The sequence below is a fragment of the Kogia breviceps genome, chromosome X, assembly GCF_026419965.1.
Source record: "Kogia breviceps isolate mKogBre1 chromosome X, mKogBre1 haplotype 1, whole genome shotgun sequence".
NCBI lineage: Eukaryota > Metazoa > Chordata > Mammalia > Artiodactyla > Physeteridae > Kogia > Kogia breviceps.
This window is the reverse complement of record NC_081330.1, coordinates 17,431,433-17,575,611: the sequence shown is the minus strand read 5'-3', so window position 1 is coordinate 17,575,611 and position 144,179 is coordinate 17,431,433. Positions and strand designations below refer to the sequence as shown.

General features: G+C 38.6%; 1 protein-coding gene and 1 non-coding gene across 7 annotated transcripts; one reads left to right on the top strand and one right to left on the bottom strand.

The window, feature by feature from the left end:
- Nucleotides 1–30,027: 30,027 nt before the first annotated feature.
- MBNL3 (muscleblind like splicing regulator 3) lies at nucleotides 30,028–143,599 on the bottom strand. 6 transcript variants are annotated; one of them, XM_067023254.1, is made up of 11 exons: nucleotides 143,459–143,591; nucleotides 142,522–142,698; nucleotides 92,963–93,860; nucleotides 63,083–63,247; nucleotides 49,552–49,743; nucleotides 48,067–48,303; nucleotides 45,055–45,205; nucleotides 43,192–43,227; nucleotides 40,718–40,812; nucleotides 39,705–39,778; nucleotides 37,765–37,928 (listed from the first exon to the last, which is right to left on the bottom strand). In XM_067023254.1, the coding sequence occupies exons 3-10, from the start codon at nucleotides 93,137–93,139 to the stop codon at nucleotides 39,722–39,724; spliced, it is 1,110 nt and encodes a 369-aa protein (XP_066879355.1). In that variant the 5' UTR covers nucleotides 93,140–93,860; nucleotides 142,522–142,698; nucleotides 143,459–143,591; the 3' UTR covers nucleotides 37,765–37,928; nucleotides 39,705–39,721. The 6 variants fall into 6 exon arrangements, 5 of the variants coding, with proteins under 5 accessions (XP_066879359.1, XP_066879357.1, XP_066879355.1 ...); XM_059050007.2 differs by lacking the exon at nucleotides 142,522–142,698 and having other exon boundaries at nucleotides 37,775–37,928; nucleotides 143,459–143,599; XM_067023257.1 differs by lacking the exon at nucleotides 43,192–43,227 and having other exon boundaries at nucleotides 37,775–37,928; nucleotides 143,459–143,581.
- LOC131749135 (U6 spliceosomal RNA) lies at nucleotides 86,421–86,527 on the top strand. Its single transcript, XR_009333242.1, has one exon. It is a non-coding gene; the product is annotated as a U6 spliceosomal RNA (small nuclear RNA).
- Nucleotides 143,600–144,179: the final 580 nt, after the last annotated feature.

The following is a 144,179-nucleotide window of genomic DNA, read 5'->3' as shown; positions in this document are numbered from 1 at the left end:
ACAAAAAGAGAAAAAGGGGAAAAATGTATATATCGTTGTTCCCAAAGTCCATCCACCTCCTCAATTTGGGTTGATTCGTTGTCTATTCAGGTTTTCCACTGATGCACGGTACATCAAGTTGACTGTGGAGATTTAATCCGCTACTCCTGAGGCTGCTGGGAGAGATTTCCCTTTCTCTTCTTTGTTCGCACAGCTCCTGGGGTTCAGCTTTGGATTTGGCTCCGCCTCTGCGTGTAGGTCGCCTGAGGGCGTCTGTTCTTCGCTCAGACAGGACGGGGTTAAAGGAGCCGCTGATTCGGGGGCTCTGGCTCACTCAGGCCGGGGGGAGGGAGGGGTACGGATGCGGGGCGAGCCTGCGGCAGCAGAGGCCAGCGTGACGTTGCACCAGCCCGAGGTGCGCCGTGCGTTCTCCCGGGGAAGCTGTCCCTGGGTCACGGGACCCCGGCAGTGGCGGGCTGCACAGGCTCCCGGGAGGGGCGGTGTGGAGAGTGACCTGTGCTCGCACACAGGCTTCTTGGTGGTGGCAGCAGCAGCCTTAGCATCTCATGCCCATCTCTGGTGTCTGCGCTGATAGCCGCGGCTTGCGCCAGTCTCTGGAGCTCCTTTAAGAGGTGTGCTTAATCCCCTCTCCTTGCGCCCCAGGAAGCAAAGAGGCAAGAAAAGGTCTCTTGTCTCTTCAGCAGCTCCAGACTTCTCCCGGACTCCTTCCTGGCTAGCCGTGGTGCAATAACCCCTTCAGGCTGTGTTCATGAAGCCAACCCCAGTCCTCTCCCTGGGATCTGCCCGAGCATCAGCTCCCCGCCCCCGCCCGCCCCGGCGGGTGAGCAGATGAGCCTCTCGGGCTGGTGAGTGCTGGTCGGCACCGATCCTCTGTGCGGGAATCTCTCCACTTTGACCTCTGCACCCCTGTGGCTGCGCTCTCCTCCATGACTCCGAAGCTCCCCACTCCACCACCCACAGTCTCCGCCCGCGAAGGGGCTTCTAGTGTGTGGGAACATTTCCTCCTTCACAGCTCCCTCCCAGAGGTGCAGGTCCCATCCCTATTCTTTGTCTCTGTTTTTTCTTTTGCCCTACCCAGGTATGTGGGGAGTTTCTTGCCTTTTGGGAGGTCTGAGGTCTTCTGCCAGCGTTCGGTGGGTGTTCTGTAGGAGCAGTTCCACGTGTAGATGTATTTCTGATGTATCTGTGGGGAGGAAGGTGATCTCTGCGTCTTACTCTTCCGTCTTCTTGAAGCTCCCAGATAAACTCTTTTGTCCCTTTTTCCTCTTGGTAGTACTATTGTACCCCACCTATTACTTTAAGAATTCTTCCTTTAATTCCCACCTCCACCTGCCGTATTGACATATGATTATCAGTCTCTGATGTGACCTTTCAGCACTAAAAGGGTAACCTTGGAGGTGGACCTCCAAGGTGCATCTAAAAGCCTTATTACTTCAATTCTGTATATCTACTGCCTAGCAAATATCCACTCATCAGACTCAACACTGGGATTCCTTCAGGAAGGCCAAAAAGAGGCTCATTTTAATGGATTCTCTTCTACTGTTTTCTTTTAAGAATAAAATCCATGGCTCAATACCTTGGTTCTCAACTTTCCCATTCCTGCCAGCCCCCATCCCCAAAACTTGTTTTAGTTTCATAAAACAATAACTCTTTTTGGTTATTTTGAAAGGCTTTATTACATTTAAACTTTTAAAATATTTCTTTCTTTTTCATATTCTTCTCAGAGCAAAAGTGGATCAAAAATAGCTAAGCAGGAAAAATGAAAAAAACTCCACTTCCCTTCTGTTCTGTTGGAGGCTCCTGAGAAATGAATTGAAGTCTTGCCACAGAGCTTCCATAGAGTTGATTCTAGATAAAGTTTTCATTAAATCGGACTCACAAATACTGAAACCCAAAGCAGGAAATAAATTAGAGTGTTAAAATTTTTTCAAATGTTGTATGCCAGAAAAATAATGCATAGATGTGTGGATGATGTGACTTTGTGTAATAGAGGTGAACATATAATCTACAAATACAGACTCATGTAAAGTTAATTAGTATAAGTAAGACATGCTTCTCCATGACAATCTAGACTCAGGAACAGTCAAAGGCTTTAACACAAGGTCAGTGATATGTGGCTCTGAGCCCCACAGATTTTGGTTAATAGACTACAACCTCTTCTTTGTCTTAGGCCTCTCATTTTCCCTTATAATCAGGGAGCTCTTTCTTGGCCTGAACTGCCACCCTCTGCACTTTTGCACTTGCTCTATTGGTCCCCACCTCTAAGGTTCCACTTCCAAGGTTCTACTTCACAACTTTCAAAGTTGGAGGACAATCATTATCCTTCATTGATTTCAGATTTCTTGGTGAAATACAAATTGTCTAGCATTCAAGAGACTACAGATTTAAGCTCTTTCTGTCCACTCTCCAACCCCCAAGAGTACCTTTCAACTTTATGGTCTTCTTTGAGGAACATTGGACAAGTTCACCGTGAACCATTTGTGGGGACATTTTAGTGACACCTCTTCATGCTGCCCTGGGAATATTCCTCTCATCCTCCCTGACCTGGAACCACAATACAGGATGTTTTGACTTTCTGACTCCATGGTGAGTGATCTGACTTCTAAGGATACCATTCCATCCTCCTTCCAGAGGTTTTATTGAAAAGTCTTTTTGTGAATTGTTCTTCAGTGCTTAAATCCCCTTCCCTCTTTCTGCCAGGAGGCCCCTTGTAAATTAGAGTCCATTTGGCTGTTCCCTAATATCCTCAAGTTTCTAATGTATATTTCAAATTAGGGCCCCACACAAGGACCTTGCAGTAGTCTCCTCCACCCAACCTGTGACACTTCTACCGTCTCTTTAAAGCTTTCGCAGTCACCCAATATCTCCCCTTTTAAATGATGTCCTTGGAAGTGTTTCTTTAACTTCACTATCCACTCTGAACTCTGCATCTTGGCATAGAGTAGGTACTCAAATATTTGCTGAATGAATCAGTCAGTGATGAAATGATGGAAGGAAGAAATGATTGAAACAAATTTCCAAATGTCAAACGGTACTGAATAGGCACTAGAAGTGAACCAAGACAAAGGTTCACTTTGGGGTTCATCCTTCCCTATCTTTGTGTTTTTGTTGTGTAAAACCACGGTAGAGGGAACCCTAATAGTTTCCTAGTTTAGAGGTATGCTGTACCCTGCTGAGGTGGCAGTAGCTATTTCAAAGTTGACAGTGTTTTCCATAAATTAAAAGGTTTTCCTGATTCAAATCACTAGTCACTCCAACAGTCTTGAATTTGGTCCCATAAGCACTCCCTAATTTCAAGGTAGCCACAGACTGTGACTGACATGTTCCACTCCTGGTTTATAGCACCAAGCCTAAGGGACCAAAATCCTAGATTAAAAATATGGCAAAAGACAATTATGGCAAGGTCAACTTCACTCTGTGCTGATCCCATACCCTGATTCTTTTACCATCTCTTAATAAAGGCCATTGAGTTCAGACTGAAGAGAAACAAAGAGATATTAATGGTCACAGCCTACTTTCCCAAGGGCCAGGGAGATGTGGACCTCATGCTTTTCTACTATTTTGGCTTCTCCTAGACACACCATACCTTCTGAAACACCAGGGGTAAATTCTGATTGCTGCTGCGTCCAACCAATAGATAACAAACATTATCATAGTAACAACATAACAGCAAGTTTTCCTCAGAATTACTTGCCCTGTATATTTGAGTGATGCCTTCTCAATATCCATTTGCTCCTTTTTATTAAAAAACAGAACTCTTTATTCAGGGCAGCCTACCCTGCATATTAGGGGTGGCCATATTTCAGAGTTAAGAGGGGTAGCCAGTTAACTGTAAACAGAAGTCTAATAGATAAGGCTACCAGGAAAGCTGTTTTCCTTCTAAGAAGATAGAGATTCAGCTATCATACACAGTTTTGTCTTTGTTCTTTCCCCCTTTTCCTTGTCTGGACCATGGATTCAGTGCCTGGAGCTACAATAGCTACCTTAAACCTACAGGAATAAAAGGCAAATAGTAAGAAAGACAGAAAAGGAAGATTGGATCAGGACTGCCCTTGAGAAACTAAACCAACCCTGGGGTGCCAACCACCAAACTTGTAAAAGGAGAAAGGAAAACTCCTTATCTGCAGCCAAACACTCCTAAGTGATCTCTCTAACTCTGAGAGCCAACGAGTTCTTTCTTAGAGCAAATCTCTGCCATGCAAACTTCTCACCTTCTCTTACCACCAAGAAAGGCCCTGTTGAGAGTTTCTGTGACCGTCTCAGTTACTTTTGTTGTCCCTCTTTTCACTCTTCTTCCACGGGTAGTTTTGTTTTCCAGGGAAAGAGGTTGAGAGTCACACATTCTTATTCCACAGGGGGAGCTTCCACTGAAGCTGAGGGAACCCAACCTCAGTCTAATATCCACACTACCATTATCTATGGCAAAAGTAGAAAAATCGTGATTTGAAGGGGAAGATAATGTCTGTAGAAATGTTTTGTGTTGGCCTGTCCAGTGTTTTAAGGCATTTGAATCCATTGCCAAGAATTACAAGTCAGAATATTTTTCATAATTTCTGTACTTCCGGCATCTCATGAAAAATCCAAAGAACTGACAACACTGGGCCCTCGTGGCAACAACTGACTAAAGTAGCACCTTCTCCATTTAGAAGGGAGTATGCACTTTCCAGATGACCAGAGTTCCCAGCTCTCTTCCCCATGGCCCGCTCTCTATTGACTGTGCTCCCTACAGCCAGTGGCAGGGGGTGGGGTGGCAGATGTGCTGCATGGCCGCATCTCCAAAAATGTGTGTACATAGTTGTCAAAACTAATTGAACTACATACTGAAGTGTGTGCATTTTATCGTTTGAAAGTTGTTTCTGTAAAAGGAAGGAATGTTGAACAGATTAGATAGTAAGCATGTATGTCAATATAAGTAAACATTTTATGTATAAAATATTAGTCATGTCTAATTTATTGGTCTAAAAAAAGGACAAGACAAAATATTGGACCAAATGGCCTTATGGATAAAATATTAATCACGCCTAATTTATTGGTCTAAAAAAGGACAAAACAAAATATTGGACCAAATGGCCCGTTGTTGGCAGGGATGGGAGGAGCATTGCTTGGAGTTAAAATGTACTAACATCCATGTTTTTTGTGGGGGAGTGAGATTAAGGTATTATTTTCAACTTTAGGCTGTGTGATGAAAGAAAACTGTACTGATAACCACTTAAAGAATATTACCTGAGGGACTTTCCTGGCAGTCCAGTGGTTAAGACTCCACACTTCCACTGCAGGAAGAACGGGTTCGATCCCTGGCCAGGGAGCTAACATCCCACAGGCCATGCAACAGGGCCAAAAAAAAAAAAAAAAAAAGAGAAAAAGAATAGTACTTGATATATAAATTCAAACTGTTACAGGAAAAGGGAGTGGAATGTGAAAAAGAATAAAATACAATAATTTTACCATAACAATCATAAGAGAGAGGGAGAAAGAATTCGAAGAATAGAAAAAGAAGTTTGAATAGAAATGAAACAATAGGATGGTAGAGGCAAATCCAAATATATATAATCTCAATTAATAAACATTTCTAAGAAGGGCTGAAATAATAAATTATCAAAAGATATACCAGAGGGGGAAAAAGATGTACCAGGCAAAACAGTAGAATAAAGAAAGCTAGGATGGGGCTTCCCTGGTGGCGCAGTGTTTAAGAATCTGCCTGCCAATGCAGGGGACATGGGTTTGAGCCCTGGTCCGGGAAGATCCCACATGCCGCAGAGCAACTAAGCCCGTGTGCCACAACTACTGAGCCTGAGCACCACAACGACTGAAGCCAGTGCTCCTAGAGCCCATGTTGCGCAACAAGAGAAGCCACCACAGTGAGAAGCCCACACACCGCAACGAAGAGTAGCCCCTGCTCGACACAACTAGAGAAAGCCCGTGCACAGCAACGAAGACCCAAAGCAGCCTAAATAAATAAATAAATTTATTTATTTATTTTTAAAAAAGAAAGCTAGGATAGCAATATTACTAAAAGATAAAAAATACTAAGACAAAAAGCATTATTAAGGCTAGAGATGGTCACCACAGAATAAAGGCTAAATTGACCAGAAATACATAGTAATTCTAAACTTGTTTGCATATGTATATAGCCTTGAAAATTCAGCAGTGGAGGAGGAGAGAAACTAACAAAATATAGAAAACAAATAGCAAAATGGCAGACACACAGTCCCACCTTATCAGTAATTATATTAAATGTAAATAGATTAAGCACTCCAAAGAAAAGGTAGAAATTAGCAGAATGGATTTTTAGAAAATGATCCACTATATGCTCTCTAAAAAACACACACATTAAATTCAAAGGCACAAAGAGTAAAAGGAAAGATCAATGACCTAAATGTATGAGCTAAAATTATAAAACTCTTCAATGAAAACATAGGGATAAATCTTTGTGACCATGGGTTAGGCAATAGATACTTAGAGATAACACCAAAAGTACAATGTCAGCAGAAAGAAATAGCGAAATTGGAATTCATCAAATTAAAACCATTTCTGCTTCAAATGATACTATCAATGAAGTAAAAGTTAACCACACAATGGGAGAAAATATTTGCAAATTATATATCTGATAAGACTTGTATCTAGAATATATAAAAATTCTTACAACTCAACATTAAAAGCAAATAAATCAGTGCTAAACTTTTGGTTTCGGGTTTCCCAAGTATGGAACTTGAAAGTCACCACTACATACTAACAACAGGTAAAAAGCTGAACAGACTGAAAAATCAACAACTTTTCTTGGATGCGTAATAGAGAGGCGAGGACACAGGACAAACCACTGACCCCATGATTGGAGAGGCAGACAGGCAAATACAGGGAGTCATGGCTCACTAGAGCCGACTCACAAGTGAAAACTGCCCCGGCAATTGGTGCCAAGGTAGGAAAACCCAAACTGTAATTGACAAATTGCTCGAGGTTCAGTGTAGACAAGACCAAAAATTTAAAAATCCAAGGGGGCCCAATCATAGAGAGGACCCCATGCTTTTGTGAGTTTTACATCCAGGAACTCAACCAGGTTCTCACAGTAAATGTTGGAGAAAAATTCTATAAAAACTTAATAAACAAAAACCTCAATTAAATAGAGTTAGGAGACCAGAAGGGGGAGCTCCTGTGCCCTGTGAAGATAGCAGAGCCCAACCGGAAGAAGAAAGACTCCTATTCTTTCCTGGCAAGGATTCTGCCAATAAAAAGCCATGGACTCTTTGTTTATTATAACCCTCCCAACTTCCTTTTCCTCTCTGTAAAAGAGTTCTCCTTCCCTTGCCATGCAGGACTTAGCTTGCTATGGTTGCAGACTTCTGAATTGCAATTCTCTGCTGATCCCAAATAAAACTGTCTTCCCTGGACAAATATCTGGCAGTCTGTTTGTGTCAGGTCAGCAGTTCCCTTGTTCTTCTGACAAGGGGAGAGGAAAAAGAAACCATTTAGAAATGCCAGATATTCTGTTTTTCTTTCTTGTTTTTCTTCTTTTATTGACTATTATATGTAGGTATAGTTTATTTTTCTTTTAACATCTTTATTGGAGTATAATTGCTTTACAATGGTGTGTTAGTTGCTGCTATACAAAAAACGGGATCAGCTGTATGTATATATATATCCCCATATCTCCTCCCTCTTGTGTCTCCCTCCCACCCTCCCTAACCCACCCCTCTAGGTGGTCACAAAGCACCGAGCTGATCTCCTTGTGCTATGCAGCTACTTCCCACTAGCTAGCTATTTTACATTTGGTAGTATATATATGTCCATGCCACTCTCTCACTTTGTCCCAGCTTACCCTTCCCCATCCCAGTGTCCTCAAGTCCATTCTCTATGTCTGTGTCTTTATTCCTGTCCTGCCCCTAGGTTCTTCATAACCATTTGCTTTTTTTTAAGATTCCACATATATGTGTTAGCAAACAGTATTTATTTTTCTCTTTCTGACTTACTTCACTCTGTATGACAGACTGTAGGTCCATCCACCTCACTGCAAATAACTCAATTTCATTTCTGTTTATGGCTGAGTAATATTCCATTGTATATGTGTGTCATATCTTTATCCATTCATCTGTTGGTGGACACTTAGGTTGCTTCCATGTCCTGGCTATTTTAAATAGGGCTGCAATGAACATTGCGGTACATGACCCTTTTTGAATTATGGATTTATCAAGGTATGTGCCCAGTGGTGGGATGGCTGGGTCATATGGTAGCTCTATTTTTAGTTTTTTAAGGAACCTCCATACTGTTCTTCTTAGTGGCTGTATCAATTTACATTCCCACCAACAGTGCAAGAGGGTCCCCTTTTCTCCACACCCTCTCCAGCATTTATTGTTTATAAATATTTTGATGATGGCCATTCTGAGTGGTGTGAGGTGATACCTCATTGTAGTTTTGATTTGCATTTCTCTAATGATTAGTGATGTTGAGCATCCTTTCATGTGTTTGTTGGCAATCTGTATATCTTCTTTGGAGAAATGTCTATTTAGGTCTTCTGCCCATTTTTGGATTGGATTGTTTGTTTTTTTGATATTGAGCTGCATGAGCTGCTTGTAAATTTTGCAGATTAATCCTTTGTCAGTTGCTTCATTTGCAAATATTTTCTTCCATTCTGAGGGGTGTCTTTTGGTCTTGTTTATTGTTTCCTTTGCTGTGCAAAAGATTTTAAGTCTCATTAGGTCCCTTTTGTTTATTTTTGTTTTTTGTGTTTTTTTAACATCTTTATTGGAGTATAACTGTTTTATAATAGTGTGTTAGTTTTTCCTTTACAACAAAGTGAATCAGTTATACATATACATATGTTCCCATATCTCTTCCCTCTTGCGTCACCCTCTCTCCCACCCTCCCTATCCCACCCCTCTAGGTGGTCACAAAGCACAGAGGTGATCTCCCTGTGCTATGTGGCAGCTTCCCACTAGCTATCTAATTTACATTTGGTAGTGTATATATGTCCCTGCCACTCTCTCACTTCATCACAGCTTACCCTTCCCCCTCCCCATATCCTCAAGTCTATGCTCTAGTAGGTCTGTGTTTTATTCCCGTCCTACCACTAATCTCTTCATGACATTTTTTTCTTAGATTCCATATATATGTGTTAGCATATGGTATTTGTTTTTCTCCTTCTGACTTACTTCACTCTGTATGACACACTCCAGGTCTATCCACCTCATTACAAAGAACTCAGTTTCATTTCTTTTTATGGCTGAGTAATATTCCATTGTATATATGTGCCACATCTTCTTTATCCATTCATCTGTTGATGGACACTTAGTTTGCTTCCATGTCCTGGCTATCGTAAATAGAGCTGCAATGAACATTTTGGTACAAGACTCTTTTTGAATTATGGTTTTCTCAGGGTATATGCCCAGTAGTGGGATTGCTGAGTCATATGGTAGTTCTATTTTTAGTTTTTTAAGGAACCCCCATACTGTTCTCCATAGTGGCTGTATCAATTTATATTCCCACCAGCAGGGCAAGAGGGTTCCCTTTTCTCCACACCCTCTCCAGCATTTATTGTTTGTAGAGTTTTTGATGATGGCCAATCTGACCGGTGTGAGGTGATATCTCATTGTAGTTTTGATTTGCATTTCTCTAATGATTAATGATGTTGAGCATTCTTTCATGTGTTTGTTGGCAAACTGTATATCTTCTTTGGAGAAATGTCTATTTAGGTCTTCTGCCCATTTTTGGATTGGGTTGTTTGTTTTTTTGTTATTGAGCTGTATGAGTTGCTTGTAAATTTTGGATATTAATCCTTTGTCAGTTGCTTCATTTGCAAATATTTTCTCCCATTCTGAGGTTTGTCTTTTGGTCTTGTTTATGGTATCCTTTGCTGTGCAAAAGCTTTTAAGTTTCATTAGGTCCCATTTGTTTATTTTTGTTTTTATTTCCATTTCTCTAGGAGATGGGTCAAAAAGGATCTTGCTGTTGTTTATGTCATAGAGTGTTCTGCCTATGTTTTCCTCTAAGAGTTTGATAGTGTCTGGCCTTACATTTAGGTCTTTAACCCATTTTGAGTTTATTTTTGTGTGTGGTGTTAGGGATTGTTCTAATTTCATACTTTTACAGGTAGCTGTCCAGTTTTCCCAGCACCACTTATTGAAGAGGCTGTCTTTTCTCCACTGTATATCCTTCCCTCCTTTATCAAAGATAAGGTGACCATATGTGTGTGGGTTTATCTCTGGGCTTTCTATCCTGTTCCATTGATCTATATTTCTGTTTTTGTGCCAGTACCATACTGGCATGATTACTGTGGCCTTGTAGTATAGTCTGAAGTCAGGGAGCCTGATTCCTCCAGCTCTGTTTTTCTTTCTCAAGATTGTTTTGGCTCTTCGGGGTCTTTTGTGTTTCCATACAAATTGTGAAATGTTTTGTTCTAGTTCTGTAAAAAATGCCAGTGGTAATTTGATAGGGATCGCATTGAATCTGCAGATTGCTTTGGGTAATAGATTCATTTTCACAATGTTGATTCTTCCAATCCAAGAACATGGTATATTTCTCCACCTATTTGTATCATCTTTAATTTCTTTCATCAGTGTCTTATAGTTTTCTGCATACAAGTCTTTTGTCTCCTTAGGTGGGTTTATTCCTAGATATTTTATTCTTTTTGTTGCAGTGGTAAATGGGAGTGTTTTCTTAATTTCAGTCTCAGATTTTTCATCATTAGTGTATAAGAATGCAAGAGATTTCTGTGCATTAATTTTGTATCCTGCTACTTTACCAAATTCATTGATTAGTTCTAGTAGTTTTCTGGTAGCATCCTTAGTATTCTCTATGTATAGTATCATGTCCTCTGCAAACAGTGACAGCTTTACTTCTTCTTTTCCTATTTGGATTCCTTTTATTTCTTTATTTTCTCTGATTGCTGTGGCTAGAACTTCCAAAACTATGTTGAATAAGAGTGGTGAGAGTGGGCAACCTTGTCTTGTTCCTGATCTTAGTGGAAATGGTTTCAGTTTTTCACCATTGAGAACAATGCTGGCTGTGGGTTTGTCATATATGGCCTTTATTATGTTGAGGAAACTTCCCTCTATGCCTACTTTCTGCAGGGTTTTTATCATAAATGGGTGTTGAATTTTGTCAAAAGCTTTCTCTGCATCTATTGAGATGATCATATGGTTTTTCTCCTTCAGTTTGTTGATTTGGTGTATCACATTGATTGATTTGCGTATATTGAAGAATCCTTGCAGTCCTGGGATAAACCCCACTTGATCATGGTGTATGATCCTTTTAATGTGCTGTTGGATTCTGTTTGCTAGTATTTTGTCGAGGATTTTTGCATCTATGTTCATCAGTGATATTGGCCTGTAGTTTTCTTTCTTTGTGACGTCTTTGTCTGGTTTTGGTATCAGGGTGATGGTGGCCTCGTAGAATGAGTTTGGGAGTGTTCCTTCCTCTGCTATCTTTTGGAAGAGTTTGAGAAGGATAGGTGTTAGCTCTTCTCTAAATGTTTGATAGAATTCGCCTGTGAAGCCATCTGGTCCTGGGCTTTTGTTTGTTGGAAGATTTTTCAATCACAGTTTCAATTTCAGTGCTTGTGATTGGTCTGTTTATATTCTCCATTTTCATTAATATTGTTTGATCTTCATCCTGCCGTTTATTTTTTCTCTGACCCTTCCTCAGTATTTCTTACATGGTCACAATTCTTCCATGTACATCAGTCATTTACAGCTCTAAAAATATTAATCTCTATTTTTCTTAATTGTGGTCAAATACACATAACATGAAACATACTATCTTAACCACTGTTATGTGTACAACTTGGTAGCGTTAAGTACATTCACACTGTTGTGCAACCAATCTCCAGAACTTTTTCATTTTCCAAAACTGAAACTCTATACTCATTAAAAAATTATCTTACATTATGGGATATTACAAGATATTGAATATAGTTTACTGTGCTATATATTAAATCTTAGTTTCCATCTATTTTACATATAGCCTTGCAAATACTTTCTCCAATTCCATAAGTTGCCTTTTCATTTTGTCTAGACAAATACTGTATGGTCTCACTTATATGTGGAATCTAAAAGAAAGTGAATTCATAGAAACAGAGATGAAAGCGTTAGCTAACCTTATTATGGTAATCATTTTGCAACATATACATATATCAAATCGTACACCTTAAACTTACATGTGTCAAATGTATCTCAATAAATTTGGAAATAAAGATAAAAAAATAAAAGTAAAAAAGAAGAATAAAACATTACTTCTGGTATCTGAATATTTACAGACTAACTGGGAAGGGGACAATGCATGCCTTAAAAATAATCAGCATGGGAGTAAAAAGAAAGGAATGATTTGTGTCATTCCAATGCTAAGTTAATGGATTTTGAGATAGGCAAAAACAGTGTTGATCAGAAAACCACAGAAGTGAGAGGAATGGTTCTAGACTTGTCAGTAAAGAAGGTATTTTCATCAGTAGTCTTTTGTTTATGATAGAAATCCTACTCTAGGTGTCTAGGAGAAAGTTGTTTCATTTGTTCACACAGTTAAAAAAATTCTTGGAGTCAATCTGGCTTAAGGAAAAACTGGGTTTGGGGGCTCAGTGATATCATCCAAATGTTCCCCATGTTTCTCCATCTTTCATTGCCCACATCTCAGCTCTGCCTTTCCCTATGCTTACGTCATTATCAGGCAGACTCTTTCCACATGATGACAAAGATGGTTATCTGCACCTCCAGGCTTAACAAGCCCAGCAGAAAGAGAGTGGCATTTATTTCCTAATAATTCTAACAAAGTCCCATGTTTGCCTCATTTTGTCATGACTTGTGTCACCTGTCCATCTCTAAATCTGATACTGTGCCTGTTTGGTCTGTCCTGGGTCATATATCCCCCTCTGGAACTGGGTGGGGTATGGGGTAGGGGTTTGAGCTCTACTATAACTCTATCGATTGAGTTAAGAGGAGTTGGGGTTTCCCAGAGGAAAATCAGGATTTTGTTACTTAAAGAGGGGGAATAAGATGTTGGGCGGTTTTAAATAGCAGTTGTTTATTTACAGTGTCTTGACAAAACATAGCCCCAGATTGGAGTCACTTACAGACTCTTTGGGAATAGAAGCTTGTTAGAGGGAGCAATTTTCTTCCTTGTGTCTTCCTTCCAAACTTGGTCTATAAAAAGAGGGACTTTCACGCCTTCATCAATATTGAACAGAGCTTATGCTCTTTTCTCCTACCTCTCACTCACTGTTTCTATCCAAGAGGAATGACTTACATGTTTGGTGAAATTGGGAAAAACGATTGAATATGGGTAGCTCAGACCTGCCTTCCCCCAGTATGACAATCTCTAGGTCCACGTGGCTGCAAATGGCATGAGCAACGTGGTAAATGCACTGAGTCTAGGCTTCTTTGTTCTTTGTCTTGGTAGCAAGTGAGTCCAGTTTGATGTGGGAGAGGGGCAAAGTGACAGCCGTTAGAATCCCATTTGTGGCCACAGATCCAGGCCACATTCTCCAATCAAGCCTTAGCAACAATAAAGCTGATTTTTTCGTCTCTGACTCCATATCTAGTTTTCAGATGTTTCTAAATGTAGGTGGTCAAAGGGATATGGCCGACACAACTGGAACTGGTGTGCAGGGGTAAGAAGTATACCAAGTTGGAAATCAGGTGACCTAGGTTTCCAGGCAAGCAGGCAGGTCACGTCTCTTCTCTGGGATTCATTTTTCTCGTTCATAAAACAAGTGAGTGAGCTTTGGAGAGCTCTAAGGTTATCTCCAGATTTAGCATGTCATGATTATCACTGGGCAATAACCTGAGTCCTGAAGGCAATCTATGATTCAGATTTTGAAAGACAAGAAAGTGAAAAATTGGGGAGAGGCTAGCACGGATGAAAGCATCAAAAGAAGAGTTATCGTGGTAAATATGAAGAACAGAAAGAGGAAGGACTGATTGTCCAGCCCAGGCATTTGCAGACTGATTCATCCTGACAACCATTATAGTTTACATAATCACATGTAGGGGGAGTTTCACTGACGCACGTCTTGAAAAATCTTCTACTCATCTGATGAGCTTTATGATCCGATCTTAATAAAGATTCCAAGCAGGAAGATGAAAAATATCACGAAATATATTTTAAATCTCTAATTCCTATCTTAAAGAACAGCAAAGGGATGGGATCATGGACTAACCACTTGTGATTACTTTTTTTGCCTGGATTCCTTGTCTAATGAACATAGCAAGTTTTTTCCTTAGGCTCCATTTCATGAGTTTAACATTCATTATATCGGCATCTCCGACCTTGTCCTGTCTTTGATTCTGATTCCAGATCTAACATGTCACTGTTATCATTGAGCAATGATAAGAAAGCAGAATAAAAGATATTATATATAGTTATATATAATATAATACAATGTATTATAATATATATCATATAATGTATATTAATGATATTGATAATATAAACATTAAAAATTTAATATAAATATAATATATATATGATATAATCTCAGCTTATATTTCTTGCTTAATTACTCAAGTCCTGCACCTAACAGCTCTGAGGAGCCCATTTGGGTACATCACAGTCATGCACCGGAAAAGCTATGAATGTGTTGATCATGTCTCATCATGTCTTCATATCTTCAGGCAAAAGTTCTGCCTTCCTAACCTAGAATCCTTCTGGCTGGTACCAGGGTATAAACAGAGTCATCTTTTATATTCATCTTCAATATTTTTTATTATTGATTTATTGGTTATAAGAACTCTTACTTGAGGCCACAGTCATCATTTGAAGGAGAAATAGTGGCAAGGAGGCATTTGTTCACCAACAGAATGTATTATTAAGTTGGGAGTTCTTTCTGAAAAAGACAACATCTTACCACTGTAACATGTGTGGAAAGGAGGGCTTGTCGCGCTATGTAGCCTGACCTGATACTAGAACGCTTCCTAAGTTCCAGCCAAAGCTATTTAAATAAAAAATTATTGGAGTATAGTTGATTCACAATGTTGTGTTAGTTTCAGGTGTACAGCAAAGTGATTCAGTTATACATATACATAGATCCACTCTTTTTTAGATTCTTTTCCCATGTAGGTCATTACAGAGTATTGAGAAGAGTTCCCTGTGCTATACAGTAGGTCCCCATTAGTTATCTATTTTATATATAGTAGTGTATATATGTCAGTCCCAGTCTCCCAATATATCCCTCCCTGCCCCATCCCCAGGTAACCATAAGTTTGTTTTCTACATCCATGACTCTATTTCTGTTTTTTAAATAGGTTCATTTGTATCATTTTTTTAGATTCCACATATAAGTGATATCATATGATATTTGTCTTTCTCTGTCTGACTTACTTCACTCAGTATGACAATCTCTAGGTCCACGTTGCTGCAAATGGCATTATTTCATTCTTTTGTTATGGCTGAGTAATAGTCCATTGTAAATATGTACCACATCTTCTTTATCCATTCATCTGTCGATGGACATTTAGGTTGCGAGTCCTAAATGTCCATGCAATCATGTCCTCCCAGCCAAAGCTATTAAGTGTTCATTATTTAGCACGATCCTGGGCTGTAGTCTTTGACAGTCCTAGTGACTAGCACTCCCCCAGCCACTTTCTGAAAGAAATCAGCCCCAGGATTCTTTCTGCATAAAGTTGCAAGAGCCTATGCCATATACATTGAGAGCAGCTAACCCTAGGAATAGAGTTCGCTCCAGCCATGATATGTTGAGCAAGAGATTTGCACGTAATTAAGGATAACTTTATCTAAGACTGTTTGGCTTGAAACACTGCCTTATAATAGTGTCCTATATTAAAATGTACTGGTGACAAGGGCTAACATCTATCGAATAGATGTGAAGACTATCGGTCCTTTTGTGGCTTATTGAGAAACCTGGTCTTACAGGTCCTATAGATGTAGAGGAGGTAAAGAAAAAGAAGGAGTCTCTAAGGTTCTGAATGAAAGCTGATAATCATCCAAGTCTAGGGATTACTGAGATCTAAAATACCTTTGTGGATAAGATGATAAGTTCCATTGAGAAGCAGTAGAGCATAAAGGTGGGGTGCAGACTCAGGAGCCAAACTGCCTGTGTTTGAAGACTAGCCTGCCAATTAGTAGCTATGTGATCTTATGTAAGTGCCATCAATTCTCTGTACCTTAGTTTCTCCCTCTGGAAAACTGGTGTAATAATGGTATCTGCCAGACTGAATTGTGAGGCTGCAACAAGTTTATACATGTTAACACTTAGAACAATGGCTGGCACATAGTAAACGCTCAAAAAGACAAAAGCTCTTAGTATTATTTTATCCTGTTTCTTAAGTGAGGCAAAATAACTTGTTGAGGTGCTGTGTTTCTTTTCCCCCTATTTTCCCTTTCCTGTATTCTAAAGAGGACTCCAGGTCCTTTGTTGTCTCTTTCCTGGGGAGACAGTGGGTTGGGGTTCAGGGCCTAAAGTCTGTCTTCCTAGCTTTTGTTTACCTGGAATCCTGAGCCCGTTGTAAGGATTGTGCTCAAAGGAGAGGAAGGAAGTAGTTGACTTTAGAGTAGGCAGAAGGACTGATTTCTCCAAGCCTTGGGAAGAACTGACGGCTGCTAGTTTGGGAGTAGTAAGGATCTGGGACCCCTTCCTGGCAGAACCCCTGGGGGTGATGTATCTGTGGTCAACCTTAGGAGGCTAACTAGACTCTAGGTACTGTGGCTTTCACCTAGGCATGGGAGAAGTGTGACTGCTTGCTTTTCCAGTACCATGCAGACTTGGACTAAAAAAACATGATGGCCTGAGGATTAGAGATACTCTTCCTATTTGACACTTGCCACGCAAGTCTCCTGAGTGTTTCTGTGATCCTCAAGAGGGAAGAGAGCTCCAGGAAGTGACTGGAATTTAATTTCTTGCAATTCTGGAAGTGCAGAGATGTGGAGTTGAAATAAATTTGATTTAAAGAAAATAAAGAAATATAATAGTTCTTGTATACGCAAGTCCGAGTACATCGAAACCAACTACACAATAAATCATTATTACCAAAAGTAATTTAGTTTTTTTATAGGACCTTTTTTGTCATATTAGAAAGACTAAATGATACATAATTTTGTGCTAAGAAATAAGTTACAAAGAAAAGATCCTTAAGGGGAATGAGAGGCCGGAGGGGTGGAGTGGGTAGCATCAAGGATCTCCCCACTTGAAGTCATTGTTTGTAATGGTGGAGTCATTGATGAAGGTTTCCTTCAGAGTTAAGGTGAGGCTTTGGGGCACATGGCATCTGTCACTTTAGAGTATATATTAGTTTCCTAGGGCTGCTGTAACAAGGTACCACAAACTAAGTAGCTCAACACAACAGAAATTTATTCTCTCACAGTTCTGGAAGCTGGCAGTCTAAAATTAAGGTATCGTCAGGGCCGTGCTTTCTCCAAAACCTCTAGGGGGATAATTCTTCTTTGTCCCCTCTAGCTTCTGCTCTTTGCTGGTAATCCTTGGCCTATCTTGGCTTATAGATGAATCATTCCAATCGGCCTGCATCATCACTTCCATGAAGCTTCTTCACGGTAAGAAATGTCTTCTTCCTTTACACTACTATGACATCGAAGTCTTATCTTTCTTGTGGTGTATATGTTATAGCACAGTTATTTATGATTATTTCTGTAGTAGGCGCCTTTTCAGTTGTCTGCTCAGGCAACCAAATCTCTACCTTGGAAATAATAGTACAACCAGCAAGGGAGAGTTCTGTCTGCCATATTCATAGTACCTGATCCTTGGCCCCTGATCGTAGCTCATTTGATGAGGGGTGGACAACTGACCAAACTGAATCTATAAAATTCTCTCCCTAGGGCATTTGAATTTGAGACTCAGGGATTCTGGTGAGCCTTAGTGCTTTTGATTGAACTGAAGATATGTTAACCCAAGCATTGCCAGGACCAGCAGAAAGCTCAGAGAAACAAAGACAGTTTTTCTGAACAAACAAGAATGAAGTAGATGTGCAAAGAGGAATGGCTATAGTGTTAGGAGAAATTAGAGGGAAAAAAAGTCAAGATGTTGGCATTTACTACTTACTTCCTGTTGCTTTCACCAAAGTTCTACAGGAGAGGAATTAACTCAAACTAGACCTGAGGAGGTCTGCAAGTAGATATAAAAAGAGATACAGTGTTTCTAAGATAAGTACTTTCCACCTATAGACTGTAGTTTAAATTGACTGACTGTCCCATAATTTGGAGTCTTACAGGATTGAAAAAACCAGAGGCTCCTGTATCTCAAAACTGAAGCTGGCACAATCAGTGGCAAAGAATGGCAGAAGATAGAATTGGTGGTCTAAGCCTTTCTCAAGCAGGTTCTGTTAAAAAATCCTCTGCCAGACCAAAGGGAAAAACCCTGTTGACAATAACCTAAATATGAATGATGTCTCATCAACCAAGGTTATTTTACAGCTAGGGAAATCCGAGTGCAGAGATGAGTAGATAAAAAAGAGATACTTTATAAAAAAAAAAAAAGAAAGAAAAGAAAACACAGTGGAGCATAAGAATAGGGCCTGGAAAAATTCAGATCCCCCAGGTACCCCCCCAAGCACCTACTTTTATCAAAAGGAGAGCCAATACCTCAGATGCCTCTTAAAAGAAAGGGGAAGATTAGCTGTGCCTCTGCTACCTTAAGGTAATTGAGGGACTAGGGGACCTCGGCAGAGTCCTAGGGCCTGTTGCTAAACTTAAGACAGAAATTTCTAGGCTAGTGTGAAGATTCAAGGACGTGAGTTGACGACAACTCATCCTTTGACTACCACCCCATGGAAGAGAATTTAAGTCAAATCTATTGTGGTAGAAGGTAGAATTTTAATTGCCTACCCCAACATCTATTTTCTCCTTTCAAGGGACAGATTCCCAGTTCTTATCTGGGCATATTGCTATTTGGAATGAAAAACTAGCCAACATTTCCCTACCTCTCTTACTTAGGCAAGGCCATGCATTTAAGTTCTCGTTAATAAGACATAGGCAATAGTGTTTTGTGGGCCTTCTGAGAAATCTACTTAGAAGGGAGGAAGCTTTCCCTTCTTCACATTTTCCCATCCTACTGCCTGGAATGTGGATATGATAGCTGGAGTTCTCTCAGCCACCTTGGGCCATGTGGATGACAGCCATACCCTAGGGATAGTGGAACAGAGAGCCAAAAGGAAGTTGTGTACTTCATACCAGCTCTGGATGATTTACCTCCAGACTTATGAAGGAAAGAAAGAAACTTTGATCTTGAGTAGGACACTATTCTTTGGGTTTTTATCTTATAGGAAACTAAATTTAATACTAAGTGATATATCTACTAATTTTAAGGGAGTACATTGCCAGACAAAAGCAAAGCCTGGCCAAAACAAACAAACAAAAAACAAAAACCAAACAAACAAAAAACCCAAAGGCCTATGATTTTTCAACCCCTAAGGCAATCCCCAAGTCACTGAACTCACATCTATAGGAAGTGAGTTACTGAAAAGGTACAGTCCCCAGAAGGGTAAACCTTCCCAATGCCCCTTTCAGGAGTCACCAAGTAGGAAAATGGACAAGGGAGATACTCTCAGAGAACAGAATCTGAGATATCCAGCTGGTTTGAACAAGAACTCACGCTATTGCCAAGTCAAGGAGCTCTTACTATTCATGTATATGGTACATAAATTGATATGATATTGATTAAGTAATCTTTGTATATTGTATCAATTTTTTTCCATTTCCAAATGGGAGGTTTTATTTAGTTCATCCTGTTTTCCCTCTAAGGAACCAGCTCTCTCTCTTTCAATCCACAGGTTTGAGCAGAGATGTTCCATTCCCTGTCCCATTCCCTGGTTCAAAGAGTAGGTGCATAAACTCTAACCTGGCCAATTAGAATGTTATATCCCCTGGCTTCAAGAATGGGCATGTGTTCTAAGCTGGCATAATCATGTGCCCAAAACTAGGCCAGTGAACCAGCCCTTTGAATTACAGTGGAACTATTGGGAACAATGCACTCTCTTCTTCTGGATTGCTAATCTAGTGAGATCTAAGTGTGGACCTTCCAGTGATAAACACAGAGCTTGAGCACAAGCATACAGCTGTGCCTGAAACTAAACCACCCATGGACCTTTCAACTATCTGACCTAATACATGCCCTCCTTTTTTAAACCAGTTTACTTTGAATTCAATCATTTATAATCAGAAGAACTCTGACAAATAGACACCCATATCCTCATAATGCACCCCTGCCCCCATTATACTTATGCTAAGAATCATTTACTGATAGTAGCTTGTGGTTTTTTCTCAGGGCTATTGGTATTTTTCCCTTCCGTATTTATTCTTCCTTGTCTGATCTGCCTTTTTTAAAAAAAACATCTTTATTGGAGTATAATTGCTTTACAATGGTGTGTTAGTTTCTGCTGTATAACAAAGTGAATCAGCTATACATATACATACATATATCCCCATATCCCCTCCCTCTTACGTCTCCCTCCTTCCCACCCTCCCTATCCCACCCCTCTAGGTGGTCACAAAGCACCGAGCTGATCTTCCTGTGCTATGTGGCTGCTTCCCACTAGCTATCTATTTTACATTTGGTAGTGTATATATGTCCATGCCACTCTCTCACTTCGTCCCAGCTTACCCTTCCCCCTCCCCGTGTCCTCAAGTCCATTCTTTACATCTGCATCTTTATTCCTGTCCTGCCCCTAGGTTCTTCAGGACATTTTTCTTTCTTTCTTTAGATTCCATATATATGTGTTAGCGTACAGTATTTGTTTTTCTCTTTCTGATTTACTTCGCTCTGTATGACAGACTCTAGGTCCATCCATCTCACTACAAATAACTCAGTTTCGTTTCCTTTTATGGCTGAGTAATATTCCATTGTATCTATGTGCCACATCTTCTTTATCCATTCGTCTGTCGACGGACACTTAGGTTGCTTCCATGTCCTGGCTATTGTAAATAGAGCTGCAATGAACATTGGGGTACATGACTCTTTTTGAATTATGGTTTTCTCAGGGTATGTGCCCAGTAGTGAGATTGCTGGGTCGTATGGTAGTTGTATTTTTAGTTTTTTAAGGAACCTCCATACTGTTCTCCATAGTGGCTGTTCTGATCTGCTTTTAAGCTACACGTGAGAAGCCAACTCCTATCCTGTTTGTTGATGCTGCTTGTTTTTAAGCATTGCCTTGTGTAAAGAGCTATTCAGGATAGTCCTAAAGGGAGAAAGAATAGAGGTGAAGGCTTGGAGATGCCAAAGACAGAGAAGGCAAAATGGGAGAGAGGTTTGGAAAACTTCCTGGGAGACCTAGAAGACCAAACAGAAGGAAGGGCATTCAATTAGGAAGCTACTGCTATTTTGTTGTGCACCCTGTACCCTCTCAGTGCTCCGGGGGATATGGCAGAACCTCAGAAGGAAATGGCTGGCTGGTACAATGAGGGAGGCAGATCCTAAGAACTGTGGCTCCCAGTCTTGCAAGTGGGATTCTTGTGTCCAAGCTTAGAATAGAAGTAGCAGTGGATTCATGTGCTTTTTTATAACTGTGGAAAAATATACATAACATAAAATTTGCCAAACATGAAAGCTTGGATGAAGAGCATATTGGTGGCGACTAGTGTTGGACATAAGACCAGAATACCTCTCTCTGAATGTCTATGACTCTGCAAAACACACAAGGTCCTTGAATGAGCATATGGGGTAGGGGGCAGTGGTGGGGGAGTTTTGAATTCTTTACCAGTCCATCAGGTGGGGACTCAGAGAAGATTAAATTTAAATTGGAGAAATAGGGAAATTCCTTATACCCATTTTGTAGAGTATTTTCATAGCTGCTATACTGATTTGACTAAATTTTTATTACTTGCTGCAAAACGAGACTTGACTCTATTTTCTCCTCTCTTAGTCTATAAGGTCTTTGCAACAGAATCCAAGTCTGAGCAGTTTCTTTTTATTCCACATAGGAGAAGTATCACACACAAAAAAGGTTAATTGAAAAAAATAAAAAGGTTAATTGTATGACATGCTCCTAAGCGATCAGTGATAAATCTCAACTCTAAAGCTATCAGAGAGGACAGAGGGCCATTCTATGATCTTTCATTCAACATAGGATACTACTTTTTAAAAAGTGTGGTTACGTATGGTTATAGCACAAAATTTACCATTTTAACAACTTTAAGTGTACAATTCAGTGAAGTATATTCACAATGTTGTGTAGTCATCACCACCATCCAGATCCAGAACTTTTCCATCATCCCTAATAGAAATCCTTTACCCATTAAACAATAACTCCCCACTCCCCTCTCCCCCTACCCTCTGGCAACCCCTATTTTACATTTTGTCTCTATACATTTTCCCAATCTAAGACCTAATATAAGTGGAATCATCCAATATTTGCCTTTTGTGTTTGGCTTATTTCACTCAGCATAATGTCCTCAAGGTTCATACATGTTGTAGCATGTGTCAGAATTTCATTCCTTGTAATGGCTGAATGTATTCCATTGTACGTATGTACCACATTTTATTTATCCATTCATCTGTTGATGGATAATTGGATTATTTTCACCTTTTAGCTATTGTGAATAATGCTGCTAGTAACACTGGTGTACAAGTATCTGAGTCCCTGCTTTCAAGTCTTTTGGTTATATACCCAGGTGTGGTGTGTACTGCTAATTCATACGGTAATTCTATGTTTAAATTTTTGAGAAACTGCGGAACTGTTTTCCAAAATGGCTACACCATTTTACATGGCTACCAGCAATGCGGAAGGGTTCCAATTTCTCTACATCCTCAGCAACACTAGTTATTTTCCGTTTTAAAAATTATAGCTATCTTAGTGAGTATGAAGTGGTAGCTCATTATAGTTTTGATTTGCATTTCTCTAAGATGATGTGGAGCATCTTTTCATGTGTTTATTGGCCATTAGTATATCTTCTTTGGAGAAATATCTGTTCAAGTCCTTCCTTTGTCCAGTTTTGAATTGAGTTATTTGGTTTTTTGTTGTTGAGTTGTATGGTTATGCTTTTTAAATGCCTAAGTTAGGTGCTGGAAATATAGCAATGGGTAAGACACAGACTCTGTCCTCAAGAAACTCACAAACTAGTGGGAGAAGCAGACAATATTCGAATGCAGTGTGGTGAATCCAGTGATAATTGTACGCTCAAGGTATTATGAGAGTTTCAAAGAGGGGTACACTAGTGGAGGTGGGAAGCAGATGTGGAAGTTTTCTTGGGCGATATGGTACTTAAACAGAGTCTCAAAGGATGCTAGCCAAGCAAAAAAGGGATGGGGTGCACACTCAGGCAGAAAGGAAGTGATGAGCAATGGCTTGCAGGCATAGAACAGTAGGGAATGTGCTGGAAACTCCACGCATTTACCTGCTGTTGAAGTGGCAAGTCCAACGTAGGCAGTGGCAAGAGATGAGGCTGGAGAGCTAGACAGGGACTGGTCATGCCAGATGTTGTAGGCTGTTGTAAGGTGTGTTTAGGCTTTTTTTTTTTTTTTTTTTTTTTTTTTTTTTTGCCATACGCGGACCTCTCACTATTGTGGCCTCTCCTGCTTCGGAGCGCAGGCCCTGGACACGCAGGCTCAGTAGTTGTGGCCCACAGGCCCAGCTGCTCCGTGGCATGTGGGATCTTCCCAGACCGGGGCACGAACCCGTGTCCCCTGCATTGGCAGGCAGACTCTCAACCACTGCGCCACCAGGGAAGCCCTGTTTATGCTTTATCCTGAGAGCTATGGAGAGTCATTCAAGGGTTTTAAGCAGAGGAGTTATATAGTGAAATTTGTTTTAGATCAGACCTTTCCAATCTTTCTTCATATTACATCATGGTTTACATAGCATGATGAGATTTGTATGGAATTCTGAGGTAGGTATACTTGCAGCTGCATGCTGCTGGAGATGACAGGACCAGATTTTAGCTGCCCCAGGTCCAACACAGCTGTCTCAAGAGCTAAGGTTGGGAAGGTGTTTTAGATAGACCATTCTGACAGTCGTGTGAAGAACAGATTGGAGGAAAACAGCACCAGAGTCAGGCTGTCAACCAGGTATAGTAGGGATAGAGAAAATAACTAGGAGATAGAACTGATGGGACTTGATAGATTAAAGATAGAGGGTGCGGGAGGAGGAGTCAAGAGTGATTCCCAGGTTTCTTGCTTGGGCCATTGGGTGGAGGAGCAGCATATTTAAGAGGGAAGATTATGATTTTTAGGGCTGGATGTAAAGATTTGATTGACTTTGAGATGACTGGCTGGAGATGCCCAGTAGACGGTCATTATGTTCTTATCGGCTCTATTGGCTATGGAGAATTGAGCTGCAGAGACCAAGAATCCAGTTCAGTGTGGAAATTCTTATGGGAATGACTATACCAGAGATCCACCTTCTTTGAAAAGTTTCCCATTCCGCAGCCTCAAAAAGGCAACCTTTTGTATATGCCATGCGACGTCAAACGTTGTCCACAGCTGCATGTTATAGGGATAAACATTTGACTCACCATCCAAATGCTCTCTCATGAGAATCAGGCATTGGGGCCCCATGTCTTAGTCAGTTTGGTGGGGAGCCAAGCTTGAAGGTCAAATAGATCCATGATTCTCAAATTGCATCCCCAGATTATCAGAATCATTTGAGAACTTGTTAGAAATTCAAATTCTCAGACTTCATCCCCTAGCTACTGATTCAGAGGCTCTTGGATGGGTCCCAGGAATCTGCTTTACAAACCTTCCTTCTGGTGCAGGCTATCATTGATAGAGACTCTTGGGATAAGACTGCCATTCTGAGAGGAACCCTGGTGAACCACCCAAGTGCTGATAAGTAAGGAGAGGAAGCTGGTTTGCAGAGAGAAGCAGGAGACTGAAGAGAGACAGACAGACACAGAGAGACAGAGGCAGAGAGACAAAGAGAGGAGAAACAAGCCACCTGATAACTTCCTGGTAACATGAGTCCCAGCTGTTCTTCCCGCAATTGCAATTTGTGAAATTTCCCTGCATCACTGCATAAATTCCTTTCATTTGAAATAAATAAAAGGAATTTTTATTTAAATTAAAATTTTAAAAAATTAATTTAAATTTAAATTAATTTTTATTTTACAATTTTTATTGTAAAGAAGAAAGATAAATTTTTCTTCTTTACAATAAAAATGCCCCAATTTCTTAGTCGATTATTTTTTCCAAAAATATATTGTGCATTTACTGTGTGGCCACTGTACAAGACATCATAAAGGATAGCAAGGTCAACAAGGGTTATTGCCCTTGAGAGGCCCCGTTTAATGTAGGAGGAATATAGATAATGTTAGAAGCCCTGTAGGGGAGGTGGCTGCTGAGATTTGAGATTACTTGGTAAGAACTAAATAAATACAGATCTTCCTTAACTTATGATGGAGGTACACCCCCATAAACCCATTGGAAGATGAAGATATCAGAAGTCGAAAATGCACTTAATACACCAAACCTACCAAACATTGAAGCTTAGCCTAGTCCACGGTAAACGTGTTCAGAACGCTTATATTAGCCTGCAGTTGGGCCAAATCATCTAATACAGAGCTTATTTTATAATAAAGTGTGGAATATCTCATGTAATTTCTTGAATATTGTGCTAAAGGTGAAAAACAGAACAGTCTTATGGGTCCAGAATGGTTGTGTTTTGGATGGTCACCCTCGTGACCACGTACTGAGTGGCGTTGTAAGATCAAAAAATCGAAAGTTGGGAACTATCTGTAGTAGCTGCATCTCAGTGGTATCTAGTAAGGCCAGAGGAGACTCAGTGGAAGAGGTGACAGTTGATATATACCTGGAATGATGAGTGCAAAGAAGAGGAGGACGAAGAGGGGAAGATGTTCCAAATAGAAAAATAGCACAAAGATATGGGAACCGATGGGGTGCGTGTGGGAAATTGTGAGTGGTGTAAGGGCGAATTCAGATTAAAAAATGAGATGCTGAATTCTCCTTGTTGAAAATAAGTGAGGAGATGTCTCCCATTTCTTTCCAAATTTCTTTCCCTGTCCCTTTCAGATGAATGTAAATCTCAATAATGGCTAAATAAGTCTCACGACTCCGGAACGTTTCCTGGAGGATCTGGGAGCCATCTCTTTGAAATGCAAACATCAAGGGAGATAGAGCCCCATCTTTCAGTTCCCGTGGGAGTTTAGGAGCCTAACTTCCCTGGGCACCTTGCTCCAATTTGCAAGACTAGCTTTGATAAAGATATGGTAAGTTTGTTTCTCCTACAGATAAAGTCAACACAGGTGGCCTCCCCAGTGGATGAGAAAGTTAGGACGAACTCTGAATGACCACAGGTGCCGTCAAGTCCTCTTAGTTGAGGACTAGTTATTGTTTATCCCGACAACAAGTATGGAATGGGTTCTATCTGTTTGACTACATAAGGGGGGTGAGATTCCTTTCTGTCTCTGCAGTCGCTTAGTGGGTTGCCTCTGATGCTCATCCCATTCCACTTTAAGGTTTATTCAATAATAAAAATGTTTTCTGGGCTTCCCTGGTGGCGCAGTGGTTGAGAATCTGCCTGCCGATGCGGGGGACGCGGGTTCGTGCCCCGGTCCGGGAGGATCCCACGTGCCGCGGAGCGGCTGGGCCCGTGAGCCGTGGCCGCTGAGCCTGCGCGTCCGGAGCCTGTGCTCCGCAACGGGAGAGGCCACAGCAGTGAGAGGCCCGCGTACCGCAAAAAAAAAAAAAAAAAAAAAAAAAAAAAAGTTTTCTTTCACGACTACCTTTGTGGAGAGGATTTGGGCGTTGGAAGATCTCATTTTTTTCAAATTCCCCAGCAGAGGTTTGGTTTGTCTGGAGTGTACAGGTTACAGAAGGCAGGGGAGAGATGAAACGAGAAGGTGAGCATAAGGCCAGAGCACAAGTGTGCTATGTGAGCAGGTCAGCGTTATTCCACAGGCAGGGAGGAGCTATGGGAGAATTTCAGTCAGGGAAATGACGTAATGTTCGACCTTAGAAAAATGACCCCGGCAGTAACGTATAGAGAAGGGTCTAGTGTCATAGCACTGCATGTGGACACAATAATCATTGGAAAATACTAGTTAAGGGCTTTCTTAGTGCGTTACTACTCAAAGGTTATTCTCGGACTGACCTTTCCCTAAGCCCCCTATGAATATCTGGATTTGTATATTTTAATTTGTACCACAGGGACATTTCTCCAGGATGTGGAGAGTAGTGTCTTCAGAAACGAGACTATCTCTGATGATTTCCATCAGGGGAAGGGAGTTGCTTATCACAGTGGTCTCTGCCATTGGCTGGTGCTGAGTTTATGACAAACACTTGCTTTGGTGTTCAGTGAGGTCCTGTACCCCAGCCAAACCGCAGTGTGCCGGCTAGCTCAAATGCCTCGTTTATTGGCACCCCCTGCTAGAAGCCCCCAATAGTTACCATTGATTCATGTGAGTTCAGGCTTTCCTAGTATAACGACCCATAAATGGATTTCCTCACCTGGGACTTTGTAAACAGAAATTGAGAAGAATCAAAACACTGTGAATGAACTACATACACATTTATTAAATAGTTAACAAAGGCACATCAATAACCACTTTATATATATATATATATATATATATATATATATATACACATACATATATATATATATATATAATTAACACAGATATGATTCTTAACTGCCAATTTCCTCAACAAAGAATTGTCCGACTCTTCAGGGCACGAAGGCTAAAGGCGAAGTCTCAGTTCAGACCTTATTATTCCCCACCCTTCTCTTGAGAACTGCGTTGCTCTTCAGAGTTAACCATCATTTTCTGTAGCCATAATGTCGCCTCAGGTTCTTTCTGCATTCTCAGGTCCAATTCATGAACAGCTTGTCTGCTTTGACAGGTGCTGTCACTACTGCTTGCTGCTATTCATCCAGTCACTCTGATTTTTCACCCATTTCTCTCTTTGCACTCGGACGTGCTGTGCACTGAATCACCCATGGGGTGAAACCTCCCTTTGTCTCATCAGGAAAACCTCTGATTTTTCTTGCATCTGTCTGTTTTGCCCCGGGTGTCCTGCCCGCCTCTGCACTGCACTCTGTTCACGTGCAGAACACGAAAATGCTGGGCTGACCAGAACTTCCTTCTCATACCAATTTCTACATCCACCTTGGAATGGGGCATCTATTTGAAAGGACAGGACTCGAATCTCTGTTCCTCTCACAAACCTCACCCTTCTGTCAGGGTGGCTGCCCTTCCTATCAGTGGAGCCCTTGGCTTTTGTTCCCCAGACAGCCGCCGTCCTCCTGGGGAAGGCAGAAGTGTAAGTCCAGGCACTGAAAGGAAAAGCTGGGAGGGCTCAGTAAAATGGGCACTTCTAGTACAGGGAAGAGTCAAGTTAAAAAGTCAGAGTATGTTGGATATTAGCAAGCACAGGCATGAGGCTACTCCAGAAATGTGACCATTTGTCAGGCCCTCTGTCGTGCTCTTTACTACAGAGGTGGACCACGGTGTGGATTCAGGTCTGTGGAATTCGGGGATGCTCAGTATCAAGTCAGTATTTTAGGTTCATTATGGTATCAGAACTTTCCTGACAATAACAAAATGACAGGAGTCTTCCTTTTTCGGCCTTCTTGATGTGGTGAATGACGGTACCACCCCTCCATGGGAATTTGGTTGGTGGTTAAATGCTGTGATTCAAGTGCCCAGATTTTTGCTTCAGTAAAGCATTTCTCCGTCATCTACACATGTGGCCGTCTGATATTTGACCACTGGAGAGTCGTGCCTTTTAAAATACAAACACTCCCAGGAGGGGCCGTGCATTAAGCACTTCTGGTCTATAACACCTTAGTGTGATTTTTCTCTTAGTAGCTATGAGCTGCTCTCCACAGCCTGAGATATCCACCTGGAAAGTTCTGAAGGAAAAAAAATCCATTACGTATCTGGGGAAGCAGGCCCGATAAGTTGCTACCAGAAGGCCACCATGGGGGATAAGAAAAGGAGGGGCTTAAAAGGATGTTGGGAAAAGGCTGAAAAGTGTCAAGGTAAACTTGCTTGACAACTGGTTTTGCCCCTGGGTCAACTTTCTTCTGACCAATATAAACTCCATTTCGATGACCATGGAAAATGCCTGCCCTGAATTCTTCCTTCTATCATTCAGCAGCTTCAAAGAGAGGGACATTAGCTGAATTCTTTACAGGCCAAAGACCTCTTGTAAATGTCTATATACGGAACTGGTTTTAGTGCTGGAATTATGAGAGTCACAGAAACATATCAAACACATCAAAGGGCTCAAAGTTGGCTAATCGGGAGATGCCACAGTGGGAACCACACTTAGAAATAGTCAAGCAGGGCACAAGGGACAAGGGAGCTAGTAGCTCTGTATGATTCAGCTGATATTGGACAAGGACCCAACCTCCTCCCTGGCCCTTTTTACTGTTCTAGACACGTGAATAATACTTTACTCTGTTACAACCTCTCATCCAAAGTCTCTCTACATCACTTTTCTATCAGCCTGACTACTGAACAGCAGCGATATGGAGAAGTTCCTGATTAGTGTTTTTAAGTATTGACAAATCTGACCGAATAAAGAATTACCAAGTTACATTTTGCTTTCTTTAAAGAACAAGACTGATTATCCGTTCATTCCTGTGCCATTTGTTGGAGAAAACTAATTTTAAGTGAGAGAAAACATTTTAATGGAAAAAGTCATGCGTCGCGTTGTTATGAGACCATTGATACCCACCTTGAAAAGAATAAAATGAATGACACTGGTTTCATATGTTACACTGAACATGCAGGATAGAAATGAATAATAGGAAAATAGAAACTAATAATAATAATGTATCTTAGAATATGACTCAGAATTTCTGAAGCAGAATAGAAACCAGTAAGCGTTATCACAAAATTTTTAATGTTCTTTTGCTAAAATATAAGTGTGTCTTTCTTGCGTTAATGACTTCAATATTATAGGAATAATACATCTAATACAATGGATGTATTAACTATATAATTCAAAATACTGAAGGTATATATTTAGTAATAAATTTATTCTATGTATGAAATATAGCACTGAACCAAATCAAATCTTATATTAGAATTACTAAATATTAGGATTAATATACTAGAAGACAAATAGCTTTTAGGTGAACTCGTAATGTGTGAATATGGATTCATAAAAAAAGACAAAACCAAGAAATTTACACATTTTATTGAAAGAACAAAAGATAAACAACATAGAAGTAGCATACTAAAATGAACTGTATAATGCACACTTCTAAACACAAACAAGAAGTACAGCACTATAACTTGGAAAACAAAAACCCCAAAAAATCAAAGCATCTGCCCTACTGATAGCAGTTGAGGGAATGAGCTATTGCATTTTGGAGGCAAAATATTATGGGAACAGTTTATATTTATTAAATACAGTGATCATTATTTAAATCTATAAGTGCTGCACAGGGCTAATAATTTTCTTATTGATAAGTATTTTTAAATTGGCATTTTTCTGCCCAAAATATGTGCTTCCATTTTTTACATTATACTGGATTGTTGTTATACAAAGGCATAAAATTAGTCCTTTAAAAGAGTATATTTTGGAGCATCTTTTTAAGAAAACTTATTTAAATTATTGTAATTTGGGGGCATGTCACAAATGGTTCATTTTCTAATCACTAAAGCAACAACAATAATAAAAGGAAATTTATTTATTTATATTTGTGTGTGTGTGTGTGGTACGCGGTCCTCTCACTGTTGTGGCCTCTCCCGTTGCGGAGCACAGGCTCCGGACGTGCAGGCTCAGCGGCCACGGCTCACGGGCCCAGCCGCTCCGTGGCACGTGGGATCTTCCCGGACCGGGGCACGAACCCGTGTCCCCTGCATCGGCAGGTGGATTCTCAACCACTGTGCCACCAGGGAAGCCCGGAAATTTATTTTGAAAAGGGCAATCCCAGAGTCCAATGAAATAATGGTCATGTAATTCTCTCAACTGCTAGACACAAAAGACACAGCAACAAAATAATTTGGTTTCCATCATTAACAAACAGCATCTGTATACCGAAATAAAGCTTTGGAATCATGCAGTTCTGTGACAGATAAATGTTTTAGGTTCTGTGTTTGCGGAGAAAAGAGCACTGCTTAAAGTTGGGTTGCTTTTAGGTCTTGTTACAGAGGGTTTTTTAAAAATTAAAGTAATAATGATATAGCTGTGACTTATTTCACAGTGATATGCTATAATTGAGGATGGGTTCTATTTAAAGATAAAATTCCTCTGGAATAATCCTGCTTTGGAGTATTGATGTGTGGTTCTCTTTCAGGGAAGAACAAGTGGAGGGGGTGGAAACTGAATTAGTGAAGCTAAATCCTTTCCTGGGCTTCATAACAGAGGTCCTTTCATTCTCTAATTTTACTTACTTAAAAGACAGAACTGTGTTTAAGCTCCAAAGAGCATGACATAGTGGCTGTCAGTACGTACCATATGCCATCAATTAATTGGTTATCTTTTGTGATGCTTCTAGGTTCATCCTTACTATTTTATAGGTGATTCTGCCTGACTTAAAATCTTACTATATTTCTATTGACCTTATTAGAATATATTCGTGTGGCTTATAGTTTCACAAGGAAATGTCAACACAAGAACATGGCTTAAGTTGGGGAAATATGTTGGTGATAAGGTTAAAGGTGGAGTTCCTAACTACAGAAGGAATGAATGCTTACATTTTCTATCAATGGAAATGCTGGTCAGATGGTCAGGCTGTTAGCTGTATGGCTGACTCTAAGTGGTTATGGGTTCGGGCGGGGGGGGGGAGGACATTTCTAACCAACTGGCCCTGAGCTATTGGACAACTGTAAGGCTTGGATTGCTTTCTGGCTTTGGCTTATTTTCCTGTCTCTGTAAGTGAGAACTATCAAAATGGGTAGCAATACTAATAACAACTCCCTCAATCCCAAGATGGGCTCCTTCTCCAGGGTAAGGACAACAGGCCTCAAGACAGGAAGGACTCAAAGCCCTCATGGTGATCTATCCTTAAACTTTTCTAACCTCGACCTTTTCTAGGCCTCACCTCCTGGAGGCAACAAAAAGATAAATGGTGATCTGTAGGTGATGTGGGAGCTGCCATTGGCAGAGACGATCTGACTGAAACATTCTTTTACAGCTCTGATGTACACAAGATTTCGGCTAGTTCTCTTCTGTTTCGTTAAAAGAGTAGGAGGCTGAAGTGGCACAGTGAAGCGCTGTCTCATCTGGTAAAGGTAAGTCAGAAAACAGCCATTTCTAAAATAGTGCCAGGAGCATTTTTTCCTTTGCTGAAGGGAATGAAATGCTCTGTGCTGGCCATACTTAGCTGTTAAATTACATCTTTCAGTACTTGTCAATTTGGTTTTGGCTTCTGGATCTTGAAGGGGAAATAGTGGCAAACGTTAACAATTTGTCACTTAAATACATATTAATTGATGTAACCGATATATCTCAATTGACCATTTTCTGTGAAAGATGAAATCTAACTAGATCAGAATGGGAATATCCATCTTGCAATTTACAACTCCTTGCAACCACTGAAAAAAGAAGACCTCAGACTGTGTGTGTGTGTGTGTCTGTGTGTGTCTGTGTTTACAGTGAGGATTAATTTAAAAACAAACAATCTCTGCTGGCAATCTTGCTAAAAGCTGAAGTACCTTAACTTTTGTTTAGTGCCGTTAGCTGAAGTTGACCTGTTAACCTGTAACCAGTCTTGTCTCATGACGAGCCCTAGCAAACTAGAAAGCCTCCACAACAGCAGAGCAACATCATGTTTTAGTTAAGTCTTGTAGCAAAAAAAAAACACCCTTCTTCTCAAAGCCTTAGAAATAACTCTTTTACTAACTTTTCCACTATTATCACAGACTTCTTATATTAAAAAAAAAAAGCTCCAAGGATCGCTTTCATGGACTATGTACATAAGTGCAAAAAAGGTGTGTCTCACACGTTCGCACCCTAACTGAGACCATCAGTTAACTGCAGCATATGTCTCTTCAACACTGTTATGGGGTCATTCCACAGTATCTGTATGGATGGTTTCACAGAGACGAATTAATTTAATCTGTGCTTTTGTCATTCTTTAACCCTCATTTGGATAGATTTGTGAAAGAGTTTTTGTAGCTACAGCTATGCCACTTGAATAGAATGATTCTGAATAAGTAAGGTTATGGAAAGAGATTGGGGCATATTATAAACACGAGTGTGTTTTGGAGTCTAAATACTGTGGAATAACCCTATCCACACAGCAAATTCTATCAGCTCTAAAGCCTGACTCTAGAATCCAGATGTTGTAAACTTTTTGCTCAAAAATGTCACACAAGGACACAAATTCGGTTTTCACATGGGAATTTGGATTAAAAAGAAAAATCAACCATATCTATTTCTGAGCTTTGAGCTGTATCTGCTACATGCTCACACTGTCAAAAACCACACCGAGTTTACAAGTAAAATTTTCACGCACAAAAAATTGTCTAAAGGTAGCCATGTTGTAGGTTTGTTGCTAAAGCAACAACTAAATACAGTTAGTTAAAAATTAAGACGCAAGAGGGAAGAGATAGGGGAACATATGTATACGTATAACTCATTCACTCTGTTGTAAAGGAGAAACTAACACAGCATTGTAAAAGTTATACGCCAAAAAAGATGTTAAAAAATCATTTGTATATAAAGTTAAGTTTGTTCTTCAACTGTGAACTGTAAGGAATAGTTATGAGCTATACTCTATACCTTGTTGTTTTTCAGTGTCAGTTGAGGACCTATCTAGGCGGGTTGAATACCTGTAGTAAAATCGTAAAGCTTCTCTAACTCTCCTTCAAAATTATATTCATTAGTTACTTAAAGATATGAAAAGGGAATACAATTAAAACTTTAAAAAGTAATAAGAAAAATGAAAACGTGGCACCAATTAGTGAGTTGGTACCAGAACCTCTATCTGTAATTACATTTACAGTTTGATTAGGCTGTCAACTAAACTTGCAAAAAACAGTTGTCATACTCTTTTACATAGTGTTTATTCTATTGCCTTTGACAGGCACTGGTAAAATTTAAAATGAGGCCACTATCTTCCTACATCTATTCAACAGAACTGGGAAATAATATTTCCCTCAATCATATTTCCCTATTTCTATTTCAACATGTGTGAAAAGTAGAAGAGATCAAAGAAAGAAGATTCCAGTTTCAATTCGTTCTGTGCATCACAGCCTACCCTACAGACTGAAATAACTGGAAAACGTGCGGCTGCATTTCACCTAAGAGCATCCTCATGTACCCCCCCAGAGGAGTGGAGGAAGGACCAGATAACACTCCACGTAGCACACAGGCCTTCCCTACCTACTATTTAACAAAATTTGATGTCAGTGTTGTCCTTAATCAGACATCACTGTGCTTACTGGTCATGCCATGAAAAAGAGATTCATGTTGTAAAGATTAATTTTATTTGGTTCCTGCTGATGGTAAGGAGGAGGTACTTGCTTTGCCTCCATTGGAGAGCTGGTGAGCCGAGGCTGCCCATTAGTGAACACAGCCTAGTAGTGGTGTTAGGACAACACAACGGCAAGATCAAAGTGCTTGAGCGTGTTCAGAAATGGATGGCAAAGGCTGATGGAGTAGGGAGAGGATGGCTTTTCATATCACGATTAACTACAAATTAAAGACTCTAATTTAGACAAACGCAATGAAGTGCAACAGCTAGTTGAGGAATCGTGCTCCAATTGCAAAAGCAAATACTGCATGGATTTTATGAATCCATTTAACTTAAATTTAATCTTAATCCTCTTTAAAATATACTTATGTTGTGGTCACATAGTGCTTTACAAAATTTGACACTACTAAAACCCTCTTAAAAGAAAACCTTTAGATTATTTTCTCTGTATACATGACCTGTTTTATCCAAGTTTCAGCACGCTTGCATATTTTTGCAAAAGGCTGAGAGGAATGGACAAAAACAATAATTTTGGATAAACAAAAAGAGGACCTTGTAAATTACAAAGCTTATAAAATGTTAACTAAGAATCACAAGTGATTAGAATTTTATATATACAGTTTATCCAGTAAATTGTTCTTTAGAGTCACTGATTAGTTTTGTGACTTGTCTTTTTCACCAGAAATTTATAGTCTAATGACTTCTTTTCTTTTCTTGAATAAAGATCACTTGAATAAGTCATTGCACAACTAGTTAAAGAGTGCTATCTTAAAATTGCATTTTTGTAAAAATTCTTTCACCTCTGATCAAAACCTTAGTGCTTTTTTTCTTTCTTTAAATTCACTCACAAAGCAACTTTTAAAATGCCAACAAACAATACCAAAAATTGTTGCACCAAAAATACCACTACCCTGAATATCCCTCACTGAACCTCTTACTAAGAAATATGTCATAGTTCATGTCTTCCAGTGCTTAAGGCAACATGCAAACAGCTGCACTCTAGGTTTATTGTCCATGTACATCTTTGTCAGAAGTTTAAACAAGTGAGACAGTATGTTGTATCAAAATGTCAAATGACAGAAAAGCTCACTTCACGCTGAAAATGTCTCTGTCTCTTAAGGAATACATCTGGAGTAGCTCAGGTGCACCCCCCCTCCTGGATTCACGTGATCAAATCTGCCCTTCCTGAGAGGCACCAGCACAGGTTTTACAAAACTCAGTTCCAAACACAAGTAATTTCACAAAGGCATATTCTACTTCCTTCTCTAGCAATGTTAAGATTCTGGGAAACAGAAATTAAGTGGTTCAAAGGACCAAAAGGTAAAAGTCAAGACACCTCTTGCCCTCTAACTCCAGACAATACTGTTAGCAGATGACAGTGGCTCAATACAAGCAAGACCATTTAGAAATCACTGACGATCATGATTTGGATTGATAATTAAGATCAACAGGCTATCAGCTACTGAGGAGTTAATGTTGCTCTTTTGTATTCTGAGCCAAAATGATCTTCTTCGGCATGGAGTCTCAAATGTTCTGAAGCACAATGTGAAGAAGGCGAACAACCAGGAGTCAGGAGATATTTCTGGGTCCAGCTGCTACCAGGTAATTAGTTAGGCAGCCCTGGGCGAATCACATGCCCTGGCTGTGAAAAGGTTTTACCAGTTCCACTGTTCTGTGATTCAAACACTACTAGCCGGCTCAAGGTATATCCTAAATCAGATTTTCCCTTTGCTTGTCATTTTCATGAAGGAGAAAAATAAACTTGGTATATACATCAAATTTGATGATTTTATACTTTCCAGTGAAGAGAACACATATTTAGTAGAAGATATTAAATCAATGCAAACTATCATGTGGTTCTACCACTGATTAATAATAGTAACTTTAATTACTGAGTAGGGTGGAAGAAGTATGTGACATACCATAGGAATTAACTGCTATTTTACTTGGTTATACAATTACTTCAAAAGTATTAGTAATGGGAATTCAGGTCAGCTCTGTGGAGTGTAGCCACTCTCTCATCCAAAGGGTGTTACAAACCTCACTATTCATCTCTATTATAATTTTCAAAACATATAAAAACAAAGAAATCCCAACAAACAAAAAAGAGGCTTGGTTATGATATGAGAGGTTCTGCTGTTAATAAAGTTTGGGAAGGGCAACACTTAACATATTATATCACAGGCACTTGCTCCTTCACTGAAATGTTTAACAAACCTGGAAACTCAGCTGAACTGAGGCTAAAGACAACTGTGGACATCCTTCTTAGAACTTTTAAATAAATCAGAGAATTTCAAATGGCTCCCTACCTCCCTCCCCAGTCCCGCCATTTCTCCAAATCTATACTCAGACTCCAGCTGTGATGAACACAAGAGACTGTCCATTTGGGGAGGAAAGGCCTCACTTGGAACCAATTCTCCTTCACCCTGACTGACTTTTCCTGACTGCATCTTACTTATTATTCAAAGAGTAGTCTAAAGAGCGTGAGCCATTTGCATTCAGAAAGTGGCACTTGTATCAAAGGTTACATTGCAATGGTTTTTACACACTTTCCTCCAATATGTAAAAACTAGCTCCAAGCCCCCTCTCTCTGCTTAATTTATAACCTGTCATTAGAATACCTTTAAGCTTCCAAGAACCAACTGTTCAGCTGAAAATGACAAATGGCTCAGTTTTAGACACTCAAACTAGAAGACAGGATCCTTGAGCCACAAAAAATGTAATGGGCACTTTACATAATTTTTAGTATATATGCTGAGAAATCCATGTAAAGGTAAATTCTAGTTTTGCAATCTACTTAAGGAGTGAAATTCGGGTTAATGTTTTAAGAAGTTCCCTGTTATTTTCAGGTAATTATTTCTTTCTCACAAAAAAATCCAGTAACGTGTTTGTACTATGCAAGGTCAGATCTACAGGTACAAATTATACACATGCATGTTTATGAACAAGTTTTGGACACACTCAAAAGTGAGGCCTTTTAAATGTCTGCCTCAAGAAACCTACAGAAATATTCTTGAGAGAGAGAGAGAGAGAGCATATCAACATTAACCTGTCATGTTTTTCAAGCACATGTGTTTGTTTCCCATTAATAGCATTTTAGTTAAAATCAAACACCACACATTACAGCAAAACACTATAGTATGTAAAAACCTAACACAACACACCACAATACAATACAATAATGGGGAAAATGGTATTGGATATATCTGTTACATTCTGAATCAAACCAACAGACTATTGTGTAAACAAAACGGTAAGGTAACACTTCAAAACAGACCGAACGTTTATCCACCAAGAATGCACAATAAGCCAGCAGTGCACTATAGAGATTCACTCAGCATAATGGTTATTGGAAAATCACAAAGAATAGTGTGATCAATTACAAAATGTTATGATGTTCTACCTAATAATTCAAATAAGATAGATAGATGGTAGTTGTTAGTTTTCTGTTGGTGTTTTAACATCTCCATTGATTGATGCTTTGTTTTTTATTCGAATTTGTTGGTTGGTATGTTTGTTTTGTTTAATATATCGACTGCACCATGCTTATTGTTGTGTTGGTAGAAGAGGACATACGTGAATATATATAGAAAGGCCATATGGAGGTTCTCACGGAGAGATTCTGATACTCCATAACTCTGTTGTTCAGAATTTCAACTGAAATGGAAGAAAAAAAAAAGAGTGAGAAATATTGGAGGGTTATTGAAGTAGGGGTCAGGATACTTGGTTCTCGTTCCAGTTCTGTGTGTGAACCATATGGCAAGATATTCCCCACTCTGAATCTACGAAAATTGAGCTGTTGGAAATGCTCACTAAGGAGTCACATAGCTTGACAGTCTGATAGTCTATGGTTCTCACTGAGTGACAGTGTGGACAGTTGCCCTAAGTTAACAGAGATGCACTCCGTTGTTTAAGGCACTGTCTACACCATGAACAAACACCCACCCATCCATCCACTTCCTCCAACAAGCATATATTGACAAAACACACTGGATTCCATTTTGAAATATGCAAATATTAAACAAACTTTAAACTTTTTATCTGTATGTTTTGGAGCCGTGCAGGAATAGCCTAAGTGTGAACTCTGGGTATACAGTATTTTACAAAATTACATTTTTGCACTCTGGAGAAATTTTCAACATCTGTTGCATATTGCAATGATTATGATGTGCCAAATACCTCTAAATTTTCTAATGGAATCAAGTAAAAAAGAATCACTACTCCCAAACATGTTCTCTTGGAAAGTTAACTATAGTTGACCACTTTTGTTTACCTTGATGTGAAGCAGCCCATGAGAATCAGGCAAGTGTTTACAAAGCCTATTATTCTCATGTTTGGTGCTATTCCCAAGTTGCCACTATCCCAAATGATAGCCCTGAAAACGATTACAATATACAGCTACTTCAGTTATTCCATGTACTCAAAGATGTCTTTTTAAAAACACTCCTTATGATTGAAGGGACCTGTTATCTAATGTACAGTTATCTATATGCTCTGTCCCGAACAGTTAGTCTTCTGGGCCTGTGTGTCCTCAGCAGGAAAGAAATGCTAGCCAGGTTCTGGGGAACCAGTCCATCAAGAGAACAGAACTAACTGTTGCCTTCTTCAACCAAGTGAAACACTCCGGGTGTGAGAAGTTCAAGCTTTCAATGACTAAAGGATGCAACTCAGAATTAGTGTATTTGTTTAATAACTCCCTATAATTATTAATTAAGATGCCTCAGAGTCTTGAGTGACTTTAAAAGTCACACATTCCAAGTGAACAACTGCTCAAATTAAGTGTGTTGCCACTACAGGCTCTGGACCAGGCAAAGGAAATCAAAGGTGAAGGGGGAAATATCTGAAAACAACAACAAAAATTACCAACAAAAAAGGTGCTGTGATGTGAATGAAAATAATGATTAAATTACTAAATTAATGTCACTCAAAACTGAAAACAGCTGGAGCAATTCTGCTAGACTTACATGGGAAGCAACACAAAGTGGCAGAACGTGAAAGCGCTATTTTCCATAATGTCTTTAGAAAAAGCATACTGCCTACTGTCTTTAAGATAACCATCTTAATCAAACTGTGACAAAAGTACTTTGCTTTATTTCAGTTAAAATAAAACAAAGCTAGAAAAATGTTAAAAGATTAAAATTCAAAATCGATCTGTGCCTTTGGCTAACCAATCATACCCCTTTAATAATGGGAAAACATTTGGGAATTTGTAAGCTCATTGGGAAAATACAAGACCAGCTGTCATCTTCATATTAAAAAATTGCATATTTGCTGTCCATATTTCATTGTGGAAAATTTAGAATGCTTAAATCAAGCTCTAAGTTATAAGCAATGCCTATTAATGGAAATGTTTACCAAAGTCTTTAGCAAATGCAACTGTGTAGATAAAAGATATAACCTACAAATATTATATTAATACTTAAAGAGACTTACTGTTCTACTGGTAACTTCTACATCTGTGAAACAAACATGCTGCTATTCAGTTCATCTACTGATAATGGGGGTATCTACAGTAGTAAAAAAGATTTTAGATTAAAATAGTTTCTTGAGAGAATTCCATTTATTTTGTTCACTGCTTGGACATGGTAATCAATAACCGTAACCAATGTCACAGAAAAATTTAGACATACTAACCATATCCAATAATAGTTAATTTTGCATAAAGCACAGGTTAGAATGTGGTTTGTTTCCCCAATGGATTAATGCTCTGTGTCCTAAATGTTTATCATACTTGTAATTGAAACAGCAGTGGAACTTGCAGTCTTTAAGCGTGGTTACCACTTCAATAAGGCAAAATGGCCATAATATTACACAATAATTATTGTAAGTTTCTCCTTATAATTTCAAGACTCACCCCAAATTCATAATTTGCCTTGTGACTCTGCCTGTAAAAACCTCAAGCAAATGAAAATTAAAACAACACAAGCACATCTAATGTCGGTATGAGAAGGAATTTCGGATGTAATCACTGGGTAATGATAAGCATATCTGTGCCTTGGAAAGAAATGTGCTATCTTTCTTTCCAGTAGATCTAAAGGTAAAGGTGATGATAGTACTAAGTGAAAGTTCAAACGCAATAACCAAAAATGGTAGTAAACTAAAATAAATCCTCCTCTCAACCAATGAAGAAACATTTAAAAAATATTTAGTATATACCTTTGAGGATTGGTGTGGTAGCAACAACTATATATATGTAAGATGTCAAGAGTGACATCTGTAACCAATTAAAAAAAGAGAACACTCTGCTGACTCATCTCAGAATGAGCAGCAAAGCAGGAACATCTCTCTAGAATACACACAAAAAGAAAAATTCTAAATGTAACAATGGCTAAAGAAACACATAAGAATAGGGACTAATGTCTCTCACCAATCCCAAAAGCATATACTGTGCCTTACCAACACACCGTAGTTAGCTAGGTCTGAACAGGTGAAATAAATGGCCAAACCTGATTGCTTGTAGCTGTTGCAGCGAAGGGAACGCTGGTGGCAGATGGTGTTGCTGCAGACACAGTGGTAGGTGTAGCACCGTGCATCATGGGCACTTTCAGTAGGAAATCATGGAAGCAACGCACGAGGGGGTGGAGCATTTACGTAACCGTGACATACACGATGGAATGGGGCGTGGCAGGTGTCACAGCAACAAGCCATGTAACATCATCATGATGGATACACCAGGGTGCAACATGCAATCACAGTCAGTGCAAAGCAACACAGCATGGAAGGAGGAAATATTTAAAAAGAGAAAAGGGGAAAGCCAATTATAGTTACCATTAAGGAAAATGGAATCATTCTCAACATTTAGTTAGTTTTTGAGCAGAATCACACTGTAGTTGACTGAATTCAAGGGCCAAATTTTCAGAAGGGGTTACAATGGGTACCTATGACAAATCTGAATTTACCAAGCTAGTCAAGCAGAAAAGTAACTGGGCTGCGCATTCAGAATGGGAGTAGGGAACTGTGAATTGGTGTTTGGTTTTGCTAACTCATGACAGACATGAGTGCTGTCACTGAATTTGCAGGTGCAAAGGAACGGTTATCTATCTATCTATATCTATATCTATATCTATATCTATACTTACCTGATCTGTATACAAAAAGATCGTAGTTTGCTTGGTGGGTATGTGGTAGGGGAGCAGATAAAGAATACAGTGGGCTATGAACGCAAGTTTTTCAGCACACCTCTGGCAAACCCCTTGGAAACTTAGGCTACTTATGAAACAACACAGGCCATTTATTTATTGTTTCATAAATAGCCGAAATTTCCAAGGCGTACTTCATAGTAAATATCTGACAAAATCTTGTCTTCACTGCAGTATTATAGCAACAATGACTAGCAGCTGCAACATCTCTTTCAGGCTGATTTCTCTTTGCCTTTTCTAGTTTCTATGTCATTTTGAAAGCTTCTGGGATGCTTTTCTTATTTCTAGCTCATTTTGGATAGCAAGCCAAGGAATTAATGTGTGAATGGCACGTGTGCATATGTGATAATTTGCATCTATAATATATCGATTGAATTCAGATTTTCTGAAAGTCTACAGAGAAAGTGAATGGCCTGGAGAGAGGAAAATCAACACATGCAACGTCATAGAAACCACAAATGTCCCCCAAATGGTGATTAACAGAAACTCTGTAGTTATCTCTCATGCTCATCTCTAGTGATCCATTACCTATCAACATCCCTTACTGTAGCACATGCCAATTCTAAAATCACTCTTGTTTTCCCTTTGGGAGCACAACAACGGTGCAGGAAGCAGCACCACTGAAGCATGCAGTTTGCGTTCCTACACCGAGCTCTTAGGTGAAAGGACAAGGGAGCAGAGTCACAGAATGGGAAGACAGAGACACATTTCACGTATGTTCTTCTAATCATATGCATATGATGCTTCTGTTAGCACCAGTGGAAATGATTTTAATTCTGACAAAGCACAGCTAATAACAGAGGCCTCACCTGTCAGTGAGTGCTACTACTACGTAGTTGTCATTTTGATTTTTTTGTTTTATCTTGATAAACCTGTTAGTCCCTTTTGGGCTCTGCATCGACTTTGGTTGACCAATGGGATGGAGGTCAAGCTGTTGCGAACTCTCAAAAAGGATAAAAGTAACTGGATTGATATGAGATGGTGGGGTGAGGTGGGATAATTCCTCCCTGTATGGAACAGAGCTATTTTCTCCTGGTCTGTTCCTGGTGCCCATGGAAACTATAGGAGCTGTGAACTCCCTAGGAGTTCTGAGAGGGAAACAAGTCCCTTTCGTTGTCTTCTTCAGTGTTAGTGATGTATAAAATGGTTTCGAGATGGCTACCATATTGGATAGGTGGCTAATTAAAGGATCTGTGTGCAACTGGTTGTTAAAAATCACATACCCCCAAAGAGTCATTTCGAAATGATTCTGTGGTGCCTGGTTTCCGTGCAGATGGCACTTCATCCTAGAACACTATAGAAATCATCACAAAACACTACAGAATGCTCTAGCTTTGCTTTTTTGGCAACATCTCAGTATTGAATGATTTTGATCTTACGGATAACTTTTTTTTTGGAGGAATTGTTGTGCTGTACTTTACAAATTATACATTTTAAATATTTTAAATATTTTGCAATTTCTTAGTAACAGATGTAAAGCTAAGAATAAAACTGCCCATTCTGGCTAGGTAAGGAAATGTTTCAAAATATTGCAGCTACTATTTTCAGGGTGAAAATACAGAAATGGCAGGGTCGGTATTTGACCACAGTGGCAACCAACTGTGAGTGTGCAGGGCTGTTGTGATTCCACAAAGGCATGTCACAGACAGCACCATATTAAACCTTAAGTGCTCAGAAAATGTCCAGCCACATCATCCACTTGTTTGTCTCTTTCATAGTCACAACAGAAAAACACTTTTTTACAGAATGTAAAAAGTTGAGAATTTTTGTACAAAACCTACCAATACTTGAAGCGGGTACCATGCACAGTATTGGCCCTGTACACCATGCAGAAAAGCGTGAAAAGTAAAGAAAAGAGATATATCATTATTAAAGCTTTACTGATAGAAATAATTTCTAACTAGAAAGATATTCTTAGCAATATTAATGAAACAGCACATGCATATCCAGTAATCTCCCATGCTCACAATTACAGCTTAAGATCCCAAACCCAGGTATAATCAAAGTAATTCTTGGATTCTTAGGTATAAAAATGAACATTAATTTTTCTTTAAAGGTATTAGCTCACTTAAATTACATATTTATTCTGGACGAATACATCCTAAGTGATTTTTATTATGAAAGGGAGAATTTTATTATACATACAATTTTCAAAATATGCACCAGGATCTGGCAGCTGGTGCCAATAAGTTCTACTCAGGGCACTAATCTATTATCATTGCTTTCTCCACCTCACAACCAAGGACTTGACTGTGAACATGTGGCAAATAGGCTTTTCATCAAGAGGGGGCTCTCAGCCTGACAAGTTTTTCTTTTGCTATTAATTAAGGGGAAAGGGATTCTTCTGATGTTTTTGCTTGTAAATCTAGATTTTAAATTAGCCAAATCCAGCCCAACAAGTCTAAAAATTGTGTTCTTAAATGATATCATGAAGAGCTATTGTGGTTAGTTAACTAGACAAAAGACTGGATTTTTATGGCTTCTTTCAAAATTAACTAACTGATTAATGTATCATTAACCAATGGGTTTCTTCAAGTCCAGGCATACAATACCATGTGCTTAGTATGTTTATAATTAACAAGGTTTCTAAATTAATTTTTAAAGCATGTAACTTTCATTTAACAGTTTCCAAGTTGGAGCATTTATGATTCTGACCAAAAAAAAAAAAAAAATCTACCGTACTCTCAGGGGTTAGTATTTTCAACTTATTCCTAAGAGACTATATGCTGGTTCTTAAAGTACTGAACCACTGGAAGAAAAGTAATTCCCCCCTCATATATGATATTTGTTTGACCTCAGCTCTTCTGCTTCTGGGCCTGCATGAATGCTGGTTTGAGCCCATATCTGGTCATGGAAATAATTTCATTTTGCCAGCTACAAATCAACCAGCGGCATGTGGGATCTTCCCGGACCAGGGCTCGAACCCGTGTCCCCTGCACTGGCAGGTGGATTCTTAACCACTGCGCCACCAGGGAAGCCCCCTATGATATTTATTTGAAAAAATTATGGCTTAAATTTTTCTTTTCAATTTAGTGCAAAACTGTTATGCTATTAAATATAGGTGAATGTAGGAGGTAATAAAATATGCCACAAAGTGTCAGGAAAATGTGATAAACTGCTATATATTTTATATTAACTGGTTTAAGAGTTAGAGGCTAAAACTACCTGTTTTATATATATACTATACTGTATTATATTGTAAATGTAAGGGTAGTTTTATTATAACTATCTTTGGCATATCAAAGATATATATGGACTACCTATTTTTGCAATGCTGAAGCTTGGAAACTTCCTTTTTTTTTTTTTTTGAGCGCAGACCATTTTCTTTGAAAGTGATACCTAAGAACCAAGGAATTAGTTTGAGACTGAAACAAGTGAATTGAACATGAGAAGCAAAAATTAGGAAATGCTCAAAAGAAAAATGTTGACAGTGTTTCCTAGTTTGATTTCAAAACCATTAATTTTCAGGAATCATAGGAAAACAGTTTGTTCCGTATACAAACAGACTGAGCCTAAATGCCTTGTTTTATTTCTAACCACAATACCTGTTGACCCTTCTCACATAAATGCTCTTTGGAAGCTGATGGGCACTGTATTCATTCGCAACATCAAGCAACTCATGGTGCCCAGAGCCCCGTTCTCACCTGCAGGGATAAATGCCGGCTGCGGGAGTTGCAGGTTAGCCAGAGCCTGCTGGCAGTGGAAAACACTGGGATTAAAGACCGGGGTGGCACCATTGGTCTTTTCAAGGGCCGACCTCTTTGGTATCAGTTGAAGTGCACCAGGCTGCAGGGCCTGTGAGGGAAGGATGGATTAATAAATATTAAGGAAATAAAATATGTACTCAAACCAAGCAAGCAGCAGTTAGATAAGGTCTGGCCTGGGAACCCTTTGGAAGGGTCGCCACCGAGCAAGGTAACCAACTTCAGAGATGAAGCCGTTGACTATATGAGTACATACTCAGTCCAAAATAGAAAATAAACATACAGGGGGGAAAAGAAGCTTTTCAACTTCACTAATTTAGACAAATTAATGAAGCTGAAAAGGACCTCGTCATGTGGGCTGGATGTGACAGGATGCTGTTGACAGCAAATAATCATTTAAAATTAACATCTAAAGGATGCTCATCTACTAACCTATTAAAATGAGATTAGCAGAACCAACAGATATACCAGGAAAGAAATTTTTGCCAGTTACAATTCCAATATAAATCTAGGAGATAAATGGTATGTAGGTGAAAAAACAAATGTCAGTAGATCAGAGTCTAAAGCTCCAAAATCCAAAATTCAATTTATACAAGGATTTCAGGTCCAAACCCTATAACTGTATATTTCCCAACTAACATGTAAGGAAAAAGCAAATGAATTAATCTGCCGCCACCACCTCACCCAGATACCATAGATAGTTAGCAAAACGTATGCAATGCTCACTTATAGAGACTTGCTGTGCATTTCGATATGTATTGTTTGCTTTGTTGTAAGGTTTAATTCTGAAACCTCTTAGCGTTTTTAAAATCCTCCTTTCATGTCTACAATTCTTTCAAAATCCCACTGTGCTTAAAATATTCAGTCAAAACTCCCCCTGGATCAGATTCATTGGAGAAATTTGACATTACTTTACATTTTTTCCTCAGCAAAATTGCACAGTACTTTAACAACTTGTCCCGGCAACAATGATTGGGTACGCTCCAAATGCTTAAGGAGATGGGCACACTTATGCTGAGTATCTAGCCTTCCACAAGCTGGAAAGGGGCATATGCCGTGACCTCCTTATTCCTATGGATAACAAGGCCTAATGGTACCTCTATTTTCATTTGGGAAATAAATATCACCCCTTCAAGTCTTTCCTTTTAAATGCATACAAGCTGCTTTCAGTAAAGTCAACCTGAGCTGTGCACATGAACACGAACAGGGTAAAAATCTCTGCTTCACAAAGCATTTCAACTCTCAATCCTTAAAATATAGAAAGCTTAAATTTCTTCATGCAGCTCCTTTGTTTAATCTTACCTCAAACAAATTCCTATGGGCCAGTGTTACTTTACCTTTAAGACGCTGCTCTGATCAGTCACTCAGAAAGGAATTCTATATTGACGTTCAAAAGTACCAGTTGAAGACCTTACTATATATAGTATGTTTAACTCTCTACATGGAAATTTGGGTCTGACTTATATGCATTCTACCAAACACACCAAAATCATCAGAAATAGGCACATACATATGAAGGCCCCATGACTAGGCACTGGACAGGTAGGTACACCATGGCACAGGCATGGCATTCCTTGTACATCCCATGCATATGAGAACTTTTATTTTTAGGGGGCCAACTGTATTCCTCTCCTTTACAGTAGGGTACGCTGTTTCTGAACTCTATGCCACCAACAGAAATAATCTAACAATTGGAGGCTTAAATTCTGCATTGAATATTCTGGATACCTTCCTATTTTCAGAGCTTAAAACTCCCTCATTCAAAAGAATTTAAGACAAAAAATATTTGGTGAAGTCTTTTTTAACATTCATTAACAAATTCTGCTGTCCAGATCAAGGCAGAAAATAAGTTTGTTCTATTTTGGTACTCAGCTCTTTCACAAAGTATTGGGTTCAGTTCTGAAAGAGCAGGGGTACTGAGAAAGAGGACAAGTCCAAATTTGGGGTATTTGGCTTAGACAAAAGACATGAGAATCAGGCTCCTATGAAATACGGATTGACGTGTTTTGCAATAAACTAAGTGTAAGTTCCAGTTACAACAAGGTAGATTTTAACTTAGTGTGAGGAAAACCTTCTCAACAAATAGGGATGTTTGAAAATAAATGTATCTCTCTTATGAAAAGGAAAGGTCTCCGTCATGGGCTTCAGAGTCATGGAGGTGATTTCTTTTCCACAGCCGGGAAAAATGAGGTTTCCTCAGGGTTTTGTCCCTTATTGGGGTTATACCCTATTACATGAGGAAAGGCCCAGACTATAAAAGAAATGAATAGCCCACAGCCTATCAAAATAATTGACAGCTGTGACAAGCATAATTATTTTTTAACCTATCACACTATAGTGTTATGCAAACATTTTCCTACCTCCTACCTTTTCATGGTTAAGTAGGACTAACTTTTCCCCCAAATGTACTTAACTCGGGCAACTCAATAGCCAGGCCTCTTCTCCAACCATGTAGAAATTTCCCCCCAGCCTTCGCTGGCTGCTGACTTGCAATCATTAACCTTTGGGAAATTAGAACCTATTTTCCACCCCATCCTCCAAGTCCTCTGTTTGTGAAAGGCATTAAGGATGTTACAAGCAAAGTGCCCATCTAGGTGGCTCACAGGGCAGAAAGGCAACTTTCTGCCTTTTTACGATATTAAGGCTAGTTAGGCTATAAAAACCACTCCAAAATAAGTTATTGTTTAAGTTGTATAATTTACTCTTTCCTAAAAAATGGGAGAAAAAGCACAGTAAGTTAAAATCATTAGGAAAGATTTTAAATAGTTATCTTTAGAAAATTTTAGTGGACTAGAATAAATAGTTTCTCTCTTTTCCAGCTTATAACCTGGGCAATTCATTTTAAGGTCCCCTCATGACTATCCAAGATCATGGTTCCAGGATATTAGACAAATTGAGGGATATATGAATCATTTATCCCCAAACAGTCGATGAGTCCTGGCCTGTTCTTACCATCGCAGCGGCAGCTGAATGGTTCATCTGGTGATGAGCTGCCCTGAGTTTGGCTTGCAAGTGCGCAGGAGGATGAAAGTACTTGCATTTCTCCCGGGAGCATCGACCTTTGATATAATCCATGCAGATGGTCACAGTATTATCACTTGTCTCAATCATGGAAACATCTGTAGGGTGAGCATAGCGGCAATCGTTCTCACCACGGGTACAATTTCCACGCTGAAATTCACGGCAAACCTTAAAGAAAAAAAAAATCACATTGATGCTTGGAAGGTGATTAGCTTTTATTTATTTTGCCAATGAACATATAAGAGCGACAGTATGCACTCTTTTGTCATCTATTTAGGAAAAATTTTAAAAGCTGAAGGATAATGTCGAGCCATATTCACTATGAGATGTAAACCTAAACAAAATTTCTACTCCGAGGAAGAAAAAAATCCAATCTTCCCAAAGGAAAAGTTTGTCTGCTTTCCTTACATTGAAATGCAAGTATTGTTGAAAACCAGTTTTTAATCCTCCACTTGATACACAGCCTAAAGTGTAATTAGCTAAGTTTGCAAGAGGGGGTTATTTTGTTTAGCTCCAAGATGTGTCTTTATCACACAGCAACGTGCTTTCTTTTTTTAAATTAATTTATTTATTTTTGGCTGCGTTGGGTCTTCGTTGCTGCGTGGGGACTTTCTCTAGTTGCGGCAAGCGGGGGGCTACTCTTCGTTGCAGTGCGTGGGCCTCTCATTGTAGTGGCTTCTCTTGTTATGGAGCATGGGCTCTAGGTGCGCGGGCTTCAGTAGTTGTGGCACACAGGCTCAGTAGTTGTGGCTCGTGGGCTCTAGAGTGCAGGCTCAGTAGTTGTGGCACACAGGCTCAGTAGTTGTGGCTCGTGGGCTCTAGAGTGCAGGCTCAGTAGTTGTGGCACACAGACTTAGTCGCTCCGCGGCACGTGGGATCTTCCTGGATCAGGGCTCGAACCGTGTCCCCTGCATTGGCAGGCGGATTCTTAACCACTGCACCACCAGGGAAGTCCTGCAATGTGCTTTTTACAAGCAGACTTGTGGACCATGACTAAAGGACATGCACAGATTCCAGTTCAATACATGGCAAGGCATTTAAGGAGCTACCAATGGAGCTGACTTTTGATTATTCTTGCAAGTAGAGACTCATCAACGAACACAGTAATCCCACTCTGCAAAGCTGGAGCCTGGCTAAAAGGAGCATTCCCACCATACTTTCTGTGCCATAGCAAAGGAGATGCACAGTCTGCAGCTGGGTACACTAAGACATTGTTTGACTTACTATACAACCGTGCACTTCATAACAGGGTAAAATTGCAGTAATAAAATGTCTAACATTTCTCTGAGGTTATATTCCATAAGCTTAAAATTCAGATGTGCTTATTCAAAGCATTCAAAACATTGGGCTCTAAGAATGTTTATGCATAAGCTTAATATCTACCCTATAGGGATTTATATATTTCTACACAAATACCTCCAGTTTATCTGAACGCATCGGCTTGGGACCAGGAGCTCCTGGCAGTGGGAGAGGCGGGGTGCCAGAAATCAGCACAGGTGCATTTGGTAAAAGTTCGGCAGGAACGAGGCCCATCCCAGGATGAGGTAAGTAGGGACTGAAAGCCATGGCAGGATTAGCTGCCAGGGATGGAGTCACAGGAAAAGAAGTCTGTATGTTTAAAAGAGAAAAAAAGGTGTTAGAGGTCAACAGATTATTCCTATTATTACACAAGGAAGCATTCTTTCAAAAAGCTCAAGTCATATCAAAAGTTACCATTGTATTTTCTCCTTTATTTTTAGTCTCATACTAATTCCCATATAGGAGGAGTTCCTTTTAAAACCACAAATCTCTTTGAGTAACAAATTTATTGGTAAGCTGATAAGCCAAGCCACATAATTTTAACAGTCATGAGTTAAGTAAATTAAATCCCACTGATGGAGTCTGTTCCAAATGTGTTTTCTCTAGCACTTCCATTTTTACCTAAAAACCATGTCACCAACGATATCATATACGTGGGCAATCTGCCTTATCTCCTCACACGAGCATGGCCTTTGCACACAGACTTCAGGTTCTCCCCCTTCGTCCCACCCTCCTCCTCCCCTTCCCCTTCCTCGCAGTACTGCTTGGCTCCAAAGCTGCTGGTCCTACCATGGTTCCCAACTGCCCTACCAAACACTTGCTTCTTGGCCCACTGTCAATTAAGGAAGAAAGCAAGAAGGGAGGGAAAAGGGGGTAGATTTTGAAAAGTGAGAATTGTAAGAACTTCTTGCTGTCTACCTAAAATGAAATTAGTACGGTCATTTTTTTAGAGGTCTTATTTTACAAATGAATCTGACTTGCCTAGCCTTGTCTTTATCTCGGGGATCAGATGATGTGCACAGGTTAAAAGGGGGCCCTAGAAATGCTACGAGAATCCCTATTGGGCAGGAAGAGAGAACAGGATTATAAGGTACATACAACTAGAGTGTAACTTGTAAAGAAAAGTCTTGGAAATGCAAAGGAATCTTACTGGCTTTTCTATTTTTTTTTTTATGAACAGGTTCTTTTATTTGACTCAAATCTTATTGTAAACGTCACAAAAAATGTTAATCTCCATAAATACTCAACCTTTATGGAGACAACAAAAAACTAATTTAGGCTAATTGAAAACAAATTCTGAACTGACAAATATACATATAATGTATGGTAACACAGCGTAGTTATAAACACTTCACTCTAGATGATACACAGTTTTGTTATTAATTCCCATTTAATCTAAATTGAAATTATTGAAAACTTTTAGTCAAATGTTTGGGTTTTCTTTTTTTTTTTTTTGACATCTTTATTGGAGTATAATTGCTTTACATTGTTGTGTTAGTTTCTGCTGTATAACAAAGTGAATCAGCTATACATATACATATATCCCCATATCCCCTCTCTCTTGCGTCTCCCTCCCACCCTCCCTATCCCACCCCTCTAGGTGGTCCTGATCTCAAAGAGTTTCATATATGTACTGCCTTTATTATCTGTAACCACATAATTTATCACTTTACTGTGCTGTTTTCCAGTTTGTTCCCTATGTGGGTGTCTTCTCTTCTCAATGTGGTCATAATTTATTTGATAGTTCTCTTGTCTCCCCTATAGTACCCAATATATAGTGAATGACTGACTGACTGATATAATCAATGACATAATTTAAAAATAAATGTAAACATTTTAATGAATGAATAACAAATCATGGTTAAATATAGTACATTTCTAATAGTGACTTTATAAGGTAGGTAGCACATTGTCATGCAAATGGTGATGTCTCATGTATTACTAATAGCATCATTCTTTCTTGCTTTCTTTTTATTTCTTTCACTAAAAAAATCATCTGTTGTACTGCCAAGCTATGCCCACACCTTCTGCTAAATCACATTAATAGGAACAGCTCTGAATGCAGGTAGAATAGAAGTCCATATGGAGTATGACGTGAGGGGCGATCTATATTCATGGTGCCACTCCCTAGTCGGACTTGAAACTCTCAATAGCACAGCCTTCTCCATGAAACCCCTGTTATAAACCACATTCAGCTTGGAAGGAAGGTCTTCCCCATCAGCACCCTACCTTAGATGAGTTTATCATTAGCTAACTGGCAAATTAGGAAGGGCAGAAAGAGCATGCCCTCTCCTCCCCAAACTGGCAAGACTCACCAGGGTTAAGTAGAGAAGGCATGGTGGCCAAGAGCTTTAAGAGGAAAGGGGTGACACCAGGTGGCAGGAAAGATGACGGGGCAGTCAGGGAGGTGCTTTAAGGTTTGAGGACAAAAGCCAAGGGCTGACCCAGCCTAACTAGCGCTGTGATGTAACAGGGTATAGGGACATGTCATACTTCTCATGGAATGAGATATGAAGCTCCAGGAATTAGCTGATGTGATATTATTTTATATAAGGCAGACTTTATCAACTTGATGGTTCATGGTTGTCTCAAAATTAGCAAGAATCTCGAATGGTAAAAACTCTATATCTGCACCACACAACAGTACTCTCTGTTTTACTTCTTTTTCCTTTCTGACTTTCATAATAAAATTTTTACCATTTTACCATCCTATTCTCCTTGCTTTTGTCTCTTGCTCTGTTGCTTTTGCTTGTCACAGAACCAAGAAGAGCCATTATTACATTTTTTAAAAACTACTGAATTAAAAAGAAAACTTGCAGGTGAGTGAATTTTCCGGATTAAAAAATCATTAATCACTAATAAATAACCGATCAATTAATAATATTTAAGAATAATGTACATGTAAGCAATGCTTCCTATTTATAATAGCTCTGAACTTCTGTATTTTTTCCTTCCTTTTTGGGGGGAAATTTCCTGGTTAACTTCTGCTTTCTTTAGAATATGTTTTAACCCTCTTAGGTTTATTATATGTTACAACTGTATGAAAACAAGTTGAAAATTAAAAGTCTATATAAATAGTGCAAGGGACTTGCTGAAAAAGTTTAGGGTTTGTAGGGTTATACTGTGCCATGCTTAGGTTTTAAAGTTATTATTGTAGATTATATAACCATTTTCCTCCCTGGTATAAACTTCATTCTATAACTCTGTTTATTGAGAAGAAGCAGGTTTTTTAATTCCCAACCCTCCGGCACAGGGAGGAACTCCTGAGTTTCTTATTTATTTTCAAATGGACATTTCTGTTTCTCACCACCACCTCTGCCCCAGGGTAACTACTCCATTTTCATGAATTTGAACATTCAAGGGCTTAGCTTTAGTTAACAGCCACCTGTTATATCAGGCAGCCTGCAAGTTCACACATTCAATTTTAATAAGCAACTTTAATCCTTCCTATACCTGTATTGCAGCCTTTGATGTCAGTTGAGCTAACATGAACCAATTAGTGGGGTAATCTTAATTTTAAAGAAAAAGGTACCTAACGGGTTGAATCTGATTTCCATTTACAGCCTGAATGGTCTGGGCACTTAAATATGTTTCAGATATTCACTCAAACCTAAATTATTTCCTAAATATTTGAAAATATGAGAAAACTTTTCCTCCTAGAACAGGGGGTATGGATTTTCATCTTTCTCTGAGACTTATAAAACCAACAGGAATGATGGTGACAACTGACTATATGAATACAAAGATCACCTAGACAATTATTTACCCTCACTGTCTCTTGCAGTATTAGCTGCTAGGGTAGGAATTCCCGCGAGCTACCAGTTACTTGCACAGTACCGAGGAACTATCAGGGCCTTAGGAAATGCTTTCTAAAATTTGGTGAATTGCCTCTAGAACAGTGGCACCTAATCTTTTTCGAGTCCTGAACTTCTCTGAGAGCCTGATGAGAGCTGTAGACCCTGTCCATGGAAAAATTCATATGTGCATAAACTGCATGTAATCTCAAGGAGTTCAAGGATCTCATGAAACTCACCCCTGGTGTGGGGTTATGGACGACTTACTGTTTAAGAGCTTGTGTTCTAGGGTAACGGTTGGCAAACCACAGCTCCTGAACCAAATCCAGCCTGCCCTGTTTTTGTATGGCCAGAATGGTAAGAGTGGTTTCTACATTTGTATTTTATTTTATTTTTTTAAAATTTATTTGAAGGATAGTTGATATACAATGTTGTGTTAGTTTCTGGTGTACAACAAAGTGATTCAGTATATATATATATATATATATATATATATATATATATATATATATACACACACACACATATATATACATATATATATATATATATACTACTTTTTCATATTCTTTTCCATTATGGTTTACTATAGGATATTAAATATAGTTCCCTGTGCTATACAGTAGGACCTTGTTGTTTATGCATTCTACAGGTATTAGTTTGCATCTGCTAGTCCCAAACTCCCAATTCAACCCCCCCACCCCTCCCCCTTGGCAACCACAAGTCTGTTCTCTATGTCTGTGAGTCTGTCTCTGTTTTGTAGATAAGTTCATTTGTGTCACAGTTTAGATTCCACATATAAGTGATATCATATGGTATTTGTCTTTCTCTTTCTGACTTACTTTACTTAGTATGATAATCTCTAGGTCCATCCATGTTGCTTCAAATGGCATTAATTCATTATTTTTTATGGCTGGGTAATATTCCATTGTATACATATACCACATCTTCTTCATCCATTCATCTATTGATGGACATTTAGGTTGTTTCCATGTCTTGGCTATTGTAAATAATGCTGCTATGAACATAGGGGTGCATGTATCTTTCCAAATTATAGTTTTGTCTGGATATATGCCCAGGAGTGGGATTGCTGGGTCGTATGGTAGCTCTATTTGTAGTTTTTTAAGGAACCTCCATACTCTTCTCCATAGTGGTTGTACCAACTTACATTCCCACCAACAGTGTAGGAGGGTTCCCTTTTGTTCCACACCCTCTCCAGCATTTGTTATTCTCTACCTTTTTAAATGGTTGAAAAAAGTACAAGATGAGTAATATTTCATAACACATGAAAATTATATGCAATTCGTGTTTCACTGTCCATAAATAAATGCCACTGCACTCACTCGTAGACCTGTATAACAAAAAGTGTGGATATCTGTTTTCTCTCTTGTTACAGAAGTACTTACATAATATCCTCAACTTTGTTTCTTGTCCCACAAAGCCTCAAATATTTATTAGTCATTCAGGGAAAATTTTGCTGATCCTCATTCTACAGGATTCCAAAAAATAAAGCACTCCATCAATTTCTGAAGTAAAGCACTAATTATAAAGATTCCATAAGTTGAAGAAGTTAGACTTAGAAACAGATACTAAAGTATTCACTAAAATGTTCTTTTACATAGTTAGTAAAATTCATGTTCTTAACTATTTGTTTCTAAAACAATAACTACTCAGCGACTAAGAATGGGGAGATAGATGGACTCCTGTAAAGGTAAAATTTTAGGAGCCACCACATTTTGGCCTTAAAGGATTCTGAAGCACCTTTGAATAATAATACAACTCAGTGAAAAATGATGCCTCAAATAAATATGTCTAGTTTATATATATATATATATCTTAGTAACACTGATTTATTACTTAAAATTTGTTATTCCTCAAGCTAGTATAAAGAAATAAAAATTAAATGTTATGCTTAATCCATCTCTGTATCTCCCCACAGCCTAGATCTATTTGTAGTTACTTGAATAATATCCAAGGCCAGTTACAATTATTGTTGGATGAATGCAAGACACTTAAGTCACTTAGGCTAATCCTGGCCTGAAGTCAACATCATAATTGAGGTCTCCTCTCTCTAAACTCCTGTCTAAAGGTGGACTACTAAAGATTTTCTTTTATAGGATGGTAAACATTTGGTAACAATTTGTTGGCTTGATTTTAATAACAGAAAAATAGCACTCTTAACTTTAGCACTCATAAGACCTTAATTTTATTACTCATTTACAAGCATTTATATAGTACAAAAGGAAGCCCCTTTCACCATGCATATTTCTATCCGTAGATAATCCCAAAGCACAATGAAATGTATCATTTTCGTTTCCATCAGACTTTACTAGCTGTTCACAAGGAGCACAACTGAATCGTTTTTGTTTCACAGTTTTTGCTTGGTCACCTCCACATTCTCTGAGTGTTGTTCTAGGGGGACTGAAGTGGCCAAAAGGCACACTGCAGGAGGCCCACATAACTTCCAGACTAGTTAATTGGTCCCTCAATAATTGAGAGTGAACTTTATAAACAGATGCAAGCTGATAAGTGGTGTTTACGTACTAATCACACTTGTTAATGAATAAGTCACTGTGGCCCAAGAGAGAGCAAAGAAAAACAAATACATTCAAGGGTCAAAGTGAATAGTTATCCTCACCTAGACCTGGCTCTTCTGACCTTATTAATCATGGAAGTCTCCAAATAAGGGGAAGCATTGAAGGAAGACAGGTAGGGGAAGGGTCGATAGATTATTGTGCATATAAAAGGTGTAAAGTATCTCAAGAAAGAGGGAACGAGTCATGGTTTGGATCTGCCTGTAGTAGGTGGTGGGAGAAGCTGCAGAGCAGGTCAGGAATTATAATCCACAGCTGATTCCGAGAGGTAAGGATCTGGCAGAAGGGTAACTGACTTCTTCCTCATATGGGTGAGGGGTTTTTTACTTTGCTCCTGAGACGTGAACAAGAACTGCCCTAAAAATTATTTGTTGGTGAATCGCTATGTAATAACAGTGACAATTCAATTAACTTTAGTATACCACTAGGAAAGAAAAAGTATTTTAAAAATCAAGTGGTTACCCAATTTTAACAACGGGTATGAAAAAAGGAAGGGTTTGGGGGGAGGGGGGAAATGGCAAGAGCTGAGAAAAGCCAAGAACCCACAGGAAGCCTGGAGACTAGAGACATCTCAGTGCAAATCCAGGATAAATGGGTGCAAAGGGTTATAATTATCAGAGGTTCAACAAAGCACCACCACCACCAAAACAACAACACAAGCTAAAACAAAACCTTGCATGGCTAATATAAAAATAACTCTACGGAGGAAAAAAGAAAGCCTAAAGCTATAAATACAGAGGATCAGGTACAAAGCAGAAATGAAGGGGATCGCGAAAACATTAATCCACCATTTCACTACTGTTAGATCATATATTCCTAGAGGGTAGAGACTGTTTCTAATTCACCTTTTAATCCATCTCTTACTCTTATAAATGCCTGGCACAGAGTAGATGCTCAAGAAATATTTAGTGAATTGAGTCAAAAGGGATTCCTAAGCCAATGATTACTTTTAGGTTTACCAGTTAGAAAAATCCAAATCAAAAATCACAAAACAAAAGAAACACTCAGGGATCGAAAGTAGTGGCAGAGAGATTGAAAAATCCATCCGTTTTGGTCTCTACTGGGGAAAACTTTAAGCAGAAGGCCACTCCCAAACGGTCTTTTGAAATGCTAAACAGTATGAGAAGCACAGGGTACTGTATAACACATACACATGCACGTACACACACCCACACATATGTATGCGTGGCAGTTTTTAATTGGAGTGGCTAAATCATCAGTATCAAAAGGTATCCAATGAAGAGTTCTGCAAAAAAAAAAACGGTTTAGTGATACTACAGGCTGAAATATGCAACTTCTTATTACAAAATGTGTGGTCCCAGGGGACAACTGAATTGCTAGTGTTTCTGATATCCACAGAATGGTTTAAGAGGGGAGACTAGGTGAAGAAGGTTTTCAAATAATATTTAGTACATCTATAAAGATTATTATGGCAGATTAGGATTATTTGGGGGAAAGATTATTATCAGGTGGGGAGGGCAACCACATTTTTTCATGCTAGGTCTCCTGATGGCCCTCTCAGTGACAAACCACTGAACTCTACTGATCTGAGCAAGAGGATGGTGATAAGAAAAAAAAATATCCTCCTCTCTAGGTGAGATTGCCAAGCGTTGGCTTGGTTTCTCGTTGCTGTTGTGATTTTTTACCCTCCGTCAGGGAAAACGATTTTCACAGATCCTCCCAACTTCCTGCCTTCACCTCACTGGTGATGAACGGCAAGCCATGCTGAGGTAGCTGCTGGAGCTTAGACTGTCACCGTGAGCAGGAAAGCTAACGGGCCCACATGGTCTCATTAGCACCAGCCTCTCACCAACTGAGCTAACCAGATCCAGAGGAGGACACAAAATGGGCTGAGAGGAGATTACATTTTAATTTATCTCCTGGAAATATATGAGGGAGGATAAAGGGAGGGTGAGATTACATTTTAATTTATCTCCTGGGGACATATGAGGGAGGATAAAGGGAGAGTGCTGAGATTCCTTACTATCAAAGAAACTGCGCACTGTTAAGATATCATGTACAAATGCCCTCTGTTTGACAGCAAAAGTGTAGCATTTTCATTTCACTTTTTAAAAAAACAGATTTCACATTGTATATTAAGCCAAGTTGGGGCAAGGCAGCAAACCTCCAGCTGGTGTGATTTATTTTGCTTTACTCTAAAAGGAGCTTTAAGCTGTGTGACATGCACAGCCTTGGGGAAAGGACCTGAATAACTACTCTACTTTGGACAAGTAATTGCAATCAGGAGTGAATCCAGGATCTGTGGGGCCCCAAGTTTAGGCCTTCAGAACAAAGGATACACAAATATCTTTGGCAAATTTTACAAACACATTGTAAACACATTGCTACGCCTCCTCCCAGGGCCCTGGCACGACACCACGCAAATGAGGGGCCCTGAGCCTTCACTAACCCCAAGGTAAGCCTACACCTGGGAACAATTTGTGGAACAAATACATAATATTAGGTCTCAGTTGCTATATTTAAAAGTAAAATCTTTTCTAATTTTTTAGAAACCTTAGTAAAATCTTGATAAAATTTTGGGGTTGTAGCATGGTATCACTCCAAACACTCCTGTGATATGATCTGCTCAACCTCAGTCAATGTGGAATTTCACATGATAATGACAGTCATAATTATATTAAGAGCATATTAATCTTATAATTACATAATACCTGTCGTCCACTGACTTGAACATTTTGCAAAAATCACTTTACAAAACACCGAATGTCAGTCACCACATCGAGATGAAAGACGAGAAACTCACGGAAGAATCTTCATTAAAATTCACTGTAATTTCTGTACTGACCATGAGACTGGTAATCTGGAAAATGGAAAGAATTTCCTTCTCCATTAAATCTACAAAATGTCTTGCTCACCATTTTTTATTTTTATTTTTATTTTTTTTTGTGATACACGGGCCTCTCACTGCTGTGGCCTCTCCCGTTGCCGAGCACAGGCTCCGGACGTGCAGGCTCAGCGGCCACGGCTCACGGGCCCCAGCCGCTCCGCGGCACGTGGGATCCTCCCGGACCGGGGCACGAACCCGTGTCCCCTGCATCGGCAGGCGGACTCTCAACCACTGCGCCACCAGGGAAGCCCTGCTCACCTTTTTAATGATAATTTTTTAATAGAAGAGCCCTGGCAACAGGGAGATAGCATATATACTTCAATCAAACTAGTTTATGTGAGCTAGAAAAACTATAACTCTGGGTGAATATGCAAAGTGTAGAATGTATCTTGGTGAGGGAAGGATATTATCCTTTCATCTTTAACTACAAGATCATTTAACATTTTCAAAAATTAAAAAGTAAATAAATATTTTGCAATTTTACTTCTATTCACTGAAATCTGTCCCGGTCCAAAGTTGCATAGAATAATATCTTAGAGGTCCTATTTAATTAAAGAAGAAAAACATTCAAAACACAGGAGCCTAAAAATACTGAAATTATTCACTAATTAGTATATCTCCCTTCCTCTTATCTACTGCAACTTCCTATTTTTCCCCATTTGGTCCTGAAGTGTTACATCACCTTCATTCCTTACTATATTAATGTCAAACAGACATATAAGCTTGTTTCTGAGAAATATATTTGGTAAATAAAATTGTAAAAATGATGCAAAAAGGTGGAGAGGGTCCAGACAGACATCAGATGATTCTATCTGTGATAAAGAAAAAGACTGAAGTCCCGTGTTTACAGCCTCTGTGGTTTGGAACACTATGACTTGGCCACAGGAATGCAAGTCATGAAAAGCATAGAGCAGGACCAGAGGACTTGGCACACCGTGATGGCTGATCCAGTAATCTCTGTATGAATCATCAGGTGAATACACCCGACTGGGTCAAGTTTACCTGCGTGTAAAGAACTGCTTCCATGTGAATCACCACATTCAAACAGAGAAGCAAAAGGAATTTACTAGATATAGACAGGTCTAGATTATACAAAATGTCTGAGCCAAAGATATTTTTAATAGCCTTATAAATATCATATCCACCTTTTACATGCATATATTACATCCAGCAGTGAGAATCCTTCCTTGGAAATTTCTTTCTGTAATAAAGACCCCAAGTTGTGAAAAGACCTGAAATTTTGAAACATTAGCTTTGCTTGAGAGTTGGAATCCAATGTGTCTGCTTGCCCTAAAATTCTTCTCCAGTGCTCGTGTTTGCCTCTTAATTATTCCAAGGGGAGTTCTTAATCGAACAATTTTTTGCTGTGAACATCAGCAACAATCTCTCTTAAACTGCACTGAAAAATACAAGGGAGTCACACCCTTTGCCTCACTTGCTAAACTTCCTCAATAAAGCTAACAAGAGCTTTCTGAGGTGGAATTTTATACGTGCAAATGTCAATTCAGACCTGTTAGATACAGTGAACAAACTTGCCTGCTACAGCAAGCATTCCACCCAAATTGACTAGGTGTGGCTTTTATTCATTGTTCAGTCACACTGAACAGAATCTGTTCTCTAGCTACATTTAGGTTGACATTCCCTTTATCTGGGGGGCTTATAATAAGCAAACCATACTCAATTTTCCAAAAGCAGATGTGCTCTTCTGGTATCCTAGAAACAGATCAAAGTGTGTTTTGTGGGAAGACCTGAGGTTCAAGGCAGTGATACCAAATGGGTCTAAATACGCAGCCAGACAAACAGCAGGACTGGAAATTTAAACAAAAGCTTGAATATTTTAGAGAAAAGAATCAGATGATCAGGGCGGGAGGAGGGTGCAGTTAGAAGGGATAGGGAGTTGTTTGGGGAGAGTAGGTACCAAGGAAATGAAGTAAAATTATACGTTACTTCCATAGTAAAATCAAGATCCATAATAAAGAACAGTTCTTTCAAGTCAGACTGGTAAATGTCACTTAAAATTGCTCACACTAGCTCAATTACAACACGCCCACAAGGCAGCTTTCTAGACCACAAAAGAAGATCATATCAAACATCTGGAGGTTAGCTTTTTGTACACATAGTAACTACAGAAATCAATCTTTTATCAGTTTATCACATCACAACAGCTATTGTTAAATAATCTACAAGGTAGAAAAGCCATTTCCAACTGTTCCCTGGGGTCTTCTAAGCAGTGTCTTGTGTCTTGTGATATGCTATAAAATAAAGTGTACTCCTGGGAGTCATATCAGTCATATTCTGCAGCCTGAAATTACCCTCATTGAAGAAGAAAGGGAAATGTATTCTATTATAGAAAGCATGGAGGAAGAAATTAGAAAGCACAAGAGGCTGAAAAACTCAACGGATCTCTCACTGGACTCTAAAAAGCCACTCCCTAATCAATAATGCATGAAGGGTTGAGACTTGGCATGGAGATACTTGACTGGAGGCTGAAGGGAAGATGAATAGTCTGCCTTCTGTCTTTACCCCTATTTTACCCCAGGCCCTTGCTCTCTGATTCCCTGAAACAGGGTAGTTGACTGATGTCCCTTGACCTATGAAAAAATATATGCTCCGGCTGTATAGGAAATGCTGGGCTCAGGTGTATGATAAAATCTGGCTCCTATTCTTTCCTCAGTCTGAAATTGGGACATCCCACAAGAGGCCAAGAGTAGTAATGGTGGGTAAAAGGCTCCCTTGCTTTATTCCCCATCTACTCACATTTTCTGGACTCACCAAGCATATTCATCTCTCTGTGGCTTTGTTCATACTGTTCTCAGTATCTAGAACACTTTCTCTTCCTTATCCCTTCAGGAGTAAGGACAAACTGAAATACTTCAGTGTTTGAAAGCTAAGGACAGAGTTTGAAGGAGTTCAACCATGTAAAGTATTACTAAAGATCAAAGAGGTACTCCAGGGAGCTCACTGGTGACCTTCTGGGAACGAATTCATCAATGTAATTAATCAGCACTGAATTCCAAGGCAAATGTTTTTGGCAAATGAATAGTGTAAAACATGAAGTCTATTTATTTTACTTAAAATTTTCTAGACATTCTGGAAAGAGTATCATGGTACAAAATTTTAGTGACTTTTCAATGCCCCAAGCACCTGTCTTTTGCATTATCTATAAAGATGTACCAATTAAGGGGTGCCCTATCTATACAGATGTCCTTGAATGAGATACACGTTGCTGAGAGCAGATTGACCTATTCCCACATTTTTGTTGCATCTAAATGTACTATATACATCTTTCAGTTTTCAGTGTGTTCATTATATAGTCACCAATGAAGTGGGTTACAAAAAAATAAAACATAAGCCTTTCAAATTAGTATCCGGATAATGGTTAAAAGGAAGTAGGCCAGCTGGAATTAGAATGAGACACCATGGAACTAAATTTGAGACCTGGAAGAACTCAGTAGACAGGGACAGTTTTCAATTCCCCCTTAAAACTCTAAGACCAAACTACAACTTTATATTTTAAGGTATCAGGACAAGATGAATTCTCCATAGGACAAAATTACTTTTTAGGTGATCCATTTTTAAACTCACTGATCCACACAAATACTAGACACTGGTCTAGAATGACGCCAAAATATTATTAATTTCAGCAAAGGGAAGCTTGGCTAGTAAAACCCCCATCAACTACCTGGCCAGTCTTCCTCAAGACTGTCAAGGTCATGGGAAACAGGGAAAGACTGAGAAATGGTCACAGACCAGAGGAGAGAGGGGAGACAGGATTCCAATAAATGCACTGTGGTATCCTGGATTGGACACTGGAACAGAAAGGGTACACTAATGGAAAATCTGGTGAAGTCTGAATAAAGCCTAGAGTTTAGTTAATAGTAATGTGTAAATGTCAGTTCCTTAGTTTTGACAAATATACCATGGAAATATAAGATATTAACAGTGGGAAAAACCAGGTGAGGGGTAATATGGGAACTCTCTGTACTATCTTTGCAACTTTTCTTTAAATCTAAAATTATTTAAAAATAAAAAAGTCTATTAAAAAGTAACAACAAAACTACCATCTAAGAGCAAGGAAATTTGTTTGAATTAATATCCTAAAATTAAAAGGGTTATATGTAATAATAATCAAACCTCTTCCTCCTCTTAAAATGTCCCTGCTCCTTTATTAATATTCTTCTATAAACTAGTTTCATGGTTCCTGCAACCCAGGTTTTAAAACCAGCGCACCTGATTGCTCCCTTCACATGCACAGCGGCTTTGTAGTGCCAATTAACCTATCAGCTTGCGTCCTCAATCCTTTGGTGACTAACTTCCCAAAGGCCCTGCAAGGTTATTCCAATGTAGATATATATCCTTAAAAAATAAAAGACATACATATGCAATTTTGAAAAAGCAGCACTGTGACTTACAAGTGATGACATTTGACCATTTTGGAGCATAAACTGCATCTGCTGGGCGAACATGGCTGCAGCAGTCTTTTGTTGAATCAGATTGTTCCGTCCATTAATTTCCAGCTGCGTTTTTAAATGCGGAGGAGGGTGAAGGTACTTGCAGTTCTCTCTAGCACACCGACCCTGAAAATGAAGGATTAGATGAATTTACATTAATATTTCTAAAAATCTGGTATGGCTAAGAAAATAAGAAAAGTTTATTAATCTCGTAGCATATGTGATGTACTGTCATAAGTACTTTACTTGAATGAATGCATTCAGTCTTCATACAAGGCCCCTAAGACTGATACTCTCATAATCTTCATCTTCCAGGTGAGGAAACTGAGACTGAGAGAAGCTTGCACAGCTAACATGTGACAAAACCAGAACTAAAACCCAGTTAGTCTGATTCCAGAACTTATTCTCTTAGCCACTTTGCTCTGCTCTACTTTGATACGCATCAACTTATGTTTAAAATATAAAACATTAGGAATAGTGTATCATCATAACATTACAGATTTGTATAAAAATTTCCCAACATGAGACATCATGCATGTTAAATATGATTTAGGGTGTGGATCTACATAAACAATCAGGAAAACTGAGGGAAAATATTACATATATACACATAAATGTATCTTAAAACTTTTAGATCCATTATTCTGGACAATTTTGGCTCTAAAGTTCTTTTTCCTGAATCCATACAATGTGAGAAACATCCTGAAATCCACTGATATTTTGTTAATCAAAGAATAAATCTCTACCTTGGGGCTATGCTGTTCTGTAGATTCCAGAGGCACTGGCCCTGGATCACTTGGATAATTGAGACCAAAGTGTACTTGGGAGTGTCCGGTATTCGAATGTTTTATGGATGGTTTAAGCACTTCCAGACAGGATCATATGTCAGTCCTGTGGAACTAAACATGCATTTGGTATTACCTAAATGCTGATATGGCTGATAATTATGGTGTTTACTACGTGGTAGCAAAGGATGTCACTGAACAGGTATTTATCACTTCTCAAATGTGACCTGTTGTGTTTGTTTAACTCTTGAGCACTGAGCAAAGCAGCTAATGATTCTCTCATTTGGATTACTAGGTCCGCCATAATCCTTTTAAGATAAGCACAACTGCAAGCCATTCTTTTTCCCACAGTTGCTAAGATCCTTTATAGCGCGTGAGCTTACTGGAGGGAGGGGTGGGAAAAAAAGGCAACTTTTTTTGAACCCAAGAGTGCAAGTTGCTAGGCCACCCGAATTCCCAGGAGAAAGTCAGTTAGTTCATCAAGTGTTTTCAACACACGCTATGAATTTTCCCTATTTATGATGCCTTAACGGATTATGTAATCACTTCTCCATATTTAGTTATCTTGTTATCCAAGCATTCCTATAATTTCACTGAGAATCAAGGTGTGTCCTTCGAAATTTTAGAGAGTTACCTATAAAGCAAAACCAGATGCACTGCAACTGCTCTTTTAAATATCAGATCAGTGGGATGAGGTGGCTCTTTTATTTTACCTCCCCTGGCAGGAAGCTGAATATAACTTAAAACATAGCTTGAGAAGTCAAGGAAGCCACTATTGTTTTCCATCAGGCTTGTCCTGTTGTTTCTCCAATTTGATCAAATTTTTTTAATCAAACTATTTATAAAATCAAATAATACCTTAGTTCAATGTGCCTTTATATTTCTCTGAAAATCCTGGAAGAGGAAGAATTTATTGGTAGTAAGAGTTGAGGGTGGTATGAACCCAGTCTTCCTGAACTCATTAAGTAGCCTAGGAAACAGCTACATAATTTTAGCACATATAAGGACTATAAGGAAATCCTTATATGCGCTAAAAATTGTGGTCATGGAGGGTTCCCCCCAGTAATGTCCCCCCTAAGAGGAAACATAAGCTTCTTTTTACACCTACTACAACCTGCATCAAAGCAAAGATAGTCACAAGGATTTTAGTTCCCAGATTCTCCACCCTCCACTCAGTATAACTGGGATTATCTGGCTCAGAATTAACAGCTCAGGGGAAGTAGTGACACTTGGTGGCTTCCAGAGCCAAGCATGGTAGTTTATACTTCCGGGGTTTCTCTTTTCCTCCTACACCCTAACATTAAAGATTTCCCCAAGGTACAGTCCTAAATCCTCTGCTCTCCTCCTTAATCTCTTTCCCCTGGAGAAATGAAGTGCTGGTAAAATTTCATCTCTCACTGCAATTGCTCAGATCTTAAATCTCTATCTCTACCTCTGACCCGTCTTCTGAATTTCAGGTCTTTTTGTCACTAACCGCAGCTGCATTTGGAAATCCTGCTCCCTAACCAGGTCTGAACAACTTAGTCCTGACCTTCCTTCTCCTTAGACTATCTTTCCTCTTGCTGCCTACTAGCATTTAGGACCATTGCTCCAATTCCCAGGCTTTGGGACAGTTGCATAGCAGCCCTGAAAAAAGAAACCAGGCACCTGCTGAGCAGGATTGCCTTAGGATCACAAACCCACCTTGATAGCTTTCCCAGACAAGTGGCAAACACAACCATAAACATTTAAACAGAACACAATTTGTAACCCACTCCCTGCGCCCCCAAAATTAGATGAGGACTCTCTCTTACGTTCAGGAATTCCAAACAATAGATCAGTTTTTTAAAAAAGGAAAAGGAATACCTTAGGATTTTTGCCATTTGTTACAGTTTAGAGTTTTAACATCATTGACATTGAATGTAATCAGAGAGGAAAGGAGAATGGAAGGGAGTGAGAGAACGTGGTGTATTTGGCACGTTTCCTGCCAATCTACAGATAAAGAATTGCTACCTGCCTTTGTGCTGTTATGTTACTGTCCTTTATATATAATAACTTTTCTTAAGCTTTTCCTTGGGAAACTAATGACATTTTTACAAGTCAAAAATGGTATACAGAAATAGAGAAAAAATTACTTTAAAAATTACATCAAGTTAGGCTATAAAACTAAAGTATGGAATATGAGGCAGCATAAGATTTTAAAACACTTATTCATCTTAGTTATGAGATTTTACTTGATTTATAAAGCATTCTCTTTTGAATGACAGAATCCATCATTTAATTCTATAAAAATGCACATGCACAGCAACACTACCTTACGAGACTGCTTCTTATGTTAAAGAAAGCTTATAAAGAAAAAAAACCCCTGCATTTTCTATCCAAACAATAGATGAGAACAAATAATTTAACATCAATGTTATCTGTGGAACACAATATTTCAAAAGAAAGCCAAGCCCCTCAAGTTTTTTCAAAACGACTTTAGGACTCAGGATAATATATTTATATGCACAAGACTTGGTGATAACAAATCTCCCCTGTATTCATTCTTCAAGAGGCCCAAACTTAATTATAGGCCAAAATACTTTAATTGGAGTTGGGGAGAGGGTGGCAAACTTTGTTCTTGACGTTTGCTAACATTTGCTTTTAGTCCTTGGAGGGGATTAAGGCTTTGGTAAGCATGTATGAATGGGATGGAGTGGAGGCTGAGGAGGGATCTGCCCAGCACAGTATGTAATCACTTATTGTTTTTGTCCTTTGGAAAAGCAGCGACTATGGAGTAGAAAGGTTCCAATGTTTTCCTGAGGCCAGCTAAGCACTGTGAATGGGCTATTAAGACTCCCTATCACATCAGGTCTATAACAGCCCAGAAACTATCTTGGGCTGAAAAAAATCACCCATTGTGTTTCCCAAGCCAAGTCAATTGTGTCCAAGCCCTCCTTCTAGACCCACAGGTTAAGAGTTGCCATGTGTTCAGTGCAAAGTAGGAGGCCATGTCATCAACGACTCTAAATGTTGTACCTGTGAAAATTGCCATCCACTGGTAGAGCTGGCTCTATCCGAAAAACAGCAGCTAAGGCTGGTCAAAACGTGTAAGCCCCTCCCCCCCCCCCCTCCACAGACACACAGAATTAAAGCACTGAAGAGATTAGAGTGCAGGCTCATTTAGGCGCGCCTCAATTTCACTCCTTTTCCATTTCCTTTGGCCTTAAAAATCACATCATTCTCATTGGGTTTTTCACTGTGGTACGGAGTCAAGAAAACAGCAAAGTGATTCAATGGCAGAGTGACTCTGTACTGAAGTAAGCGCTACTCTGTGAGTCTGCCCGCTCCCCTTTGCCATCCCCTCTCTTTGAAAAAGCACCCCAAAGCAGCAGCGGACTAAATGACCAAGGAAATTTCTGAAATACATCGGCATCAAAAACTTGATGACAAAGGACAAAGTTGCAGAGCATTCATAAAACCTCCAAAATTCAATCTATTTCCTTTTTTCTACCTTCAGGCTTTTCACAAATGAGCACAAAGAGTACTTGACTGATTGCAGAGATTCAAATCCCACCTAAGACTTGGGAGTTGAGAGTGAGAGTCTGTCAGAGACAAGACTTCCCAGGCACTTGGTGGTAGAAAAGCCTTGTGAAGTGTACTTTTTTATGTTCATGAGAGAAAGCTCTACCATCCATCAGAATAACAAAAGGACCCCAGGAAGCTGAAAATTACTCTTTGTCAGTCACCAGTATATTAACAGGAGCAGCTGTTTGCAGAATGACTTGCTTCTTCAAATACATTAGGAATTATGGGGGGTGGGGGGGGAAGCTCTCAAATACAGTGGTAACTGGATTACCTTTTCAAAGACATCTCACTGCTCTGCTAGACTATCAAGAGTTAAAAGTTAAATGTTAAATAAAGGCAATGAATAGATGATTTGATTTCTATGAAAAAAATTATTTCACTTTAATGATCATGTGTTAAATGAAAAATCCTCTTGCCCCACTGAAACATACTTACATATGCATAGACATGGCTTCTCAGAGGAAGTTACAGTAATTTTAGAATTACAAATGATATGTAGTAGGTTGCCTGGCTCCTACAACACAGACCTATTAAGGGCTAGGAACAATCTGAAATGGCTGAAAGTGAGGCAACATGAACATAAACTGAGTATTAGCCAGATATCAGTATACTAACGGCAAATTTCCCATTTTCTTCCTCTTAGAGTTCTGTCTTTATAAAAATGGATATCCTCCAGTATTGTACCATCTATGAATATTGATGTATATGCACAAAAAGCATCCTTAAAATCTTGCATACAACTTTTAATTTAAATTTGGGATGCAGACAAAAAATCTTTTTAAAAATGTCTTTATTAAACCATTTCCTGAGTTCACTGAAGGCAAAATTAATGAGCCAGCCAAGCACTGCCCCCACTGCAGTCAGCACTGCATCTCTGCTGAAGTCTGCTTTCCTTTTTTAAAATTTATTTTATTGTAGTATGGTTGATTTACACTGTTGTGTTAAGTTCTGCTGTACAGCAAAGTGACTCAGTTATACATATGTATACATTCTTTTTCATACTCTTTTCCATTATGGTTTACCACAGGATATTGAATATAGTGCCCTGTGCTGTACAGCTTATCCATCCTACATATAGTTTGTATCTGTTAATCCCAAATTCATGAACTCTGCTTTCTTGACATCCTATATACACATATACAGAGCAATGACTTCGGTGCAAACCAGACACCAAGTCTGAATAGGTAAGAATTCAAAAAGAGTCAAGTACTACAATGTTCACTGCAGCTCTATTTACAATAGCCAGGACATGGAAGCAACCTAAGTGTCCATCATCGGATGAATGGATAAAGAAGATGTGGCACATATATACAATGGAATATCACTCACCCATAGGAAGAAACGAAATTGAGTTATTTGTAGTGAGGTGGATGGACCTAGAGTCTGTCATACAGAGTGAAGTAAGTCAGAAAGAGAAAAACAAATACCGTATGCTAACACATATGTATGGAATCTAAGAAAAAAAAACAGTCATGAAGAACCTAGGGGTAAGACGGGAATGGAGACGCAGATCTACTAGAGAATGGACTTGAGGATGTGGGGAGGGGAGGGGAAGCTGTGACGAAGTGAGAGAGGGGCATGGACATATATACACTACCAAACCTAGGGTGGATAGCTTGTGGGAAGCAGCCGCATGGCACAGGGAGATCACCTCTGTGCTTCGTGACCACCTAGAGGGGTGGGATAGGGAGGGTGGGAGGGAGGGTGATGCAAGAGGGAAGAGATATGGGGACATATGTATATGTATAACTGATTCACTTTGTTGTAAAGGAGAAACTAACACACTATTGTAAAACAGTTATACTCCAATAAAGATGTTAAAAAGAAAAAAAGAAGCTGGAAGGAGGGCAGAAGAATTTTCTCGCCTATCTGCCTCAAGAAATCTTTCAAGTGGTGACCTCCAAAGATGAAGGGAGGAGTAGGCTCAACAATCACACCACTGTTCTCTGTAGCGGCTGCTAAGATAACCTGATTACCAGAATCGCAACATTTAGGGCTGAACCGGATTTTAAGGAACATCTGTGCACCTTTATCTTACAGAGAAAGTGAAGGCCAAATTGATGAGGTGGCTTGTCCTAATTAACAAGCAGCTCAGTAAGGACAGAAGCCAAGTTTGCAGACTCTCACTACCCAATATGGATTTTCAGTTCAAATGATTCTTTCTCTTTAAAGATCTTCCTGAACCCCTCTCCCCATCCCACCCCCACTTCCCTCTCCCTCCGTTTGTGTCTCCGGTGCATCTTGTACTCCCTTTTATCATAGCACTTATCACTGTGTACATTGATACATTGTTTGCATGCCTATCTCCCCATTCCACTTTGAGTTTGTCTAAAGGCAGGACTATATCTTCCTCATCTTTGAACCCCCAGGGCTGTTTCTGTGCCTGGCGAATAGTGACCACTCCATAAGAGTTTGCTGAATGAATAAATAAACTTTGTGAGAATAATTTTATAGGGCATCACACTAAGTCGGCCTTAGAGGCCTAATTGCTTCTCTTGCCATTTCCTTTCCTAAGTTCTTTCTTCTTCCTCCAAGAAGAGAACAAGAGGCAACATATGACTGAGGCTGTTCCTGGTTTTCTGTTGCAAATGAACCGTTATTCTATTCAGGTCCAGAAAATAGCTAATTCGTAACAATTTATTTTCTATGAATATATATATACCCTGGGGTGTGTGTGACCATCATGGCTGAAAAATCCTGGTAACTCAGTATAACTGAATCAGAAATGTTAGGAACCCATGAGGCACAGACACAAACCCTGGTCTAATTCCCAGGGGTCTGTGGTCACAAGAGCCTCCAGGATATAGGGGCCCACAGAGCTGAATAAAGGAACCTGCAGCAGATTCATATTTAATCAGCACCTGGGCCTGCCCAAGGGGAGCACTGCATTTCTAGGGTCAGCTTAGAATAAACTGCCTTCTCCAACTGCTCCATCCCCACCCTGCATTTCTCTAAGCAGCTGCAAGTCAAATTCCCTGAAGCTGAGACAAAGGAGCAATACAAGGCTTCAGGATAATCTCATCGAGTGGAGCCTTCTTGTGCATGTCTATTGCATATGCTGACTTCTTACAAGAAAAATGTTCCCGCTGTGCTTTAAGACCCACGTTCAGCTGCATTCAAATTAAACATTTATTTTCAAATAATCATTAGCTTGAAATTTTTTGGAAGAGCAAATAACACCAAAAATCATTGTTGCTGGTCATAGTGAAACCAAGCCTGCCTCCCCAATACCCCGGATCTGCTTCCTGCCCACCCCCCCAATTTTTCCCCTCTGGTCTAATCAAATACCTTCAACTGCTTGAGAAAAATATTAACTGGATATCTGTTCAATAATATGCTCCTCAGGAATGTATGATCTCTGTTTACAAAACAGCCAACCAGAATCAAATTAAAACCCAAAGACAACTGAAGCACACTGGCGCAGTTACCAAAAGTCAGAAGGCGTTTCCGATGCTAAGGATTCACGGACGCTGTCTTTAAAGTAGCTGATGGCTGCCAACGTAAAATGTCATTAAAATACAGAAAAAAAGGAAAGAAAAAAAGAATGACATTGAATTTGTTACTCCAAGAAATCAAATACACAAAATCATGCAACTTCAAGAAGCTACTTACTACATAGGCTTTGTTACAAAACAACATAAAGGGGTATCTCCCTTGGCCCTTAGGCAGTCAAATCTCTGGCTCTCAGGGTTCCCGCAGCTTCCTTCTCCGGACACCCCATCCAGTCACTAACCACAGTGATTTGGAACCAGGGCAGAAAAGGATGCCGGCTGCTTGCACCCTTTCTTCCCAGCTAGGGCTTCTGCCTGGGATCCTATCTAGGGTTGCCAGATTTATCAAATGAAAACACAGGACTCCCAATCAAATTTGAATTTCAAATGAACAAGGACTAATTTTTTAGGATAAGTATGCCCCATACGAAATATTATCTGGCAACCCTCTCCCTATCTATCCTCCACTCTTGTGAGTTGAGCTAAATAACGTCAAATCCTCAAAAACCCATTTTCCTCCCTTTACCTTAAGGTCATAAGCAGCCTCCTCTATGGAATCCGCCCAGGCTCTACTAGGCCTTCAGTTGCCCGGAGCAAAGCAGAAGGTACTCTCAGCCCCAGCTTACCTGACCAGCTGCAAGGAATTTAAGGAAGTTGACTGTTGGAGAAAGCAATTTTTTATTCCCTGGCTCCTCCCACCCAAAGCTTCGCACGGCTCCCTACCCAGTCAGCCAGTCCACTTTCCCAACCACCGTGGCGCAACTGTATATTCAAATGACTTTGATGCCTGCCTGCCGGAGCTCCTCCTTTAAACTGGGATGGGGAAGGGCGTGGTGAGTGACCACCATGGCGAACTCCTGACTCTAAATTTATATACATTTTTCTGAACATATGAATTATTACAGGAAGATGAGGCTTTTATGTTTTTAAGTTTTTTGTTAGTGGGGGGGAGGGAGAGGAGGGCAGGTTAACTTTTTAATTTCTTCAGTCCTGTCGGTGGCATACTCAAATTCAAGCAAAAGTCATCCATTAAAGCCCAGGAAAACATCTGCTTAAGTATTATGTTTCTACATGCACACATAAGATCGATGCAGATACATATTCAAAACCTGCAAAAAATGGCATGAATAGCCACTATTTGCATAGATGTCTTTTTCAGTCAACCCTTGATTACTCATATTAAAAGAGAGGGAGATGTAGAGGGGCATGGTTAATTCTAATGAACAAAATAATATATTCAGCAAAAATGGCAATCCATAACAGCCCCACATGACAGAACAGGTATATCACGAAAGTAGCAATGGTGAACATTTAGGAATCAGTTACTAGACACAATCCTGAATTTATTTTTTATTAAGATTGCAGTCTCCTTTGTTGGAATTATCAAAGAGTCAGAATGAGTAAGGTCAGAGAGAATGCAATTGTACTTCACTGGGGAAGCTTATATATTATAGACAACATGTCATAGAAACATTAAATAGTAAAGCTGGAAAGGCTCCTCGAGATCCTTCAGTCTGTGTACCACAGACCACTATTCCCAAGAGAGGAGCCTCAGAAACTGAGCTTCCTGGTGAAATACTTGTAAGGAATGGCACACTCTATTCCCCTCTTGGAGATTAACAGTCCACCGGAGCGTAGTAAAGATTCCCTCTCACATATCCTAGAGTAAAGAAACCTGCTGACTTTTGTAAACTGAAACACAGTTCAATCGCAGAAACCATGCCTCTTTTTTTCCCCATAAAATACCTTTTAACATATCTCTTTAGAGAATCGTTATGAAAATGCTGATTTAATTCAACTCCCTCCTACTAAAGCTCAAAGCAAGCCCCATGGCATACAGTGAACTCCAAGGAACTGGATCGTCCGTTGAAATGACATTGACCGTTCCTGCCCATACTAGATCTCCACACAGCTAACAAGATGTAGATTTTTCCTATGATGGCTACAAAGAAAGATCCCACAGTCAGCTTCCCAGCGCTCCTTGCCAAAGTTGCAAGTTCTGCCAGAGCTTTCCAAATGGCTGCCAGGGCTTTCTTCTTTTGTTTGAATGTTTCAGTCAGGTAACTTCTGAAATCACAACTTCAAGCCTTCTCTAACTGGCTTTCCTACACTGTGACTTCTATCCCTTGAAACCATGCCAGTTACCTTAGGTTTTCCATGACTTAAGGGTCTCAAGTGAGTTTTAACAGCACTAAAACTTGGGAAGTAGGAATGTATTTGGCAATCCCTCCAATTCCTAAGGGTCCTAGTTGTGCACTAAACTTAAACCTTGCGGTTTCCACTTGGCAAAGTTAAATTTCCTGTCTCCAAGTAAAAAGAAAATTTCAAAGAAGAATTAAATGTAGACAAATATCTTGCAAACTTAAGGGGAGTGAAAGGTGAGAAAGGCACTGATTATTGTTCCGCTGTAAACAATTTATCTTTGCAATGCTCAGTATGCTGCTAAGAATAAATTAAATAATTACATCTATAGAGCCAGCCATGTACCCCTCCACCCAGAGGTTATATAAAGGGCAGATAGTTATTGATTTACCTTTGCATTTTTGAAATTAGAGGCACAGAGATAAAAATCAGTCCTTTTTTTTTTTGCTAGACATAAGTTTTCTTTCAGATAAAGAAATGTAAAAGCATGATACCAAATGGTTGTTTACAGGGTCTTGCTAAATTCACAAGTAGAAATGTTTCAAACGCCAGAGCCAAATGTATCCACTTTAAAATAAGCATTTTTCTCACAATCCTACCCAACTACCAAACTAATACCAAATATGCAATTTCCAAGCAGAAAGATTTACTTGGTGACATGGACTGCATTAAAATGCTTTGAGGCATGGACTAGCTCTACATTTTGTTAATGATAAATATATTTTTATCACCAAAAGCCTTACTGAAACCTTTATGCTATTTGTTATTAAAACTGTAGGCATTTTAGAGCATCAGACAAAACTCCAAAGAAAACTCCAAACTCCAAATGCACTGTGTATTTAAATAAAGTGGGGTTTTTGTTTTTAGCGAAGTGATTCTTTATTAGGCCAAGTTGCTGTTTGTTTTTGTTCTGACATAAAAGCAAGCAATTTATTGATATAAATTCTTTCTCTTTTAAAAATAAAGATCTATTCTGTCTGGCCTGAATATCTACCAAATATATTAAGTTTCACCCAAAATGTATTTCAGAGATGTGAACAGAACTGACAATGTTCTAGATGAAACTACTTTTTAAAAAAAATATGTTTAAAAATGATCCTCTCTCAGTCTTAGTAAATATAGCAACCTTGTTAAACTCACCTTCTGCTTTCAGTGAGCAGTTAATATTTGATGATGATGAAACTGTTCCTGGTATTTAAAGAACTAAACAAGGCCATCCACAAACAATGTAACTAGAAATGGGGTTGTTTAAAGAAGATAAAATGATAAATGGAAGTTTTACATTTTAAAATAAATCAATCCCTCAACCATAAATGTCTCATATCTTTACAGAGAAGAAGTTGAAATATGACCCCTGCCAAAGAATGCCTATCTCCAAATCTAAAACAAAGTAAAGCAAAGGACAGCGAAAGTTAATTAGTTTTAAAAATCTATTAATTGTTCTCCGCAAGTCAGTTTAAGCAGCTAGAAGAGTTAGTGGGCGAACAGTGCACTTGTAAGGATGCAGTGTTTCTTAAAACCATTAACCCTCTATATTAACCACAACAAGGTTTCTAAGGTCTAGTCACTGCCTTTTAATTAGCGGAATCGTTATTCTGGTGAGGGGAAAAAATAGGAAAAATAAAACAAATCCCTAGCTTCATTGTGCCTTCCCTGAAAATCAGAATAAAATTAGAAAACTTCAGAAAACATGTCTTTCTGGAAAAAAAAAGAGCCCAGTTTATGTATCTCTTATACAACGTAAATCAAATTCCATTCTAGAAAAAATATTTGATCAAGTGATACAGCGAAATAAACTAGGCCATGTAAAACATCAGTGTGCCAATATTTCAGTTATTTTTCTACTAAAGATAACTGGAGCATTTAACTGTTTTTGTTTTGTTTCATGTTTTACAGACTCTAGTATATAAGGTCAAATAACCCTTCAGATGTGAACTAATTCTGACCATTTATGAGTGGGCTACAGAATAATTGTATCTACAGGTTTAGCTCATGTAACTTGGCATGTGATGATTGTTGACACACATTTAGAGACCACGTTGAGGCCCTTGTAAAATTATATTTTCCATTAATATCATGAAAGTAGTCATAATGACACAACTCATTTGAGGGATTTATTGAATACTGTGGTCAGGTTTGCTTTTTTTTTTCACATCATGACCGCCTGAATAATAATAACAACTGACTTTATAAATAGTAAGTATATTTACCATGTGCCAGACACTGTTCAAAGTGCTTTACATGCATTACCTCATGTAGTCTGCACAATATAACCCTGGGAAGTCAGTGTTTTACTGAAGAACTGAGGCACAGAGAGGTGAAGAAACACACTCAAGGTAACAGAACAAATGTCGCAGAGCTGTGATTTGACCCAGGTGATCTGAGTCTGCAGCTCACATTCCTAACCAATACACTAATGCCTCACAACACCATGGTGTGCTAAACTGAGGAATGAGCTCGTTCAAATATTTCTAATGGTTGGGTCACTATTTTCCTTCTAAGATTATAATAAAGATTGCATACCAATTGGCTGTTAGGTATGTCCAGAAACTATTTAATAGATAAATGTATGCCAAGTGGGCTGTTTTGTTAAGTACCTGGGGATCTTAGGTGACTTGAAAATGAATAAGACAAGATAACTGAGTGTCCAATGTTTTTTACACCACATCCACCTGAATAACTTTACTGTGTATTTACCATGTGCTGGGCACTGTTCAAAGTGCTTTAAACGGATTATGAAGTCTTTCATCCTAACCAAAGCAGAACAATTAGTACATATATCTCATCTCTTAGCACAGCTTTTTAGCAAATGTCTGCATGATAGAATTTTGGTCTGGGATAAGCAGTGTCCTGGAATCAGGAGTCAGGTTATGAGAGCTTAAGCACAAATGACCATGGCCTGACAAAAGTAACAGTCCTGCAAAACCCCATATGGACATAGAGAACAGATGGAAGTGGGGCTCAGTGAAAGGGTTGGTTGTGTGCCTTTTGTGACTATCATTATTACCACTCTAAAAGAAAAATCTTAAGGGAAAAAAAAAAAAAAACACCACGGCAGTGCCATTTTAGAAGCAGGTTTACTCAGACCATAAATGTCTGGGTGCTGTAGGTTCAACACTATGACAAAGCAGAGAAAATCCCAAACAATGACAAAAGATCAACCTTATCACAAAGAAGTACAAAGTGTTCTTCTGAAGCATTTCATTCCACAAAGAACACAGACAAATAAGGATTCACACACACCACACATACCACCTCACAAAAGACTATGCCACCAAAAGCTCAGTTTTAGTGGGGATCTGACTTAAATGACCAGAGAATGTATAAACTTTGAGATGGTGCAACATGGGGTGATGATTTGTGGGCCTGTGAACTAGGATTTGACTTTTTCAATGCTTCAACTCTGCCTGTGAGCAAGAGTTATGTTTATTTATTTTCTTTTCTATATTGTCAATTTATTTTTGGTTAAGTAAATATTATTCTCACAAAATAAGACTAAAGACTTCAAATGCAAATCAACATGTAAATGCATCAGGTAAACATATAAACATGATGTAAACATATGAATTCTATTCACTCTAACTTAACATTTAGGTTTTTCCACAGCTTTTAAAAGACAAAATATTCTAGGTATTTGCTGATGATGTAGTAGGGAACCTAGATCTTATATAAGTGACTATACAATTGAACGTGTAGAATCCAAAAGGCTACTTATACTTTTAAAGACAATTTGATGGGGAAAATAATAATGATAAATAAATCCAATGTTGAAATGAATCAGCTGTTTGGAATCAGGTTGCAGGCAGTTCATACTCTAACTTCTAACACATTTATTCCAAGAAAAAGCAGGAATAAATCTATATTTTTAATATGAATGCAGTATTTTATTAAGAAGAGGGCTAAACTGGGATTTAAGTGTCCTGGATTCTAATGACCTTTAGATCATGGCTAAATTATTTTCCAATTCTGTTAATCAGTTTTTCTAGGAATAATTCCTGCCCCTACATACTTCATAAGTACTTTGAAAGAGTAAAGGGAAAAAGTGAAATTTAGTATGCTTTGGAAGTAAAATCAGTAAAAAAAAAAAAAAATATTTACTTTCTTTATTAGTTAGTTAGAACTAAAACTGTTGCTGTGAATTAAGTATAAAAAAATTCAATAGATTATACAAACTATGTTTTACCATTTTACCTCCCCACAGAAGATAATGCATTATTATAAGAGGAATCCTTGATTTTGTGAGTAATATAAATTATCATGTGCCTAGACAGGGAATTTATATACAATGTTAGAAAACCAAGGACACTTCTCTTCTTAGAACCGGGTATTGTTACAGTTGCCTCTCCCACAGCTCAGTGGCAATGGTAGGTGAAAGAGCAGAGGATAAAGCAGCAGATCCAAGCTTTAATCTTACCCTTGCAAATAACTGAAAAGAGAAAGGAATTATTGCTCCCTTTACAATTGGCAATAAGCCAATGCCTACTTAGAAGACCAGTTTACCTAGTCAAGAGGTACTTCTCTACCATCACAAGCTTCTTACTTTAAGATCTCACATAATGAAAATTCACTTTAGAATCATAATGAATAAAACATTCAAAGTAATCTCTATCATATGAAAAAGTTGGGAGCGTCACATTTTGGGGTTGGTACTTTTTATATTTTAATTTTGCCAAAATTGCAGTTATATTTTATTTATAACACATATTAAAAGGATATAAAGAAATCAAGCAAGTCATTTTTTTCCTGGTAAGTTAGGAGGATAAAGCAAAACAAGCTTTAGGATATATGAGAAGATGTTAATGGTGCTTAAAATACTAACAAGTAATTAATTATAGCAAAGGGATTTTGAATATTATTTATATAAGTTGGTAAAATAATAATGAATCTCATTATAAAACTGTTTCTAAATATTTGAACAGTTTTTCATTTTTCTTATTTTTCATCTCAACAGGCCCAACTGCTTAGAAGCCAAGATTGACTCATATAAATGTGAAACACATTGGAACATATATACTTATATATTGAATATTCTTATTGTACTGAATATTATATTTAATACATATTTTTATTGTAAAGAATAAATATATATTATATACAAATATGTATTTTATATGTTATATACATATATAAGCCCTTTTTGTCCCCACCACACCTGCTGCATATAAAGCTGCATATAAAGCTTGTGGCAGCTAGCAACACCTAAAATAGACCTTCTGGGGTATAAAAAAGTCACTAATCCTTCCAAAGGGTTACAAGAGACAAATGATTAAAATAATCTTTTTCTTCTTGGTTTCATACATTTACACACCAATGTTATTCTTGTCCAGCTACCTGTGATGAGATGTTCCATGGGAAGTTTCTATGTGCTCCACAAAAATAGGGTTCTGTGGTAAAAGAATTTTGAGAAATGTTGAGTGTAACAGAAGTAAACTACTCTTTCGTGCAGTACATCTCAGAGCCTTATCTCAGCTAATAAGCACTGTGGTGCTCCCTAGGGAGAGAAATAATAAGTTTCCCAAAGATATATAAGTCTTCCAGAACAGATGTCATTTTCTTTCCACCAGATCTGAGTATAAACAATAAGCCAAGAATGACACCATTTGAACAAAAGTGGAAAAAAGGAAAAAGCATTGAGGGAGTAATACAGAGTGCTGAGAATTCTGAAACTGAGAAACATTATCTTCAGTTGATAACTCTCTTGGACTGTTAGGGTTTTCTCTAAACCAGTGGTCCTCAAACTTGAGTGTTCATCAGAATCACGAGGAGGGCTTTTTAAAACACAGACTGTCAGATCCACCTTCAAAGTTTCTGATTCAGCAGATCTGGGTAGGGCCCAAGAATTTACATTTCTAACAAGTTCCAAGGTGAAGCTTGTGCTGCTTAGTCAGCCAACAACACTTTCCCAGCACTGTGGGAACGGCTGTCTTATCGAACAATAGATTTAGCTATTTACTAAGCATTTTCTTATGTCGCTGATAATCAGTTTCTAAAAGGTCATATAGACGGGATTTTGATATCTTAATTCCACATCTCTGACCTCACTAATGATGTTAGCAGTCGTATAAAAGAAGGCCAGTCCAGGTCACACAAAAAAAGGATTGGACCTCTCAAGATTCTATTCCACTACTCCTAGAAAACACATTCATGTTCTGTTTACAAAGTAGTGCTATTAGTTATAAAGGTAAGTATATAAGAGCTCTGTATTACATGTTGCCTACATTTGCTCTACAAATCTCCCCAGAGGGTTTTTCAAAATGTTTGCTACATACCCAAATTTAAGCAGATAAAGGATTTGCTAGTAAACTCTCCTCGGCTCCCCAATAAATTAATACCTTTACTCACTGCAGAAACCACACTCATTTGAAAGTACTACCTCTTCTCCTCACCCCCCAAAAAGATACCTGGAAAAAAGACAAGCTCAAAGGAGGGAAATACTTTTCACATCAAATAAGCAAACAACCCAATGTTGACCACAGCATTTCAACATGGATAACCAAAAGGTGAAGTATTGATAGACTCCCAAACCTCAAAGTAAGCACCAAATACAAAGTTCATCCGTTGTACCCTGCAGTGATGCAGTAAGGAAACAGGACATCCCATACAACACTTTGTCCTTTTCATTGTGAAGAAAATAAATACCTGGCTAAGGAGTTGCGAGTATTCGTTATCCTTTCCTTTCTGATTAAGAATAGTCTCAGCAGTACTCGGTTTACTTCTGAGTACCACTGGCAGCCTATTTAAATCTGAAGCCCCCACTTTGCAATACCATAATGCTTGCAATACATTGACACGTCTAAATGAAAAACACTCAAATAGCTTAATAAGCTGTAAATATGAAATTCAGAAATAGAATTAGCCCCTTCCCTTTCCCTCTCACTAGTTATATACAACTGCATTCTTCCACAAGGGCTTGGAAGCAACTTACAAGAAAGACACACTTCCAAAAACACCATTATCATGGGCCTAAAGAGTAAGAGTGATATAATGGGGAAGGTGGTGATAATCACATCAAAAACTTCAAAAATCTAGGTAAGGTTAATCGCTTCAGCTGGGCCCTAAATGTAGCTCTGAGCTTTCTGGCAACCATTGTAAAGAGGAAAATGTATTGAACTGCATTGTTCTTATTACCTGATAAAAGAAAGTACACTGGTTAATAAGCACCTCTCTGTGAAAAAGACTGCTGGCTACTATGGAAGACAATGAATAGGGCAGGGAACCTGCCCACAAGTTTGCCTATCTTATCTCTTCTGCAACTGCAGAGGCCTGAGGACTGCTGCTGAGAGGGGCTCTAGCACTTGACATTATGGGATTAGAAATCAAAGGAAAACAGTGGGGAAGAAATCAAAGGTGACTAAACTAGGGGCCTAGAGGTGCTATTGAGGAGGGGGAGAAATTTGATGGGGAGAATGAGACATCTCTGAGCCGTAATTAATCACAGCTCTTCATTTTTGCTTCAAGGAAAGCCAAGGAGTTTATAATGGAGTTTATAATGTGTGATAAAAATGGCACAAATAATTCTCTGGCAGAGTCTCACTTTCTCTATCACCACCCCCCCTTCATTACTATGTTATTTTATTCATTACACTTTCGTTCTGGTTTTGCTTCAAATACATTATTATTGGAGCTGAAGTATTTCAGGATGAAAAGCTTTTCTCAAATAGGTGTCTCCGAATTTCTTCTTTTTTCTCTACAATCTCTCGCATGGAAGTAATGTCATTTTTTTTCCTTAAGTGTTTCTCTAGTGGGAAAATAGGAGATTTGGGGGAGGAATAGTGAAATATGATTAAATACATTTTATCAGTAATATTTTGTAGATGGAATAAATGTCATGTGCCACCGGAGTGAGGCCTTGAGAATTTGGGAAGAGTGAAAGAGGGTCTTGGTTTTGTCTTAGCTGTCAGTTGCCTATTAAAATATGCAAGTCACAATTATGGATATTATTGTAAACTATTAATGACATCAGCTGAATGCTGCTAAATACTTATAACCATTTTAAGTTTCCTTCTTTGTTGAAACATTTTTCTAAAATGGTCCAGGTACTTTTCTTATTTTTGAAGTAGAGTCAGTTGCCCAAACCTGAATCACATCTTGATTACTAAGAGCTGCACCCAAGGCCTCAGGATGTCTGTCCTGAAAAACAGAAATCGCTATGCCAAATGGAGGTGAAGATGGAGAAGGTATAAGAGATTGAGCTGACTGCACAAATACCAAGGTACAGCTCATAAACCTAGAAATCCTTTTTAAAAATTCCATCTTGAAATTAGTTTCCCATTTCTTATTACTTTCCATTTCTTTTAAAAAGCAGATTGCTAGGTAAGTTTATTTTAAAAAGTCAATGCACAGACCCTCTCTCTAAGAATTTTTCTTTGCCTTTCTATGCTCAAACTCTTCAGACTTTATAAATATCACTGTACATTCGAAGCAATCGTTATTGATTAAACTTTAAATATATATTTTTATTGGATCAGGCAGTCACCTTTTACACAAAACCCTTTTCTGCAGATTATGACCTGATACTTGACTCAGAATGACCTTATTAGTGTTAATCATGCTTCCAAGAATACCTTTATTTGCAAGCTAGCCACTTGCTGTAAAATTCAATTTCAAACATTTTAAGGCAAAAAATGATGCTTGAATATTACTAGATTATCACACTAATTACTTAAAAATAACATGTAACAGTGGCCATTCAGTAAATTATTTTTAAATCCACATAGAGGGTAAAAACACTCAAAATGCTAAAGTTGGAGAGTATCCAAGGTGTTTGGCCAATGAACATTTCTACAATGCTAAGGGACAGAATTAAATTCACAAAAATCAGCAATCTGTAGGCCATGAAATCTAGGTTAAAATGTGGTTGAGTGACGAAAGTTGGCACATGGGTGTATACAATTTTCATTCATATTTAGGTAAAAACTGAACTGGGAGTAGAAGTACAGATGCAGGTGGAGCGATGACTAGGCACCTTGCAGGGGATCCCATACTGGTTCTCCCTCTGTCAAAAGCGATTCAACAAGTTCATGTTTCATTCAGTGAACACTTTTCAAGCTCCCAATATGTACTATGTGTGCTAGGCACAAAAGCTGTGGCGGTGAACAAGACACCATCTAATGTGAAACCAAAAAAAAGTATGACAAATCTTCATTTCAAATTCAATGAAATTGGATATTAAGGTGAACACAATAGCAGCAGGTAGGAGTATTTCTACCAACCCCCTCTTACTTAACCATGTTGACTTGAGCAGCATCTCAACTCCATCACTGGCTTCTCCTTCCCACTGCCACCCCCTAATTCAAATTCTTATCATTTCATACCTTCGATATGAAGCTTTCTAAGTTTCAATAGCAGCTTTCTAAGAGGTCCCCCTGTAGCCAGTCTCTTTTGCTCTATCCATTCATCTTGCATAGGCTGATGATGCCATTTCTCTACTCAAAATTGTCAGATTCCTAAGAGCTACAAAATCAAGTTCAAGCTCCTCTACCAACACAAGCTCTATGCTTCAGCCAGGCTGACTTAACACTCAACACCCCAAATCCACACTACGGTTTTCTCCCCCTCTGTCTTTGCTTAGGTTATCCTTTCTGCCTGGAATGTCTTCCTGTCTCTCCTTCCAAGAATATCTCACACGGTACCTCTCCCATGACTACTTCTTTAACCACCACAGCTGGATGTAATCCCAGCCCTCCCTCCCCCCTTGGACTCTTTTAGTGGTTCGTTTGTACCTGGCTTATGGCACATAACACAAGCAGCTTCATACTAGAAGGTCAGGCAGGGACCATATCTTCCATAACTTTGTATTCTGTGCAGTACTCAGCCCTGTGCCTAACAAGTAACAGTTTTCAATAAATGTTTGTTGAATGAATCATTTCTTTGGGGAACTGAATGTATATAGATAGAACTCTTAATGGATTTAACAGGACTTTCAGCATTAAATGACCCCTGACATTTATAAAATCCTTGTAGTAAACCACAAGCAACAGTCCTGCAAATTGAGTACTGCTGCTTGCTCTTGTATGAAGAGAAAAAGAGGTAGGTAGGATTCTCATGACTTCCTCAAGGCCACACAAGGAGCCTTGGTTAGAGCTGTTATTACAAGTCAGCATTTTCTATATTTATGCCACTTGCTGATACCATGCTTCACATCAAGCATTTCCATGGTTACCTCTGTTGTTCACCCAAGAAAGAGGCATTTATCAAGACTACCTTTAAGGCCTCTATGAAAAATAAGACAAAATTCCAAAATACATACAATGGAATATTATTCAGCCATGAGAAAGAAGGAAATCCTGCCTTTTCTGGCAATATGCATGTACCTTGAAGGCCAGACACAGAAAGACAAATACTGTACAATTTCACTGATATGAGGAATCTAAAAAAGCTAAACTCATAGAAACAGAGTAGAATGGAGGTTACCAGGGACTGGGGGTGGGGAAAATGGAGAGATGTGGTCAAAGGGTACAAACTTCCAGTTATAAGGTGAATATGTTATGGTAATCTAAGATACAGCATCGTGACTATAGTGAACAAAACTGTATTATATACTTGACAGTTGCTTAAGACAGTAAGTCTTAAAATGTTCTTACCACAAAAAGAGTAATTATGTGAGGTGATAGAGGTGCTAACTAACCTTATTGTGGTCATCATTTCCCAATATATACTTGTATCAAATCATCACATTGTACACCTTAAACTTACACAATGTTATACGTCAATTAAATCTCACTAAAGCTGGAAAAAATCCTTCCTCTAGTGGGGTACTAGCAGAATAAAAATGGACAATTTAAAATTTTTTTCAGTTACTTGGAAGTAAGTTAAGATTGAATTAGTTTCTATATAGAATGCTTTCCCGGCTAATAGAAAAAGCGAAGTAACCAGGAAATGGCAAAACAAAACAAAACAAAACTCTAGAGATTATGTTTTTATAAAAGTTGGAAAAGTTTAAGTTCTTTGAATAAAGTACGTGATAAATATAAACATTAACAACAGAAAAACAACTTCTGGGATAGGTATTTAGCAAATGTTTTAAAACCACACAGAGTTCTTAAAACATATTCAACATTCTCAAACAGTTATTTCAGGGTTACTATTTTTTCATAAATAGGATGAACAACAATCTTAAAGCAATGTGATCTTAAAACAATGTCATCTTAAAAATATAGTCTCCAAAATGTATTTGGAATGGAATTAAGAGATGATTGATACTATAATGCTGCCTACTCAATGTACCTAGACACATATAAAAGATGGGTTACGAGTTTAAAGTCACAGAGAAAAAGGTTTTCTGTTTGCATTTCTGCATCCTAGAGACAGAAATTAGAACCTTGGTATTATCTAGTTGGCTGGCAAATCATGGCTGACACATAGGATATCTCTTACTTAGTTCAGGAAATTTGCCATATTTAACACAGTTATATCACTGTGGACTCTGTTTTCAAGCTGTTGGATGGTTTTCAGCGTGGAAACTGCCTTCACTGTCCACTGTCTACCCACAAGAACATGTGTAGGAGCAAAAGGCTAATCTCTTTTCTACAAATTCCCAGTGGGTAAATAAAAATCTGAGTTTCAACAACAACAAAAAATATGTCCATTTACAATAGAAAAAAAAGTCCAATTGAAAGCATACATTGACATGTCTATGACCAAGCAACAGCCGCAAAAACTGATGGATCGTGTTGCCACATCTACTTCAGTAAGTAACAGAGTTTGACATGACACTAAGCCATGTTATACAAGCTCATCAGGAATAATATTGGAAAAATAATTTACTCCAACTCTAGACAACACGGTTAAGTCCAAATAGTGGAGATTATTTACAAAACAGAAGGTCGTAGACCAAATGGAATTTGTTTACTGACTTTTAAGAAAACAGTATCAAGAAAGACAGGAAAAAGCATGAGTTAAACTTCTCATTACGTCTAGCAGTAAAATTTGACCCTGTGGTGAGAACTGAAGGCACAGAAATAAAAACATTGAAAACCTAAGCAGGGTTGCAAATCTGGATTAGACAGCAACAGCAACAAAAACCATAAATATAAGAAACCAAAGACTGATTACACAGTGGAGGAAATACAGAAAAAAGTGAAAAGATTATTTAGAGATAATGAGGAAAGAACAGATGGCTAAAATTCCTCTGGAATATATAACCCTGTAGGTCAACAATCAAGCGGCCGGCTGAGATAGAGGAAAACAAGGCAAACTTGGGGACTTTACAATCGGAAACCTAATCTGTAAGGGCAAAAACAGCAGTGAGTAAATGATGTTCTATGAATAAAGTCATGTTCCTAGAAGAACTAATTGCTATTTCCAGATGCACAGAAGTACCTTGTACCCACATTTCACAAAAACGTGAAGTAAAGAAAAAACAATATTTATAATGACTTCATACAGCTATGTGATGAGAGAATTATTATATGATCAAGTAAGATCAGACATCTATTTCCCTAACATGTAAAGAGCTTCTTCCACACAAAAGAGTTGACATATAGTAGATAGTTCTCAAACATCAGATATTCAGATCTCTCATACTAAATGGGGTTCCTGTGACAAAGGGTCCATCTTAATGATACCAAATTGTGGTTGAAGAATACATCCCTGGCCATATCACAAGTCATTTCTTACCAGGTAGCCAATTGCAGCCTTGGCTGCAAGGGGGAGAGAGAAATGATCTTGAGCTATGCTTCCATAAAACAACATTTTAAATTCATTGGATTAGATTCCAAATTCTTTTACAAAACTGTATTCGACCCATAACAAGGCTGAGCTGCTACTGCAATATTTTCGGTTAATCTGTGACAGGTACCTCCCTAGCTGGCCAGGACTTTGTACTAATGAGTATACCTATAAAAGCATCAGACATCAAACAAAGAGTTTCATGCAGTGAAGATATACGTGATCCACAGCCCATTACAATCCCCAATTCTGGCTAGCTAACTCAGCAATGCAGGGTTTGGAGAAAAGGATGGACAAGGGAGTAGAGACAGCTCAGTGTTCTGACTCTTGGTGATTAAACAAAGCTTAGTATCACTAAGTTAGATAACGTGGTCTAAAAATAAAAACACCCTGCCTCTTCCTCCTTCTTTTCAAAATTAATAGCCCAAATGACTGTCAGAGAACTAAATAACGAAACTTTAATTAAAGTCTTCATCTAAACGCAATGTCATGAAACAATAAATGAGGGAGAAATTAGGAAAGGGAAAGTTGACTTTTCCCCCCTTTTGAAGTAACAGAAAGTGAAGGAGAAACACAAAACGTTGAAAACAGGGCATCCCAATGTCACGTGGGACAGTCTGACGTGATAAGCACTGGATGCTTTTGGTTTAGTAAAACAATAGCCCAGTGCTTGCTTCGACAGCACATATTCTAAAATTGGAAAGATACAGAGAAGACTAGCATGGCTCCCACACACGGATGACACGAAAATTCGTGACGCGTTGCATATTTTTGAGCAGTATGTTTCTTCTTTTAGAATTAAACGAATGCTGCAAAGATCAAAACCAAACCAAACACAATAAGCCCAAATGATGTTTTCTCCATCTCCTTCTTCACCACAGGAAAAAAGACTGAAATGACTGAAAGAACACTGGAGTTCTCAGGCTCTTTTTTTTTTTTTTTTTTCGGTACGCGGGCCTCTCACTCTTGTGGCCTCTCCCGCTGCGGAGCACAGGCTCCGGACGCGCAGGCCCAGCGGCCATGGCTCATGGGCCTAAGGCGCGGCATGTGGGATCCTCCCAGACTGGGGCACGAACCCGCGTCCCCTGCATCGGCAGGCGGACTCTCAACCACTGCGCCACCAGGGAAGCCCATGGATCTTTTGATAACTGCTTATGTGACGTTGGACAAGGGACTCTCCCTCACTGGATCTCCAGTTTCCTATCTGTAAATGGTAACAATCTGAAATGAATGTTCTACATTCAAAATTTTTGATTTGCTAGGTTTGTGAAGCACTGTTAATGGGTATGAGTGCTTTCTTAACTATTTAAATTATCCAACCCATCTAGTTAGTTGAGGTTAGTCCCAAGACCAGCCACTCCATGGATTTCAGAGTTTTCTCATTATCACACCCAAAGTTTAAAAAAAAGAAGAAAGAAAAATTAAAAGAAACAATAGGACTTCCCCGGTGGCACAGTGGTTAAGAATCTGCCTGCAAATGCAGGGGACACAGGTTCAAGCCCTGGTCTGGGAAGATCCCATATGCTGTTTAGCAAATAAGCCCGTGTGCCACAACTACTTAGCTTGCACTCTAGAGCTCACGAGCCGCAACTACTGAAGCCCGCGCTCTGCAACAAGAGAAGCCGCAGCAATGAGAAGCCCGCGCACCGCAACCAAGAGTAGCCCCCACTCACCGCAACTAGGGAAAGTCTGCGCCCAGCAACAAAGACCCAATGCAGCCAAAAAATTAATTAATTAATTAATTAATTTTAAAGATTTTTAAAAAGAAACAATAATACTCTACTGTATTTCTGAACATCAAAAGACGGGAGATGCATGTGCAAGACTAAGAAAGTTCTTTTTAAAACATTTAACTTTGAAATAATTTTAGACTTACAGAGAAATTACAAAAATAGTACAGAACGTCCCTGGAGACCCTTAACTCAGATTCCTATAATGTCAATAACTTGCATACCATACATAGCACAGTTATCAAAACCAGGAAATTATCTTTACTAGAATACCATTAAATAAACTAGAGACCTTATTTGAATTCCACCAATTTTTCCCCTAATGTCCTCTCTGTGCTCCAGTATCCAATCCAGGGTCCCATATTGCATTTACTTGTCATGTTCCTCCAATCTGTGACAGTTTCTCAGTCTTTCCTCATCTTTTGGTCCATTTTCTCCTCCCTCCCTTTCTTGATTGACAGTTAGTAGAGAAGTGTGTTACCCATCACTTCTAAGATGGACACTTCCACATTTTGACAGCTTGGATATTGGGATGACCCTTACCATCAATGGTATGTTGAGGAGATGTTGAATAAATGAAGAAGATATTTATCGATTTTCACAAGAGGAAAACTGATCACTTTACAGCAGAGAAACCCAGCAGACACCATCTCTATCAGGTGATTAAGGTTAACATAAGAGAGGAGATACATCAACATCAAGTACCCTTGAATATGACGCACATCATTTCTATGGTTTTCTTGCCAAAAATGCATGACCTCAGTCAAATCATGAGAATGCATTTGACAAACCCGAATTGAGAGGCATTCTACAAAATAACTGACCAGTACTCATCCAAAGTGTCAGGGTCATGAAAGACAAGGAAAGGCTGAGCAACTGTCACAGATTGGAGGAGACTAAATAAACGTGACAAGTAAACGCAATGCGGGGTCCTGGAGCAGAGAAAGGACATTAGAGGGAAAACTGGTGAAATTCAAATAAGGTCTCTAGTTTACTTAATAGTATTGAACTAGAGTTATTTCCTGGTTTTGATAACTGTGCTATGTATGGTATGTAAGTTGTTGACATTACAGGAAGCTGGGTGAAGGGTATGCAGGAACTCCTTGTACTATTTTTGCAACTTTTCTGTAAGCCTAAAATTATTTCAAAATAAAAAGTTTAACAAGTGAGGCTATCAATATGTATTTCATTGGGTACTGACTGTAATTCCATTTTTCTTTCAAAAGAGATTTTTGAAATGTCCAAAATAGCATTGACTTTTACTGGTCAAAGATATGTCCTTTTTAAGGTCAATAATAGAAGATAGAGATCCTTAAGTAAAATGTTATTTTCCTTGAGTCTCAGGATGACAGGTGCTGTCTATGTATCTTTACAATACAGGCAGACCCCTCTGATCAAGCTCATAAATGATTCTAAATCTTGCATAATTCAGCAACCCTTGGGATTATGTTGCTAGGAGTCTTCTGCTCCCGGTAAGTTCTCCCTTAGCAAACAGGGATGAGGTAAATATTCACTCAAAAATAATCAAATTTTAAACTGGTGAAAACTGCTGTGACTAGTGATACTAGTACAGAATATACTGGTAACTCAGGACAAACTGACCTACAAGGATAGATTCACATCCATATGTCTATATAACCGGTTTCACTTGCCAAACTATTATTATGCTTACGATCATATGTGATGTTTGAAGACATAGTATGGGGCTGTTTTGTGTGTTTTCCTCACCCAGTTCTCATCTTTTAGGAATGTATATGGGTTGACATGGCTGTCCTCTGACTACGCCTGCTGCTAAGGCCCTTGCCAGGAAATCTTTGTTACAAAACTACCCAAGGTGGTGAGTGCAGTGGGCAGATGTGATGGGTGTTGATCTTTCATAATTAAATAATGACAGCATTTATATCCTTCCTAGATAACAAGTGGCAGGTATCACAGTGCTTCAAGTATGGAGGAGAAGGCTTAAGACACATGACATTGCTGAAGCAGAATACATGAAGATAATATTGGCTATGAAAACAATCACAGATTCTAGGTTGGTATTTTCAGTAATCTTCTGTTAAAGTCAAGGGACAGTCGCTAAAAATACCAACCTAGATCAACTGCCAACTGTAATATCAAGAAATTGGCACAGAATGGGTTAAGCAATACTTTGGAGAGAAATTCTGAAATAAATTGTGCCAAGCCGACTAGGCAATTGAGTCAAAAAACAGCTGCATATCAACATGCGCAAGACTCTTTAACGTAGCTGGAAATTAATCTATGGGCTGTGCTATCTAGATCTCTATCTGAAGATGGTGCAAACTTCATCACTGAACACTCAACATTCATGGAGTGATGGGCACAGCACTTCAGCACAATGCACAATTACCATCAAGCTTGCCCTCCTTATTTTCATAACATTCCCTCAGTATGAGGTGAGTATAGGATATTGTTAACTATTGTGCCTATTATGAAGGCAAAGAACCATCACCATCTGGTAGAGTACCTAGCACTAATGGAATCCTTATAAAAACAACAAAAACAAAAGCAGCTGCCCAAAACTCATCAAGTGATTGTTTCAGTTATTTAACCACTCATGGAAGAAGAAACAGTGCACAGATACATTTCAAAAGTGTTTCAATCACAGAAACTCAAAGTGGGTAGCAAATGCTATAATAACCATCAAGGTATGTTATTTTGTTATTTGTGTATTATAGATAAGATAGTAGTACAACCCACATAGGTCAAGTATTGTCAACTTGGTATAGTTTTCATGCTTATCATGGATAAGGAATAATATAAGAGAACTACAAAGCTTTTATGCAGACGTGAAACTGTGATGCATGTGCTATCTAAATGACTAATTGTTTGAAAAGCACTGTATGTTTGAAATACTAAGATTTTCATTAAAATTTGAGAATGTAAGGATTATGTAAATCATCTTTATCTTGTGCGACTGGTCATCAAGATTTTAACATATCAAAAATTATTTTAAAAACACTGCATGTACTGAGTAGACAGTGTATTTAAATAATTAAGTGGCTTATTACTATTCATTGGCCATTATCTATGTAGTCTCTGAATTAAACATTTTCCAAGCTTTAAAGTGGTAGTGCAGTATGCATTTCGTTAACAATCACGTTCCATATTACTTTTCTTCCAAATGTTTCCATTATGGCATTCTTTTGCCTTTAAATGGGAGAACTGATCTGAAGTATATCAATGATTAGTAATATCACACATCTCTTTCCGCCAGATACCTGAAAAGATAGAATTTACAAAGCCTGCAAGGAACTCTATATCTAAGAGTAAGCCATAAAAACAGTGATACTTAGCTTGAAGAACTAACATCACACTCATGGCAACTGGATGTGGGCATGTCCATTTGAAACATGAATGTGTAGTTTTAGATAATAAAACCCTAACTAAATAGAACTGTTTTGAAGAACTCCTAAAATAAGCATCTTAGTTAACAGTAAGAAGATAACTTCTCATTTAATTCACTTTTTTTTTTGGGGGGGGCATGCTACACGGCTTGCAGGATCTCCCCCGACCAGGGATTGAACCCAGGGCCATGCAGTCAAAGCGCCGAGTTCTAACCACTGGACCACCAGGAAAGTCCTTAATTCACTTTTATAGTGATACATGGCTTTTCATTTACGTTATCTCGTTGGAATCTCCACAATAATCATGGAAGTTAGGTAGAGAAGAATTACCCATGCATTAGAGATGAAGCAACTCAAGCTCTGTCAGATTAAGTAGCTAAAGTCAAAAACAGTAGTGGGGCTGGGACTCCTGAAACAAGATTTGTAAAGAGACTAGTTGACTAGTGCAGTGCTGGACCCTCTATATGAACTGGCTAAAAGTCATCTCCTTTTTTCCCCCCCGAACTAGTCCAGTGCTCTTTTCCATTTAAGGCACTGCACAGTCCTTGATTTAAATAATACACAGAAGATTTATGGGGCTTCCCTGGTGGCGCAGTGGTTGAGAGTCCGCCTGCCGATGCAGGGGACACAGGTTCGTGCCCCGGCCCGGGAAGGTCCCACATGCCGCGGAGTGGCTGGGTCCATGAGCCATGGCCGCTGAGCCTGCACGTCCAGAGCCTGTGCTCCGCAACGGGAGAGGCCACGACAGTGAGAGGCCCGCGTACCGCTAGCTAGCTAGATAGCAAGATAGACAGACAGATAGATAGCTAGATAGATAGACAGATAGATAGATGGATAAATAAATAAATAAAACACAGAAGATTTAAATAATACATAAAATAATTGTAGATGAAACCTGAATGAAAATGAAATGAAGAAAACAGAATAAGCCTTTTAGTCATAATATCTGCTACAAAAAACAGCAATTCAGACATTTTCAATGTTAGGAATTGCCATTATCTTTATAACTATTTCCCATTCTTGAACTGGAATGGTCTGCAACAAAAACTAACAACCACAAAATAAGCAAAAGTAACTACTTAAGTAGGATATCATGATGAAATGTTTTCTGAATAAATGATCACATGAAGGAATACATCTCTATTAGCCAATGCAGCCATAAATAAAAATGTTAATGAGGTGAAACTGGTCATGATGAGGATAAAACAATATCAAGAAATTGAAACGGTTATTAAGCTTAATTCATTTTAACATATTTTGAAAAAAATTCTAAAATGAATCATAGCAAATCTTACTAATTAAACCAGGAATCTATTACCATTTTTTACTCCTATGCTTTAGTTTGTACGCTTATGCTTAATTTAAGGATAACCATGGATAAAACATGAAAATCAGTGCATTTTTCATTCTGCAATCATATATGTTCTATTCTACATAATATCTCACCTGTCCTCATATTTTGTTTATACTCATGTACATAATATTCAGGTTTGATGACCTTGGCAATAGAACTTTCCTTATAAAATGTGCTCACAAATGTGAAATTGGTCAATCAGTGGCTCAGGAAGAAAATTACGTGAACCTAGTTTTGTAGCAATATGTTTAAGTTAAAGGTTCAAAATATACTTTAACTATGAAAATTCAAAATGCCATCATTTTCGTCCTGGATGCTGAGATTTTCACCTTATACTTTCTCTGTCTGACTTTATTTATCCTCTGATTGGTCCCTGCCAAGTGTATTTTGATAACATAGATAATAAGCTATATTTCAGTAAAGGACTTCTCTAAGTTGAGGACTATGACCACTGTATTAAAATCTAAATAATATACACAGATGTAAAGTACAGCAAGGCTACAATTTCTCACTCCTACAAAAATTCTTGAATTTTTTTTTCTTTAAGTCTATCTATCTCGGTCAGTGAGCTTTGATGGGTGAGCTTTAGTCTGGCTTAGTTCTACAAAGTCTACATCCTGTCTTAAAAAACAAACAAACTTATTGCTTTCATGCTATTATTAACTTGACTAATTTCAAGGCACAACATATTTCCAAAATAAAAACCATAGAAATCAACAAGTTTCAACTAAAAATGATGTGCATTTAGATGAGACTCACCTTTAAAGAATCAAAACAAGCCATCACACGACCATTTTCCACATGGCAAACTCTTGGCGGATGGGCAAACTTGCAATCTGCATCAGCTCGAGAGCAGGTTCCTCTCTGAAATTCTCTACAGACTTCCAAAGTCAGCCACTTGGTATCACGAACCAGGGCAACAGTGACAGACGTCATATTGAAAGCAAAGTTAAAATCAAGTGCACCCTCTCTACTATTACTGCTGTTGTTGGAAGGTTAAAAATAAATTCAAGCTAAATGTGAAGAGATAACTGTTTGCTTTGGTGAAATGTTTCTTTGTTAGCACTTAAGTTTTCATTTAAGTCAAATTTGGTCTAGTCAAACAAAAAGCTCACTATAAAATAAAAATCGTATCAGAATAACTAAAAATCAAATTAGAGACCAACTCCTAAGAAGGCAGCCGTCAAGGTTAAGATATTGACTGCTTTATTTTTTTCCTCTGCTGAAGTTACTTCAAATAACTGGCAGAGTTTCAAAAGGATTCTGTGCTCTCCAGTTGATATTTTCAATTATTCTTGCAAAAAGCATATGCTGCTGGCTGCCTGTCAATGTGTGGAATAGTCTCAGGTCAAGGGGAGAAAAGGTTTTTTACCTATCTCTTGGCTTTAAAGATTAAGATTGGTAGGATGTTACAACTGCAATTTTTTTTTTTTTTGCTGCAAAATCGGGAGGAGGAAAAATGACTATGAAAATTGAGAATCAAAGAAAAAAAGAATGAACGAGTTGCTGAGAATGAACTACAAGCACACCAGGGTTTTTGGGGGGGCGGGGCGGGGAGAGGTGGCAGTGATGGTGGTAGGGAGAGGGGTTTATAAAGAGGCAGCTCGAAAGTGGAATCCAATCAGCAGAGTTTTCAGAAAAGGCACTTTCCAGAAACCTGCAAAAAATAAAATAAAATAAAATTAGCTATTTCCCAGTGTAGAACTGTACATAGTAAAAGGAAGCAACTACTGCTATTTACTGTTGAAATACAAGACTGGGCAACAACCCAATTAAAAAGGAAAAAACGATTATTTCATTTTGGTCTGTTTGGGGGCAGAAATTCATTCAGGGGTCCACTGCACAGAAAAAGCCAGAGCCTGAAATGTCAGCCCTTTATGTAGTCATAACCCACCTGTGTGTCTTCAGGTTTTAGAGGCTACCAAAGACCTGCCATTAAACTGACTTTACTATGATCTGATCAAAGTCTTGATGATCTGCTCTCAAAATCCAGAAAACAGAAATTGCTAGGAAAATTTAACATGCTCCAAGAGGTAACTGTGTATTTGAAATGTAATTGTTGATGACCACATAAAACAGTCATGACAAAACTACCTGCAGACCCACTGCAAATGAGGTAAGGGAGAGACTGTGAAATGCAAAATGTGCTTCAGATCAAGAAATCCTTTGAAAAGATGCTGGATTTTTTTTCTGTGTATGCTCTATTAGTTCTCAGTCTTTATGAAGGGATATTGGAACGACTCAGAAGGAGGTTTCAGCATTGACAAATAATTGAGACCAAAAGCACTGTTCATACATTAAATATTGTGCAGCTTTAGGGTTTGTACTTTAAACCAGTGTCGACCAGCAACAATTTCTAGGAACTCAGCTGAGAAGATAGATTAAATGTTAATTTACTGGCATTATGCCATGAACACATACCAAAATAACAGGGATTTTCTACAGCAAAAGTAAGCTCTGAGTATCAGACAAATCAACTAATTGTTAACTTCATCAAAAAAGTAGAATTAAAGTTCTTGAAAACATTTCATTTACTTTTTTAAACAGTTTCTTCAATAATTTTACAGAATCTGAATTTTTGCTTTATCCTTTCCACATTCAAGATGAACTCAATATCACCTAATTTTTCAGATACCATTAGAAAATTAAGTATATAGAAAATTCATGCAGGCTTATCCATTTAAGAGCAAAACGTGTTTCTCTAAGTCATTCTTCATGGAAATATTTCTAAAATGTATTATATGTAGCTTTGCCTTCTTAAAAAATACTTAACATAATTTGGGCTCTGGCTGAAGACTTGGAGTCATAAAATGCCCTGGGAAGTATTATAGTTCTCTTTCAGTGGCAGATTGTCACTTCTACTGTCACTTCCCTTCCTGCCACAATATCTGCCACAGTGGATTGTCCAGCTCCTTTCTGGAATACATAATAGCCAATCATGAGTGTTGAATAAGAGTTAGTTACTCACTGTATGAGGGGCCTGCGGGCAAAGTGCAGGGCTTTCATGCAGAAGGTCTGTGACTACTCTTAGTGGTTTGGAAACCCTTTTGCAATATGTTCCATTCAGGACCACGTTCTAGAGGGTTAAGGTTGTCAAGTGAATGACCTCTAAAAATATTTAAAATAAATATCTATTTTAAACAGCCAGATGGTGGGAAATGCAAATGAAAATCACAATGTGATACCACTTCACACCCATTAGGATGGCTACAATAAAAAAGAAAAATTGGAGAAACTGAAACTATCGTACATTGCTGGTGAGAATGTAAAATAGTGCAGCTGCTGCGGCAGTCTAACAGTTCCTCAAAATGTTAAGCAGTTACTATATGACCTAGCAGTTCCATGCCTAGGTATATACCCCCCCAAATTGAAAGCGGGATCTCGAAGACATATTTGTACACTCATGTTCATAGCAGCACTATTCACAATCGCCAAGAGGTAGAAAGAATCCAAGTGTCCATCAGCGGATGAGTGGATACACAAAATGTGATACGTCAACACAATGAAATATTATTCTACCATAAAAAGGAATAAAGTACTGACACATGCCACAACACGAATGAACCCCCAAAAATGATGCTAAGTGGAAGAAGCCAGTCACAGCGGCCACATATTGTATTGTTCCATTTATATTAAATATCCACAATAGGTAAATCCATAGAGTCAGAAAGCAAATTAGTGGTTGTGAGGGCCTGGGGAAGGGGAGAAAGTGGAGCAACTGCTGAACGTGTATGGGGTCTCCTTTGGGGGTGACAAAATATTCTGGAATTAAACAGTGGTGATGGTTGCATAATTTTTTGAATATACCAAAGCCCATTCACTAAACTATATACTTTAAATGAGTGAATTGGATAATATGTGAATTATATATCAGTAAAGCTATTTTTTAAGTCTAAAGAGACATGACAACCAAAAAAGAAAAAAGCTTCATAAGTGATGGAATTGGCTACCCCAATCTTTTCCTTCTTAGATTCTTCTTAGACACACATTCTTCTAAGTAGTGTTCCTAAGTTGAATTTCAAGAGTAAATTCATTTCCACACTTGTATTATAGAAAGTACTCTAGAAGAGTATGTTCTGTGAGTTTGTAAGTTTATATTTAAAGATATATTCAAATTTAATCCTATAACTAAATTACATGGGCTGCCTGAACACACTTGAAAGAAAAATAACGAAAAAGAAATATATATATATAATGGTTTTTTCCTCAGAACATAAACAGTGAGTGAGGGTCTGGAGAAAGATTCTTCTACAGAGGTCTATCAAGTATAGAAACAAATAAACAATAAATTTGAATTTTAAACTTTTACAAATGAAAAAAATACAAACAGGAATTGAACTCTGGACATGCATTTTATCTAAGACAGGGGGAATGGGAGAAGGAATTTTCTTCATTTTAAAAATTGACCTGTAACCTCTGATGGGACCCTGGCCAGTTCCTCAAAACAGTTCTAGCCAGCACATATATGCATGTCTTTCTTCAAACTGGAACTATTTTTGGAGCTGGCACAGAAGAAGCTAGGTGCAACAACTAAAAAGAGCTGGTGTGACAGTGGAGAGATGTTCCGTCCTGCTGCTCTGCTCGTCTCTGTATAAAAGACAGGGAGGGGGGGTCCATTTTAAAGATCAACTTTGTTTGGGGGACAATACAACTTTATCTTCACTACTTTAGACTTGAGTAATAGGAATACGAGTTTGCTTTTCATGATTTATAGTCCTCTAATGTAGAACATGAAAAGTTACCGTTTCTTAGCACATTTGTACTTGTATGGTATTTGCAGCTTGCAAGTGTTTTTATTTCATTGATCTTTGGAGCTCTAAAAAATACTCTAAAGCATGGGTGATAACCCAAAAAGACCAATGAAGGAAATGAAGCTCAAGGAAGCTAAATTACTTATCTGAACTTACAAAGCCTTAAGTGGTAGAACCATGGTTCCAGGCAAGATCCTCTGACTCTAAATCTCATGCTTAGATCCTGGCAGAGAAATGTAGCAGTGATCATTTCTTATCTCTTATCTCTCTTGGGAATCTTAAACAATGAAAGCCAGTCATTTTTGTGTAGTACTTACGATTCCTTCTCAAAATTACGTTCATGCCTGTTGCAGTGCCATCTTCATAATATTCCTGAGTTGTGCTGCACCAACATTTATCCACATCCACTATATGCCAAGCACTGTTCTAGATGTGGAACAAGACTGATAAGGTCCCTGCTGTCGTAGAACTTCCTATGCTCATTTAAATAGAGAAGAAACCAAAGGCATAGCAAAGAGAAATGATTATGAGAGTTTATGAAGGGGTGGAAGCAGACTCTAGGTATTCTGATTCTAACACAGGTCTCTCATTCTCCCATGAATGGTACACCAAGCCCTGTAACTTAACAATACTCTTAAACACACATTCAAACACTATTGCATAGAAACGAGTCACTAAACTGAATACCCCCGAAATTACTCACACCAAGTCTTACTGCTCTCCGGATTCCTCTTGAAGAGAGTACTACTGTTCCCATTTTACAGATGGGGAAACAGAGGTGGAGAAGGGTTAAGTCTTGCACAACTTCATGTAGCTACCCTCAAGCCATGGTTCAAACCCAAGCAGTCTGCGACCAGAGCCCACCTTCTTAGTCATGTCATGATACTGTGTCTTTCTTATGGCACAGATCACATTCTTATTATAGGCCCTTAAGTTTTCTCCGTTATCAGACTGTAAATTCCATAAAAGTAGAGATCATGTTTTACTTAGTTTTGCTGACTCTATCTTCTCATTGGAAGTTAGAGCATTACAGCATTTCTCAGGATTCTTACTTCAAAAGGTCAAAGATTAAATGGTAACTTAACGCTTTCAAGCAAGGATTTTGTCAGTTGAGCATCCTATAGGCTGGCTGAGCTTGGGCCACCTCTGTCAGTTTCATATCTATCAGATCTGTAAAGTTGAGTATTTTCTCATAATTCTAGTTTTCACATTGAAATGTTAATACCTGCGATTCTTGATATATAGAGCACTCAGTTTCCATAAAGAATGGTCTATTCCTGCTCTTTTGGTAACAGCAAGATCTTATCTTGGATTTAGAGTAAAAATATGACATAACCAAATGACTTCTCTCTATATCTTTGGATAGTAGGCTAATTTTTGGAACGTTTTTGCCCAAGAATCAGTGTGATGAAACTGAACTGGGAGTGGGGTGAAAGAGATTTCACTTTGAGCCACAGGAAGAAACAAGAAACATCCCCGAAGTGCATATTTTTCCTTGAGTTATTTTTGAATTGTAATTAATGCTCCTTTATAAAAATTCTATATTAGATATAACATAAGGAAAATAAAAAACGTTTTTACTTCAAAAAAAATCCCTTTTAAAAATCACATTAAAAAATACTAAGGAATAAACCTGACCAAGGAAGTTAAAAGACTTATATGCTGAGAACTATAAAACATTGATAATGGGAACTGAAGATGATTTAAAGAAATAGAAAGATATCCCATGCTCTTGGACTGGAAGAATTAATCTTGTTAAAATGACCATACTACCCAAAGAATAGAATCTACAGATTTAATGTGATCCCTATCAAAATATCCAAGACATTTTTCACAGAACTGGAACAAATAATCCTAAAATTCATATGGAACCATAAAAGACCCTAAATTGCCAAAGCAATCCTGAGGAAAAAGAACAAAGCAGGAGGCATCATTCTCCCTGACTTTAGGCTATACTATAAAGCTACAGTAATCAAAAAGTATGATACTGACACAAAAAACAGACATATGGATCAATGGAACAGAACAGAGCCCAGAAATAAACCGACACACCTACAGTCAATTAATTTTTGACAAAGGAGGCAAGAATATACAATGGCGAGAAGACAGTCTCATTGCAGCACCATTTGCAATAGCCAAGACATGGAAACAATCCAAGTGCCCATCAAGTGATGACTGGACAAAGAAAATGTGGTGTGTGTGTGTGTGTGTGTGTGTGTGTGTGTATATATATATATATATAATGGAATACTACTGAGCCATTAAAAAGAATGAAATATACCCATTTGCAGCAACATGGATGGACCCAGGGAATAGCATATTAAGTGAAATGTCAGACAGAGAAAGACAAAATCATATGATATCACTTATATGTGGAATCTAAAATATGATACAAATGAACGTCTTATTACGAAACAGAACCAGGCTCACAGACACAGAAAACAAACTTATGGTTACCAAAGGGGAAAGGGAGGGGGAGAGAGAAATTAGGAGTTTGGGGTTAGCAGATACAAACTACTATATATAAAACAGATAAACACAAGGTCCTATTGTATAGCATAGGGAACTATATCTAATATCTTATAGTAAGCTATAGTGGAAAAGAATATATATACACACACATCTGAAATCACCTTGCTGTACACCAGAAACTAACACAACATTGTAAATCAGCTATACTTCAATTTTTAAAAAGTTTATACTTTAAAATTACATACACACTAGATTCATTATTAAGTAGATTATCTATATTTTTAAGGATTCACACATTTTCTCATGGAATTGTTCTTGATGGTAAAACAAGATAAATAAATATTTTCTACTGATATAATGGAAATAGTACCTTGTTCCAGAGTGGCTTGCAAGGCCACTCTCAGCAGTTACTTTTGTCCCACTTTTTCTTACACTTTCCTCATCTCCTCCTTTCTTTTGCCTTCCCTTCACAAGCCAGCACATAACATAGAAACATTGCCAGTGCCTGGTCCAGAAGATCACAAAGATGACCTTTGGCACCTAAAGCAATATCTGAAGAGGCATTTATTTAAATGTATTTATCGACCTCCAGAACAAACAATTAAAACAATGTTTTCTTTCTTTCCATTTTAAGCTTTCCTTACATCTGTATTACCACAAGGAATTCCTTGTGGCCATTTATTTTGGCTCTATGAATATATGACACGCCTGCTACACACTGCTTGAATTGGCAGGCTGACAAGGCTTAAAAGCTTTCAAGTTTTCTAATTTGCTTCAAGTTCTATTTCCCTCACATGTTTAGCTTAATGGTCCACCAATCCAGTTCTTTAAGGCATATGAGAGGTCCTCAGCACTGAAGATGGAAGCCGTGATTTCACAAGCATCCTATAGAAAACTGAGTTTTATTTCTGAAAAAAACAAGTGTGAAAATAAGGACATTTCACCTATGTGCAGAACTTTTTCATTAAGCTTTTCTTTTAAGTTTCATTGAATTTTTTTCACAATATTCCCAGGGTAACAAATTTAATATATCTTTTACAAAAAGCAGGTAATCAAGTTATTCTGTTTCATAAAGCAATTAAAAGACCCACCTCAGTGCATATATATGGTCATAAAAAGAAAAAAAAACAGGTGCTACACTGTCTCTTTCAAACATAGCTCTTAGCAACAAATGTGATTGGTTTTGTTAGTCAGAGCAGTTCATCTTTTTCTTAAAAAAAGATATCTCTTTTAAAATAATATGTGAAATTATGAGAACTTGCTAATAAACGCCATTTAAATATTTTAAACTAATCCAATTTAATATAAAAATAACCTAAAACTTGGATTCTGCACACAGTTGTTATCAAACAACACCGGTTAATTGCTTGCTTATGTCCATGGGACAGGAATCCCAGAGCCATTAAAAGATCACCAAAAAACTGGATTTAAAATTGAAGACAGTAGGAACTTAACATATTTGGCAATTTAAGTCCTATAATGCTCAAGCATTTGAGATGAGAAAAACACAAAATGTCACAAGACATTGCATTTAATATATGCAGGGTGATTTTGCTGAAGATTCATTCAACAAATATTTATTGGGCATCTAATATGGCCTAGGCACTGAGCTAGATGCTGGGGATGCAAAGTTGAACAAGATTAAATCCTTGTCCTGAGAATCATACATTCAATTGGTTGGCCACGAATGGGGATGGGGGGGTGGAGAAAATAAATAAAAAATCATATCCATCATTCATTTTATCCATTTAACAAATACCTATTATGATTCCCTAAAATTCAAGCAAATGAGGTTTTTAAAAATGTTCATGTGGAATAACAAATGTTGGTGAGGATGTGGAGAAAAGGGAACACTTGTACACTGTTAATGGGAATGTAAATTGGTGCAGCCACTGTGGAAAACAGTACGAAGGTTCCACAAAAAACTAAAAATAGAACTACCATATGATCCAGCAATCCCACTCCTGGGCATATAGCCCAAGAAATGAAAACACTAATTTGAAAAGATACATGCACCCCAATGTTCAGAGGAGCATTATTTATAATAGCCAAGATATGGAAGCAACCAAGGTGTCCATCAACAGATGAATGGATAAAGAAGATATAGTATACAATATACAATGGAATACTACTCAGCCATAAAAAAGAATGAAATGTTGCCATTTGGAACAACATGGATGGACTTAAAGGGTATTATGCTTGCTGAAATAAGTCAGAGAAAGATGAATACTGTATGTTATCACTTATATGTGGAATTTAAAAAATAAAACACACTAGTGAATGTATCAAAAAGAAACAGACTCACAGATATATAGAACAAACTAGTGGTTGCCAGTGGGGAGAGGAAAGCGGGGAGGGGCAAGATAAGGGTAGGGGATTAAGAAGTACAAACTATTATGTATAAAATAAGCTACAAGGATATATTGTACAGCACAGGGAATATAGCCAATATTTTATAATACCTATAAACCGAGTATAATCTTTTAAAAATTGTGAATCACTTGTTGTATACCTGAAACTTTTATAATATCGTAAATCAACTGTATCTCAATAAATAAATAAATAAATAAATAATGTTCATGTGGGAAAGTGTCAGTTAATCAACAAACATTTATTGTGTCCACCAACAATATGCACAGACTTGTGTCACATGCTTCTGGGGAACCAGGTGAGGTTTAAAACACTGCCTGTGTACTCAAGAAACCTCTTTTGAGTTGGGGAGACAAGAACAACATAATATGAAATAAAAGCAAACAATGTAGACTTAATAAGAGCAAAATTCAGTAACATTAACAACAAATGTGATGAAAGTTCTGAGAAGAGGATGTCACTCAGGCCTGAAGTTGTCAAAGGAGCTTTCCAAGAGGAGAAAGTGGAGCTGGGCCTTAAAGAATGAGAAGGACCTAGATGAGGGTGGAGAGGCAGAGACTTCCTGGAAAGAGGAACAGCACGAATGAGGATGAGATGAGAAGATTAGGTATCAGGTATTTGTAGGATGGTGAGCAGACATGGGCGGGCTAGGATGGCAGTTTCATACTGTGGAAGGGAAATCATGTGTGGGTTGTTTCTGAAGATCCTTGAAAATGGCTCAAGGACTGTAATGTTTATTATAGAAATAGGAGCTGCTCTCAAAGATTTTAAGCAGAGTAGAAACTCAGTGGCCATAAATGCAGTATGGTAACAATGATCTGCCCTTGCAAAATTGTTTTATTTAAGGAGCCCACAACACACAATCAGAGCAAAGTTTACGCATCTGACATACTCTGGAAGAACAAAAGATAAGAGAGAAGTGGGTGGACGTCAGAGTGTTTCTCTAGTTCACAGGCTCTGTGAGGACAGGACAGGCAGTGATTCAAGTCAGGCTGCCATGAAAAGTGGGTAAAAAACAAACTGAAAAGTGCAGCTTCTTGCTTTCATTTTGGTAATTACACATTTATCAATGACCCCCATCATTAAGGACACAACTGTATTCCTATTTTACAAAGTGACTCAAATGTTTTTCAGTCTTACTCTCTGCAAGGTAAATTCCTTTTAAAAATGTAGTTGAAATTTCAGCAAGAATTTCTTTTTTTCAGTTAGATTTAGCTACAGAACAAGCTCATGCCAGGAGTTAAATTCAGATAGCAACTTTTTGGCTGTAATGGCATCCTGTAAATTCCTGCTACAGGACTTTAACCAGCACCCCAGTGGCTGGAAAGTGTTCATGCTCCTCCCAAAGTACATACTGAATTGAACTCAATTCAATTTTCAGGGCCAATTTACTCACTGATAAGATTTGGTTGAACATTCACTATTCACCAACACACACACACACACACACACACACACACACACAGAGGAAAACAATCATCAGAAGCTATCACAAAATGTTTATTTATCCTTTAAATACTTATGAACAGCTCAAGTAACTCACTAGTCGAACTTGTGAGTCACATAAGTATGACTATTTGTCAGAGAGGTAAACTGAAATAGCATCTAAGTGATTTGATCATGTAAAGGGATTCATCACTGTATGTAGTAAGCATCCAGTGAGGGCTTCCTTACCTGACTTCATCACTGGTATTATGCCCAATAAATTCAGATTCTCAATCTCAGTACAAAGCCTCCAATCCTTATTAGGAGCACTTATAAGACTAGTAAAAGGATAGAGGAAAAAAGCTTTATGGCTAAAAAAGTTGGGAGAGGACCAAAGGTACCCTGATTTCACGGACCAAGTAATTTAATACATCAATGCCAAAAGCTCGAGTAAGACTTGAAGGGAGTTTTCTGGGAAAGTAAATTTCTTAAGCAAGGATACACAAGAGTTCTATCCTCTATGTCTGAAGTTACTGTTGACAGAGGCATTATTTCACATTCATATTATACAAGACTGTGACTTATATCTGTAAGCTAACTGCCTAGAGTTAATTGGAAAGCTGGGTACTTTAGTAAATAATTATTAATCAAGAAAAAAAGGGAGAGGACTCAAACTCAGAAATAAAAGAGTAGATATTACAACTGATGTCACAGAAATACAAAGGATTATGAGACTACTATGAGGAATTATATGCTAACAAATTGGACAGTCTAGAAATACTGGATAAATTCCTAGAAACATACTACCTACTAAGTCCAAATCATGGTGAAATAGAAAACCAGAACAGACCAATAACAAATAAGGTGATCAAATCAGTAATCAAAAGCCTCCCAACAAACAAAAGTCCAGGACCAGATGGCTTCACTAGTGAGTTCTACCAAACATTCAAAGAATTAATATCAATCTTTCTCAAACTCTTCCAAAAAAATAGAAGAGAATGGAACTCTTCCAAACTCATTTTACAAGGCCTGCACTACCCTGATATCAGAACCAGTCAAAAATGCCACAACAGGACTTTCCTGGTGGCGCAGTGGTTAAGAATCCGCCTGTCAGTGCAGGGGACATGGGTTCGAGACCTGGTCCAGGAAGATCCCACATGTCGTGGAGCAACTAAGCCCGTGCACCAAAACTACTGAAGACCTGTGCTCTAGAGCCCATGTGCCACAACTACTGAAGCCTGTGCACCTAGAGCCCGTGCTCCGCAACAAGAGAAGCCACCACAATGAGAAGCCCGCACACCGCAACAGAGTAGCCCCTGCTCACCGCAACTAGAGAAAGCCCACACGCAGCAACACAGACCCAACGCAACCAAAAATGAAATAAATAAATAAATTTTAAAATGCCACAAGGAAAGAAAATTACAGGCCAATTTCGCTGATGAACATAGATACAAAAATTCTCAACAAAATATGAGGAAACTGAATTCAACAATATATTAAAAGGTTCATACTCCAAGATCAAGTGGGATTTACTTCAGGGATGGAAAGATGGTTCAGCATCTGCAAATCAGTCAATGTGGTACACAACATTAACAAAATGAAGGATAAAAATCATAAGATCATCTCAACAAATGCAGAAAAAGCATTTGACAAAATTCAACACCCACTTATGATAAAAACTCTCAACAAAGTGGGTAGAGAGGAACACAGTAAAGGCCATATATAGCAAGCCCACAGCTAACATCTTACTCAATGGTTGAAAGCTTAAAGCTTTTCTGCTAATATCAGCAGCCAGACAAGGATGCCCATTTTCAGAAACTTTTATTCAACATAGTATTGGGAATCCAACCCAGAGCAATTATGCAAGAAAACAAAATAAAAGAAATCCAAATTGGATGGGAAGAAGTAAAACTGTCACTATTTGCAGATGACATGATATTACATATAGAAAACTCTAAAGATTCCATCAGAAAACTCCTAAAACAAATAAGTGAATTCAGTAGAGTTGCAGGATACAGAATCAATACACAAGTCTGCTGTGTTTCTATACACTAATGATGAAAAATCTGAAAGTGACATTAAGAAAGCACTCCCATTTACCATTGCAACAAAAAGAATAAAATACCTAGGAATAAACCTACCTAAGGAGACAAAAGACCTGTATGCAGAAAATTATAAGACACTGATGAAAGAAATTAAAGATGATACAAATAGATGGAGAGATATACCATGTTCTTGGATTGGAAGAATCAACATTGTAAAAATGATTCTACTACCCAAAGCAAGCTACAGATTCAATGCAATCCTTATCAAACTACCACTGGCATTTTTCATAAAACTAGAACAAAAATTTTCACAATTTGTATGGAAACACAAAAGACCCCGAATAGCCAAAGCAATCTTGAGAAAGAAAAACGGAGCTGGAGGAATCAGGCTCCCTGACTTCAGACTATACTACAAAGCTACAGTAATCAAGACCGTATGGTACTGGCACAAAAACAGAATTATAGATCAATGGAACAGGATAGAAAGCCCAGAGACAAACCCATGCAGATATGGTCACCTTATCTTTGATAAGGAGGCAAGAATATACAGTGGAGAAAAGACAGCCTCTTCAATAAGTGGTGCTGGGATAACTGGACAGCTACATGTAAAAGAATGAAATTAGAATACTTCCTAACGCCATACACAAAAACAAACTAAAAATGGATTAAAGACCTAAATGTAAGGCCAGACACCATCAAACTCTTAGAGGAAAACTTAGGCAGAACACTCTATGACATAAATCACAGCAAGATCCTTTGTGACCCACCTCCTAGAGAAATGGAAATAAAAACAAAAATAAACAAATGGGACCTAATGAGACTTAAAATCTTTTGCACAGCAAAGGAAACCATAAATAAGACCAAAAGACAACCCTCAGAATGGGAGAAAATATTTGCAAATGAAGCAACTGAAAAAGGATTAATCTCCAAAATATACAAGCAACTCATGCAGCTCAATATCAAAAAAACAAACAACCCAATCCAAAACTGGGCAGAAGACCTAAACAGACATTTCTCCAAAGAAGATATACAGATTGCCAACAAACACATGAAAGAATGCTCAACATCATTCATCATTAGAGAAATGCAAATCAAAACTACAATGAGATATCATCTCACACAGGTCAGAATGGCCATCATCAAAACATTTACAAACAATAAATGCTGGAGAGGGTGTGGAGAAAACGGAACCCTCTTGCACTGTTGGTGGGAATATAAACTGATACAGCCACTATGGAGAACAGTATGGACGTTCCTTAAAAAACTAAAAATAGAACCGCCATATGACCCAGCAATCCCACTACTGGGCATGTACCCTGAGAAAACCATAATTCAAAAAGAGTCATGTACCAAAATGTTCATTTCAGCTCTATTTACAATAGCCAGGACATGGAAGCAACCTAAGTGTCCATCAACAGATGAATGGATAAAGAAGATGTGGCACATATATACAATGGAATATTACTCGGCCGTAAAAAGGAACAGAACTGAGTTATTTGTACTGAGGTGGATGGACCTAGAGACTGTCACACAGAGTGAAATAAGTCAGAAAGAGGAAAACAAATACCTTATGCTAACACATATACATGGAATCTAAAAAAAAAAAAATGGTCAGAAGAACCTAGGGGCAAGACGGGAATAAAGATGCAGACCTACTAGAGAATGGACTTGAGGATATGGGGAGGGGGAAGGGTGAGCTGGGACAAAGTGAGAGAGCGGCATGGACATACATACACTTCCAAACGTAAGATAGATAGCTAGTGGGAAGCAGCCGCATAGCACATGGAGATCAGCTGCGTGCTCTGTGACCACCTAGAGGGGTGGGATAGGGAGGGAGATGCAAGAGGGAAGAGATATGGGGACATATATATATGTATAACTGATTCACTTTGTTATAAAGCAAAAACTAACACACCATGGCAAAGCAATTATACTCCAATAAAGATGTTTTTTTTAAAAAAGAAAACAATCCTATTTACCATTGCATCAAAATGAATAAAATACCTAGGAATAAATTTAACCAAGGAGGTAAAAGACCTATATATTGAAAACTATAAGACATTAATGAAAGAAATTGAAGAAGACAGAAATAAATAAAAAGATATTCTGTGCACATGGATTGAAAGAATTAATATTGTTAAAACGTCCATACTAGCCAAAGCAATATACAGGTTCAATACAATCCCTACCAAGCTTCCAATGAGATTTTTTACAAAAATAGAAAAAGTCCTAAAATTTATATGGAACCATAAAAGACCCCAAATAGCCAAAGCAATCTTGAGAAAGAACAAAGCTGGAGGCACCACACCACGGTCCTTCATTTCAAACTATATTACAAAGCTATAGTAATTAATGGTATTGGCATAAAAACAGATACATAGATCAATGGAACAGAATAGACAGCCCATCAATAAACCCACTCATATATGGTCAGTTAATTTATGACTAAAGAAGCCAAGAACGTACAGTGAGGAAAGGATAGTGTCTTCGATAAACAGTGTTGGGAAAATTGGACAGCCACACGCAAAATAACAAAACTAAACCACTATCTTACACCACACGCAAAAATTAACTCAAAATGGATTAAAGATTTGAGTATAAGACCTGAAACCATAAAACTCCTAGAAGAAAACATAGGTGGTAATAAGCCCCTTGCCATAAGTCCTGGCAATGATTTTTTTGAATCTGACACCAAAAATGAACACAACAAAAGCAAAAATAAACAAGTAGGACTACATCGAAATAAAAAGCTTCTGCACAGCAATACATCGAAATAAAAAGCTTCTGTACAGCAAATGAAACAACCAATGGAATAAAAAGGCAACCTACTGAATGGGAGGAAATATTTGCAAAGCATATATCTGATAAAGGGCTAATATCCAAAATATATAAAGAACTCATACAATTCAATAGCAAAAAAACCCCAAATAATCTGATTTTTAAATGTACAGATCTGAATAGACATTTTTCCAAAGAGGATATACAGATGGCCAACAGATACATGAAAAGATGCTCTACAACATTAACCATCAGAGAAACCACAATGAGATACCACCTCACACCAGTCAGAACGGCTATTATCAAAAAGACTAGAAATAACAAATGCTGGTGAGGATGTGGAGAAAAGGGAATCCTAGTGCACTGTTGGTGGGAATGTAAATTGGTACAGACACCATGAAAACAAGTATGGAGGTTCTTCAAAAAATTAAAAATAGAACTACCATATGATACAGCAATCTCACTTCTGGGTATTTATTCAAAGAAAACGAAAACACTAATTTGAAAAGATATATGCACCTCCGTGTTCACTGCAGCATTATTTACAGTAGCCAAGGTACGGAAACAACCCAAGTGTCCATGGATGGATGAATGGATAAAGAAATTGTGATATATGTATATATAATGGAATATTATCAGCCATAAAAATGAATGAAATCTTCCCATTTGTGACAACATGGATGGACCTTGAGGGCTTTATGGTAAGTGAAATAAGTCAGACAGAGAAAGACAAATACCATATGGTTTCTCTTACATGTGGGAAAAAAATACACACACACACACACACACACACACACACACACAAAATCCAAGTGTTCATACATATAGAGAAAAGATTGGTGGCTGCCAGACGTGGGGGATGGGAGTGGGAGAAATGGGTGAATATTTTTGTTTGTTTAAATAAATTGAATTTTAAAAAAAGAATTAGGAGTGAAGAGTTTGGAGCACAGACAGGTCAGAATCTTAAGTTCTACATTTCCCAAACTTCACACTGGCCTGAGAGTATCCTTAACAGCCTCTAAAATAAGAATTCCATTTTTCTCTTGATATTTCAGATTGATTTATACTGGATTGGAAATTATGGGTGTTTCTTTATAGAAAAATTTAGAGAAAATGTAAAATAGGCTGTCTTTTTAACATCTTTTAACTGAATTTTGGACAAGTAGTCAATGCCCTTGTTAACACTAAAGAAAGGTGTGTAACTATAATACTGTCATTATAAAGTTGTCTTCCTGGCCCAGATAGCATAGTTCTCTTCTATCGTTCAGTCAATCTCAACAAGTCTCAAAGCAAAGATTACAAAACCCCCAAAGCAGAGGGGAGGCAGGAAGAAGATTGCTTTAATTGTACCATGAAAATGGAAAGCAACACCTAAACCCTGAAATGTAATACTCATCTTCTATAAGAACAATTCTGTGAAATCTATCAATTTCAACTCTGGTTTGCCTCAATAAATGGGGAAATTACTTATGTTCCTACTTCTGTAAGGTGTATAATTTAAATCCAGATTTCAGATTTTAAAAAGGAAGGTATAGAAAAATCAACCCCACATCAAATATGAAAATACCCCCAAATAACTGTAAATGTGGTCACAGCAGAATTATCAAAGCCAGGGCTTCCCTGGTGGTGCAGTGGTTAAGAATCTGCCTGCCAATGCAGGGGACACGGGTTCGATCTCTGGTCTGGGAAGATCCCGCATGCCGTGGAGCAACTAAGCCCGTGCGCCACAACTACTGAGCCTGAGCTCTAGAGCCCGCGAGCCACAACTCCTGAAGCCAGTGCTCCTAGAGCCCGTGCTCCACAACAAGAGAAGCCACTGCAATGAGAAGCCCATGCACTGCAACGAAGAGTAGCCCCTGCTCGCCAAAACTAGAGAAAGCCCGTGCGCAGCAACAAAGACCCAATGCAGCCAAAAATAAATACATAAAATAAATACATAAAATAAAAAGAATTATCAAAGCCAGCGAGGAGCAAAGTAACCCATTGATTACTTCAACCTTGAACAGTGGCCCAGAAAGGTTCATCTACTTGGCTAAAATGCCTGAAACTGTTAGTGTACACATGAAGAGCGCATGGTCCGATTTCATCATATCTGATATCTTGTCCATCTGCAGTCAGAATGGGTGGGCAGATTCCCAAAGTTTAACCCAACTGTCCTGATTCATTTAGTTTCTTTCACTGACAACACATATCCATGTTTGAGCTTATTTCCCGGCTATGGATGAATTTCACATTGCTGAAAACCAGAAGGGCACTCTCTGAAGTTTTGAATCCCTGGGGAAAGGCAGTCCCTTGCCACTGATATTATAAGGATTTATTGACCCTTGTGAGTCTGTGTCTTCCATTAATTTCAGTGCAACTGCCTTGACATCCTCTTACAGTTTCAGAGAACACCACCTTCTTTACACACATGGTTTTGTCCCAACTGCCTCTCTACTGTAGACAAACTTTAGACTCTACTTTTCTATGATGGTCTACCTGGTCTTCTTTAATTTCTAAAACCTTTTAGAATCAGACTCAGTTTACCTGCTTATAACCATCTGACTGACCCTCCTGGCCACAGTCTGTTGCTAGCCAAAACAGTATGATCTGGCATATCTCTCCTGCTAACCAAATGTTTGGTTTTGGCTTCTGTTTTCCTTTTTCTACCTATGAGAGTCCATTTCTCCTGCTATCCTCTGTGGTCAGGATACACATACATACCAACTATTCCATTAAGAATATTCTCTATATCAATTTCGGACCAACTGAGACACTGGGAATTTTATTGAGTATAAATTCCAAAAGTGAGTTTAGGGTTCACAAAATAACCACTAAAACACAATAAGAAGGATAACTTTGCTTTGCTGAGCAGATTTAATGATGTATTCTAAAGTGGTATCTTCGTTATTAAACAACTGGTATTTCTAGAGGTTAATAATACTTAACATTTATGTAGCTCGTATTCTGTGCCAAACACTGTGTTAGGAGTTTTATATTCATTATCTCATTCAATCATCCCAATACTCTATGAAGTAGATAATATTAAGGAGCAACATTAAAGTCTAACTTCAAAACAAAATCTGTCACAAATCTCAGTTCCAGACTTGTCACCAAATAGTGGTATTGAGTTTTTCAATCTTTAAAGTTCTCAGATGTCAATAATAATAGAGCTATGGGCACTAATTTAAAAATCTCCAGTTTCTCAATTTTCTTCCCAGCTTCCTGTAATTACAATATGAAAGCTCATTACTTCCTATCCATGGAAGCCAGAGGATCCTGAATTGCTTATAATTTTTTGAATATATCTTTTCATGCATGTCTGGCAAATAAGTTAGAAAATGCTTGACACATTGGGTTTAAAATCACCCATTCAAAAGAACATGTGGTCCAGAAATCTGGCATCCAGCTGGCAGAAGGGAAGCATAAAAGCCTTTGGGCATGCTAAATCCCTCCCCCAATAATAAAACTCTCTACAAAAAAAATGGTTATCCAAATCAAAGTGAAAACTTTGAACCAAGATTGAGAAATTATGAAAAAACCGTGAAGCTATAATACTACAGCAAAGTAGCCAGCACCTATTAAAACTCTCTCTGTTGCTAATTTGTAAGCTTGTTATATCAAAACCTGGAGTATACAAATCAAAAGGAGAAGACAAAATAAAAACGATTTCTCCACACGAGGATTTCACGACATGATCTGAGTAAGAGCCTGAAAAGAAAGCAGGATTTGAAACTAAAACTCAAGGAAAATGCTGAAATCAAACCAGCAAGGAAGTCTGTACACTAAGGTAAGCACCAACATATATGAAAAATAAGAAAACACCTATAGATAAGAATCATTCAAAAAATCAACTAATTTTTAAATGGCCAAGCAAAAAAGGAGGAGGAGAAGGAGAAGGAGTAATGGCTTAAATATTGGATTAAAGAGAGCATTTACATTTATCCTCAGGTGAATGGAATCCCATTAAAACTGATAAAATTCTATATTGTAGTTACCATGTTGTGTTCATCAATTTAAAATCATGTGAGTATACCTTATAGGAATGATGAGGAAATTAGGTTAACATGATATCATCTATATCACCAAGTACTGAATGACTAAATGATTAAATTGGACTGCCATATAATTCAATATATCAGCAAAGGAAACCAAAATGCCTTGATTCTATCTTAAATAACAGTATATCTCACAAAAGATCATAAAGTTCTCAGCATAATAGAAACTTATTCAACTCACACTGACATAAAACTGAACTTAAATTCCCAGGGTCCAAATACGGATGATATCATCAATCACATGTACTTGTTCCACTAAAACCATTCAAGCCTCAAGGAACAAAACAACTTTCACATTAGTAATCACTGAAACAATACAGCCTGGGTTATCAGGTTTGTCAAAAGTCAAACAAGACTCGTTCATCAAAGGATAAAGACTTTAAGAACGCTAGAGCTGCAAGTAATCCTGAAAGATCAAATCTAGCTCATTACCTTCAGGCAAGTAAATGAAGGACTCTAAACCATTCAGGTAGATGGCTCATATCCAGTTATTGAATACATATTGATAATAGTTCTCCATAATTTCTACTTCATAAATACATTCTTCAAACATTTATTAAGGACTAACTCCGGGGCCACATAACTAGATGTCAAGGGTATAAATACAGGTAAGTCACAGCTCCTCGTGTTTGCATTTTATTTTCAAAATTTCAAACAAATTTGAAAAAGATAATCTTAGTCGATAGGTGACATGATTTCAGGAATCCTGATGTTATATAACTTTCATTTAAAAAAACCTTATGTTTAGGCCCACAAGGTTACTGATGAATAGATCAAACCATAATACCCTCAGGAACTCATTCACTCCACGTGTGACCAAGTTTCTCAGGAATCTTCCCATTATCTCTCTTTTTTAAAAAAAAATAAATTTATTTATTTATTTTTGGCTGCATTGGGTCTTCGCTGCTGGGCACAGGCTTTCTCTAGTTGCAGCGAGTGGGGGCTATTCTTTGTTGCGGCGTGCAGGCTTCTCATTGCGGTGGCTTCTCTTGTTGCAGAGCATGGGCTCTAGGTGTGTGGGCTTCAGTAGTTGTGGCACGTGGGCTCAGTAGTTGTGGCTTGCGGGCTCTAGAGTGCGGTCTCAGTAGTTGTGGGGCACGGGATTAGTTGTTCCGCAGCATGTGGGATCCTCCCAGACTAAGGCTCAAACCAGGCGGATTCTTGACCCCTGTGTCACCAGGGAAGCCCTTCTCGTTAACTCTTGAGCTGCAATTCTGTCTCTCCCAGAAATATCCATGCAACTTTTCTACAGTTCAGCTCTACCTCTCTCTCAAGGAAGGCTTCCTAAGCCTTCATTACTGGAATATCTTCCAACTGATTCCTCCTCCTTCCTCACTCTCAATCACTCTCCTGAACTCACTACAAGATGGCTTCCATCTCCACCATTCTATTAAAACTGTTTTACATTCTACAACTGCATTCAAGAACAATGCTAATTTGAATTAAACATTGCTAGAACTATAGGTACGTTCACTGTTACCTTCCCTAGCACAGTACCTAGCACAACTAGGTTCTCAATAAGTGTTAGCTGAGTTGAAAATTATATAAATAATAGAGGTTGCAGTAGGCATAAGATAGTAGTTACTCATTAAAAACTCTTTGAATTGTCAGTCGTGTGTAGGTAAGAGTCCATATATTTACAAAAATGTCTTTTTTCCTTCATTCATCCTCCAAATATGTATTAAGCACTATATACAAGGCACTGGACATGGTTCCTCTTCTCATGGACTTTAGTAATCTAGCAAACTATAACTGTGATGCCACACACTTAATAAACCTGTTTATAGAAAGAAGAGTACAACATGATTTTTTTTCAATGTATCTATTTTATGGTAGAATAGAATTATAGAATGTGCTTCTTGAGAAAGGGAGAAATCTCACTTTTTCCTCTAGGGGCAGCTTCTCACCTCTACCAAGAAGAAGTCATCACCAGGTGCTCAAACAGAACTCTCCGCCACGAGCCTATTATGTCATAGTTGTGTAGCTATTTCTGCGAACCACTTTTGCACAGGACCTAGCCTGGTACCTGACGCTTAATAAGCTCTCAATCCATTTGTTTTCATTGCACAGATGAGAAAACTAAGGCCCAGGAAAGTGAGGAAAGGCTAGTTGTTCTGTACTGTATAGAATGAGCTTTAGAATCACAAAGACCTGGATTTGACCCTTGGTCAAGATATTTAACCTCAGCATCTCAGTTTCCTTGCAGGATTAAATCATATGACAGATGTGAAAATCCCTGGTGTGAGGCAGGCACTCCATAAATCCAAGATCCAGGTTAATGACATAGAACTGGTTTTAGACATGGTAAGGCAGTTGTTAGGAATTGAAAGAAAGTGAAAAATATATAAATGAGCAAATTATGGTATTTATTTGATGTTTTAGGCTTGAGCCAAAGCAAACATTTAAATAAATTCAGTGTAGGAGAGTGCAAAGGATCTCGATGGAAAAAAAAGTAGAGCTTCCCTAGGGACAGAAAACAGAGCTGATGTAACAGCATCCTTAGAGACTGGAGTAGAACTTTCCCAGATATTAGCAACATCAGTTAACTAAATCGGAAGAAGTTTTATATAATCAAAATAAAGGTATAGTGCTTCAAGGTGGCAAAAACAAACAATAAATGAAAGATCTTTAAGCAGTACCTTTTCCAGAACTTTAAAAAGGAAACTTAATTTTAAATAAGTCTCATGAAAAATTGGAAACTTTCAACAGCTAAGTACTAATTTATGAGAATGAAAAAGAGAAAAAAATTAAATGACCCAGCTTAAAAAATAAATTTTAAAAAACCCTAAAAGATATCCCATCATTGCATAGTGGTTGAGAATACAATTTTGGAACAAGCAGCCCTTGTTGAAAGACCTTGGGCAAGTTATCTAAATCATCTGTACTTCAGTTTCCTCATCCATAAAATGGTGTCAATGACAATATCAATCTCACAGGGTTGGATTGTAGATTAAAGTGTGTTAATATTTATAAAGCACTCTGAAGAGTGCTTGGCACTAAAAAGTGCTTCTGAAATAAATCATCAGAATTCATTTTGTTCAATATGGAAATAGGAATCTCACAAACCTCATCCCATGACTACAATGACTAAAAAAAATTTTTTTAATGTTTTGCTATGTATTTACTCTGAAGCCATCAAGTTCCTTATATAAATACTTAGGAAATGAGGAACTTTGGAGATGAACAATATAAAGGCAAGCAGTTGACTTGTTTTCTATTTCTCCAGAAGGATCTAGGGGTAAAAATATAGAGTATAGAGAGAGACACATGTTAGCTCAACACAGTGAAGGACCAGCTCAGAGCTTGAGCTGTCCAACAGTGCATTGACCTGCTTCACTAGGTGGTGCGCTCCTCTGCACTGGGTTTCTATCACACTGCATGGGAAGTTGGACTAGAAACATCAAAATCTGCAAGAGGGAGGAGATGTGGGAGCATGTGTGTATGTATAACTGATTTAGTTTGTTGTAGAGGGAAAACTAACACACTATTGTAAAACAATTATACTCCAATAAAGATGTTAAAAAAAATAAATAAATAAAAAAAAAAAAAAAAAAAAAAGAAACATCAAAATCACCATACGAGGCTAAGATGCCATGAGTCAGTAACTTTTTATCAGAGAGAAGAAGTGCACTGCTAACTTGTAGGCTATGTGCATACCACTGCATTTGGTCTTTGAGCGACAAAAAATGCATATAAGATAGATTCTCTTCCCTCAAGGAGTTTATAATCTATTTGAGGAGACAACCTCACCTCTCCAAATTATTAAAGGTAGCATACGACTAAGTTCTGAATGTCCCTTGCTTTCAAACCACAAACTCCTAGAAATACAGAGACAAGCTGTGCTCTCTTAGAATACTCTCTCTTATCCAAAGGTAATATTTCTTGTGTATCAGAATGACTGTGTCTATGTGAATGAAAGAAATAAGCACCCCAGGGTTCCTGTTTTCCTTTAGTGTGAATATGAAAGTGTTATATCTACCAACGTCTCCCAAATGTGAAGCACTGCCTTGATAGCAGCAGGTCCAGGCAATGCAGGAAAGGAAAGGAGAGTGAACCTATACATTTTTATTATGCATAAAAATCTGTGCTTTTTATTGGTAGTTGAGTTGTTTAGTCATGAACTCAAGCAGACCTGAAGCTAAGATACATTCCCCACATTTTTGCTTTAATATGAGCCTGAGTCACAGACTCACAATGTGGGCAATGATGATCTACAGACCAATTCCTTCATTTTCCAGACAAGATAACAAGACTATAAATGAGAAATCACTTGGTCAGTTACAAGAAAATTAGTGACACAGCCAGCACAGGAGCTCAGTTCTAACAGCCAAAATTGAATACTTTGTTCTACATCTTGGAGAAGTTTTAATACCTCTTTCTTTCTTTCTTTCTCTGTTTCTCTGTCTGTCTGTCTCTCTCTCTCTCTCTCTCTCTGTGTCTCTCTCCTCCCTTCTTCCCTTCCTCCAACAGTATCATTCTCTCTCTCTCTATTCTTTCTCTTCATATTTAAACTCTTAATTTTCACAGCATGAGAACACATGTGATCATAAGAACTGAAGCCACTATGTCTCTACTTAAAACCATTCTATTTATTGAAAGGGAAGTTGAAATAAATGCTTTCAAAGGTTCAGAAGAAATAGAGTAATGGCGTCTTTTTACAAAGCAGACTATAAAACTGCCAGGAACTTGCTAGGGAAGTTAATGGATGATATTTACTATTTGATGCAAATTAGCTTTTGAAACAATCTAAGCATCAAAGTCCAAAGGAAAGCAGGAGTTAGAATTAGTGACAGTGGCTGGCAGCTAGCTGGTGGAAGAGAGACCACCACGGGATTTTTCAGAGACTAAAAGAAGTTACAGCCACTTATCTACATGTGTATATTATACTGCTGGAAACCAATGCATGAAGGGAGGGAAGCGTGCACACACTCGGGCTCTGTGTGTGTGTGTGTGTGTGTTGTTGGGGTAAGGGATAGAATCTTATGACTGCTGGCTAAAAAGGGGCTAAACCTAGTGAGACTGTACTGAATATATGACATGGTTCTTTCCTATATAAAAAGTGCCAAGAAATAATACTTTACCTGAGACCTAAAGAAATCAGACCTTCATCATTTAGGGCAACTAGAACTAGCAGCAAAGCAATTAACTAGGGCAGTAGAAGAGAAAGCTATAAGCAGGAAGCCTATGGGAAGCTGTATAAAGGCATATAGCCTAAAGCTTCTCCTAAAGTTTCTTCTTTAACACAAAGTTAAAAGGAAGAGAAAAATTCTCCCTAAAGGAAAAAAAACAAAGAAAGCATATGAGGTTATTAATAACAAAGTTTGATGGGAGAAAGGTACTCATAGTCATGCACTTTCATTTTCCTTAAATATTACTAAAAATGGTGTATCAACCTGTCTATAATAGGTAACTCATGGAATATTTATATTGACCATTTTAATAATTAATTTTCATTGAAAAAAATGTGATTCACTTGTGTACTATAAACCTATTCTCACTGTTATTCACACGTGGGAAGCCCAGATAGTTACAATTTACAAGCAGGCACGACCTAGTGGCAGCTAACAGAATTGCAAGCATAGTGGCTTGCCTGCATAAGGCTAGCTGTACAAGCATAATTTAGGAAGAAATATGTAATATCTCAAAAATGTCACCAAATAACTAAGGCCATGCCTTTACAATAACTGCTTTTCTCACTTTGGTAGAATTTAAAATACATTCATATTATTACAGCTGAATCAATTGCACAGCAATTTCTATCAACGGGTAAGATTTAGAAAATGAGTGGATTTCTCTTTCATAATCAATCAAACAAACATGATCTGTATACATGGTAAATTAAACAAAGGTCCAGCCATCACAGTACCTAAAAAGAGGTTGGCTGAAATTTTCTTTAAGGGAGAAGAGGAGAATAATCTGGCATTAAACTGTGAACATAAAAAATGGTTGCATGAGAATAGCTTTTCTTCATCAGTTTTATGAAAAGATAAAACATGCTATTGTCGGGGCTTCCCTGGTGGCGCAGTGGTTGAGAATCCGCCTGCCGATGCAGGGGACACGGGTTCGTGCCCCGGTCCGGGAAGATCCCACATGCCACGGAGCGGCTGGGCCCGTGAGCCATGGCCGCTGAGCCTGTGCGTCTGGAGCCTGTGCTCCGCAACGGGAAAGGCCACAACAGTGAGAGGCCCGCATACCACAAAAAAAAAAAAAAAAATGCTTTTGTCCAAAATCTATAGCTCATATAAAATAGATTCAATTAATAAAAACACTGGGTGAGGGCTTCCCTGGTGGCACAGTGGTTGAGAGCCCGCCTGCCAATGCAGGGGACACGGGTTCGTGCCCCAGTCCAGGAAGATCCCACATGCCATGGAGCGGCTAGGCCCGTGAGCCATGGCCGCTGAGCTTGCGCGTCTGGAGCCTGTGCTCCACAACGGAAGAGACCACAACAGTGAGAGGCCCGTGTACTGCAAAACAAAACAAAACAAAACTGGGTGATCCTTTTTATTTTTTTACTATTTATTTGTTTATTTATTTATTTATTTACTTACTTATTTTTGGCTGCATTGGGTCTTCGTTGCTGTGCATGGGCTTTCTCTAGTTGTGGCGAGCAGGGGCTATTCTTTGTTGCGGTGCGCGAGCTTCTCACTGCGGTGGCTTGTCTTGTTGCGGAGCACGGGCTCCAGGTCCGGGGGCTTCAGTAGTTGCGGCACACGGGCTCAGTAGTCGTGGCTCGCGGGCTCTAGAGCACAGGCTCAGTAGTTGTGGAGCACGGGCTTAGTTGCTCCACAGCATGTAGGATCTTCCCGGACCAGGGCTCAAACCCATGTCCCCTGCATTGGCAGGCGGATTCTTAACCACTGCGCCACCAGGAAAGTCCTGGGTGATCCTTTTTAAAAGTCATGGTTACTAGAAACCACACTTTGGTAGAAATCTTTTCAATACATGTCCCCCCCCCTTTTTTTTTTTTGCTTTTGGTCTTAATAAAAAAACATACAGTAAACCTAACTAAATCTTTCTTTCATTACTAGAGATATTATAATGGCTAAAGGCCAGCATTCCTGGACATCAATTCTTCTCAAGGTTAATAGAAGCTGTTGGGGTTTGGGTTGAATATGAATTGTCCTTAGACTACAACACAGGTAGTATTTTTGCTTATAATCTCTTGTAAATTCATATTTTATTTCTCCTAATGACCAAATGCAGATAAAATTCTTATTGATTGTGGGTTTCAGACAGTTGAGTTCCATTTAACAGTTCACTGTATTTCACAAAATGTATCAACAACCCTTAGTAAAAGGAAAATAATGATCTTACGATGTAAATTCAAAGTTAAATATATCTTATAATGCCAGCTAAAATCAAGAAAATCTGCTCCTTACAATTGCAAAGGTTGATAACATAAAGAATGGAAGAACATTCAATTTTCACATCTAGTAGGAACTAGAAATGAGACTTAAAACCTGAGAAAACAACTCATTCCATATTCCATTTCTTTACCAGGTTATTCATACCAATAGAAAAATCAGGAAAACGATTAGTAATAAGTGGAATAGTGCTGTACCCGCTAAAGATGGTATACTGTGTTTGCTATCCAAATACACCAGTTATGCTAAGCAGAGGTAAGAAGAGCATGCTTTAAATACTATCTGATGCAACAGAAATGCCGTTTCCTAAAAGCAGATGTAAGCTGAAATGATAAAACAGGATCAAAAAAGAAAAGGGAAGGGAGTAATGCAGAGAAAAAGGGAGCTAAAACAGACTTTTTAGTGCTGAGTGCATAGTAGGTTTTCACAAATACATGTTAGCATAAATATCGAATTCTAACATAGAGCCGATCAAAAAGCCTCCCTTGAGTAAATTACTTTGAGTGTATATATTCGCACCTAGAAAACTCTATTTAGGGCACATCTTGTAAACTACTATGTATTTATTTTGTTATGATAGCAGTAACTGTTTTAAATAAATTAGAATATTTGTTGCTCATTATACTGTGAATGATACAAAGCTGAACTTAACTTTGAAAGCTCTGCTTCTTAAGAAAATGCACGCGGTTTTCCACTAGGCACACACAGGCGACATTTCCATCTGTATGGTATTCTTTTCAGGAGATTACTCCCCCCCTAACACAGGGTAGCAGGAGCATTCCATCCACACAGAACTTGAAAATCCTTGCATAAGCAAAGTGTTACTGTTATTTGGAAAAACTTCCACTGGCAAAGTGAAACTCAAAAAACATTGTAAAGTGTTCATCTTTATTCTACTTTTAGCCCACATTTCTATTTCTAAACAATGAACAAATATTTTGGAGTGTGTATGATACTGATGAGAGAAAATAATTTTCCCTCCAGATACAAATGCATATTTATTTTAAAAAAAGGTGCACATGCAAAAATTCAGTGGTGATACTAGTTTTAGACTCTTTTTCACCAGGCTGCCTTATACTACTATTAGTGAGAAAATAATTCTTCAATTATATTTCATTGAAAAAGAGGACACAGAAGATTAATATTCTGTATTCTTTCCCCCCAACAAATGAACTCTATGAAGTTGGAAGTGCTTAAACTGAAAGCAGCTACCTCTTTATGATAATGATTCCGGTCCCAAAGTAAATTTCTCAATGCTATAATTTCTATGACAAATGATTTTTATTAATATTGCTGGCCCATCAGATACTACAAAAGTCCATAAGTTCACATTAGGGTCTTGTTACAATAACACCTCATTTATTGGAACACTATCGGGCAAGGAGGTATTCAATAAAATTGAGATTTCAAAAAACAAAACTCTTAAACATGAATATTTGTCTCATCCTCAATCTGGAGACAAATCTTTCTGCCTCCTTAGACAGAAGATAGTAAAAAAAGAAAAGTGATACTTTTCCTGATAATCCTAGGTCATCATTACAAAGAAACATTAGTCACGCCTTGAAGGAAATGTTGAGCACTTTTTAAATGTCTCAAATGCCTGTGTGCTTGGAATCCTCATGCCTACTTTTATAGTCTGTCTTCCTCCTCACTGGCAATTATTTATTAGCTGTTACTTCAAGAGTATAACTGCCTCTGTTACCTGCCCTACAAACACACTGATTAAATTCTGTTTTACAAAACCAGATTCAATCAAAGAAAGCATAGCAGACGACTGCTCTGTGTAAGGTGTTAACTCAAACATGCTAGATTTGTGTCCTGAAATACAAATGACGTGGGCTCTGGAATGCTCTTAGGGAGCACTTGGGGGCTTCTCTATGAGGACAGTTCAAAAGCTTTAGGATCTGGATTTCATGAGATCTCAAGTGTCTGTTTAGAAGCTGAGGTCTGGAAGTAGTGCCCATCTCTTTACGGGACATGACTCTTCTCTCAGAATACTAGTTAGCATTTAAGATGCAACCGGGAGGAAACAGTCCATGAAAAGACCGTGAAGGTCTTAGAGCTCCAATGGCATGGGTGGTGGGAAAAGGGATAGATCTCACAATTGGCTATGAGCCAGGAATGATATCCAAAATATTAAACAACACTTCTAGCATGGGCACAAGCCAAGCAGGACTGATGCTACTCTGCTAGGAATTGCCCTTCCCCACCCCCGCCCCGAATCATGGGGGTGACCAGGAAGTGAGCAGTGGAAAGTGAGCATGCTCTGGTCAGTGCCTATTTACCAACCAATAAGGAATTATTCCAATAAATATTTCAGTAAGACATGCCCATACGGATGTACACTGCTGGACTATCACACTGATACTTTGCGCTAGGTGCTTGCTAACGCGTGCCACATGCTCAGATCCCTTGACATTACATGCACAGTGTAAAGGGATGTACAAAAGCTTGTTTGAACTTAAGTTGTTGAGCGAGAGGGAGGCTTAGATTTTCCAGGAAGCCAACTAAGAGAAAGCATAGTTTGGATTCCTAGGGAGAGACAGAGCCCTCCTTAAATCTAAAATATGACTAAAAGGCATGCCAATGATTAGGAAATACAAGGGAACTGGTTATTGCTGCTTCTGTTTATTTATCTTAGTACAAGCTTTGGAGAGTTAGTCACTTGAACACATGATGATTTCTAGAGATAATTACAGTAGGTTATAAAGACTACTTGTTGGTAAATTTCCAAGCCCAACTTAACTGCTTACATATTTTATTTAAGGGAACTTCAGATTAAAAATTGATAATGACCATACATGTGAAAGCTATAATTAACCCACTTACTTATTACTACTGAGGAAGCTTTCTTGGTGGGCACAATAGTAGTATGTTTCCATTTAATGACAAAGATAAAATTGTAATCTAAGTATAATGATGAGGACATTGCAACAACTTGGTCCATAAAGGCTGGAAGAACAAAGTGGATTTCCCCTGGACCCTGAATGAGCTGCACTTAGTATAGCATCTAGTCCCACCAGTCTTCTGTTTTCTGTGCCAAACTGACTCCCTCACTCCTGTCATTTTCAGCATTTTTTCATGTGTTTAATCCTGAAAATGACTATATCATCACTGTATTAGAAATAATAAATGTGACATAACATAGAAAGATGAAAGGCTAACAATAATGTGAACTAAGGCAAAAACAATAATCTCGATGTTAGTTTATTATTATTCTAAATGACTTTGTATTTGTTAACTGTTTTGGCCAAGAAGAATTCCAAAACACTGCCAAAAACCTTTATCAGCAGTAAGAGACTGAAAGTCACCACTAAATTCTGGCCCCTAGACAGCATATTGGCCAATGATGCTAGTGGCTGACTAAAAAAATGCCCATGTAAATCACAAGACTGGCAAACAGAATGGCATCAATGCAGTCAAGAAATGTAAATCCAACTCTATTGTATGCTTTATTTCTTGGGGATTTTAAACTATACATCAAACATTCTAACAGCATTGATCCCTTAGCACGAGATGGTGCGTGAGCTACAGAAATTTTATCAAGATAACAGACAGGAGATAGTCACGTAATTTACTGTAAAACGCTGTGGCCTTATAAAAGGAGCAAAAAGGAATGTCAAAGTTGACCTCTCATTTCCAAGCAGAGATAATAGAGAACCTACTCAGCTTTTGGTGTGAAAAGACTCAAAGGACTATAGACTCTGTGTAAGAGAAAAGTTCACATCAATTTCCAATGATCTGAATTTCATTTAAAGGTGAGTGTGTACGATTTATGAAAAACAGAGTAATAAAGCATGAAATTTCAGATGAATTGAAAATATAATAACAGGAAATATGCACACTGTGTTTACTACGTGCCTGGCACTAACCTTAGCATTTTCATGTACATTACTTTATTTACTGCTCATAACAATCCTATGAAGTAGATACCAGCATTTTCCCCATTTTATAGATGAGGAAACTGAGATACTGAAAGACTAAGTAATTTGGTCCAAGGTCATACAGTGGATGAGTGGAAGAGCCGGGTCAAATTCAGGCATGCTCTAGAATGCTTGCTGTCAATCACTACTCTGTACTGCCTCCCATGGGCACAAAAGTGAACAAACATAACCTAAAATTTAAAGGCTTATTCCTAGGTATATATTCTGGCACAGAATGAATCCCAGTACTTTTAAATTCTATTAAGATATAATATGATTTCTGGAGGTGCCAAGCAATACTAACAACAGCTCTACTTAAGTTTTATTTACAAATGAAATATGTAATTGCATTGCATTCATAGATTTAATGTCAAAATACATGGCATTTGGTAGATTAGAAAAATGCAGTTTAACTTCTTCTTGGTAAAAAGTGAGTGCCTTCTTATTGGATGTGCTCCAATGTAGGGGAGAATGCCTCAGATGGGATATGCATATCAGATGAGTGGATGAATGAGATCCAGACACAGAACCATACTCAGGGTTTCAGCATCCCCATCAAACACATCTGGCCATCTCCATCTCAACACTTGTCACACTATAGTGGAACCCTTGCTTATCTGTCTGCTCGACTGTCAGCTCCTCAAGGGCATGTGTTATTCATCTTCAGTGTCTGCTCAATACCTCATATACACTAAGTTCCTAACAAATACTTGCTAAACCAATGTAAGTAGTGAACATCTGCTACATGGAAGACATTGTGCTGGTGGGAAAACAAAGATTTGGTCCACATGCAGGGCAGCAAGGCAAAGTGCCCAGTATATGGTGGGACCAATGAAGGAGGCACCCCAAAGAACAGAAATGGTCAGCGTGAGTCTTCATGTAAGAAATCAACTTTCCCCATAAAGGTTACAGAATAAGTGGGAATCCCAACATGTCCCAATCCATTGCTTCTCTTTAAAAGTAGATCAACAATTCCCTTCCACTTCTAACAATTCATAGTTCTATAACTTAGAATTGTATTGCAAAGTCTGAAGCATCTGGTCATTCCAGATGTTTACTTCCTTCAAGCAGCACTGTCTTTATCCAGTGCTCAGTCCTAGATCACTAATACATAATGAAAGAGACAACCAGCAAACTCAGGTTCCCAATGAAGCCTTTTTTATGTTTCCATAATATAGCCACAGGGGTTATAAACATAGACTATGGAGTTAGAGAGTTAAGTTCAAGTTTGGACGCTGCTGTTTACTAGCAGAATGTCTTTGGGCACGCTACCTAATCTCTCTGAGCCTGAGGTTCCCCATCTGTAAAAAGGAGATAAATAATAACACCGACCTCACAGGGTTGTAATGAGGATGAGATGAGATAATATGTGTAAAGTGCTTATCACAGTGCCTGGCACAAAGTCAGTAGCTGTTTCCATTAGAAAAGAGTACAAAATTACATCACCTCTCCCTATCACTTCTTAATACGGTCTTAATATTCGTTTTATTTTCCTTTTTTCTCCCTAGTAAATTGTTCTAAAGTTAGGCCTTCTCTGCAAATAAAAACTTGTTATCAATTAATGTTATATTTAAGGAAAAAGGTATGATTCTTTTATTTTAGGTCAGATATTACATGGGAAGATATACTTGAAAAAGATCCAAAGATACTACATATCTATAATACAACCGCAATCTACTACAGAACTCAGGTTTAAATAGAAGTTAAAACTGTTCCTGTGTGTGTCTGTGTGAATATGTGTTGGGGGGGCATTTAGTACATAGGATACCCTATTATAAACTCCTAATAAACACGTAATCATAAATATGCTTTTCAAACAAAAAGATGATACACTGTCTAAGATATTTTGTTGAGGCAATTTTCCAAGGTAGTACATATAGTGATTTCCTGGTCAAAGGCTGCTTTGGAGGGGTGCCAGGGTTGATATGCTGTAGAAAATCAACTGCAAAAATCACACATAGCCAGTGTACCTAATTTTTCTCTATGCATTTTTTGCAGATTCGCTTTTTTCATATGAATTTGTGTAGCTTGTTGACTGGAGTCAAGATAAATTGCCCCCTTTCCCCTTTTTCTATCTACTGCTCTGCACATATAAGACTACAGTTTTCAATTTGAATATTGGAAGAATCAAATTCCTTCCAAGAAAAGAGGCTACAGACCTTTGGATGTCAACACAGATATTTAGGAACATTAATGTTGTTCCATGAGGAACTGAGGCTAAAGGGCCAAATGTAAGCTTACCTTTTGAGATAAGAGGGAGCTGCAATGATGAACAGACACAAGAGAAATCGAATAGAAGTGGAATCTGAAGAAATGAGTAACTACCTCTCAAAGTCGACAAGCCCTTTCTATTAAAAAAAAAAAAAAAAGACAGCAAGTCCGACAAAACCAGACTTCCTTAGCTTTGAAAAAGACAAGGTACTTGGCATCCTAAAGTAAATTAAATGTTTCTGGCAACTTAATGCAGCTGGGCAGAAGTGGAGGCAAAGGCTTTTACTGAAAAGCCATTTTAAGAGAGGTCTGTTTGGAAATACTCTCTCATCACTCACTTTTGTCTTCGTTGCTGGAATTTTTCCACTTGAAGCTCGACAAACAAGTCGTTAATCATACACGCAAACACACACAGACACGCACAAAGATAATGCAGTAAGACTTTGGGAAAAAATACATTTTCTATATGTATTTTAATTTTAATTATTTAAATCATTAATTATTAAACATTCAAATGAGTGCTAATAATTTTGATTAGTTCATTTCAATGTGTAAAGCTTGTTGTTAAAAAACATAATTTCACTGAGCAAAAGGACTCTGGGGTTGTTATTATTGATACTATACAAACCCCAAAAGAATCCATTTGCAAATTCAATGTCTTTACTGAATCCAATAAATAATTGTAATAATTATCAACCAGAGAGCAGACCCCCGCAGAGAAGCTGGGATGCCTGAGAGGTATAGTTAATTGGTAACACGGAACACAGGCTTTGAAGAGATATCAGATTAAATTAGTTCGTTAAGAGATGCATAGAGTTCACAACTTGATTACCAAGCTGTCTGATTCTCTCAAAACAATAGCCTTAATTGAAACCAACCATATAAACTTGCCTTCGTTTGCAATTCTTCCAATTATCAAGGGAAGAGTTGAAAATTGTTGATCACAGATTTAATCAGCCCATTCAGGCTATTATTTCAAGTTTGGATCTGCTGCCTATTTTTACCTGAACAAAGTAAAATATACTCTCAGTAACTTAAATGTGAAACCATTTGGTGTGCTCCTCTATTTAGGATAGTACAGAAATCTATTTTCTCCAGTACAAAATGGTAAGGAAGAAGTTGAAACTTCAAAAATTCTTCATAGTCATTTTAGAATTACACTTAACATTTTCCCTGCAGTAGGGGGAACCTTTTAATCTAAGTTACTGCTGACTTTGTGCAGTGTGTTCTCTTGGCAGGAAGATGTTATTAAACCATTTTGATTCCTGTTGATGGAGTAGTCTTAAATTTTTATCAACAAGTCATGTTTGCACAGTAATTTGAAATGCAGCACAAAAAAACAAAAGCTGAAAAAAATTATATACATACATGTATGTGTATATACATACACATACATGTATGTATGTATACATGTGTGTGTGGTGTGTGTGCATGTGTACGTGTGCATGTGTGTGTGTGTGTGTGCGTGTGTGTGTATGTATAGTTTGGGGCGGAAGAGGGAATGTAGCTTTAGTACAATTTAATCCTCAGAATATGGTATTCATTTTAACCATCAATTCCCAGGCATTCCACCTAAGAAACCCTTTTTTTTCTTCCTGGAATATATGGCAAAATAAACACAGTTTAGGAAATCCTGATTTAGATAATTAGTACCTTTACAATAACTTCAAAAATTTAAGTTTTTCAACATGTCACAAAATTTGCATCATCTTCTCTATAGAGTAAAAAGCATTTTCAGAACCTCAAAGCAGCAACCAATTCTTTTTTCACTAGAATCAAACATCACCCTAGACATTATATACAAGGCTTACATTAGAGATATTTGTACCAATTATCATCAGCTTCTAATAAAGGAAGAACAAAATATGTTCAAGAAGAAAGAACTGGGATAGTGATTAAAATGAGGGGAATTGAATCTGGACCCAAGGTTTATTTTTTAAGTTGCATGTTAAAATATAAAATCCACAAAAAACTGAAGTTACCAGATGTGACCCAGGGAAGCTGCTGCACATCTTAAAATTTCTAACTTGATGAAGGACTGACACTGAATCTTAGTCTAAAGGGAAATCATAGAGTAAAAGTCCGTCCTTGGCAGTTATATTGGAATCCTTATTATTTTTTATAGCTTTTCCCACCTTCTCTTTTGCTTTCATTGAGCCTGACCTATAGAAAGATGCCAGTCACATTTTCACTAATTCAGTAGCACTGACTTATCTCTAAAGCCATTTAAAAACAATCCTATCTATTATTTTGGGTGAATTCCACTGTCTTTTTTTTTTTTTTTTTTTGTCCAAACCTATCCCAGTCCTTCTTTAGTGACAAGCTTAATCCTTTACCTTAAGGGCAAAAAGAATAAACACCAGAGCTCTTCACCGATTACTTAATCAGACTGCACAAATAATACTGTGCATATTAACCGAGACGCTAGGCAAGTAACATAGGCACTCGATGCATATTTGGTGATCTACAGACATTTCTACACTTGATGAGTAAAGATAGGGTGAAAGCTCTGCTTCACCTCTGCGTCCCTATCAGCACATCTAAGTCACTCCTACCCTAAAAACAGCAACAAAACTCTTCCTTCCCTTGATCCTACTTCCTTGTTAAGTTCCAACATTTCTCATCCATAATCATCAACTATCTCAAAAAAGCAATCACCACGACTTTCATTTCCCAACTTTTTATTTACTCCTCAGCCCTCCGTAAACTGGTTTCTGGTCTCTAAAAAGTCACCAACGACCTTTTAAATACCAAAACCAGTGGCCTCAACTTACATAATTCCTTTGATATTTGTTGATTTCCCACCCCCCCATCCCTAGAAACTTTCTTTCTCCTTTGCTTCTGTGGCACAGAAAGATGCCTCCCCTGATGCTCTCCTTGGGGTGCCCTGGCCACTCCTAGGGGTAAGAGATGGACTCGCAAGGTTTTGCTCTGTTATTCTCTCTGCATTTTAGACAAGTTTGTTCATAGCTGTTTCAGCAGCACTTTCACTCAACATCGTTTCACACTCCTAATGCCTTACTCTTCATCCTGTTATTTCCCACCTGACTGCAGCACCATCCACCAGATAGCTAAACCAGTCATTTGTTCTATCAAGATGATTAAGAGATTAATGTTGGCTTGACTGAAAAAGAAATAAATGTCTTCACTGATAGAAGAGGCAGGCCATGGGTCATGAGATGGTCCCCAAATAATGAAGAGAATATGACTAGACAAAGAAGAAATGATTTTGTGTTTGTGGGGTTGTATTAAAAAGTGATCAAAGAGCTAAAGGTGCAATTTTTAGCCTGATATCTACTGATACCAAAGAGAGTACTTGCCTGGCTAGAACCAACTGCATTTCATAGCTAGAGGAAATGTTGTCATAACACTAATGAAAGCACCTAGCAGAGCATCTGGCTACAGTAACTATTCGATAAATGTCAGTTGACTCTAAACATCTATTATATGACGTTTTTATTGGGTGTGAAAACGGGGGTTCAAATTTTATTCCTATATATAAACTCCTGCCTACAGGTATTAAGATTGGAGGCGAAGGTGGTAGTAAGCATTGCCACCCAAGAACTCCAAGAGCCAATGTCACCCCGTCTGGGCCTGCCAGCATAAGAATTTTTCAAGGGAAGTCGCAGGCCTCTGACATCTCACATGGTTAAGTTCCATACCACTATTCACACCCAGCAAATCAGAAACGGACCCTTAACGACACAAAAGCAATGGTTGTTGATTCTACTTTCTGACTTCTTATTACCTAAGTTCCGTCCTGCTCTAGGAAGCTAGAAATTTGAAGACTCCGAAGTCTGCATGTGTGCTTCACAACACTCCCCCTACAGGGATTCAAGGAAACCCAGCTTATTTTCACTTAAGAACAAACCAACCAACCAACCTCTCATTTCAAGAGGGGTTTGTTTTGTCTTCTTTGAATTATTACCCAACATGAGGAACAACAAGAACCAGAGCTCCTGTCCTGGAGCTGAGATGACCAGGCTTTTGTTTGTCTGATGTCCAATCGTTGCAGGCTTCCTGAAATCACTAATGGTGGTGATTCTTGGAACCAAGAGGTTTTCCTCACTTATCAGTTAGGAAAAACTCTGCCAACAGCAATACCAACATCTTAATTTTCTTTTGGCCAATAGGGACCCACGAAAATGAGGAATATGATAAAAGGAATTATCCAAGCAAAAGACTAGCAAATCTAGCATCTCTTTCTTTCTTTCCATCTTCTTTCTTCATTCTAGAAGACAGTTTGCCCTCACAGTCTCATTGCCTTCTGAGGGAAATTTTCATTCACAATAAACAAAATAAACTCACCTGCCGAAGGTCTTGTGTTCCATGTATACCTTGAAGTTTTAAATGAAATTTGACAGATGTGTTACACAAGGGATCATAATATTTCACAGACTGAGAAAAGCTAGAATGATGTGTGAAATGAATGACAGCTTGGGGTTTAGTTGGATTTAGCACACCTCTTCCACAGCTTTTTCTTATCACTATTAATTTGCCAAGTATTCACAAAAAAGACCCACAGGGCTAAAGTGAAAAAAGTAGCTAAGTGTTCATCAACAGATGAAAGGATAAAGAGGATGTGATATGTACACACACACACACACACACACACACACACACACACACACAAAATGGAATACTACTTAGCCACAAAAAAGAATGACATAATGCCATCTGCAGCAACATGGACTGACCTAGAGATTATCATACTGAGTGAGGTTAAGTCAGACAGATAAACACAAATATCATATGATATCACTTAAATGTGGAATCTACAAAAATGATGCAAATGAATTTATTTACAAAACAGAAACAGACTCACAGACTTCAAAAACAAACTTATGGTTACCAAAGGGGAAAGATCAGGGAAGGGATAAATTACGAGTTTCGGATTAACATATACACACTACTATATATAAAATAGATAATCAACAAGGACTTACTGTATAGCATGGGAACTGTATTCAATATTTTGTAATAACCTACAGGGGAAGGGAATTTGAAAAAAAAAAAAAAAAAATATATATATATATATATATATCTCACTTTGCTGTACACCCAAAACTAATACAACATTGTAAATCAACTATACTTCAATCAAATTTAAAAATATAAATAAATAAAATAAAATATTTGTATAAATATAAATAAATTTTAAAATTGCAATACGACTCAGCCATAAGAAAGAATGGTATTTTGCCATTTGCAACAACATGAATGCACTTGGAGGGCATTATGCTAAGTGAAATAAGTCAGACAGAGAAAGACAAATACCGTATAATATCACTTATGTGTGGAATCTAAAAAGTACAACAAACTGGTGAATACAACAAAAAAGAGGCAGACTCACAGATACAGAGAACAAACTAGTGGCTACCAGTGGGGAGGTGAGGGGCAATATTAGGGTGAAGGAGTGGGAGGTATTGGGTATAAGAAAGGCTCAAGGATGTACTGTACAACACAAGGAATATAGCCAATATTTTGTAATAACTGTAAATGGAATGTAACCTTTAAAATTGTATAAAAAATTTAAAATTTTAAAAAGCAGCTGACACCCCAAACCAATGACTAATTTTGTTTGCCCCAAACATACAAACAACCACATGCTTGTTGCAACTGAAAATCCTGAATAACTCACACTTAAACTGCCCACATCTTATTCTACCTACTCTACGCTACTAAAATGTTGTTTATGGTGAAACAGATGCAGAGTTATCCTGTGGCCTAAAAACATACATATTAGTGCTCTCCAAACAGCTTTAACAAACAGAATAAGAAATCGTTAAAACCTGTCGCTCCAAAGATCGGGAAATGTATGCAGATTAATCCATCATTTTTTAGTTTTTATCATCATGAATAGAGTAATGCATGGAACGTTTTTGTCGTGATGGTATAACACTTTATTATGGTGCTTAATTTGTTTTACATCCCATTTAATAAATTGACTGCTAATTACACAACCATTAGATGTGTAAGCCTTTCTCTATTCTTAACAAGTTTTAAATATGGTATATCTGAAGAGGGAGATAAGAACTCATTTACAATTGACAGAATTTAGTTACCAACTGATTACAGCTGAGCTTGTATTTTATTTCCAGAGTAGTAACTTAAGTTTAACATTTAAATGTCTGCGATGAAAAGCCTAATTTCATTTCAAATTCCCCCTGTGGAGAAAGCAGCAGTCCATTAAGGCTCTGAAAGATGTCCACAGTAAAAGACCTTTGGGAATGAAGTCAGCATGTTCAGCCATAAAAGAGATTTCGTGGCACTGGCAAAGAACTGGGGATGGGGGTGGGTGGGTAAGGACAAGATCCTTATGATCGTACATACTGGAGAGATGCAACAGTACCCCAGAAGGCAATATTTTCCTCCCCCTCACAATGATCTAATTCAAAGGAATATGCACAAATTGTCCAGATTTCTAAGGTGGTCTCCAGTCTCTTAATGGATTATACTCAGTACCTCATATGAGTAAATCTTTTTTTTCCTACTGCTGGGCCTAATTCTCAACAGTACAAAAAAGTAATTAGAAAGGCTATGTGACTACCATTGTCTTTATTTGTGTAATCATTCCCATCAATATCCTAGGTATATTTAACAGACTCTCAGCTTATGCCTCCCATCCACAATTTTAAAATTCATTTTAATGTGTGCCTTTGTTCATTGCAGAAGAATATAGCCACCCACAGGTTTTCTTCCAAACATGGTAAATGTGTACATTTATATTTATTTAAAAATCAGCTTTCTTCTCTCTTGATATGACCAGACCATTTTAGATTTGTAAAAACCAAAACCAATTTTTTAACTCATTAAACTCATCTTATCTTAATGTGGGCTTTTTTCTACATTTAAACTTTTTAACCATTCTTTTGCTGCTACAAGCACCTCACACCCAGCCATCCCAATATTTTTAGTTATTGTTGCTGTTTTTCTAAGATGTACTTTTTTGTCTTCTCTTCCTAGCTAGCATTATTTTCTGTGTCTCATGGTCTATCAATATCACTTGGTAAATACATAATACTTACATAAAGTGTATACCCCCAGGACTACAACATGTCATAGACGTTAAATCTTACAGCATTCCTACAGCAATATGTCTCACTTCTCAGTTTGAAAAACAGACACACAACTGTGAAGGTACTTAACCAATATCATTCAGTATGTCAGCACCCAAGCCCCCAGTTTCCCTTGACCACTTTCGCTTAAAAAAAAAAAAAAAAGGAAAAAACATTTCTGACCTGGTTTGAAATAACACCTACTAAAACATTGACTTTCAAACCGTTTCAACAGCAACAAATAGTGAGAAATACATTTTACATCCTAACTAAGTACATATGTGCATAGATCTGAAATAAGTCTCACAAAAAATATCTAAGCTTACTACATGATATATTCCGATGTTTTCTTGCTGTATATTTTATTCAATTTTGTTTAAAAGTAATGTTAGTCATAACCTACTAAACAGATTCAGTATGCACTAATGACTTATTGCCCACCACTTGAAGACTACAGTGATAGAACAAATAGACTTTTCACACGCCACAAGGTAATGGTATTGGCTTCACTTATAGTAGGGTAAATCTTCATTAATTTTGAGGCCACTAGTACAGACTGTGGTAACTGAATCCGAACCAGCTTGAAATATATTTTGGGATAACCTACAAAGAAAGGGTTTGCTAAACAAAACATGATGTCAAGAAGATGGAAGGGGTACTTAAACTCCTAGAACAAGATACTTCTAAGGTTTCTGGACCATTATTTAAATGCAGCTGTGTTGCTAATTACAAATGTGTGTTAATTCAGGTAAATAGGACATCTACTCAGAAGAACCTTATTTGTTCTTAATCCAAAACATTTTGTAAATCAGAATATTGTCTTTAATCTGAGCTCGCAGAATTTTAGTGTAACTTAACATTCAAATGCAAGAATGCTCAAAATAATAAAATCATGTTTTCAAATTTTTTTTTAGTTCATCCAAGTCATTTCTTTGTTTATAAATGTGCTCGAGGCCTCATCTAATAATAACAACAGTAATTGGTATACAGTTCATTTGTAGTGTTTTAAACTTTGGAAAACCTTTATTTTTTGAACTGGTTATGACCAGCAATCTTTGGATTACTGAATATTTTAAAAGCATGTAATGACATTTTCCAGACCCAAAAATGAAACTTAATATTTGGTTTGTGCCGCCTGTGACAGATTTCTCAATCCCATGAAGAAACCCAGGTGTCTGGCCTATTATGAATGCCCGTATTTTAGAGGTTCAGTCCACCCCTGCCATTTCCCCCACCAAATTTGGTAGATATGAAAGAAAATTTCAAGGTAAAGGACCAAGCCAAGTTCTGAAGTCCCACAACCTCCCTTATGTGGAGGTATCTATTAAAGAACTTAGAACAGATGTTTAACCTTTATAAACATTTAACATTTTAGCAAATTGAAGGCTTAGGAAGCTAAGGGAGCAAAGGACAGTCCAGGAAGTCAGTAATTCCTGGATGTGAACCTAATCTCAGTCCTATTCTGTTTTTGCTCTAAATCAATGCCAAATTCTTCACACCTCAGCTGCTTTATAGCAGGCAAGAATTATACTGCGGACAAAACTGTTTCCTGGGAATGTCTTAGGTTAAATGGTTAATGTTACAGCCCTCAAAGGTGCTTCCACAAGAGGCAAAACATTCTTCATACATATTATTTACCTTTTCTTTATATTAGGGAATTGAAATGGATATCAGTGTCCTGCTAAACTGACCTTGAAAAGAGATCATTCTTTCCATCCCTAAATTCTTGTCCACTTTGGCAATGATCAGTTATTCAGCCAATTAGGAAATTCAATCATGTGATCTTAAAGGTTTTTAAGGTAGCTGTAACACCTGTGAGTTGACCATTTTCAGGTAGCTAATACTTGGCAAGTTCAGGGCCCTTATCTTTATTTGTCCCCTCTCCACTGGGTCATCAACCTAAAGGAAATGCCCTCCTCACCCACGTCTTCATTTAGCACCCTGTGGGAAAGTCAGTTGGTCCCTGTCATGAAAAGAAGCTCCGTTCTTCATACCACAAGGCAGCACATCCATATCTAGTTCTGCCGGCGCTGCTTTGGGCTCTCCAAAAGGCAGACTGCGTTTTCACTTTCTCCCCACCACTTTGTGATAAAAGCGCCCTGGTCTCTTAGTGGCATTTAATGAATGGTCCTCTCTCCCTGGATTTGGACTGTTGGCCTTTCCGACCAGTCATTAACTGGCAGGAAATGCCCTTCTCAGCAATCACTATTGTGTAAATAGAGCTATAAACTTTCAAAGGCCCATGCAACCCCAGACCCTAAAGCTGCACGTGTGTGTGGTGGGGGGGGGAATCTTGATTGTAAAAGCACTGCCTTCCAAATTAAACTCAAACCACATGATAGTCCATAAAATATACAAAACATGCAGTCCAGTGACAGATTTATTGTGGCCCTACAGAATAAAGCCAAAAAAAATCTCTATACAGAAAACACTGCTACTTTTGACCCAAGTAGCCCCCAAACAGGAAGTTAAAAGCAAATCAGCCAGCTGTGGCCTCACTAAGTTATGAAGGAGACCAGCGCAAACGGCATTTCCTGTCATTGCTTGTCACCATTTCTCAGTGCCTCCGTCTGAACTGTTTTCATAGGTGGCTAAAAATATTATGGAAATTTATTTGGGGATAGATGGAAGGGCAATGAGGAGGGCTATTAGATGATCTAAGCTTGCAAGTGAAAAATGTAACTTTTCCAAAAAATTTTCCTTAGCACACGTCATACAACCAGTCACTTGAACTTCTGCACTTTTAATGAATACAGGAATAACAGACCACATTAGGAAAAGCAAAAGTGCTCAGAATCAGACATTAGATAGCCTAGGTGTTTCCTGTTAATTTTGGGTTTATTTTCAGAACCACAATTTGCATGCATCTGATTAGTAAGACAGAACTGCAGACTACAATATCCCAGAGAAGAGGAACTAGCTTCGTACATTTGGTTTCTCTCTCCCTCTGATTCTGTGTCTCTTTCTCTCTCTCACCAGCCCACAGCATGGCTTGGGAAACTTCAAAGTATGTGGACGTATGAGAGCTCTCGAAGGGAATTACATTTTAGATCCTTTATTATCACCACACTCTTCACAACATATGGAGGTATTCTCTTCTTTTTCTAGCACTGTGAAATGCCAAGCCCTGTGTCACATTTCTCCAGCCTGTCAACTTCTCAGTCACAAAAGAGCTTTGGAGGGGAAGTTTCAGTCGGAAAGTGCAAGCATCTTGCCCTCATATTATTGCTACAGTATGTCTGAATGAGTTCCCCAGCAAAACCAGGTTTATCTCTCTGAGAAAGAGGATTAATAAATGGTAGCAGGGCAGCTAGTTGGCGAAAGTTCCACCAAACTCTAATGTCTTTCTCAAAAAATGCCTTCCCTTGGGGAGCCTGTCAATCTGATTCCAGCCCAGACCCTGGCTTCAGAAAGCCGCAGAGCGCTTATTGACATAGCCCCTGTCTGTGGCTGAGGCCACTGCTATAGGCATTCATGAAACAGATCAGATTACACGGCACCTCCTCGACCACGCCCCCCCCCATGTTTTTCTGCATTTGAAGCCCTTAGACATAAAATGTGACCCTATAATCTTTACTATTTTTCACTTCATACTTCTGGGTGAGCTAATAAGGTTTTTCTTCATGCTATCCAGTTACTTAGGAAAAATGTTGACATCAACGACTTGGGAGTTTAAATTTTTCTCAAAATCACTTCTGAAAAGAATCCACTCCTCTTCTTTGGAATCCTCATCTATCACAGATAGCAAGAATTTGGGGAAACATCAACGTGTCCTTTAACAAAATAGCACCCACAATTGGGCCATTTATTGAATGCCTGCTTTTCAGAGGACAAACGCAAACTCCAGTTGGGTGCTGAGGTGAAATGTGATCTCCGCCACTGTGCCATGCCTCTTGGTTGAGCGTGTTTCTATACGTTTTAAATAGAACTCAGAAAAAACACTATATAGTACATGAATCCAATCATAATAAAGCAGGCACCTTAACATTAGGTGACAATCTCATTTTCTAAGTTTATAAAGCAAAAAACTGAGGAATTATACTATGGGATATATGCCCAAGCTAATATTGTACACGGTGCTTTTGTTCTGCTTTGTTTTGTTTTCCCGCGTGAAGATTGAAGACTAAAAACAAAAGGTGAAATGCAAGCTCTCTGGTTCTTTCACTCTCATTTGCTGCTAACAGGCCACCCCCCCAAAAAAAAACACCCCCTTGTTTGGTTTCTTCATGCTGCTATATAAGGAGAGACTACAAAAGCTGTACCTAAAGACGAATGGTCCTCCGGGCACAAAAGATGATTGTGGTGGATCTGAAATGGCAGCTCTTGTCTCTTCCACTGTGTGGACTTTGCTTTCTGGACACAGTAAAAAGAGGCGCTATTCATACCTGTATCTTGGTAAATAAAAACCTATGCAAATTCACCCTCTAAATGGGCAATCAGTGTTTGACTGAAAATGAGACAGCTCTCAGTGTCCTTTTTGGGTTTTGTCTGACTTCATCACTTTCTAAACTATACATGACACGAGGCATCTGAGTCACGGTATTTCTGATTTTGTTCCTTTTTTTATCTGGTGAAATGATTTGAAGGACTGTTTCTACATAACTTCTTGTTGCAGACTGATTTCTCCAGGATGTGCTGGAGATACACTAAATGCAACTACAGGTGACAGAAAAAGAGCAACTGGCTTTCAGGCTACTCCTCGAGGTCTCAGCCCAAAGGTTGCCATTGCTTGCTTTTCCCTGGACTTGTGAGAGAGCTGTTATCAACGCCTCCAGCAGGATATTCTGTTTGTTGTTGTGTTAAAATTTTTTGTCAATAAAAAACAGATAATGCTACCTGAAATCACAGGAAGGCTGTTTATAAAATAAAAGAACAAGTTAGAAAGACTATTCTCCCATTTACTTAACCAAGTTTTACTGAGAGCCTAGTATGTGCCAGGCACTGGTGATACGAGGTAAGGAGACCCAGGAACTTGCCTAATAAGGAGTTACTCATACATTCAAGGAAACCTGAATAAGCCTTAGAAACCATTTTCAGATTTCCACACCAGTTGCGGGCAATGCCAAGAAGCTCGAGATTCAAAGAATAACTGTTGGGGACAATTTTAAGCTAATTTGAGTGATCCACACTGGAAAACAAGATCCGGCAAACTGTCAGTCTCTAGGATGCCCCCATGGCCTAAGGAGATTACAGAGCCTGCCGGAAGTCTAATACCAACCTCCTGCAATTCTGCCCAGACTGCCTTTCTCAATTGGAGGCCCTTTACTTCTGGGCCCCTCAAGTTCACCCACTGTGTGGGCATAAAACGAACTCCTGCCTAACGTCAGAAACAAAGCACTCCTTCTACTCATGAGCCAACTTAATGCTGATGGAGGAAGGACTTGAGAGTGGACATAATATTTTAACAAGCGTGCCTAATTGATTCCTAAATCTCTCATCAGTCTCCTTTTTACCCATTAACACTTTGTTCTCATGGCTATTATAAAGAGTTCTGGGGTTACTATGCTTGAGTTTCTTGAAAAGGATCGTATACATATAGAGGGAGAAAAAATATATATATATAAGTGTGTGACATACGTATGTGAATATACACAACGTGCATGTTATATACAATGTACATGTTATATACATTCATATGTATATTCACTTACATACACACACACGTGCTTAAATCAAGCTTCCTTTCATTTCTGTTTCCTCTTGAGTTGTGATCAATGTATCCTTTCTCTGAAAGTTAACTGACTGGAGTTGAACATACAGAGCCTCGGAGAGCAATCATGTAATACAAGCATTTATTATGAATGCTTTTAAAAAGAGAAACTTTTTTTCTTTCATTCTTAGAGTTGGAGGATTGCTGTAAAAATAGGTATTTTTCCCATAATCTTCCAGGAATAAATCAATGCACGGCTGTATAAATTGTCCTAAAATGAAGACTAATTTGCACATGTGTGCACACGTGTGTGCTTTCATGTGCCCAGACAACTTGGGAGAACCTTTATTTCTCAAATAAAAATAAGGTCCCCCTTCCCAGATTGCATTATTTCTCCATCACTCTTTTAAAAACACTGTCACTCTATTTAAAACCAAGTAGAAGTAAATGATGGTTTTATATTGTCTTTACTAGAATGACCTGGAAAAGAAACTTTTCTGATCCCTTTTAGGTCACATGGATGTCTTTAACACCTGGTAATGTAACTGATAACTTATTTATTCTAATTCTCGAAGTTGCCTTTCCAACATAGTCATTTGGCTGTCTTGAGGCAATATATAACCATTCAGGAAGAGCAGAATGCCACAGACCATCTGGATTCCTTAAGATCTAAAAGCCTACATTAATACAGATTTAATTGCTTTCTTTTGGATCATAATTTGTATTTGTTTGTTTTGGGTTGGTTGGCAATTAAACTACTTGCTCCCAAACAGTTTATTCTCTTAGAGGAAAAAGGCCCACTTCATTTTATCTGAGGCATGGGTTTCTTTCTATTTTTTGAATCGAGAACTGTATCACACGTAGGGAGAGGCAGAAAAATCCCCCAAAGAAACCACACTTCTGATTTCTACTTTCTTGACATCACATACATTTATAATGGGAGAAAAATCCATCTGTTCACCCTACTAGACATTGTTATAAGAAAACTCAACTGTATGGAAGCACCTTAACGAAGTCAAGGTGAGTGTAGCCTGACTGCTCTTTCAGACACTTGATAGTTTTAACATGGCAGTGACCATTATCTAACTTTAATTACAGGATCAAATTACTTGTCAAACATGGACTGTAACTTATTCTTGTCTGCTAGGCCCCAATCCCTGTTTGTAATCCTATCAGACAACGTGATAGGATTATTATTTCGAAACAGAACAATTCTGACACCTTCCTGAATTGACTGTGCTGTTAAGCAGGATAAGTGTACATTTTTCGGAAGGAAAATGTTCATCACGTTAGGGCTTCTCACTCTCTTCTTTTCTTCCCTTCCGTCTTGCATATAAAGACAGTTGGGTGGAAAACAAAATTGTACTTCCAACTACACTGTCAGCATCTGAACAGCAGCCCACGTGCTGGAACAGGCCACTGTTCCAGCACGTGCAGTACTGTACAGCCTCCAAAGACAAAACCTTTCTTCCCCAGGCTGCTGTGATTACTTTTTCATATGGTAGAGCTGGGCAGATAATAATACACCCACTGGTCAGAAGGATGAATTACACAAGTGCCTAGCACTGCGGTGAGAAAAGAACCCATCTGAGGCAAATAAAATGCAAGCAATTAGGGGAATGCTGTTCTAAATTACTTCAAATTTTGAGGTTCTTGCAAGCTCACAAAAAAACAGAAAATCTTCTGTTTAAATTAAAAGCTGCGCATGAAATCTGCTCCTCTGTGAGTTTACCGACTACTCATTTTTCTTTTTAACTCGACATTTATTAAGCACCTAATTTGTGCAAAGCATTGCTTAGATATAAGGTAGGTTCAGGAGATTACCAAAGAGAATTCGGATACCAGCTCAGAATCATAGGTTTTACCCCCCTTAAAAAGCAGCTGTTGTGAAATGCCTTGAGTGGACAGTTGAGGGAAAAAAGGGACTTTATAATAGTCCTGGGAATCATTATGAGGGCTTAAAGCAGCGAAGGAAATTAGAGAAATGAAGTAGCTCTTAGAAATAGAGCAAAACATTCAGTCACCACCCCTAGCCCAGCACTGTATCAATTCTCTCTCAAAACATTTTTTTTTCTGACAAACTCCTTCACCTGTTTTCACACAAGGTCTCCAATCTCATCACTATATGAAGCCGCAGAATGTTTAACTGGCAAAATGTCATCCTAATGTCTCTGACACTAGTTCAGCTTGTCTGTTCTGGCCCCAAGGTTTAGCATCCCCCGCCGGCACCCCCGTTTTAAGGATGCATTTGGTCCAAAGTCATTCAGCAACAAGGCAGCACATGAGGAAGCAAAGCTTCATGAGCTGGAATCTAAGGATGTAATCACTAAAAATGGGGGAAGTTGCTTTTGGTCACCCCTGCTCTCTTGCAAAAATGCAAGTATCTATTTCTCTACCTGCAGGAGGAACTCTCCTTTCAGATGTGAAGCAATGAACTGCCCCCAAACACTTCTTCCAACAATAATCTGGAAAACGGATTACATGGTAACTCCACTGCAAACAGTTCAGTTCTTTTTAGGCACACTACAGCACCTGGGCAGGAAAACTGCACCATTTCTAATAAGTGCAAAAACAATCTCTTTTCCCCCGCCACTCCCCAGAAGCTTGCTTAATTTAATAACAGGAGAATCTGCCAGCCGAGTAGCTTCTACTGCTTTGGGAGAAGTCAAAAGTGGACAGAGGTAGAATAGTATCAGCTGGGCTATGGGCAGAAGCCCTTTTAGGCTATGTTTAGGGAAGTTTCAATAAATATGAAAGCATCCCCCCAAAGTATTACATACTGAAAAACATTTTTAAAACCACTTTTTAAAGTATTCAAACATTAAGGGGCTTCCCTGGTGGTGTAGTGGTTAAGAATCCGCCTGCCAATGCAGGGGACACAGGTTCGAGCCCTGGTGTGGGAAGATCCCACATACCACGGAGCAATTAAGCCCGTGTGCCACAACTACTGAGCCTGCGCTCTAGAGCCAGCGAGCCACAACTCCTGAAGCCCACACGCCTAGAGCCCGAGCTCCGCAACAAGAGAAGCCACTGCAATGAGAAGCCCACGCACCACAACGAAGAGTAGCCCCCGCTCGCTGCAACTAGAGAAAGCCCATGCCCAGCAACAAAGACTGAACTCAGCCATAAATAAATAAATACAGAAATTTATTAAAAAACAATTAAGGACTAGATTTTCATAGGCAAAATGGAAAATGTGAATGAAACTAGAAAACTCTGAGGTCTCTGTTAAGCTTCATTGACAATATGCCTTTCATCAAAGGGAAAAATACCTCAGGTCAATTGTATTAAACACTGATGTCTAGTCTTTTGTACAGCTATTTCAACAGTCTACTTTCCAACCATTATATCAGTAACCACCCAAAGACATTAAACCAGGGAGTCAACAGAGCAAAAAATTATCAACCATTTCAAAATTAAATCTTGCAATAGTTTTGTTTCAATTGATGGTTTCCCATGAACTCAATACATGTGTAGCGTTAGGCTGTGGGGATCCATGCCCAATTCATAAACACGAGCATTTAAGGAACATCTAAGAAAAAAGAACTTTTGGAAAACACACTACCTTAATTACAGCAACAATAAATTCACCATCACTGTTGTATCAATCTATACCAATCAATAGTCAGTAGCCAGAAAAACACACAGTAGGTCTACTAATGATAAAACTACACAATTGAATCACCTGAATGTTAACTTGGGTTGCTCGTCTTGATTTAATTTCAGTTTCTGACCATAAGAGCTATTTGTGTGAACGCTAAAAATTAAAGTTGCCTTTTCAATAGTCTCCTAAAATCTACCTTCAGGCCCTGCAGATGCCGGTAGTAAAAGCAAGCTGCCCAAATGTCTTGATCCAGAGCGGGAAGAGACACAGCTCAGCATGAAAGCTGGGGCACTGCCCACGATATCGCATGGCCACGGGGAAATGAGTGGCTAGAAGCATTTGCTGATAATATGCCATGCAAAGTTCCTTTAAATTATAAAATATATATTATATATATGTTATATATATATAATGTATATAAAGGAAGAAGTAAAAAGAAAGAAAAAAAAGAAAGAAGGAAGCAGAACAATAAGAAGATAGATCAAAGCCCTAAAATTGCAAAAAGTTGCAGGATTACTTTTCCTTCTCTTTGCCATTTTGAAAAATAAAGTTTAAAAGGCATTCGATTTCGTCGGCGTCCTAGGAAGGCAGCCACGCTCACCAACCCGGTCAACTCCTCGCCATCCTTACCTTCAGCTGCTACTGCGAACCCAGAGCCTAAGGGGTCCCGCTCTCAGCGATAGCGACAGCAGCGCATGCCATCCGTTAGCGGCAGAAGCAAAAGCAGCGCTGCGCGAGGTGGCCCCGGTGCCTGGAGAGCCTCTAGCAGGGGTGGATACTCAATGCCGCCATTTTAAAGCGAGGCTCCTGAAATCATTAGATATAAGCAAATTAAAGCCCGCCCCACCTACAGAACTTCAGGGCTGGGACGGGCACCCGGCTTCGAGTCGGCCGCGGTGGGGTATAAAATGTCAAGTGAGAGACACGCACACGGGGACTCCAGGACGGAGGCGACAATCCCTCCGATACCCTCTTCCCCCCACCCCCCGTGCTCTGGCGAGCCTCATTTCGGGCCCAGAGGCCAGAAGATTTTCTTTTACTCGACAACTTCGGGGCCCTTCCCCGGGGCCGGCCAGCGGGCTGGGGAACAGCGGGGAACCGGGGCCGGCCCTCCCCGCGCCTCCCTAGCGCTTGGTTTAGTCCACTTGGAGCACACCTAGAGCTCCCCGGCTTCTCAGCGGCAGGCGGGCGTGGGGCTCTGGGCCGGGCGAGCGGCTGCCATGGCGACCTCGGTCCAAACCCCGCCCGGCCGCAGCCAGAGGCTTGCCCTCCGCCGGCCGGCCTCTGGCAGCGCCCGCCGACCCGGTGGCCCAGGCCCCTGAGGCGGGCAGGCCCTCGCCGCGCCCCGCGCCCGGCACACGCGCGGCGCGCTGAGGGAACGACGCTGGCGAGGGGGCTTCGGGCGCCCCAACGGCAACTCCTACCAAACTCCGCCGGGCAGTGGAGCGGCGCGCGGGCGCTCCCAGGCTGGGAGGCAGCGCGCTGCCGCCCTCGGCCGCCCGGCCCCGCCCTGCCCGGCCAGGTAGCTTGGCACACCCCGCACCAGCCCCGCCGCCGCCGACCTCACCTGGCCCGGCGCGCGACGCTCCCAGCCCCGGACGCGTGGGAATGAGGTTGCGTGCTGCCCCGCCTCCCGCGCCCAGCCCGGGACTCTCTGTCCTCCGCCTCCTTCTCGCTGCTCCCGGAGAGCGCCAAAAAGTCGCGCGCCGGATCCCGCTCTCTGAGTGCGGCACTTTCTTCCTGTAGGGCGCTGTTCCGTCGCCAAATATATTCTTTGTGTGGTTCGTTCATTCGTGCACGGTTCTCCCGGAGCGAAGCGCGGGCTTTATTCTCAGGGGGTGTGGCGCCTCTTCCCCACAACCCGCCGGCCCAGCCCCCGCTGCAAAGACTTTTTATCATTTCATTGTTAAGGGAAGGGGAGGGGGGACAAATCATAAGTCTCAGGTTTTACAAAAGCGAGAACAAACCGAGCTTGCACACAGCCCCGGAGGGGGACGGCGGAGGGAGGCAGCAAAGTTTCTAGAGCTGCAGGAACAGAAGTGCCAATGGGAAATGCAGTGTGGTTCAAAGCTGTACTTTTATAGTCACTTCGGATACAGGTAAGGTGAAATAGGTAATTCCAAAAATGACCTTAGTCAATAAATATACCGGCCCACTGAAGGCAGAAAATATATATGTGTATATACTCACCAATACTCACCAGCTGCCTTCCTGGGTCCTGTCCCTTCTATAAATCCTTTATTTCCCTTTAAGACGCTAACCTCAGAAAGGGAATCATTGATCTGTGC

Coding starts and splice junctions, on each gene's coding strand:
- MBNL3 (XM_059050007.2), bottom strand. CDS start 93,139: ATGACGTCTGTCACTGTTGCCCTGGTTCGTGATACCAAGTGGCTGACT. Junction 63,248..92,962: donor CTTGTTTTGATTCTTTAAAG/GTGAGTCTCATC, acceptor CTTCATTTTCAG/GGTCGGTGTGCTAGAGAGAA. Junction 45,206..48,066: donor ATTCAGCTGCCGCTGCGATG/GTAAGAACAGGC, acceptor CTTCCCTCACAG/GCCCTGCAGCCTGGTGCACT.